General features: G+C 43.0%; 1 protein-coding gene across 9 annotated transcripts; it reads left to right on the plus strand.

Moving 5' to 3' along the window:
- Nucleotides 1–40,683: 40,683 nt before the first annotated feature.
- On the plus strand, nucleotides 40,684–118,427 carry Atosa (atos homolog A). 9 transcript variants are annotated; one of them, XM_039081143.2, is made up of 13 exons: nucleotides 40,684–41,097; nucleotides 41,514–41,630; nucleotides 94,784–94,968; nucleotides 95,666–95,868; nucleotides 96,133–96,258; nucleotides 97,828–99,640; nucleotides 101,848–101,976; nucleotides 104,285–104,364; nucleotides 105,452–105,560; nucleotides 106,607–106,765; nucleotides 111,051–111,119; nucleotides 113,114–113,310; nucleotides 117,472–118,427. In XM_039081143.2, exons 2-13 carry the CDS (start codon nucleotides 41,615–41,617, stop codon nucleotides 117,623–117,625), a joined length of 3,240 nt encoding a protein of 1,079 aa, XP_038937071.1. In that variant the 5' UTR covers nucleotides 40,684–41,097; nucleotides 41,514–41,614; the 3' UTR covers nucleotides 117,626–118,427. The 9 variants fall into 9 exon arrangements, 8 of the variants coding, with proteins under 8 accessions (XP_038937071.1, XP_038937073.1, XP_038937072.1 ...); XM_039081145.2 differs by having other exon boundaries at nucleotides 40,698–40,879; XM_039081144.2 differs by having other exon boundaries at nucleotides 40,713–41,073.
- Nucleotides 118,428–121,896: the final 3,469 nt, after the last annotated feature.

Genomic DNA, 121,896 nt, shown 5'->3' on the forward strand with positions numbered 1-121,896 from the left:
TGGGGCTTGTAGATCCAGGGACCTCACTTTCTTTCCAGCTCACAAGTAACTTGTTTTTTGAGGTACTGGGTTGTAATCTGGGATTCGCGTGATAAGTGAGCATTTTCCTGCCAGTCTACTAACTGGCCCTAAATAGTTTTCTAAAGTATTTCTTACTCCGGGAAACAATATTTTTTGTGTCATTTTTTTATCTTTATTAACTTGAGTATTTATTTACATTTCGATTGTTATTCCCCTTCCTGGTTGCCGGGCCAATATCCCCCTAATCCCTCCCCCTCCCCTTCCATTTGGCTTCCCCTCCCCATCCTCCCCCCATTATCACCCTCTCCCCAACAATCTCGTTCACTGGGGGTTCAGTCTTAGCAGGACCCAGGGCTTCCCCTTCCACTGGTGCTCTTACTAGGCTATTCATTGCTACCTATGAGGTCAGAGTCCAGGGTCAGTCCATGTATAGTCTTTGGGTAGTGGCTTAGTCCCTGGAAGCTCTGGTTGCTTGACATTGTTGTTCATATGGGGCCTCAAGCCCCTTCAGCTCTTTCAGTCCTTTCTCTGATTCCTTCAACGGGGGTCCCGTTCTCAGTTCAGTGGTTTGCTGCTGGCATTCGCCTCTGTATTTGCTGTATTCTGGCTGTGTCTCTCAGGAGCGATCTACATCTGGCTCCTGTCTACCTGCACTTCTTTGCTTCATCCATCTGGTCTAATTGGGTGGCTGTATATGTATGGGCCACATGTGGGGCAGGCTCTGAATGGGTGTTCCTTCTGCCTCTGTTCTAAACTCTGCCTCCCTATTCCCTGCCAAGGGTATTCTTGTTCCCCTTTTAAAGAAGGAGTGAAGCATTCGCATTTTGGTCATCCTTTCTTGAGTTTCATGTGTTCTGTACATCTAGGGTAATTCAAGCATTTGGGCTAATAGCCACTTATCAATGAGTGCATACCATGTATGTCTTTCTGTGATTGGGTTACCTCACTCAGGATGATATTTTCCAGTTCCATCCATTTGCCTATGAATTTCATAAAGTCATTGTTTTTGATAGCTGAGTAATATTCCATTGTGTAGATGTACCACATTTTCTGTATCCATTCCTCTGTTGAGGGGCATCTGGGTTCTTTCTAGCTTCTGGCTATTATAAATAAGGCTGCTATGAACATAGTAGAGCACATGTCTTTGTTATTTGTTGGGGCATCTTTTGGGTATATGCCCAAGAGAGGTATAGATGGGTCCTCAGGCAGTTCAATGTCCAATTTTCTGAGGAACCTCCAGACTGATTTCCAGAATGGTTGTACCAGTCTGCAATCCCACCAACAATGGAGGAGTGTTCCTCTTTCTCCACATCCTCTCCAGCATCGGCTGTCACCTGAGTTTTTGATCTTAGCCATTCTGACTGGTGTGAGGTGAAATCTCAGGGTTGTTTTGATTTGCATTTCCCTTATGACTAAAGATGTTGAACATTTCTTTAGGTGTTTCTCAGCCATTTGGCATTCCTCAGCTGTGAATTCTTTGTTTAGCTCTGAATCCCATTTTTTAATAGGGTTATTTGTCTCCCTGCGGTCTAACTTCTTGAGTTCTTTGTATATTTTGGATATAAGCCCTCTATCTGTTGTAGGATTGGTGAAGATCTTTTCCCAATCTGTTGGTTGCCGTTTTGTCCTAACCACAGTGTCCTTTGCCTTACAGAAGCTTTGCAGTTTTATGAGATCCCATTTGTCGATTCTTGATCTTAGAGCATAAGCCATTGGTGTTTTGTTCAGGAAATTTTCTCTAGTGCCCATGTGTTTGAGATGCTTCCCCACTTTTTCTTTTATTAGTTTGAGTGTATCTGGTTTGATGTGGAGGTCCTTGATCCACTTGGACTGAAGCTTTGTACAGGATGATAAGCATGGATCGATCTGCATTCTTCTACATGCTGACCTCCAGTTGAACCAGCACCATTTGCTGAAAATGCTATCTTTTTTCCATTGGATGGTTTTGGCTCCTTTGTCAAAAATCAAGTGCCCATAGGTGTGTGGGTTCATTTCTGGGTCTTCAATTCTATTCCGCTGGTCTATCTGTCTGTCTCTGTGCCAATACTATGCAGTTTTTATCACTATTGCTCTGCAATACTGCTTGAGTTCAGGGATAGTGATTCCCCCTGAAGTCCTTTTATTGTTGAGGATAGTTTTAGCTATCCTGGGTTTTTTGTTATTCCAGATGAATTTGCAAATTGTTCTGTCTAACTCTCTGAAGAATTAGATTGATATTTTGATGGGGATTGCATTGAATCTGTAGATCGCTTTTGGTAAAATGGCCATTTTTACTATGTTAATCCTGCCAATCCATGAGCATGGGAGATCTTTCCATCTTCTGAGATCTTCTTCAATTTCTTTCTTCAGAGGCTTGAAGTTCTTATCATACAGATCTTTTACTTGCTTAGTTAAAGTCACACTGAGGTATTTTATATTATTTGGGACTATTATGAAGGGTGTCATTTCCCTAATTTCTTTCTCGGCTTGAGGAAACAATATTTTTAAATTTAATTTTATTTTATGTACATTAGTGTGATGGTGTCAGATACCCTAGAACTGTCGTTACAGACAGTTGTGAGCTGCCATGTGGGTGCTGGGAATTCAACTCAGGACCTCTGGAAGAACAGTCAGTGCTCCTAACCACTGAGCCATCTCTCTAACCCCAGAAGTACATATCATTTTTTAAAAAAAGGTTTTGGGCTTTTGTTTAGTTTTGTTTTGTTTTTACTTATTCACTTTACATCCTGCTTACCGCTTCCTCCCACTCACACCCTCCTGCAATCCTTCCCCTATCCCATCCCTTCTCCTCTGAGCATGTGGGAGCCCCCTGGATGCCCCGGCCCCCAGCACATCACGTCTCTATGATGCTGGGCACATCCTCTCCCACTGAGGCCAGGCAAGATAGCCCAGGTAGAAGAACATATCCCACATATAGGTAACAGCTTTTGGGATAGCCTCTTCTCCAGTTGTTTGGAACCCACATGAAGACCAAGCTGCACATCTAATACATACGTGCAGGGAGGCCTAGGTCCAGCCTGTGTGTGTTCTTTGGTTGGTGGTTCAGACTCTGAGCGTACCAAGGATCCAGATTAATTGACACTTTTGGTCTTCCTGCGGGGTTCCTATCCCCTGCAATCCTTCCTCCAGTTCTTCCTTAAGAGTCCCCAAGCTCCATCCACTGTTTGGTTGTGGGTATCTGTATCTGTCTGAGTCAGCTGCTGGGTGGAGCCTCTCAAAGGACAGCCATGCTAGACTCCTGTCTGCAAATATAACAGCATCATTAATAGTTTCAGGGATTGGTACCTGCCCATGGGATGGGGCTCAAGTTGGGCTGGTTACTGGTTAGTTGTTCCCTCAGTCTCTGCTCCATCCTCTGTGCCTGCATTTCTTGTAGACAGGATACATTTTGGGTCCCAAGTTTTGTGGGTGGGTTGGTGTTCCTATCACTCCAGGGTTCCTGCCTGCCTACAGGAGGTGACCTCTTCAGGTATCCTCAATGCTATGAGTCACACTTAAGAACACCCCCATTGATTCTTGGGCACCTACCTCCCTTAGTCTAGGAAACAATATTAATAGTTCAAAGTGTGAGCAGTAAGGTGGGGAACAATGCACTTTTCTTAAAAAAAAAAAAAAAAAAAAAACTTGACCTGCAGAAGATTGATGTGGGTTCATGGAGTTTGAGGGGCTGTCAAGGTTGATGAATGATACCTTACCAAGGTAAAGCAGACCCAAAGGAATCCACATGCTAATAAATCACCACAGTTGTTTTTTTAGCCCCACATCCCCATTATGCAAGCACTTTTGCTGAAATTCAGCTTGGAAATTTTCATATGTTCTGATTCCAATCAGCAGTAATAGCATGCTAATCAAAAAGGACAAATTTAAAGGATCCTTGTTTTGTTTTTCTGGCAAATGAGCCTGAAACTCATTGAAAATTCCTTTTCAGAATGACTTTTAAGCAAATTCGTTCCTAAAGTGAATCCTATTGGGAGCTCCCTGTTGGCTTTTGTAGGAGGGGGTGAAGGACTCCTAGTGGAGGTGGGTTGGGAATGAACACTGGCAGAGAGTTGGTCCTGTTTGATAATGGGTGACCTTAGGGGGCGGGCGTAAATAAAGTGGGTCATAGTGCTTGAGTTGCTAGGTTCTGTTTAATTGTTAACTGCAAAAAGGCACACATGATGGCTGGCTTCAACTGTTAACTTGACACAGATAGAATTGCCTAGGAAGAGAGTCTCAGTGAGGGACTGTCTAGATGAGGGTGCCCTGTGTGTGTATCTATGACTGCCTTCACTGATATGGGAAAGAGATATCCTGAAAGTGTATGGTGTTACTTCCTGGTTTGTGGTCCAGGACTGTATAGGAGTGCGGGAAAGCCAGCCAAGCAATAAGCACCAGTGAACGTATTTCTTTCTGCTCTGCCTGTGGTTGTGACTACGTGTCTGACTCCATGACTTCACTCCTGGGCTATAACCTGGAATTATGAGCTAAAACACACCCTTTTCTCCCTAAGCTGCTTCTTGTCAGGATATTTTATCCCAGCAACAGGAGACTATGACAACACTCTGAGGATAGGAACTTCTTCTAAGGGTACATGGGCTCTTCAAGAACATTCACACTGCCAGCTTCACAATGTCACTTGTGAGGGTTCAAGATGCCTCACTGCCCTGTCACCACTTGTCACCCAGAGGCTCTGCAGCAATCAAGTCTGTAAACCTTATGACCCCTACCACCAGCCAGCAGATGCCCTGACTTTCCCAGTCAGCCCAGCCCCTCCTACCCCAGGGTCCCTTCTCCTCAAGGCTGCACAGCTTTCACAGGCTCTACTTCAGCACCTTCCCTCTGCAGGACATGAGGAGTCTCACAGAATGAGTCTGACTGGGCCAGCCACCGTATTGGTCAAGGGGGTCAGCAGAGTGGGTATTGGTACCCGGAGTGGTGGGGCATGTTTCCACAGCCCAATTAAATAACTTATACATAGAGAATTCCTCAGAGATGATCTGTGAGTTGGCGACAACTAGAGGCTTCCAGAACCTTCCAGAATCATCCCCTTGCTTGTCATTCACAATCCAGGATATAAGAAGATGGGAAGTGTGGATATGGCTTGCTATAGAACCACGATCAGGGAATCTCCATGCATGTATCTCATTAATATCCCAACTTTTACCTTGAGTTTTAGCATAAGAGAAAAAGCTGAAATAACAATAATAATAATAATAATAATAATAATAATAATATAAACAATTATCATCATTATTGTTATTGCCAGTAGTCATACCTGAGGCTTGAAATTCTATATGGTTAAGACTACAAACTTGCATTGTGATACTGCATACTTATAGTCCCAGGACATGTGAGGCTGATGCATGAGGATTGTTGAGTTGAAGGGCTATATAATGAGACCCTGCCTCTATATTATTTGGGATTGTATTTCTAGTGCTGTTATGTAAAGGTAACTTTTACTCACCTGATATAATTGTCATCTCAGAGGCTTGCTGCTGAATAAGCTCACCCTTTCTAGTTTTTTCTGAACTCTGGCTGGTTGGTTCAACTCAGCTGTTTTGACTCAAACTCCTCTCCAAGCTGACTGACTTCACTGCCTTCTCTTGGCTTCTCAAGGAATTGTTCTGCCTGGCTTCAAACTAACACTCACAACCTGTTCTAATCTTCTGGCAAATGAACTCAACTCTACTGAAATGCACTCACTCAATGAACTGCTTCAAACTGAACTGAATGAACTGAACGAACTCTCTCTCCCTGCACTGCTCCTTTTTTTTTTTCCTGGAGCTGAGGACCGAACCCAGGGCCTTGCGCTTGCTAGGCAGGTGCTCTACCACTGAGCTAAATCCTCAACCCCTGTGCACTGCTCTTAAATAGCTTCTCTTTCCCATCTACTGTATTATCCTATCTCTGACTCACCCTGTCAAATCTTTCTCTGATTTATCACTTTGTCTGCCCCTCAATTAGACATCACTTTCAAACACAGATGCTTCCTTCTACAAACTAAATTTACCTACATTGTTTGAGATTAAAGGTATGTGCTAAGGGTGTGTGTGTATGTCAGCCAGAGGGATTAAAGGTGTGTCTGTATTCCAGTCAGATCACAGAGACCTAGAAGGTCTTTGGATATGATATCTTCCCAGAGCAGCCATATTGCTGGATTAAAATTCCTCTACATTGTAATTTACTGGTTGTGTGATTTTGGAGAAATTGCTGAACTGAATCAGGACCATGATTTCTTCATCTAAGAAACCAGTAGACTAAAATCCAACTCATTGTGTTGTTAATTAAATTAAATATGTCAATATGTTTAAATTGCTTGATACTACACCACGCATATGACTGACACTACAGAATAGCTTGCTATCTTATCCCCAAAGACCAGCTGAATGAACTCAGACCATGTACCAGTCCCTATTCAGTACATCTGCCATTTTGGTCTCTCTAACTTAAGCTGCAGTTTCTGATTGCCTCCCCGAATATCTAATAAAATTTTATAATTTAATATATGGATACAAAAATATTTGCATACTTAGAATGTATTATTTTATTTGCGGTAGGGTCCCTAGTAACCCAGGCTGGCTTTGAACTCTCTATGTAGCCAAAAATGATTTTGATCCTTCTGCTTCTTCCTTGAGTGTTCAGATCACAAACCACCACACCCAGTTGTTCAGTGCTGAGATCTGATGCACAGCCTCATACACACAAGGCAAATACCTTATCAATTGAGCCAAACCCCCACCCCTCATACTTAGAATATTACACTGCTTCTTAAACTTTCTCAGCCAGTTCTGAGGTATATGTATGTGGGGTGAAATATGCAGGAAAAAGAAGCAAGTTTTATCAGCATAAATATATTTCATTTCCCCAGCTCTTATGTTTCTTCAAGTCATTCATTGCTGATCATAGTTTGATTGATTTCCCTCTTGAGAAGGTCAAGTTCTCAGGAATATTTGATGTCTTAGTTAGAAATGAAGTAGCTGTTACACATTTATTAAAAGTGATCCGGGGACTGGGAGGTGTACGTTGATATTTTTTCCTCAGAAATACTGCTGGCATGCTTACATACTCAACTTGGAATGTGGTTCAAATTAATCTTTTGTGCAGTGATCGATATTCAGTAGGATTTACTCCAAGTACTGAAACTTTAATGTTCCTTCCATTATGTTTACAAATGTAAATCTTAGCAAATCTTTCTGAGGCCATTATAAGATTGCATATCCTCATTGTGGGACACAAGCACACACGGCAACAAGCCAGTAAGCTATGTCAATCAGCTACAGCATTCCTAGGACACATGGGTCAGTCATTCCCAGTCTGGCCCAGCTCCATCACCCATCATAGTGACTTCAGTAGCTTTACCTTTAGGAATCAGGTTTGGAGCAAGTGCAGGGATCCCCTCTGTCCTCTTGTCTAGGGGTCAACAGCAGAGCCAGGCTGATGGCAATAGGTCATCTCTTCCAGCTAAGTCCCAGGAAAGGAAGGCTATCCTCTTCCTCCCTAGGTTCTCCCTCAGATGGATAAGTGAGCAGTTGCACAGCCATGTTCATCTGAGGAGACATTTTGTTTCTTCCTATCTGGACTCCAACACTGAAGAACTTTTCATGAGTAACTTTCTTCAAAGTCTTCATTCCCTCCAACACCCAAATGAGGTGAATGGACTCACCAAGAAAGCTCCAATATCCACACTGACACGTGCCCAGGAGAGTAAGCCCAGGGTGTTCCTCACCACAGCAGTTTTCTTTTGTCCTTCATGGCTGGTATGTAATGCCAGGCCTCCTTCATGCTGAAGGAGAGCTTTCCCACTGAACTTCATCCTCAGCTCAGTGCAGCATTTCCTCATTCATTCATTCATTCATTTTACATCCCTATCATTGCCCCGCCTCCTGGTCCTCCTGCCCACCCCCACAGAGTCCATTCCCTTCTCCTCTGAGAAGGTGGGGGCCGCTGCTAGGTGTCCCCCTCCCCTGGTGCATCACGTCTCTGCAGGGTTAGGCCCATCCTTTACCACTGAGGCCAGACACGGCAGCCCTGAAGAGGATAGGAACTCCACAGGAAGATCAACAGAGTCAAGTAACCTGGATCCTTGGGGGCTCCCGGAGGCTGAGACATATATGGGTTGTACTGAGGCCCTTGACACATATGTAGCAGATGTGCAGCTCTCCACGTCTCCACGTGGGTCTCCCAAGAGCAGGAGCAGGGGCTGTCCCTAAAGCTTCTGCCTGTTGAGGCAGCATTTTAAAACCCTAATTACACATTTGCTGCAATTCTGGAAGCCAAGAGAACACCATCAAAATAAAAACCCAAGCGGAGTTTTCCTGCCCGAGAAACCTATGATCTTACTAGAGAGCCAAATTAGCAATGGGGAAGAACTTGAAAACACTGTGGATGTGAGTGTGTGTGCGTGCTTGTATGTGCTTGAGAGCAGGTCTTGCTACTTGCCCAGGGTGTTCTCAGATTCACTGTGTGACAAAGTCTTGTCTAGAACTCCTGATCCTCCTGACCCACTCTCCTGAGAAGCCGGGATTGCAGGCAGGCACCACCACACCTGGCTTCTGCAAAACCACATTTAATCAGAAACTGCCAGGTGTGTCCAAACTTCTGGCATTGTGAAATGATGTTGTCATCTACCAAGAACTGCCTAGTTAAGTTGCGAAAACAAAACAGAACTCTCAGCGATTTTAGTAAGTTTGTGGTGTGTGAGTCCACACAAGTAGCCATGCACAAGCTAGAGACCCAAATGGAAAGGAGCTTGCCTGTCTTTTGAAACAGATTTAATCATTTTTGACCTCGGTTTCCATGCTGTATATATTTTTTTTTGGTTCTTTTTTTTCGGAGCTGGGGACCGAACCCAGGGCCTTGCGCTTCCTAGGTAAGCGCTCTACCACTGAGCTAAATCCCCAGCCCCCCATGCTGTATATTTTTATTGTTTTGTTCTTAGGCAGCAATCATATTAATCCCTTATCTTTTTAACAATCCTATAACATTCAAATGTAATAGCATGTTATTGCCATTCTTAGTAATATTTCAACATTAAGGCCTGATCATTACTTGGAGTGTTATTATAATATTGCAAGTTCAGGCGGGTCTAGGGGCACAGGGTGTAATCCCAGGTACTTGGGAGGATGAGGTAGGAGAATAACAGGTTCAAGGCCTGTCTGAGCTACAGAGTGGGTTCCAGATCAGCCTGAGCAATCAAGTGAAGCCCTGTCTCAAAGAGGAAAAAGAGGACTGCAAATGTAGCTCATTGAGAGAACCCTTGTCTCAAATGCTCCAGGGCCTAAGCTCAGTCCTTAGTATTACACAAATAAATCAATTATGCTGATAGATGATAAATAATAATAGAAAATAGATGATAGGTAGATAGATAGATAGATAGATAGATAGATAGATAGATAGATAGATAGATAGATAGATAACAATAGAATATTAGAGCTCAGAGATCAGGAAGTCTCTCCAGAGAGGAAAGTGCCGGAATCTTGAACTAGCTTTGAAGGATGTGTACTATTCTGAGGGGCAAAAGGAGCCTTGCTGGGGAGGTGGAAGAGAATGGGAAGAGCAGAGATGAGGAGAGAGGAATGAAGGCTCTGAGGCAAGAGTGGGAAGGCAGTCTAGCCAAGGGGAGGGACTGCCTGAGGGGGAGGGGGAGGGGGAGGGAACACGTGCTTTGATAGTCTGGCCAAGTGCTTTCCTCAGCAGAAAGGCCGTGTGCCCATGAGTTGACAGTAAGAGAGAGGAGAACTTTTCCTTTGTCAAAGACTAAAGGTTTGTTTAGAAAACAGAAATAACTGCAACAGTTAGACCTCCAGGGTGTAGCTGATCTTGGTGGCACATGCCTCTAATCCCAACAATCAAGAGGTGGAATCAAGAGGATCTAGGAGTTCAAGGTCAGCCTCAGCTACATAGCAGGTTCAAAGCTAGCCTAAAACATATATAAGAACTTGTCTTTTTTAAAAAGTCCCATGTTCTAAAAGGTTTTGTTGTCTGACCCTCCCAAGCAACATCTCATTATTCCAGCAAGTAGGGGTGGGGGGGGTCTTCTCTCTAGGTGGTTCTATCAGCCCAGGGCTTTGCAGCTAAACTGCACGAGATAATCCAAATCCACGTGGTACCATTCATCGCCGACACTTTCTCTTAGTTCCTTTAAGTTATCTGTGATCTCATTCCACACAATCAGTGGTCATCTCTATGTCTTCATGCCTGACCTCTGCTGGGTCTGTGACTGGCCCTTACTCATCACTGTTTCACAGAAGGCTGTATTGTCTGTGCAGGGCTGAGAACAGAACTATCTCCCATTCCCAGACAAACGGCTTCAGAACCCTCCCGTCACGTAAACCACTGAGATTGCTCCCATAAGCACCCTGTTCCTTTAAAAAACAAATGTGTCTTTGGTGGCATAAGAGACCTTGGAGTCACATGTCACTGTTCATTATTTTAATTAATTAATGTTTTAATTAATTAAATTTCCCCCTTCAGCTACCCGTGAGATACATGGGAAGGGACGAAGGGCTGCCTGAATCTCACTAGTTCAAAAGGAAGGAACCAGGAGGTGGGTGAGGCAGGAAGCTATAGCCAAGGGGAGACAGTAGAAATTAATCCGAATTCACACTCGTGACAAAACTCCAGCATAGTTAGGTACCCATCAACTCCAGGCTTTTCTCTCTGACTTACAGCCCCCAGGAAATATACATTTTCCTTTTCTTCAATTCACTTAAAAAGGGGTGATGGTGGAAAGATGGCTTGGCCATTAAACTGCTTGCTGCGTAAGTGTGAGGAGGACTTGAAGTTGATCCCTAGAGACCCTTTAAAAAAAAACAACAACAACAATGACGACGATGACAACAACAATGAACCAAAAAACCAAGCCAGTTGTGGGGTGCACACTTGTAATCCCACAGACAAGATGGGCCTATGGCTTGCTGGTTTGATTAGTGAGCTCTGGGTCCATGAGAGACTCTGTCTCAAAAAACCCGGGTGAACAGTTCCTCAAGAATGATACCCAAGGTTAACCTCAAACCCCCACACACACAATATACATCACTTTCTTCTCTTCAACCCAATGGGGCTTGGGGCTCCCAGTAGGAAGGAAGCTCTTGGCTGTTTTCCAGGACCGATATCAAGAGTTTCATGTTGCAAATTACATCTGTCCTCTCTGATGTGGTAGCCAGCCCCATCCTTATAAACAGTGGAGCTCACTTAGAAATCTAGCTTTGGGGCCCCACCTGTTCTGGAATGTTTCAAGAGGATAAAACTGAGCCAGGTATTAGCTGAGGTAATACATCTCTTCTCTTCTACCACCACTGGCCCCAAAGATAGTACCTTCTGCTCACACTTTCTCCTCCGGTAAAGTAGCAGAGTCACGCTGGACTCTTCCCCTTGGGGAGGAGTGACCCGCGTTGGGGACAGATGGGGTGAAGGTCCATTGTCTGTTCACTCTGTCTTGCCGAGAATGTCTGCACCTTGCTCTCTCTGGTTTTGTCCCCATGTACCAGGCAGTGATGACTGAGACCCATAGCCTCCTTCTGGAGTTCTCTGGGTCTCCCTCCCATAGGAAGAATGAACTGTTAGCATGCTGGCTGGTAGTGGCCGTGCCCTGGTCACCAAGGCAATGCTCTTGTTAGTAAAGCTAGGGCTTCTGTGAGGCTCTCCAGACTGTCCTTCAGCTGATTCGGAACCTAGAGTGAGGGTAGTGTGACTGGTGGACAGTCCTATTCGTTATCAGTGTCTGCAAGAGAATTGCTTAGGAAGGAATTCTACTTCTTTGCTTCTTAGCACCCTCTAAGAACAAGACTCAATTCTGTTCGTCAGACCTACTGCTACAGGTTTGTGGTCCCAGCACTTGGGAAGCTGGATTACAAATGCCCATTAGCCTTAGCATGGGTGCTGAAAATTGAACTCGGCCCCTCTAGAAAGACAGCAAGTGTTCTTACTTAACTCCCAAGCCATCTTCCCGGCCCTGTTGATTTTATACCCTGATCTCCCCTCCTCTGGCCTTGCCTCTCTTGGCAAAACCAAGTCACCAATGACAGCTGATAAAAGGCCTGGTTTCCAACACAAATCCCTGCTTCTAGATCACGATTGCAATACTATTTTTGTGTCCTGGAATTCCTCACTCAGGCACTCTCAAGCCTGTGGTAAGAGTCAGTTGGCCTTTCCCCCTGCGGTCCACCTCTGTAATGCATACCCCCTGGTCTGAAGGGCAGACTGATACGGGGTTTACGAAGGGAATGTAAAGATCCAGTTTGGTTACGGAAGCTGAGCTGACCAGACATATGCAGGAACTACCTTCCCAGTGCAGGCAGTGCCCACAGATGAGAAGCCTAGGGCTGTGAGCAAGGGCAGATTGGGGCCTGGGACCAGGTTTGATTCTTTTTGTGATGCCACAGTGTGTGTGTGTGTGTGTGTGTGTGTGTGTGTGTGTGTGTGTGTGTGTGTGTGTGTGTCTCTGTGCGTGCGCGCGCATGTGCGCACGCGCTTTCTGGCTTATTGTGAAGGTCTTCTTGTCACCATAGCACGATAGAGTGTGTTTGTTTAAAAAACCATAGCTTCACTTCCAGCTTCTCTGTAGTAGACACAAGGGTACACAAGCCCCTTGTTTGTAGTGTCCATGGCAGGGCTACCTAACCGGCCTCTTCACACCAGGTTATTCAAGGCAAACATCTGATCGTCCATCCAGCGAGCACAGTGGGAGAGAACTGTGGGTGCTGGCCTTTTTATCTCTAAGAATCCTTGAGCGTGTGCTTTGTGGACTTGCTCTCAATTATTCATTGTGTGTCCCTGACAAAGGGAGAAAAAAGAATGGCTACTTTGTGGGTGTGGGGATTTTTGTTGTTGCTGCTGCTGCTGTTTGTTTTGTTTTAGAGGAGCTCATGTAGTCCTTGCTGGCCTTGAACTCCTTGCGTTCAGGATCTTCTGCCTCTGCCTCAACAGAATGGTGGAATTACAGAAGGCATGCACCGAGCACCACACCCGCCTTTCAACCTAGGGTTTGTGCATGCCAGGCAAGCATTGTAGCTAACTGAGCTGCAACCCTAGAACCACGAAGTTTATTTACAATTTTTCCAAAGCGTTACCCCATCTGACCCTTAGGATTACTCCACAAGTCAGCCAGATACAAAAGTAACGCCGCATTATAGATGATGAGGCAGAGAGGCTCGGCGGGAAAAGAGTGAGTTTGTGCAGCATCTAAAAGATCTAGCCGTGAAGTGGAAAGACCTCTTCAGAGCTGATGCAATTTTGCTTCTGGTGCTGGAGAGATGATGGTTCAGTGGGTTAAGGGCAGATACCGTTCTTACAGAAGACCTAGGTTCAATTCCCAGCACCCACATCAGCTGGCTCACAACCTCCTGTAACCCCAGCTCCAGAGGGGATCCGACATCTCTGGCCTCTATGAGCACCTGGGCTCCCTTCCATGTACCTATCTCCTGTGTACACATTTCTTTAAAAAATAGTAAAAAAAAAAAAAAAAAAAAAAGTAAACCTAAAACCACAAAGCTTTGCTTTTGCTAGGTAAGGACTTCAGGCTACACGAGCATCCCACTTCGGTTTGGAAGAGCTGCATTAGGTAAAATACACTTGGCCCCCGGTCCTGGTTTGGCTGGCAACGCCAAATGTTTTCTTGGAGAAGTCGCCCAACAGAAGCTAAGCCTCAGTTTTCATCCTTACAATGAAGGAGCTGAAGGAGATAATCTCTCAGGTTTCTTCCAGCTCAACGGTTCTTTTTACCATTTATACCCCGGATTGCTTTTCATGGTTGTGAAAGCAGCCTGGAAACCCCGGGCAACACAGTTGTGTTATATTAATGAGCCTTTATCAAATGGCCCCAGGTGGCCTTCAAGTTCCCAAATGAATCAGATCAGCTGGCACCAGTTTAATCGGAAATTAAAAATGAACGCGGAACAAAGCAGCAAATCAGCTGCACGGCAGCTGCTGTCCTTAGCTCTAGATCTTTCTCTAAGGAGGAGGCTACTCAGCGGTGGTCTCCACCGTTCCAAGAGACGGCAGCAAGATCTCTTTGAAAGAGGCTCCTGGGTTCAAATGTCCAGCACCTTGGGTCCTAGCCGCACTTGGGAGGTTGTTGGAAGTTCCCTGCCGGACACCTTGCTGTACCTCGGAGCTACTGCAAGCCCAGCTCCACAGATGTGTTTCCTTTGTGGAGACGTTTTCACTCTCAAATGGATTTATAATTAAGTCTATCTGGGAGGAGAACGGCCCGTCTCCAGGACCTAGTGTTTTGCAGAACAGGGGTTTGGGAAACACCACTAGAAAGCATTTGGGGCAGCCATGGTGGTACATGCCTGCAATCCCAGCACTCAAAAGGCTGCAGCAGGACTCAGTAGAAGGTTCCAACATATAAAGTTCATGCCACACAAGCAGGAAGACCTGAGTTCGAATCTCCAGTGTACACGTAAAAGCTCGTGCCTTTAACCTTCATACTGGGCCAGCAGAGAACAGAGGGTTCCTAAAGATTTCTGGCCTGGCATCCTAGCCAGTCACTAAGCTCGAACTAAAGAGAGACTCTGTCTCAAGAATAAACTGGCAGGGCATAATGTGTGTGTGCACCCTTAATCCCAGACCTCTGGAAGTAGAACCAGGTTGATCTCTGTGTGCTCCAGACCAGCTAATGCTACGTAGCGAGACTCTGTCTCGAAATTTTAAAGAAAGGAAGGAAGGAAGGAAGGAAGGAAGGAAGGAAGGGAGGGAGGGAGGGAGGGAGGGAGGAAGGAAGGAAGGAAGGGAGAAGAGGAAAGAGAAGAAGACACACAATGGCTGACCTGTCAGGTTACACACACATGTTTTTTTTATATGTACACATGTACTCACAGTCACACAAATACAAGTAAAACCCTTACTGCTATAGTGGGAGAATTGCCAGAATTCCAAAGCTGTGTGTAGTGGCACCCAGGTATAACCTCAGCACTCAGCCAGAGGATCAAGGTTATCATTAGTACTATGTAGTGTCTTCAAGATCAGTCTGGGAACCCTGTCTCAAAGAGGGGTGGGGAGAGTACCAAAGCTAACCCAATCTAACCCTAGTTCATTGATCTAGAATATCTCATCTCTACAGAAATTCAAAATATTCCATCAACAAAATCATAACACTCTGGAGGCTCTTGATTACAAACATGGCTTCTTCCTACTGAATGAGTGTGCCAGTCCATCGGGCAGCTCTTCAAGTGCTTCTGAGAGGATCCTAGGTCTGGATGGAAGTGGCCATAGTCACCACTGGTGTATAAAAGTTTTGGTGGGTGTGTGGGTGTTTTGTCCAGTTTGTCTGTTTTGAGACAGAATCTCAGATTGGCCTTGAGCAAATCCCCACATCGCACTGGGTTTACGGGCATGTGCCAAAAGGCTTGGTTCCTGCTGTACCAAGGGTTCAACCCGGAGCCTTGTGCATACCAGCAAGCACTCTCAACTGAGCCCCATCCTCAGCCCATAATTCTTAGTTTATAATCCAAACAACTCCACTCCCTTCCAGTTCCCAAAGAATTTTAGCTGTTTCTGAAAGTCCAATCTACACTTGTTTACTATAATCTTCCAGAGTAGACTGCAATACGTCATCCCACCCCACATTCCGATTTTAGCCCGAGACCTTGAGCCTGCTCAGAAATCTCTCAGAAGCCTCTGGCCCTCATCTCTGGGGACGCCGGTTCTTGGAAGGCAGCTGCTATGTTCCGAAGGAGTCCAAATAGTTCTGAAGAGAGACTCCACCAAGAGACCCCGAGTAGGTGTGCCCAGCCATCAACTGCCAGATAGGACTGTGCAGATTTCGCCAGGAGACTCTGAGCCTCAGCCTTTGTGTCACACGCTTGCTGGCAAAGGGCCCGACCTCACAAATTAGAAAATTAGAGTTGAGCCATCCCCTTTCTTCCCTGTTAGGTTTCCTAACTCATAGAATCTGTGAGGACACTAAAATCAACCTTTTTTGCTGAGTATGGTGGCATATGTGTTAACCTCATAATCAAGAGGCAGGAGTAGGAGAATTCTTCACTGGAGACCAACCTGGACCATACAAGATTGTATTAAAAAAAAAAAACCAAACCAAAACAAAACAGGTCAACAGGAACAGGAAGAAGACCCCACCACTAGCTGGGTGGTTATTGACAGTTGGTGAGTATTGGGGAAGAGAGAGTCAGATTTCTTTAGAAATATGTCCAGTGGGAGGAGCACACACCCTTGCATACATGGGCAGCGCAAATTCAATTCTGTGGGGTAGAAAAAAGGGAGAGGCATGGATTTGGGAGGGGGTGGGCTGAGATGGTGAACCCATGAGGAGTTAGGGGGAGAAATGGGGAGCAAAGATAATCAAAATACATTGTAGGCATGTATAAAATTCTCAAAGAATTAATAAAATTATACCAAAGTAAACAACAACAACAACAACAACTAAACAACCCTTCTTTTATACACATAAGTCTTGGGATGGTTTGTTGAGCAACAATTATAATTAAACAAAGATGAAATTTTGTTTCTCCTGAGTAAATTCAGAAAGATGTGCCCAGAAGTTTTATCTTATGAATTTTTAAGTTGTCAGGTAGATAGTCCTAAAATCCTAGAGGTAAAATTTTTTCTTTCTTTACCTCCTCCTCCTCCTCTTCTCATTCCTCCTCCTCTTCCTCCTCTTCTTCCTTTTTCCTCCTTCCCATCTTCCTCACCTCCCCCACCCTCCTCTCTCCATCATCTTCATCATCATCATCATCATCATCATCATCATTTTGGTTTTTCTAGACAGGGTTTCTCTCTGTAGCCCTGGCTATCCTGGAACTTACTCTGTAGACCAGGCTGAACTTGAACTCATAGAGATCTGCCTGCTTCTGCCTCCCAAGTGCTCAGATTAAAGGCGTGCCCCAGCATTGCTTGCCCAGCCCTGATTATTATTATTAGTAGAAGTAGTATTGAGTTTTGAAACAGGGTCTCCCACTGTAACCCAAGTTTGCCTGGAACTTGCTATATAGACCAGGCTGGCCTTGATCTCAAGGCCGTCCTCTTGTCCCCACCTTCCAGATGACTGGATTACAGGTGTCATACCCGGTATAATGGAAGCCTTTAGATTGCTACCAAGTCTCCAGCATTTTAGAGTCTGAGTTTCCTCAGGAGACAGAGGACACAAATGATGGTTCATTTGCAACTCAATAGAAACTTCCCAGGGAATTCAAAGTCTTAAAACTTTCATGATGCTTAATCCAGTGTTCTAGAAGAATGGCTCACAAAGCTAACACGCTTGGGAGCCAAACTGGTACTGGCTCATGTAGAGACTCAGGAACCTGAAAAAGAAAGAGGTTACTGCTGTGCAGTGGTGGCGCACACCTTTAATCCCAGTGCTTGGGAGGCAGAGGCAGGAGGATCTCTGTGAGTTCAAGACTAGCCTGGTACACAGAGTGAGTTCCAGGACAGTCATGGGAAGCTACACAGAGAAACCCTATATTGAAAAAAAAGCAACAACCAAACAAACAAAAGAAAACAAAAGGCTCCATCAGAATGCTTGCTGATGGCTTTAACTGTAGTGAGGTGGCTCACCCAGTCCTCTCCTGGAGCTTTAAGGGCAGCATGTGGCCTCCTGCAATCCCTGCCTCCTGCCAGGTCTCCTTTACAAACAAACTCCAAAGGACACTCAGAGCCCTAGAACATTCTCGGTTTCTGTGTTCTCTGGATGTTGAAATATGGTTTCAAAGGTTATTCCCAAGTAAAATGATCTGCCTGACTAGCACAACGCATGACAGCACAAGCTGACCACGGGCTCCTGATCCTCCTGTGTTATTTTTTTCTCAGGGGGCTGGGGGATGGTGGAAATCAAATCTAGGGCACTGTGCACATTAGGCAAGCACTGTACTGATAAGCTATGTCCCCAGCCCTCACACACTCTTTTGTCTTTTTGGCTTTTTTAAAATTTTGAACTGCCGTCTAAACTGCCAAGGCTGGGCTTGAGTCATTCTGTGGACCATGTAAGCCTTGAACTTCTGATCACCCTGCCTCTGGCTCCAGAGTAGTTGGGATGTCAGGTCTGGGTCCATGGAAGTTTCAACTAGAGTCTGAAAATTGGATGGGAGTATTTGTTCCACTGGAGTCCCATTGAGTTTCTGAGAATAAAATGCTTTTATTTCATTCAGAAGCTTCACTGAGTTTAGGGGCTATGTCTTAGAATAGGCGCGGTCTTAGAATAGAAGGGAAGAAGGGAGGGAAAAGGAATGGATGGAAAAAGGAAAGGGGGAAAGAGAGGAGAGGAAAGGAAAAGAGAGAAAGGGAAGGAAAGAGGGAGGATTGGAAGGAGGGAGAGGAAAACTAGGAGAGAAAAAGGGAGAAGGGAAGAAGAGAGGGAGGGAAGAGGAAGGGAGGGAAAGGAAGGGGGGAGAGGAAGGAAGAAGAAAGGAGAAGTAGGACATGGTGACACATGCCTTTAACTCCAGCACTCAGGAGGAGGATGAGGTAGAGAGAGAGAGAGAGAGAGAGAGAGAGAGAGAGAGAGAGAGAGAAAGACTTGAGAGCTACAGTTTTCTCTCCACTCAGTCTTGGCACTTTGGGGTCAGTGACAGCCATACAGCACAGCATTCCCATGGGTAGCACCATATGATAGCATTTTTGTAGCTCTGGGGGTGTATGTAGTTCTGTGGGGCGACTCTCAACTCATCCACACAAGTATCAAGATATAAGATTTAACGCCAGTTGACTTGAAAACAACAACAATGATTTATTTTCCCAGGTTTTGGGACCCTTTTCCTCCTACTGGTTGGCCTCAGCCAGCCTTAACACAAGGGGAGGTGCCTAGTCTAACAGTAACTTGATATGCCATGTTTGGTTGATATTCATGGGAGAAGAGAAACAGAGGAAGGGAGTGGGGGGGTGTGGGAGGAGAGGAGGGAGGGAAACCTGTGGTTGGGAATAATAATAATAATAATAATAATAATAATAATAATATAATATCATTCAAGAAAAGGCTTTTTTAATTAAAAAAGTAAACAACGAAACATCTAGAGAGCCCTTAGTCCTTTGCCTGGGGAGCCAGGCCTGACAGCAGGACTATTTTGGGTGAGCCAGGCTAGGACAGTCAGGACCTTCTCTGCTATTGGCAGCCCAGGGTTCCCTGAGGAGCAGGTCTCTTTAATTAACCTCCCTCTGGGCTTCTCCCTGGAAGCCTCTACCCCTCCTTGCTCTATTTGCAGTCTAGGCTACTGATCTGCAGGCGGCTCAGCTCTCAGACACCCCCAAGTTCTCTTTCACAACACAGTCCCTGGCTGCTGGGGTGGACACCTGGTACGTAGGAGTCTAGAGAAAGCGAGATATGCAGCGGGGTGATGGTGGTAAGGACATGAAAGACAGGAATGGGGGTAAATGTGCTGAGCTGCAGCCATCAAGGGGTTAAAAAGCTTGAGCAAGATTAGGTCTCCAATGACCTTCATTCCAACACAGCTGAGGCAGGAGGATTTTAAGTTTGAAGGCCAATAGGGAGACTATGCCTCAGTGGCGAAAATATAAAAGGGAACAAAGCACACACCAAAAACCAAACAAAAGAAAACACTCATCCACATTTGTAGTGGGTATTTCCCCTCTGAGGGTTGAAGGTAACAGAAATTCTTCTTCTGCTCCTGCATCCCAGGAGCGTTTTGAAGTTTCACATTTGTCGTTGAAGATGGCCTGGAGTCTCTTCCAGCAAAAAGTCCTTGCTTTCCGGAAGTAGGATGCTGACCTCTGACCTCTGAGTCAAGCTGCTCACACTCTGAAAGGTGCTTTGGTTAACCTCTTTCTTACCTTTGTTTTGTTCATTTATTTTGTCCTATTTAGGACTGTCCTAAATTAATATGCACAGAAACTTTTTCCCAGGACAACTCCCTTATCCTCTCTTTTTTTCTTTACATTCTTTTTGTTTGTTCAGGTGTTGTTGTTGTTGTTTTTGAAACTGGGTTTGTCTATATAACCCTGGCTGTCCTAGGAGTCACTCTGTAGACAACACTGACCTTAAACTCATAGATCCACCTGCCTTTGCCTCCCAAGTACTGGGATTAAAGGCTTGTGCCACCATCCTCCAACTCCATTCTCCTTTCTTGAAGTCCCAGAAAAAAAAAAAATCCCCAACCCTCCCATGAACCAACCTCTGGTATCAGGGTTACTGTGACAAGGGAAGTGAGTAGGTTCAGGACAGGATTTTTCAAGTTGATCCAAAGCAAATCTGCATCCCGGGGCTCATCCATGAAAGGTAGATAGGGATAGGTGATGTGATTCAGTTGGTAGAAAGCCTTGGCTTTGATTCTCCTCTTCCTGCACTGCTCACCAACACCACAACTATTTTGTTTGTTTGCTTGCTTGCTTTTGATTAACTTGAAAGTATTACTCAAAAGTATTATTTCAAAAGTTATTGAAAGTAGATGGAAATTATATGGTTTGTCAGTCTACACAGGGAATCCCTCTGTGTGCATGTGTGTGCTGTGCTCACCCATGCAGGTGTTGTTGAGATGTCCTACTCCATCCCATCTCCGTGTTATGCTTTGAGACAAGGTCTCTCACTGAACCTGGAGCTCCGTGCTTCAGCTAGACTGGCTGGTTAACAAATCTGAGGACTCACCTCCATCCCCACCCTCTCTGTACCATCAGTGCATGGGGGTTGGGAGTAGGGGAAGTCCTGCTGTGCTCAGCTTTTTACAGGCTCCTAGGGACCTAAATTAATGCCCCCAACACTTGCACCTCACACTTGCATGGCAAGCATTTTAGCCACTGAGACATCTCCCCAAATATATTGTTTTGCATGCCGCATTAGCATTAAATTCTGACTTTATTTTAAAAAGATCAACTGATTGCTTTTATATAAATTACAGTCCATATTTCAACTTTGTCAGTTGCTCAAATGATAAGCTTTTTCCCCCCACTAATGAAGCTTTCAATGATGTCTCCTTTCCACCCTTAATTTGGAAGATTTTCCATCCCTTCTCACACACGACACTGATGGTTTTGAAGAATAGAGGCCAGTAATTTAACATGATCTTGAATTGGGTGGGTGGTTTTATGTCCTCAGAAGGTCCTGAGAAGACACAGGGCACCTGTCAGCCCCTATAGTAGGATGTCAGTTTTCTTCACCTGTCATCGTATCTGCTTCCTGTTCCCCTGAAGCCTTTAAGCAGTCTGTAGGGACAGATGTGCCATACAAACACCCTCTTCCTCACACGAGCTTCCCCTTTAGTTTAAAATCCACTGTCATTAAAACCGATCTTTTCCTGATGATTGTAAAGATAGTAAACTTCCAATGATGTGCTTAACATGAACACAGCCCTGGATTCAGGCCCCAGCACCTGATTACAGTGATCCAAATGAGTGCAAGAAACACTCTTTAATTACCTTTAGCTGCGTTTCTACTAATTACCTTTAGCTGTGTTTAGAAACTCAAAGCATTTGGGGCTAAAGCTTGCTAGATATCATTTCCTTGAGTGTGCTCTACGTAAATATGAACAATATTCATCTTGGGTATAATAATAGGGCCAGTCCCAAGACCTGTTTGTTTTTGAAGGAGCTGTGTATCCTGTTCAGCATCTGACTGAAAGCTACTGATATAGTTTGGATGTGAAGTATTCTACTAAAGGTTCATTGTCAGGGGCTGGGCATCCAAGTGATTGGTGCTATTTTGAAAGTTTCTGGAAACTTTAGGAAGTAGGAGATAACAAGGGAAATAGGTCACTTGGAAGAGGCCCTCCAGAGTGTTTTGTCCTTCTCTCCTCTTCCCCTCTCTCTCTCTCTCTCTTTCTCTCTCTCTCTCCTCTCTCTCTCTTGCCTGCCAGGTGCTCCTGCCTAGAGTGTGGGACCAAGCCACGAGACACTGAACCTTCTAAAACTGTGAGACAAAGCAGATGTCTTCTTCCTTAAGTTGTTCTCTCTCTCAGGTATTTTGGTCAGAGTTGTGGAAAAGCAACGAATACAGAAAATTGGTGTGGTTGTTGCAGTGGTGGATCTGGTTTGTGGGAGTATTTGGAGGAGTTTGGAAGTGAGGAATAAACACACCCTGGACTTCTGCAAGCTCAGGTGAACAGGTGATTCTGGTGGGAGCTCAGAAGACCAGAATGCCTATAAAAATATAACAAGTTGAAAACCAGTCTCTGGGGCCTTTAGATAAGAATATGAACTCTATAAGTAGTTAGACTGGCAAGAGTCACTAATTCTACAATGAGACAAAGAATTCGTTGACATCTTTTCCATGACTTTGTGGAGAGTTGAGCTTTAAAGTGGCAAACAGATTAATTTAGCAGAGGAAATTTCAAAATTGTCTAGTGTTCTGACTATGGCATGCCTAGATTAGCTACCTTTAGCCAGATTCAAAGTGAGATTGGTGGCAAAAGGCAGAGGAGAAAAGATTTGAAACACTTGTAGTCTGGTCAAAAGTACTCATATAAAGTAGGGGCTGAAAAGAGTGCGTTTTTCAAAGTAATGAGGAAGTCAACTAAGTTTCATCAGAACAACAGGAGAGATGCCTGGAGGAAACCTCAATGATTAGTCAGATCAGACCTATCCCAAGCTCAAGAATATTAAATTAATCTGAAAAAGTTTCACTTGAGAAAAGAGAATACTTCAAGGGTACCCATCTCACAATGGACTACCTACGAAGGTGTTCGCCTTCAACTGCTCAAGCACCCAGAAGTCACTAAAACCATCGTCCAAATGGACCTTCTACTATTCAAGTTAGCAACAGACATGGGCATGAGAAAGGAGAAATACCATCTGTGTTGGTCTTCTGCTGACAGCTAATTTGTGAATCTAAACTGTGGGGGCTAGAGTATAAGTCAACACTAGAATAATTCTCTAGCGTGCACAGAGCCATGGTTTGGTCTTCATTACCAGAGAAAGATAGAGGGTTGGTGGAGGAAGGAGGAAGAAGAAAAGAAGATGAAAGAAATTTAAGAGGTCACACAAGGAGAGAGCCCCTCATTTCTCATCACCTGGCTGACAGCAACAAGAATGTGGTTCCCTTCAGTCCTAAACACCAGCATGAGGGCAGGGACAAGAAGGAAATGGAAGGTAGATAGTTTAACAAAAGGGGTCCTGGTGGCTCACTTCCGGAGGCCACACCTCCGAGGGGCTTGTTGAATGAGCATTTGGGTCTAACCAGGCTCTTGATCGGCCAGGAAATGCTTCCACAGATGATCAACGTTCATATAGTACTTCTATTCTCAAAATACTTCTGTTTTCACTCCCCTGTTTTACCCATCCAAGAATAGCTCTCTTATTCTTTCCACTAGGTCAAATGGCAGTTTGTCTTGGACTATATCAAAACCATTCCCCCGAATTTTGCCACACACAAATCTCCAAAATCACAACCACTGCGGCTGCTCTGTTTATTTAGTCTGTTCCTGCATGAGTAACAACAGCTGAAGAGTGAAATGATTACATGTCCAGCCCTCAGCCTATATCTAGATAGCCACTATCTAGATAAAGGACTGGACATTTTCTGCATTCCTGAGAGCCCTCTTGTGTGCTTTTCTTTCTTGTTTATACCCTAGAACGGCTTCTATGAACATCTTTTAGACATGTTTTTGCTTAGCTTTTATAAAAGACTAGAACTCTATATAGACTAGAACTCTTTCATGTCTGACAGGTCTCATCATCGTCATCGTCGTCGTCATCGTAATCATCATCATTTCTAGTTGGCATACACAGTAGAAAATACACTCCACTAAAACTTTTATAGACATAAGCATCGTGCACTTCTGTTCATCACCATCACTCTCCTTTGTCCCCTTCCTCCCTCCAAATAGTCCCTCATCCTCTTTCTTATTATACGTATATACATACATGCATAGGCATATATATATATATATATGCTTTCATATACATATATATGTTACTAAATGTAGTAAATGTTTCATATATGGAAGGAAATATGATATTTGTCTTTTCCTGCCCTAACTTGCTCCCTTCTTTCATCATTCTTCCTTGTTTAACTTTCATTCACAGTCTTTGTAATATTTCCTCACCTTGCTGGGGCTGATTATTTCTTTCTGAGTTGTTCATTAGTTTGGGTCGTTAGGAAATTCCACCTAGTGTCCTGTGCATTCTGGGAAAGTACTCTAGGACTGAGCTGAGTCTTCAGCTCTTAGTGCATTGATACTGGTCTTACTACATTGCTCGGGCTGACCTTGAACCCTTGATTCTCCTGCCTCTGCCTCTGCCTCTGCCTCTGCCTCTGCCTCTGCCTCTGCCTCTGCCTCTGCCTCTGCCTCTGCCTCTGCCTCTGCCTCTGCCTCTGCCTCTGCCTCTGCCTCTGCCTCTGCCTCTGCCTCTGCCTCTGCCTCGTGATAGAATTACAGATTTACACCACTACTCTCATGCCTTTTATTTTTTTAAATTAAGGAGTAGTGTCCTGCTCTGTAAATGAACTATAGTTTATTTCTTTCCTGATGGAATTGATTACTTTATCTTTTGGATAAAGCTGTGGCTACAGTATTATACTAATGAGAGGACATGTGTATTCAGTTCTCTTGGGTACAAAGAATAGAATCGCTGATTCAGTTCCTGTGGTGCAGGTCTGTAATTCCAGCTATCAAGGAGACAAGTGCGGGAGGATCCCAAGCTCAAGGCTCGGCTGAGCTACAGAATTCAAGCCGGGGCTGAGCAACTTAGTGAAACTTTTGTCTCAAACAAAAGAAAAACAAGGGCTGGCTGTGTGCCTCAGTGGTATAGTGTTTATCCAGCAAGTCTGAGGCGCTGGGTTTGATTCTCAGCCTTGAATAGAACTGATGGGTGGTAAAAGAGAGGCAAATTTAACTATAGTTGAAACTAACAGATCATTTTCTAAAAATAGATCGTCCTTTTGTGCATTCCCACAGCAACAAATGCAAATTCTACATCCTTGAAAATATTTGATATTAGCAATATTCACAATTTTAGCCTTTTGGGTTTCTTCAAGCTTTATTTGTATTTTCTGAGTTATTTACAAAACTGGGTGCTTCTTCTCACTTATCTGTTTTCCTTATTCTTTTTCCTTCTTGTCTTTTCATTAACCATGTGAAAAATTTTGTTTCAAGTCTTTTGCCCAATTTTTTTAAAAGATTTATTTATTTTATTTATATGAGTGCACTGTAGCTGCCTTCAGACACACCAGAAGAGGGCATCAGATCTCATTACAGATGGTTGTGAGCCACCATGTGGTTGCTGGGATTTGAACTCAGGTCCTCCAGAAAAGCAGTCAGTGCTCTTAACCGCTGAGCCATCTCTCCAGCCCCCAATTTTTTAAGTACTAGAGATTGACTCGGGTCTACTCACAGTTGTAGAAGCCTTCCTTTAAAATTAGTGGCTCTGAGACTTGGGGTGTAGCTCAGTGGATGGAGTGTTTGTCTAGCATGTACAAAGCTCTGGGTTTGATCCTTAGCAATGTATAAACCAGGTATGGTGGTACATACCTGTGATCCTAGAAGTAAAGTTAAGAGAATTGGGAAACTCAAAATCATTACTATGTCGTTGGTGGAAGGCCATCCTGAGCTTTAAGGTTGTTAAGGCCCAAGTAAAATGTTAAGGCCTACGTAAGATATTAAGGCCTAAATGGAATGTTAAAGCCTACATAAAATGTAAGGCCTATCTAGGTAACAGTTACCTGGATAGCCTGCCATTATAAGGAAACTTTCTCACATGCTTCTGCTGTTTCTAGGAAATTTTCTAATGCCAAGATGGATTATATATTCCATTGCGTTCCGTGCCCTTGGAAACCAATCATGATAAAAGTCAATAGAATTGTTTTGTATAGTTACCCACAATGAGCTTGGACCCAAACCAACCACCCAATAGTTCTTCCTGCACCTGTATGTAAGCTTTTATGATATAAGCTGCCCCATGGATGGACCCCCAACATAAGAGAGGCACCCGTACCATTATAAGAAACTATTTGGAATAAGACTTCCATTTTGACTAGTGGCCCAGTAAAGTTTAAGTTCCCAAGACCTCCCTGGAAACTGACATCCTTACTTGGCAGAAAGAGACGTGTACATGAGTAACTGACATCCTGGTTGGCAAGTTAAGACACGTTCCTAATGAAATTCCCTATCCTTAAATCCTGATTGGTGACATAACTTGGCATAAATGTTTGTGGATTTTGGGCTTAAAAACCCTGTAGGATCTTAACTTGGGGTCATGGTTCAGTTCCTGATTCTGGAACACAGCCCTAATCGACCAGTCCTGAGGCATAAGCTCAATAAACTATCCCTGCCTGGCTGAGATCAGTGTTTGCACAGTTTGTGAGACAATCCCTAGACATAAACAGAGGTCTTGTCTCAAAATCAAACAGTGGGTGTCTGGCTCCTATGAACACCAACTTTCTTCTTGTTGTGTTTTGCAAATAAGAATTTGCTTGTAAGCAAATAGAATTGCATGCTAGAAGACAGGGGAACAATTCTGAGGTGTAGTTTATCATATCCTTATGAGCAAAAGAAGTGAGTCAAGGGAGGTGGAAAGATTGTTTGGTGGGTGGAGCACTTGCCACGCAAGGGTAGAGATCTGAGTTCAGACCCCCAGTACCCACGTAAAGTAAATGCTGCTCAAGCGTTTGTAGCTATAATCACAGTCCTCAAGGAATATAGACACGATCACTGCAGCAAGTGGGCTAGTTAGACAAGTTGTCTAGTTAGACTTGCTGAATTTTTGAGCTCTGGTTCAAGCAATAGCTACCACAGTGTATAAAGTGCTCGGCAAAGGGTGACAACCATCATCAACTTCCAGCCTCTGCATGCGTGTACACATATGTGCACATACATACCCCACTGCCACTAAACGTGATACATTCAAGCATGTCTATAAACATTCTTATACGTGAGCCCACGTGCTCCCACACACAAAAGGAACTGAATCATGTTCTCGGATCAATTATCTAAAAGGTCATAGTTTAATTCTGTTCCACTCATCCTTAAAGCATCTATCGACACCCTCTAGGGATTCCACGGCACGTAAGAGTGTCTCCTCCTGAGGCGATACTGTTGAGCAAACGAAGGCAAGTAGGTCAAACAGGACTCAGAAGAGGATGTTAAAGGGCATGTGAAATGCGCCACAGGAAGGAGGAAGATAGAGAAGGAAGAGAGGAGGAGAGACTAACTCATCCTACCTAAGTGGGTGGGAGAGAGGACACTCCTGAAATCGGAGAACACTGGAAGATAAAACAGGAGTCGTCCATGGTTGGACAGGCTTTGCTGGATCAGGAAACACGAGGAACACCCAGAGGAACCAAGTGGCCAAGGGCCAACAGGGATCTGAGGTGGCCAAAAGACTCTTCATTTATTTCTATTTTCCTGTAGCTACAAGAGCCAAGTACTGATCGAGGACTCACCAGAGTATTCCTGGTTCTTCAGAAACCAACTGACTTTCTGAACACTGAAGTAGTTTGTTCTCACGCTGGGCTTCTGGCAAGGGCATGCACATTGAGAACTGTGGGATTTAGCCATCTGATGCTGTGAGTTACAAACACCCACGGAGTCCAAAGGTCATTTAAAGAAGGAATGGCTTCTATCGAGTAGAAAAGGTAAACTAAGTACACATACCGAGATCCTAGACAGCACTGGAGAGCATGGGGCTTGCTAGCCATAGGAAATGGAGATGGGTGTACTTGAGTTGGCCCAGGCCACACGACAGGAACTTTTAATGTGGTCCAGGCCTAAAATGGAATCCTGTAGAAGAGCAGGGGTTATGGTACAAGACAACAAGAGAATCTGGGTCTGCATCCTGTCCACTGTCAAGCACTAAGGAGCTTGTGGGCACGGGACTGGCAAGATCAGGCCAACAGAGATTTGAAGTGACTGTCCAAAGCTTTAAAGTCCTTTCTAGCTTTGAGTGCCTTTGGCAACCTGGTAAAGCCCACAAATTTCAGGGAATATAACTTTATTTTTACTTCTTTTAATTTTTTTTTCTATCTGAAATAATATTTCACTCAGTAGTGCAAGTTGGCTTAGAGTTCATGATGTAGCCCAGGTTCAGGTTGGCCTTAAAGTCATGGCCATCTTCTTGTCTCCTCCCAGGTACTTAGATCACAGATGCCGGCCACTATGCTTGGCTAATGTTATTTTTAAATGTATAAATCAAAATACAAGATGGATGTGATGGAACAGGCTAATAATCCCAGAACTTGGGAGGGAGAAGTAGGAGGATTGGTAATTTAAGGACAGCTTTGACTTCATAGCAAGTTTAAGGCCAGCCTGAGGTACATAAAATACTCTGATAAATAAATAAACAAACAAACACATGCGTAAGGATTAAAAGAAACACAATCTCATTTGTAAATTATATATACAACTGGAATTTCAGCACTTGGGAGGCAGAGGCAGAAGCAGAGGTAGAGAGGCTGAAAGACCTCCATGAGTTTGAGTTCAGCCTTATCTACATAGCAAGTTCCAGGCCAACCAGGACTACACAATGAGACATAGTAAAAAAAGAAATACCAAGAGCCAATGAGATGGTTCAGCAGGTGTAATGGCTTGCATATGCTTAGCCCAGGGAGTGGCACTATTTGGAGGTGTGGCCTTGTTGGAGCAGGTGTGGCCCTGTTGGAGTAGGTGTGTCACTGTGGGCATGGGCTTTAAGACTCTCATCCTAGCTATTTGGAAGCCAGTATTTTCCTAGGAGACTCCAGATGAAGATGTAGAACTCTCAGTTCCTTCTGTACCATGCCTGCCTGGACGCTGCCATGTTCCTACCTTCGTAATAATGGACTGACCCTCTGAACCTGTAAGCCAGCTCCAATTAAATGCTGTCCTTATGAGAGTTGCCTTGGTCACGGTGTCTGTTCACAGCAGTAAAACCCTAACTAAGACAGCAGGTAAGGATGCTTGTTCCCAGGCCTACCTAATTCAATCCACATATGGAAGAACTAACCCGTAAATCGTCCTTTGATACCCACAAGCATAATACACACACACACACACACACACACACACATTCACACTTGAACACACACACGCCACACACGCACACAAATGAATGTAAAAGAATTTAAGGATATACAAAAATGTTGAAACACATACAACAAAATTTTTTTTGAGACAATCTCACTATGTAACCAATGCTGACCTCAAATTCCTTACGTTGGGCAGTCTGGCCTCTGGTTCTCCATGTTTCAGCCTCAAATTCCTGGGCTACAGGCACATGCCGCCATGCCAAACTCCAGAACATCTGCTGTGATAGATGCTCCATTATAAGCATATTAAAATCTAGCCATAGACCTAATATTATAACTTCAAAGGGATAGTAGGCAGTGTCTTGAGATGAAAGTAACTTCATTGTGATATGAGGATGTCTATCCTTCCTATAGGTGACAGGTACAGGAACTGCTGACAGGTGACAGGTGCAAGGACTGTTAATATGGTCTGCTACATCTACACATAATCAAGGGAAACGTCATTCTCATTTCTATGCTAACAAATGCAAAACTGAGCCTCTCTTACAGACCATGCGTATTCTATATACGTACACATTCCAGCCTCAAAGCCTATGGTTAGAACATCTTTGCCTGCCAGCAGTGGGGACAAGCTGGAAGCAGGATAGACTGTTAGAAGACCTCAGTGGTCCAAACAAGTCTGAGTAGATTTCAGTACTAGTGCTGAGGCAGTGGGTGGGATCAGGAGTTTGTGAGTTGGAAGAGAGTTGGTGTCATAGTTTGAGTATGAACTGTCCTCGATTTGCTCATGAGTTGAACACTCAGTGCCCAGATGATAGTAGTGTTCTGGGAGGTGACAGAGCCATCAGGAAGACTAGCTAAGAGGAGGTTACCAGAGGCACGTATCTAAAGGTCCTACCTGGTCCCCAAGCCCTTCCTCCTCGGCATCTTGTCTCTATACAGTGATCTGTTCTGCTCCATCACACCCTCCAGCCAGGTGGCCAGAAAGCCACAGAAGCATGAGCAAAATCAACGCCCCCTCCCACCCCCGAGCCTGGGATGCTGTCATGGGTATTTGGTCTCAGCAACAGGGTAGTGACTAACACAGAAAGATGGGAGGTGGCAAGATAGAGGGCAGGGGATGACTGGAATTGCTCACTGAGGTTTCTAGCTTGGGTAAGAGGGAGGATGGCAGACCAAGCCATAACAGGTCATTCAGAGACTGTAGTCAGAGGCCTACTGACCTGCTCTTTGAGTCTGCCCTTGCCCTGCTGGAGTCTAATATCAGCATAGCAACGAGAATGACTTCTTCAAAATGAGTAGCTTATATAATGTCAAAGTCCTCTTAGTTGACTCCAAGTTCCCATGTGATCTAGACCCCCATAGCCTTTAGACTTCATTTCCAAGTCTCTCCTTCACAACCCTTCACTAAGTGTTGTCCACCATTGCTCTTCTTAAACATATAAGGGAACACCCAGGCCTTGAACCTTTGCAGGGAGTATTCCAGGCCTCAACCACTTCTTGCAGAGAACCCTCAAACAAACTTACTAACAAGCAAGGTACATGTACCCTTGATGCACTTCAACTCACCCCAGCGAGGCATAGTCTGACAACACTATCTGAAAAGGCCTTTTTAGACTAAGGGAGAAACACTATGATAGAGCACATGCACAGTATGCCTATAGTCCTTAACAAAGTTAGGTGGGAGGAAGAAGAGGAAGAATTGGAAGAGTTAGAGGAGGAGGAAGAGGAAGAGGAGTTGGAGGAGGAGGAAGAGTTGGAGGAAGAGATCTTGCTTGAGATGGCTACATGGTCTAGAGATGAAAAGATGCTCAGGGGCTAGCAGCTGATCATCATGGGGGAGCTAATTAGCTGGTCTTGAACTCACTGTACAACGTAGCAGAGGCTGGTCCTGAACTCTTTGTTTCTCCTGTCTCTACCTTCCACATGCTGGGATTATAGGTGTACAGCACCATGACTGGCAACAAAAAATGTTTTTCTTTAGGTTTTCAAGCATGTGGTAGGGCTTTTATCTAATGTTTTTGGCATTAGTACTGTTATAAATCAGTGACTTTTTTGTGTGTCATTGATAGTTTATCTTGGCCCTTTTCATGTTTTACATTATCTAAGTCATTAATACAAAGATGCAGGCCAAATTTTCATGAACTATTTTATCTCAATGGTGAAATGCCAAAACAAAACCTACTTTAAATCTAAACAATCACATATCAGAGACTACTGAGGTAGGGCCTTAAGAAGGCCATGCAGCGGCTGAGGTTGTGGGCTTAGCTAGCAGAGTCTTTGCTTAGCATGGACAAACCCTAGGCTCTGTACTAGCATCGCATGAGCTAAACATGGTGGTAGTGCACATTCTAACACTTGGGAGGTAGAGACAGGAGGATCAGAAGTCCAGTCTCATCTTTGCTTACACAGGAAGTTTGAGGATAGCATAGGATATGTGAAACTATGTTTCAAGAAGAAAAACAAGGAAAGGGAGAAGGGGGATAAGAAAAAGGGTGAGCAGCAGCAGCAGCTGCCACCACTGCCGTCATGCAGAGATTGATATCAAAGTTATTAATTCTATCTTGTATATTTGGGCTGTGTGCTGGGGGAAGGGTGTTATTTTCGTTGATATTGTTTTATTCTGGACACTCTGAAGCTCAGGCTGGCCTGAAATGCACTGTAATAGCCCAGGTTGGCTTGAAATAGACAGCAACCTGCTCTGATCTCTGGAGTTTAGGGATTTCAGGCATGAGCTGCCATGTTGTATATTTGAAGGGACTGCATTGAAACAAAACAGTCATTGTAGTTGGACTTTTGGCTACTTTGTGTGTCCTTTTGTCTTCCACCCTTCTTCCCCACCACCCAACTCTTTCAACACCCTAACACTAGATAGAGAAAAAAAGGATCCAGGGGAAAGGGAAGTGGTGTCATCCTTAGATTAGGGGTGTCAGTTCCTTGGAGCGAATTTGATCTTTGAAGTCAGGATATCTAATTTATTCTTGTCGTTTATTCTTTGACCACAACTACTTAACACACCACAACCAACGGCAACCAAGCACCCCCAACCCTGCCTCTCAGGCCCCTAGCATGTATATGCCCTCTGAAGAGTCCCCAGAATCCCAGATATCACACGCATGCAGAAACTATCTTCAGCCAGCTACTCCCCCACCCTCCCAGTGTGAGGCAAATCACAGTCAGCTTCTATGGACAATCTGAAGCCATTCCACAGCCCACACCTGGAATTAAAACCAAAACACATTCTTACAGTATCTCTGTGTTTTTAAAGAATCCAAAATTCTCACTATGAGTCAGGTTGTGTAGTACTCTTAATTTAGAAGGGTTGGCTAATTTATTGAACAAAAGAACAATGTTAATGGTTCAGGCACACCCATAATGCAGGCACACGTAACTAGTATTCTTTCATAAACCTGATTGTTTGTTTTTCTTTTTCTTTTTTCAATATATAACTATATAAGTATATAGCCCAAGCTAGTCTCAAACTCATGGTCCTCTTGAATTTGCCTCCTCAGTGCTGGGACGGCAGGTATGCTCCACCGTGGAGCTCTCAGAGATCTTCCACAGAAATGGGTATTAAATTTTATCAACTGTACTTTTAGCCCATGATGGACATTTGGTTTCTGTTTCCTTTGATCAGACATATCAATTCTATATATGAATTTATGTAAATAGATTCTACACCATTAAGCAGTTCTGAACTCTTGTAATGCTTCTCGTAATGCAGTACTACTGGATTTTTTTTTTTTTTTTTTGAGAATCCCTATGTGTTACATAGGCTAACCTTGAACAAAGTCCTGCTTCAGGGGGACTTATGAAATTACAAATAAGAATTTTATAATTAAAGTGGGAAGTCCTCATCTCTCTCTCATCTCTAATGTTTGTGTTCTCTTTGTAAAGTAATACAGACATTTCGATTGCAGCCAGTTTAGTGAAAAGCGATAAGAGAATTCCCACAGTGCTACTACAGCAGCCAGATTAGGCCTTGTGCAGCGATTAGGAATTTGATTTAGGGATTTTGGTGTTTTAAAGAGTTTGTACCAATTTGAATGGTAGGATATAACTAACAGCATTTATAGTCCTTCGAAGCTCGAGTAGGTTAATACCTCGTAAGTCTGAGCAATTATGAATCACTTAACAGGTTTACTGTAGTGCGACACCCCAAACATCCAATGCTGCACCCCAACTCCTCAACACTGTATCCCAACCCTCTGAGTACTGGTACCCAACCCTCCTGGAGCCACTTTATCTCCTCTTAGAAAAACACTCTTAACGACGTTGGTCTAAGAAACATAGCATTTAGATTTTTGGCTTGGCCACTTCATCACGGCAGGGTCATCTTGGAATGCATCAATGTCAGATCCTGGACATTTCAATTTCACCAAGCATCAGCCCCATCTCCTCCATCTTCCTTAGTCTAGTTTAATTAATTACCCATCTCTTTATTTTTCAGCCTGTTATCTTGGGCAATCCATGCCATTAATTTTCGGTTTATCTCATTCATAGGATGAGGAAGGGTGACTTATTACTCTCTGGATTCCCATTCGTTTATCAGCGTCACATTCCCATCGACACACAATGCTAGCCTAGGAAGGGTTATGAGCTAACTCATCCTTTTGACTTCTGTGAATTTCATCAGACTTTATATTTCTAGTCCTACTGAGGGACCGTGGCCTAGCTAGGGGTTGCAGATTTACTGAGGCTGCTTTCTGTTCCTTGGGTTTGTTTCGGTCATGCGAAGTTTTAGAAAGCTTGGCTATATTTTATAGTGATTGTGGAAGTATTTCTAACACATGAGTCTTGATTATACGTTGTCGAGGTAATTAATACATCTAGAAAACCATGTACAATTAACAAGAGCAAATGAGTACAGACCCCAATCATCTGAGCTCTGCAGAGTTGAGGCTTGTCCACAGGATACACGGGTATGTGTTTCTAAAGAGTAGCACAGTGAGGCAGGGATCACATCAATCTTGTTCACTGCTAAATTTCTAACTAAATTCCAGGTGTCCAACACTGCAGGCAACCAGACATATTGCTGATTGAATAACAGATGTATGCAGAGATCTAATTTAGGAACATATTTTAACTTTTTCACTCACGACTTGAAATTGTGTAAAGTTGTTTTACTTATATCTGTTTACTTAGACATGGTCACATTATATAGCACAGCTCGTCTCTAACTCATGATCCTCCTGCCTCAGACTCCTTAGTTCTGGAATACAAATGCGCACCACCATACCTGGTTCAGATGCTCTCAGGCTTTAGGTATCCAGTGTCCAGATTCCAGGCTGCCCTTTTCCTGGGGGTTTGGTGGAAAGGTGTATAGGGTCTTAAAAGAAAGACTCAAGATGCCTAGGAGGTGCAGCGTACAAGCCACAGAACTACAGACCATGCCTCATTCTCACCATCTGTAAATGGCAGTCTATAATGGGAAACTCCTGGCTTAGGAGTTTTGGGTAGCAAGGCTGGAGAGATGGGTCAAGATTAAAAGCACTGGCTGCTCACAACCATCTGTAGCTCTAGTTCTAGAGGATCAGATGCCCTCTTCTGGCCTTCATGAGCACTGCATGCACATGGTGCACATAAACACGTGAAGGCACACACTCATACACATAAAATAAAAAAAGTGAATAGCAAATAACTTTTTCTTTTAAAGATCACCTGGGGGCTGGGGATTTAGCTCAGTGGTAGAGCGCTTACCTAGGAAGCGCAAGGCCCTGGGTTCGATCCCCAGCTCCGAAAAAAAAAAAAAAAAAGAACCAAAAAGATCACCTGGTATTCTTTGAGAAGTAAGTGCTGTTGCCCCCTTCCCTGTTGCTTACTGTCATGGAGAGCTCTATGTTAAAGAATGAGCTGGTACTAGCTATGCACATCTGGAGCATGTCCCAGCCCTCCCATCACCACCATGAGGAAGAATGTGTGCACCTAGTAATTCATTAGAGTAATGCACTGCTATCTATCTACCTTATCCATTCAAAAGCAGTGTAGCACATGCCTCTGTGTCTTAGCTGGATACTAACCAGTGTAACATATCCCTATCTGGTTTATCAAGTCACTAACCAGTCTAATCCATAGCTCTTTGGTTTAGCCTGTTATACTAACTAGTATAGCACATTCCTATGTAGATTAGTCAGTCATTAACCAGCATGATACACTTCTATTTGGTTCAATTCTCTAGCAACAGTCCACTCTGCAGGCCACTGATATTGTAGAAGGTTGCTTCGGGTCAGATATTGATCCCTGGATCAATCCCAGGGTCCAGGGGCATCAGAGTTCTGGCACAAAGGGAGCCGCAAGCAAGGCAGTATACTGAGGCATCTTGCATGGATGAGTGCTACATACTATTAAAGGCCATAACCAGGGGCCGCCTTGTGCTCACGTCAATAACCCAAACAGCCAAGCCAACTTCATTACACACCCACATCTTCACAAAATGTCTCCAGTCTGAGGCGTTCACTTGATGAATAGTACCCGGATGCCCAGCCATGTTTCCTGGAATCATCCTGATGCAGTCTGACAAAAAGCTAGACATGAGTCAGAATTTACTGGGAGGAAAACACATATGGCACAATGCAGAAAGAATTCATCCACAGATATTTCTGAGTGGGATCAGCAGGAATCCTGTAGTTTTCAATACGTGGCATTCCAATACACCAGAAACCATCTCTGAAGCACATCACTCTTAGAAAAATATTTCCTGCAAAATTTCCAAACGTTAGATTTCTCCAAAGATTTGTTTTATTTTTGTTTGTGTGTGTGCATCTGTGTATGAGTGTGTGTGCATGTGTGTGTGTTTGAGTGTTTGTTAGAGCAAGTATACATGCATGTGTGCACGTGTGTGAGTGCCTGTGTGAGTGCATGTGTGTGTGTGTGTGTGTGTGTGTGTGTGTGTGTGTGTGTGTACGCAGGCCAGAAGAGGGCATCTGATCTCCTGGAGCTGGAATAACAGATTGCTCTGAGGTGCTTGATGTGAGGGCTGGGAACCAAACTCCAGTCCTCTCCAACAGTGGGCAGCAAGCTTGCCTTTCTGCTGCACCAGCTCTCCAGCCCTAGCACATTAGACTATTACTGGAACATTTTACCACATAACAGGATTTAGTACAAATGATGGCAAGTTCCTAAAATAATGCTTGGGAAAAACTTGTCAGCTCTTTGCAGACTTGTGTCACACAGACCTGATGTGAAGAAACTGTCAATTCCACAGCAATAAAGTAAATTTTCCAAGCATGGATCGTTCGCCAACTGCTTCCCGTCTCTGCCTTTGTAAAAGCAATGACAAAATGGTTTCTTCCTTTACTCGTGCTGTGACAGCCTTGTGATGTTTCTCAATCTGTACCTTGAAGTCTCTGCAGCTGCTGAGGTCACTGGGCCCCCTCTTTTCTAGATCCCCACAGGCCTGGCCATCTCTTCTTCTACTGTGGCGTTGCCACCATGCGCTTACAGTGAGACCCTGTCCACAGGTCCCAGGGCAGAATGTTTTTCTGTTTCTGAATATCTGTTTAGATGCTTACGGTTGTCAAACACAGTGTGTCTAAAGCAAAAATTCCCCTACTCTCGCTTTTCCTTCTACCCATCCCTCACCAGCCAACTTGACACATCTCTTCTCTTTCACTCATTTTTTATTCATTATATTTTATAAAGTGCATAAGTGACATAATCATATCTACCCCTTTCCCCTCCAACTCTCCCCATGCCCCCTTCACAACTTCATATATATATATGTATATATGTATATATATGTATATATGTATATATGTATATAATTCCTATTTTACTTATTAAAAGTAGGTAGTAGTAGGGGGCTTAGTGGTTGAGTTGGTTGAGTACCTGTACTACTCTTGGCACAAGCCCCAAGTTAAGTTCTTAGCACCCACATCAGGCAGGTCACTACTGCCTAACTCAAGCTCAAGGGGATCTGAAACCCTCTTCTGGCCTCTTGGGCACCTGCACTCACATGGGCCCCAGAGAGACACATAATTAAAAATAAAACAAGCCTTTAAAAGAATATGGTCGGCACACCAAAGGAGTCTGCTCTGCCACAGAATCTCTTTACACCCGAGGTTAGTGCTGCTCTTTTCAGAACGGCAAGACACCAGCTCTGCCTAGATAAACCGATGCATCGGTGAGGAATCCCATACACCTTGCTGGGACTTCATTCGGCCATGAAAGAAAAATGAAATTTGCAGGAAAATGGAAGAAACTAAAAAGCAAATTAAATTATGTAATCCAGGGGCAAGACAACAAATGCAACATAAACTTGTGGGTGGCGACCATGGAATGACAGCCTCGCTTGACCTCTAACCTCACAGACATGCTCATACACGCCACGGCAGAGGCCTCCCATGGTTCAGCAAACCTGTGGAATCGTTAAAAGTTGCCATGGTGTTAAATTTAGAAGCTTTCGTGTGTCCAGGTACTACATTCACTTCTGCAGGCAGGAACTAGAACCATTTCTTACTTCCTTATACCTGTGGTCACAGAGAGTGGACAGTGTCACTAAAGGACAGAGCAGCCAACCAGTGGAAGGGAGGTGTAGCATTGTTTATAGAAGCTGGTATCTTAGCTGTGACTCTGTAATTCTTTACTTCTAGGAGGAAATAGACTTGGTGAATTTAATGAATGGCCAGAAACCATTCAGAAAAAAACAGCTTACATTTTAGAGAAGAACCCACAGAGTTTGGTCTGTCTGCTGTTAGTTACTCTGGAAGACTAGATTTAGCCACACATTCTAATTAACATTTCACATTATTTCCATATAGTTTATGATGGAAATGTTACCAAGCGTCCTATTTAAGAGAGTATATATCTGGTACAGTGGCACACAACTTGTAATAAGAGGACGGAGACTTTGAGAAAAGGAATCTTGGGCTCTACATCAGCCTGGGTTACATAGCCAGACTCAGCCTCTAAGCAAACAAACAAGATAATGTATTTGCATTTGACAGTTTTAAATATTCTTTCATGGCTGTCCTTTAGCTATAAATAGAATTACTTTTCAAAAATTATTTTTATTTAATGCATATATATATCACATGTGTGCCTGGTGCCTGAGAAGGCCCTGGAACTAGAATCACAGATAGCTTCCATGTGGTTGCTGAGAATTGAACCTGCACAGTGCTCTTAACCATGCCTACAGTCCATAGACTGACTTAGAAAATACACACACACACACACACACACACACACACACACACACGAGTGTTCTGCTGCATGAACACCTGCATGCCAGAAGAAAGTATCAGATCCCTTTATAGATGGTCATAAGCTACCATCTAATTGCTGGGAATTAACTCCTGTCCTCTAGAAGACCAGCCAGTGCTCTTAACCACTGAGCTATCTCTCCAGCCCCAGAATTACTTTTGTTATCTGAAGAGTTTCTTAACACATTCAACTTTACAATACAAGAGCTTTTGCAGAATTAAAGACATCCCTGCTTTAGTGACCAATCTCTTTGTCACTAAAGAAGACATTTAGTGACCAATGTCTTCTTTGTCTTCAGATCTCTTTCTTGCAGTGATGGGATTCTACCACAGAGCTCGTTCGTCTACAGCCCTTTCAAAAAAATGTTTTGGCTTGGTTTTTAAGACAGAATCTGAGCTGGGCGTGGTGGCACACACACCTGTAATCCCAGCCCTCTGGAGGCAGAAGCAGGCAGATCCCTGTGAGTCAGAGGTCAGCCTGGCCTGATCTACAGAGGAGGTTCCTGGACAGCCAGAGCTACACAGTGCGATTCTCTCTTGAAAAACAAAGCACAAAGCCAAACCAAAACAAAAACTAGAATTTCACTCTGTGGCCTTGATTGACCTGGAATTCATTGTGTAGTTCAGGCAAGTTAAGGCAAGTAACAAATTTACAGCAATCCTCCTGTCTTAACCCCTGAACGCTAGGATTACATGTGTTCTCTGAATATTTTTCTATTATTTCTGCGTATAATTATATTGTGAAGGGTGTGTGTGTGTGTGTGTGTGTGTGTGTGTGTGTGTGTGTGTGTGTAAGCCAGAGAACAACTTGTGGGAGTCAGTCTTTTCTTCCACCATCGAGGTCCTAGAGCTGGGGTGATTGAACTCAGATCACCAGGCTTGGTGGCAAGCGCCTTTTACCACCTAAGTCATTTTGTCAGCCCATTTTTCTGTTCTTTATACTACTTACAAACTAAGCTGGGGAGAGGGGTGCTGAACCACACCTCTTGCTGTCTCTTCACCTATATTCTACATCATCCTACATATTCTATAATAGCTGTTATCTGACTTAAGCCAGCTGTTGTGCTAACTTAAGTATCTCGGGTTATCTATGACTGTTCTGTATGTCTCCCATTGCCAAGGTTAACCAAGAAGTGATCTCCAAACAAATCAAAGTTTTGCCTCCTTCTTTAACCACACAAGACATTATTAAACAGTACCCACGGGAAGTCTACCAGGAGTTAACGTTTGTAGCCATCACTATATCAACAAACTCTTTCCATTGTCCAAAGGCCCACTTCCCACTGCCAGCATAACCAGTGACTATAGTATTTGTCTGCTCAAACCAGCTTTGGAGCTGAAGTTAATAACTTGGTTGTACACTTTATTCTATTGTACAGTCTAGTCATCTAGAAAGTGTCACCTTTTCACAACAGAGCTGCAGAGATGGCCCAGCAGGTAAAGGCACTTGTAGAGGACCTGTAATCAGTTCCCAGCTTACAAACATCTGTAACTCTAGATCCGACGCCCACTTCTGGCCTTTAGATGTACTGCACCCATGTAGCGCATAGACAAACACACAAAAAAATACCCATACACAGAAGTTATTTTATTCTTAGGGTTTTTGCGCATGCTAGGCAAGCACCCTATCACTGAGTAGCATCCCAAGCCCTCTCTCCTACACGAAAAAATAAGAATTTTACATCATCATCAACAACAATAATAAATAAAATCGCCAGTCTTGTGTTTTACAAAAGTGGTGGGTAAAAAAAAAATCATACCTCTAAAAATTTAGGAAGGGAAAACTATAAAGAGAGAGGAGTCGACCACAGACCTTCTTAGTTCTTCCTGTTGTGATTCTCATATGCAGGGGGGAAAAAAAGCTTTTTTAAAAAAGTGTGTTTTTTCCCCCCAGCGAAACTAGAGCCTTGCAATTTTGTACTTTTTCATTTGGGTTTGCCTATAAACTGAGTGGCTAATAGCTTCAGCCCTTGTTGCTTTTTTTAGCTACAGCAACTCTTGACATCTGTTTGTGTTTAAGTGATGACACAACATCAGAACACGCCGTGTCATCGTGTCACATTGTTATAGCACAACAAGAAAATTACAGCTCCCCAACAATAACATGGTGTCAGAAGTGTCCGCTTGGCGGTGAGTCAGTGCTCTAGAAGTTACGAGCTATTTTTAGCTCATCCAGTGCTTCTGAAGCTTGGGTTCTTAAGTCCTACAGATGCGGAAAAAATCTAGGGTGCAGTGGGAAGGGGCCTTCCTTGGTCCTCAAGTACCCTTCCCTGGTAGGTTTGACTCCCCCCACCTTCCTGTCCAGGCCACATCAAACAGGATCCCATTGGGAAAATGCATGCATTTAGGGCTGCTGGATTTCCAGCTCTTTTGCGCCAGGCCAGCATCCCTGTGGAGGAGTAGAAACTATAATTATCTTCCCGTCTGGGGTAAGCCCTGGGGTGACATCTCCCAGGTGACCCCAGTGCACTTGGAGCGCAGTTCCACGGCTGCTTAGGCGCGCGGTGCCTGCGGGTCCCCGGGTCCTCTGAGACCCTTGTCCCGCAAGACGGGTCCCCAAACTCCAACTCCAGGGCGCGCGGCGGCGTTGCCATAACAACCGGCGCGCGCAGCCTCGGCGGAGGAAGTGACGAGAGTGGGTTGGCTGTTGTTGAGACACGTGACCAGAGTAGTGTTTTGACAGGGCAAACAGTGAGAGAAAGAGTAGAGAGCAAGCGAGCGAGCCTGGCAGGCAGCGGGGCCGGTGGATGCGCGGGGCGCGGCGTCTCGGCGTCTCGGCAGCCGCGGGGTCGCTGTGCGCTGCGCTCGGGGAGGCGTGGCCCGGAGCACAGAGTGTGATGTGAGCGGCCCGGCGGCCGCAGAGAGCAGTGCCGGGAGGAGGAGCGAGGGGTCCCGGAGGGCGGCGAGCGGGCGGGCTATGGGAGCCGTTCCCGGGTGGGCAGAGACACGCGTGGGTCGGCGCGGCTGAGGACATGCCCAGACTCTGCTGCTGACCGGCTCCGGCTGGAACCCGGCTACTGAAGCCTCGGCGAGGTTAGCCAGAGGGGATCCTCGCAGGTGAGGCCCGGGGGGCTGAGGGGGCTGCTGCGCCCGAGCCCCTGCGGAGGTGCCTCAGTGCCCGGAGGCTACAGGACCGAGGGCTGCCTTAGCTCCTGTGGCCCGACTCTTCCTCCTCCGTGCCTGTACCTCCAGGGCATAAATAGATCCTGCTGGTGCTTCCGAGACGCTGTGTCAGAGGAGGACACCTTGGCCTGGAGAGCGCAGGGGCGGGGAACAGGGGTGCTAGGCCCGAGGACGCCTGGGGAGGCGGTGCACAGACTTTTTTCCCCTTTCCTTCAGACCTGCCCAGGGTTCTGTCACCGCAGTCTGCACCAGGAAGAGGCCTAACTTAGTCGTTTTCTTGCAAGATCCGGGGGATTAAGACCCGATTATTTCTTTTTCTTCATATTTTTCTGTTTATTTTGATCTCTTAGCGTTTGGAAAACGAAGCAGAAGCCATTGAGTCAGCCGTGTGCCGGTTGGAAGAACCCACACCTGTGTTTTACAGCACTTTGGGTGGAAATTGGATGCCAAAATGAAGCCAGACCGAGGTAAATGATTTATTTAAGTAGGGCTTGAGTTGTGTTTTGTTTCTCTGTCTCCATTTAGAGGCGTTAACCTAATTTTCGGCAGGATCTACCATTCCTGTTTCAGACGTGACGAACCGTCTCTGGGAAGACACCAGACTCTGAGGAAAAGATGGACTTATGGAGTAGGTGGTTAAGTCCGGTGGAAGGACCTGTTCTTAGAGAGTGTCTGGCAGAATGAAGGTGTCAAGGGTAGTATTTACTAGTGGTTGCTGGCTTAGCATCCTTTTTAGTTGCAGTAATTCATATTTTAGGTAAAGTCAATCCAACTTCAGAAAAGTTTGTCAACTTTTGAAACTTGAGTTTGAACTTCATAAAGAGTATTATTTGTAGCCATTAGCTGTTTTTTGTGGGTTTTTTTGTTTTTTTTTTTGTTTTTTTTGTTTGTTTGTTTTTGGTGTGTTTTGTTGCTGTTTGTTTTATAGACAGGGTTTTGTCAAGTTGTCTAGGCTGGCACAGGTCTCTTACCATGTAACCCAGGTTGGCCCAGAATCCCTAAGGATCCTTTTACCCTTACCTGCAAATGTTGGCTTTACAGGCATGTACCACTGTGACTCCTCCCTAGTTTTTCACTCTTAAGTGAATTCCAATTCCAACTGTTTTCAGAGTTCCCAGCTTCAGTCTCCTATGGACAATTAGGGCCCAATTGTCCATTCTAAATCTGTATTTTGTACAGCTTTCTTTTCTAAACCTGTGTTCCAGACAGGGTTTCTCTTTGTAGCCTTGGCTGTCCTGAAATCCAATCTGTAGACAAGGCTGACCTTGAACACAGAGATCTGCCTGCCTCTGTAGAGACAATCCCAAGTGCAGTGATTAAAGGCATGGGCTATCAAGCCCAGTTCTAAACCTATATTTTCAAGATTTAGAGAAAAATGTATATATATATATATATATATATATATATACACACACACACACACACACACACACACACACACACACACACATACATACACACACATCTGTCTTACTCCTCTCCCAACCCTGGCATATAATTTGAATGAAAAATGAACAAAGGTTGTCACAAGCCCAGGAGATGGCTCAGTGGGTAAAGGTGCCACCAAGCCTGATGATCTGAGTTCAAACTCTAGAGCCTACAAGGTAAGGAGGCTGCTGAAAGTTGACCTCTGACCTCCGACCTCAACCCGATCACATTTACACACAATGTACACATAGACCCAATAAGGGAATCTTTTTAAAATAATAAGAAATATCTTGAAAAGGGGTATCACTACTACCGGAGGCTAGCCTACAGCTAGGATCCCTCCCTGCCTTAATCTCTTGGATGCCGAGATTACGGGGATACAGCACCACACCGGCCTCATTTTGCTTTTCAAAGACTTGAAAAGAAGGTGCTCATCAGCCGTCATATAAGGACAGAGAGGTCTTTGTTATGGTAGCGGTTAGGAGTGAGGACTTCTTTGATAGGAGTTTGAGTCCAGGGGATTATACAGTAGGTATCGTGTTTGAAGTAAGGACTAGACTACAGCATTCATCCAAATCTAAGGTTTCAGGATAGGAAATAGTGATTTATCTGCTGAGGTGGATTAACAAGAACCGATGCAAAAGAAAATCATATATACATATGCATATATATATTTCAAAGTGATTAGAAATATTGTCTAGATAAGATATATCATTTGGTCGTAATGACTATTAAAATATCCTAGGAAGGAGTGGGAGACAGCTATATTTAACTTCATGCTTTAAATTAGTTTCGAATGCTTTACCGTTAAGTAAAATAGGTTTGCGGCTAAAGCCTGTAGGAGTGTCATCGAATGCATCGCTACTGAGGGCTGACTGCCTGTGGACCATGCTAAGTTTAGATTTTTAGATTACATCAGTGACTGGAAAAACTCGCTCTGAGGTCAGAAGCTACATCTCAGAATAAACAAGCAAATGAATCAAAGTCACTGTTTGCCTTGGATTGTTGTTAAAAAGTTGTTTTAAAGCCACAACAGTTGAAAAGCTAGCATTCGCAGCAGAAAGTTGAGGAAAGTTGTTTTACCTCAGGTAGAGTTGTAACTAAGCAATAAAAGGTTCAGTAATATACTGATACTAAGTTAATAAGGAAAACAAACCCACTTCAAGATTCCTGGGGAGTGCAAGTGAGTTTCTTTCTCCTGGAAGACAAGGCCTCCTTTATCACTCTTAGATAAAAATGAAGCAATCCCAAGTCCAGTGTTGAGCTCTTATTTTATAAAGCCATGGACTGTTGTCCATCCGGCTCATGGATACTTTTTGTTTTGGAACAAGATTCAGAGTTATTACAAATTCTTACTTAATAAACTACTACAGAGACACTAAAGTAAGTTTTTCAGATTTTTTTCATCACTCTGTGCAACATGCTCTTGTATGGTCTTATTTAGCCCAGGCTAGTCTTCAGCTTACTTTGTAGCTGAGACTGGCATTGAACTTCTGATTCTCTTGCCTCCATTGACCAAGTGCTGCCTTTTATTCCAGTTAGAGAGAGAGAGAGAGAGAGAGAGAGAGAGAGAGAGAGAGAGAGAGAGAGAGAGACTGGAGAGATGACTCCATAGTCCAGAAGTCCAGACCACTTACCGGCTGCTCTTCCAAAGGAACTGAGGTCAGGTTCCAGCATCACACAGGATGGCTCACAACCACCTGTCATGCCACCTCCAGGGGATCTGAGGCCCCCTTCTGGCCATCATACGCACAAGCACATGTACACACACAGACACACATGCGCTCACACAGGCGCACACGAGCACACATGCTTTTTCAGGGAAAAAGAGTGTGTACCATCCATATAGTCAAACCTCAGTTGATGACAAAGGGGGGCTTCTGAAGATTGCATCTCTGTACCATGTCAGGATCTAGAGAAGCTAGGTAAGTTCATGAAATTTTCTTGTTGTCTCTAACTTTAACTACTCTACTCTTTCTTCTCTGTTTATATCTGCTGTTATGGCTCCCTGTAATTGCTGTATTCGTCAATGATGTACTTATCCTTGCTCCTTTAGTTTTTCTGCTTTTAGTCTGTGCCCTGGAGAACTAGATGATCTTACCCGATACCGGGTTCTCTGTAAAATGAGAGTGAATGGAAGACTCTCAGATGCTCATCCAAGAACTAGTAAAGTGTGTGTTTTAATGTAGAAACTTGAAACTGTTTGCTTAATAAGGTACAGCCGTGTCTACCCTTGTCTTTTGATACAAGGTCACACTGTGTATATAGCCCACACTGCCCTGGAACTTGCTATAATGTTTGTAAGTAAGTGCACTTGGAGCCTGTTAATCTATGTGATTGGGTATGATAATTGGTTGGCTAATAAAAACTGTTAAGTGGGAATCACACAAAAATTACGATGCTTTTCATTTACCCTTTCGTTTCATATCCTCTGGTTTTTTTCTTCTTCATTTCCTGCTTTGTTTTTATCTTTTTAAAAACATTTATGTGTATGGGTGTTTTGCTCACCTGTATGTCTGTGCATCATATGCGTGCCTGGTATCTACAGAGACCAGAAGAAGACACTAGAACTGGAGTTAATCACAGTTGAGAGCCACCATGTGAGCGCTGAGAACTGAGCCTGGTCCTCTGCAAGAGTAGCCACTCAGCCACGCCCTCAGCCCTTCAGGTTTTCTTTTTGGTGCTAGGGAGTAAATCCAGGGCCTGTACACTCAGTGTCCTTGAGCTATATACCCTATCACTGTGAGCCTCTTGGAGGGTGAAGCAGGTCTGATTTCAGAGTTGGGTATCTATTTATATATATAATCTTCAAAGTAGTCAATTTGCTTTTCACAGTAATGATATTTTGAATTCATGGTTTCTTGGTTTATTATAATGATCAGAGTGGCATAAGTGGATTTGGGAGCAAGAGACAAGATTCCTCTAGAAATATGTCAACTCCGTATCTCAAGGTGTGCTAAAGACCTTCCTTCTATCAGCAGCTCATAACCTGTGGGCTGTGGGAAGTAGCAATGAAGTAATTTTCTGCTTAAAGGGTTGCAGCATTAGGAAGGTGGAGATCCACTGCTTTATGTGCTGGGTATGCATAGTAACTCTTGCCTGTTAATTAAGTGAAAGTTGTAGATTTTGTTTATACTCAATTAACATGTTACTGTGTAGCAAATGGGTACATTCCACAGAGTCAATAGTATTTTACCTTTTAAGTTTTCGGACATAGCTTGGGTAATGGTGGCAACATGAGTCCTTGATGTTAGTTGCTAGTGTGCACTCGAGTCGGGACTGTGTCTTTTCTAGCTCACTGTATGATCTTCATCACAGCACTTCTGCAATCTCCCACCTCAACTACGTAGTGGTTGGCACACGGTAGGACTAGGACTAAGTACCTGACTTTATCATTGTGCGCACATGGCTGCCGAAATGTTGGTCAGTTGCAAACTCTACCACAGAGGGAAGGAGTAAGTGTGCAGTGGCCTAGTACTGGTCTTTCTTTTCCATTCATAACACCCGACCTGGGAAAGTTCGGGAACATTCAGTAACCTCTTAATATATAGCTATCCGGGGGAAACATGCATCCTAAGAAGGAGTGCAGGACATTAGTGTGTAGTTTATTTCTTTATGCCATCTCCTGCTCTTAGAACTATCTTAATGTTTGTCTGAGGAGTGGTGTGGCTAGAATAAGTTTTCCCGGATTATAGTTTTTTAAATGGCATACCTGCTGAGGCCAGCCAGGTGGCTGCAGAGGGTGAGCTCTTCTGCCTTAGACTCAAGGATGTGCAACTTGGGACTGACCCAAGTTATACAAATTTGGGATGTCTGGTGTCTCTTGGGAAGTCTTTCAGATGTGACATTTGTATAGAAGTAATTAAGTCATATTCTCACATGCTACAAACATAAAGTATCTTAATTTTGCCTATTTTAAGTACTGTTTTGGGTTACAGAAACTTGTTAAAACAAACCTCAGTTATCAATAAATCAATTATTTAAATATACTGCGTTTCAATTCATACTTAGATATTTTTTTAGATCATGTCTGATCCTCAAGTGAGAACTATTAGTGTAAAACTTGGTCTATAAAACAATTTGTTATTTTTTTAAGTCAAAATGTGCTGGCTCTCCCTTTTATCATCTTAGAAATTTTGTCATTAACCTCTGGATTGCCGTGACTTTGGACCTTCTTATATACACATAAACAACCCCTTTTTCTTCAAATGATGGTCTACAGGTACCTGAGATAGAAGGAAGCTGTGATTAGGACAGGAGAGTGTGTGTGGGGGTGGGGGTGGATCAGGGTGCGTTCCTTTTGTGGTGCGAATGGTTGACTGCCAGCCTGTGTAAATCAAACAACAGAAATGACAGCTGCTGGAAGAAAAGAGATGTTGGCTATGTTAACCACAGCAGTCTTTGGCTTCCCCCCAGCGGAAGGTAATAGAGGTATTAATGACAGCTGATACTCGGCCGTGCAGAGATCCTGTTCTGTGTCCTTTCCAGACATCACTTGGTCTGCACAGATACTCAGGCACATAGCTATTGTAGCACCTTTGTTGTATAGATGAGTGAAAGTGAGTCACAGAGGGTTTTAGTTTCTTACACAGGGTATCTTAGATAGTTAAAAAGGTGAACCCTACTTTCAAATGTGGCATTCTAGTATGTGCTCCCAGCCTTGCTGGTAACTAATTTACATGGCAGTATTATAAGGTATTATAATTTAATTATTGGGAAAAATAGGATTGAAGGAGTCTGGCTGTCATGGCTGACAACCTGAATTTCATCCCTAAAACCCAGAGGGAACAACAAACAAACAAACAAACAAACAAACAAACAAACAAGTGTAAAAGCCGCTGGGGAAACGAGCGTTTCCATTTGTTATTCCTGAGCTTTGTGGCTCTGGATGCTGTGTCCTGCCTCCAGGGTCTTCACAATGGGCTTTTTAATAAATAGTACCTTGGCTTAGAGTTACCCAGAAAATGAAATAAGTTAACATACATAATGTGCTCAGAACAGCAGCTGCCGCTTACTAAGCATGCAAATGTGAGCTGCTGCTGGTGTTGCTTTTGGACATTTTCAAAGGAAGAAGCCAATCATTTAGAGAAAGCCTGGAGGGCGAAACAAAGGCGCTGATTCAGCTCCTGCGTCTGTCTCAGTCGAGGTGATCCGAGTTAAGAGCCGGCCACCCTGTCAGGCTGTCACACACTTATGCTGATGAGCCTCGACACATCAGGCACTGTCAAATAATTGCTAGCTTGATGTGACTTCTGAGGCCAGGGTAGTAAAGGGGTGGACCGAGCGGTACCCTATGATTCTGCTTGTCATCCAGTGAAAAGGAAGTGATTTAGTGGACTGAACACTGTCATTTCTCTGTCCAATGAGGGGGAAAAAATCTGCAGGTAGACGTAAGAAACTATATATGCAACAAATGATTTGAAATTTGTCACTTAAAACACTGATATCCCCGTGGTTTGAGCATATTATGTAAACAAGTACAGAAGAAATTTAGTTGCTTAAGCAAATAACATTTATATTTATTCATTTCCTTGTTTTTTGGTGTGTGTGTTTGCATGTTTGTTTGTTTCTTTTTTTTTAAACATTTATTTATTTATCATGTATACATCATACAGCTTTCTGCCTGCATTTATGCACCTGCAGGCCAGAAGAGGGCACCAGACCTGATTGCAGATGGTTGTGAGCCACCATGTGGCTGCTGGGGATTGAACTCAGGACCTCTGGAAGAACAGTCAGTGCTCTTAACCACTGAGCCATCTCTCCAGCCCTGCTTGTTTGTTTCTTGTGACAAAGTCTTAACTTTGTATTCCAGGCTGGCCTTTGGAGCAATTCTCCTGCCTCAGCTTCTAGAGTGCCAGCTGCACAGGTTCACACCATATCTGACTTTGTTTACTCTTTGGTCCCTCATCTTTGGATCTGATTATGACAATGTCTTCCTTCCTCCCTTTTGAAATGAGAACCTAAACTAAGCTTACTTACTCCTGTGTTATGTGCATGTGTGAACTAAGCTTACTTACTCCTGTGTTACGTGCATGTGTGAACTAAGCTTACTTACTCCTGTGTTACGTGCATGTGTGAACTAAGCTTACTTACTCCTGTGTTACGTGCATGTGTGAACTAAGCTTACTTACTCCTGTGTTACATGCATGTGTGAACTAAGCTTACTTACTCCTGTGTTACATGCATGTGTGAACTAAGCTTACTTACTCCTGTGTTACGTGCATGTGTGCTGAAAGGGAAGTCACTGGACCTGGAAAGGCACTGCCTTCCTCTGCAGGTAATTCTGTCCTCTCTGATGGGCTAGGGGGACATGTCAGAATTGAGCCTAGAATGCAAATTCACACATCTCTTTGTACTCAGGAAGCTGAAGCAAGGCTAGCCTAAGCTACAGAATTAGTTCCAAGCCAGTCTGGACTTCAGAATAAGACATTATTATATCCAAAGGAACAAAAGGAAATGACAAAGTCAGGGTAGTTGGGTGATTATATCTGAGGCTCCTGTTGGGCTGTCTAGGTAAAGACTCCAGTTTTTTTTTTTTTTTTTTTCCCGGTTCTTTTTTTCGGAGTTGGGGATCGAACCCAGGGCCTTGCGCTTCCTAGGCAAGCGCTCTACCACTGAGCTAAATCCCCAACCCCAAGACTCCAGTTCTTAACCCAAACTGTAGGCCCACAGCTGCATAAGATGCCTAAACTCCAGGGGGAACTTCCTTGTGTTTCCCTTCCTGTAGAAGGTACTCCTCAGGTACAGCGCAACAAGCCTAGACCTGTCTTCCTGTTCTTTTTTTTTTTTTTTTTTTTTTGGTTCTTTTTTTCCGGAGCTGGGGATTGAACCCAGGGCCTTGCGCTTCCTAGGCAAGCGCTCTACCACTGAGCTAAATCCCCAACCCCTGTCTTCCTGTTCTTTACACCCAGTGCCAGTGGCCATCTTGTTGGATTTCCATTATCACCCAGGGTCTTAGATACAACTCTTCCTTTTATCCAAAAAGCCCATCTCTCCAGAACCCTGTGATGCTCCTTGTTTTTCTCTTTCTAGACTGGGATCTTTTTTTTTCCTTTCAGAGAAGTTTCTTCCCTGACTACCCTAATGTTCTCAACTCACATTAGCTGTTACTGTTGATATATCTGTTAACCTAGCTGTCTCTTGCTCTTCTGGGCCAGCACTCTGTGCTCCTTTGATAGCGTTTACTAAACTTTGTCATTATCTTTTTTTCTTTGTTTGCTGTGTGTTGCTACACGAGACCTCAGCTGTGTCCCTTGGTTGATCAGTTTTGTAAATGGCAGGTGTGTTGTAGGTGCATATCCTGTACTTAATAGACATCTGTTGAATGAATAAATGGCCAGTACACATCAATGTGAAAGAAATGGGAGCAAGAAAAGGTAGTTGTCATTAGCATTAAGTAAAATCCTTACTTCTAGGCTATTCTCACAACTTTGTACCTGATTTTTTTCAAATCCATTTAAAAAATGTGCACATTCAAAGATTGGGGGGCAGTGTCTTACGTTCCTCCCAAGGACTGGGAATACAGGATGTGCTATTGTGCACAGTTTTATGCAGTGCTAGAGATCAGACAGAGGCTTCTTGCATGTGAGTTAGAGGCAAGCAATCTGCCCATTGGACTGTATCCCCAGCCTAGCATTTTCCTATTGAAGAAAATGTGTGCCTGTGAGTGTGCATGTGCATATGTGTCTTCTGTGCATACGTATGTGTGTGTGTTGTAAAGTCCAGTTGGACTGAAATAAAACACCATACAATAGGACAAAGGCAAAAGCTGCTTGGTGTCAGCGATCTCCAGGTTATAGAATTAACAAGTCACCCACAGATAGATATTCGGAGGAACCTCTGATCACCAACCCCACGCTCAGTTTGTTTCTGTTGCTGTTTGAGAAGGGAGGGCCTAAACTGGTGAACTTTCCATTTGTAAGCACAAGAAGACAGGAGCAGGATAGAAGAGTAAGAAAAAGACTTAGAGGATTTAGAGTTGAGATTTGGGGGTGGCCTGTCACTTACTGGCTTTTGTGACTTGGGTCAAGTCCCAAACCTGTTTTCTCAACAAGAAAATGTGCTTGGCTCAGTCCTGGTTCTGAACTCAGGTGAAAGGGTGTGACAAAGGGCTCTGTAACACCGTGGAATGCTATAAACACTCCTGGTTTACCCTGAGGGTAGGATTGTTCCAAAGCAGAAGCTGACAGGCCAGTGTTCCCCAGCAGTCAGGTGCTTCACAGTTGGGGTCACTCTCCTAAGAGCAATTCACACATTTTAGAAAATGAATTACTCCCCATTCCCTGACTCAAGTTTTACCAAGTATAGAGTCATTTGGGTTGATAAATGCATATTTAGTTAAATTTTTTCTTTATTTTTAAAGTTTGAGACAGTGTCTTATTTAGCCCCCACCCTACCTTCCCACCCCCAGGCTGGCCTTGAGTTATCTTCACAGCCTTTACAGAGAGGCCTTGACCTTTGCTTCAGCCTCTGAAGTAGCTAGGGGTAATGGGCCTGCACTACAGGCTCAGCTTGGTTAGATGGTTCTCCAGGAGTATTAAACTGTGGCCCCATTTAGTCAGGTCAGTTGGATCCCCTCTTAGCTGTGTAATATGATATAACAGGAGTTAAGGACCTGAAATTTTTATGATCAAACCTGGATTGAAATTCTAGTGTCAAGGGATGGAGAGATGACTCAGTGGTCAAGAGCAGTTGCTACTCTTGCAGATGACCTGGGTTCAATTCTCAGCACCCACATGGTGGTGACTCAACTGTCTGTAACTCCCAGGCACTCACATGGGGTGTGTGTGTGTGTGTGTGTGTGTGTGTGTGTGTGTGTGTGTGTATACACACACATACATATATACATATATATGTACATACGTATGTATATTATATATGTATGTATATATATGTAATATATACATCGTATACACACACACACACACACACACACACATATATGTGTATTCACATATTCTAAAGTCAGTATTTGCCAGAACAAAATGACCTTATCTGAGTAATGGTTCTTGCTCTAACACTGTCAACCTGAAGACTTTTGGAAAGTGAGCTGAGAATGTGGCAATGGCAGGAACTGTATGCCTTACACAGGCAGGGGTGTGGGTTAGCCCACTTGGCTCGTGAGTTTCAAGACCCAGCTCATGTATGGTACAGGAAAGGATTTAAGGTTAGCTCTTGGTTTTTTTCCTTTTCCTCAGCTGATCTAACGAATTGAGTATATCAGGACTCTATTATAAAAACGACTTTTAACAGGAACAAGAGGCCAACAGACCTGGTGTCACATTGGTGTTAAGTGCACCATGCAAACTAGAAGTCGAAACCAGCATGAACTGGGGCAGACACCACAGGAAAGAGGAAGTAGTTAACTTGGGCTCATCCAGCTGTTTCTGGGTGGTGACGATCAGTTCAGAGTAACACTAGTTTAGAGAGAATGCAGAGAGATTGGCAGAGTGGAGGGCACTAGGAACTTGATAGAAAATACAGAATGATGAGTTATTGCCAGAACTGTGTTTTAATAATTGACAGCCTTACCTAGAATTCCACAGGACGTGGACCAGGCTCCTCTTATTCTCCAAGTCCAGAATTCAGACTTGTTTCATGGTGTTTTTGAATAATAGACAATGTCATTTAAATACTCTGTTGGGAGAGAAAGGCACAGAACGTTAATGGGAATTTCTATGTATCATTTTGTAATTTGTTAAGCTTTGTAATGTAAAATAAGATTCTCTGGTTCAGTTTTTTGGGTTTTTGTTGCTGTTGTTTTGTTTTTGTTTTGTCTTCTAAATGGGGATATTTATTCCTATAAGGTTATTTGTAGAATGAATGAAATTATATGATAAAAAAACTATATATGCATCAAAATCTAAGTGCTGTTTATTCTTTTTGTTTGCTTATTTTTCTAAAGCAAGGTCTTAGCAAGTATCCCAGTTGCCTTGAACTTTGAACCCAAAGCTATCATACTGCTTTTGTCTCCAGAGTGTTGGCATTACAGGTTTCACCACCACAGCTGGCACAAGCTATCAGTGGCTAAGCATTTATGCTTCTGTGTCACCCGTGCTTTTCCCAAACATACAAACAATGAAGTCAAGGCAGTGGTTATCTAGTGAGGAAAAGGCCAGAAGCATGGGTGCCAGCTCAGCAAGCCGTCTGATCCAGCTGTCACCTGAGAAGGGCGCCCACTTGCTGGAGTATAACTATGGAATGAATTTAGATTTTTGTGGTATTGGTTTAATGTTAACATACATATCTATTTCATCTGAAAATCCCAAATGAGTAGGAATCCCTTCAGTGTTTTGAGGTCTGCTAAGAAAGTTGTGGTTACACAGATAACGTGTGTGTGTTTAAGCATATCTACAACTCTGTCTTGTAGTTGTTTATCTTGTAGCAGCTTGCAGTCATCTGTATAGAGCTGATAGCTGGGTGAGGGTCTGAGCTGTGTCTCTGTCAAAGTGCGTTGACATGATTGATTGCAGCAGGGGAAATGGATTTAAAGGCACGGATGATCTTTAAGAAGCCACAGCAGCTATGTTGAGCTTTGAAAGACATGGATGGTGTGTATAGATGGACTTTTAAAATAACAGTTATGGGCTGAGATAACTCAAAGACCATTGTGAGCAGAGAGTCACGGTGGAGAGGTGCTTGTGGTTTGAATGAAAATGGTACCCTCAGGGAGTGACAGTATTTGAAAGGATTAAGAGGTGTGGCCTCGGAGGTAGTGTGTCACTGGGGTTATGCTTTGAGGTTTCTACCTCTCAGGCCAGGCCTAGTGACTCTTCTTGCCACCTATGGACTCTAATATGGAGCTCTCAGCTACTGCTCCAGCACCACATCTCCTGAGCGCTGCCATGCTTCCTGCTGACAATAATGTCCTAAACACTCTGAACTGTAAGCCAGCCCCAATTTTAATAGTTGCTATGCTCATAGTGTTTCTTCACAGCAACAGAGCACTGATTAAAACAAGGTAGAAGGCACATTCTTGGACTCAGGGTTAATTTAGGAATGGAAGAGATTTTTCAATATCAAACTAAGGACTTTGGACTTAATCTGTTTGACAGTGGGCAAGAGTAAGTACATAGTAAGTACTATGACTACAGAGAACTTTTTAGAAGAATAGTTGGATTTTCTTTCTTTAGGTGTAAACAAGCCAAGAGGTATTACCATCTGATGGCCTTGAAATCATGTTTAGATCTCGGGATTACATCCTGACCTGTGCTTATGAAAATTACTCAGCACTACCCTTTGCTCTTGGCTAAATTCTTTCTTTTCTCCTTTTTTCTACCCTTTGCCTTCGTTCTTTGTTTATTAACAGGAAGGGTTAGTATTCTCTATTCTGAAGGTTCTTGAAACTGCTTGTGTGGTGCCAGTACTAATAACCCTGTTGTCTGCTATTTTATGCTTCTCTTGTCAGAGCAGTGAGCTGCACTATTATTTTGAAGTAGCTACAGGTTCTGACATACGAGGGAGAAATATATCTGGAAAGGTGGGAAGGTTAGTGGTTCATTTTCCTGTTCTAGACAGTTGCTTGAAGAAGCTTAATAAATGCTGTGGAATTAGGTGCCTTATCCTGAAGCTTCCAATGAGCCCTGTGCGTGGGGGTCCCTGCAACACAGATAAGCTGCCCTGGCTGTGTGGAGGAGAGGACAGACATGCATCTCTTTCCTTCCCCCACCACAGAAATGATCTCACAACCTAGTGAGAGGAAGAAAAGCTGGTGGACAACAGGCAAGTCTTGTTTAGGGAAAAGCATGAAGGAGGAACTCTGAGGTTTGGGAACTCTGACTAGGCTGTGTGAATAGTCACCACCTTCTTCAGCCATAATCCTCCTTGTCAGATGTTTAGGTGAGATGACCTCAGGGAGTTTGTCTAGGTTTAATATAATGTCCCTCTATTAATAACTCCTTTCTCAGATGTTTCCCTGGACATATCTACTGAGAAGTTGGGAAGGATCTAGCCAGACTTTAGAGAAAGTGTGTTCTCATCTTAGTAATGGCTAATGGCTATGCAGAGTGAGTGGTGGTCCTGGAGGTACGCTATGCTTGCCAGCTAACCTGGAAAGGTATATAATGTCTTTCTGCTAACTCAGGTTGTGGAGTTCAGGTGTCTACCAGGTATTCTGAATGGCTCAGGTCAGAGGAAAAGCCTCAGGTTACATACATAATGCATGGCACAGTAAATTCTGTTAGCCTCTCAGGCTTTGACAGTGCTTTCGTTACTCTTAAATTACTTTCAGAGCCATTTAGTTGCTAAAAGGCAGTGGGAAAGGCTTGTTGAAAATGTGAGGCTCTTTAACTTCTGCAGTTAAGAAAACTAGGCTTGGGTCAGCAGTGGTAATGCCCACCTTTAATCCCAGCACACAGGAGGCAGAAGCCAGCAGATCTCTGTAGTTTAGCCAGCCTGGTCTACACAAACAGGCATGAAGGCAAGCAAGCAGACAGGAAGGCAAGTGACTGACAGTAAGGTATGGAGAACAGATGTAACCTGTCCACCGGTAAAAGACAGCCTCAGATTTCCTACCTGCAGCACTTGCATTTGTGTAGGATCTGTGCACAGGGCTGTTGTAGCCTTCAGTTGAAGTGAGGTGTGGGACGAGTTCCATCTACAGCCTGATTCTAAATCAGTTGCAGTGCGGTTGTCCATCACTGTCGACTCTAGCATGTCTTTAATACACAGGTGGAACACAAAGGCCGAGGGAGAGGCTGAGAGCAAGTGGTTAGACCTCTAAGAAAGAGCAAAGGACAAGAGGGAATGAGCTGTGAAGGAAGGGGACGGAGTGTCCAGTGTAAAGGCCCTGAATTTAGAAAGAGCCTGGAGTCTTAGTACTGAAGGAAGACCAGGTACTGTCTCCTCGCTTGAGCTTTTATTCCAAGGGAAGCGGGTGCATCAAACCTCTGGCTGTCTTCCTGCCTCCTGCCACAGAGTTGGCTTTATATAATGTTTACAAACAACACTCACATGCCTATTGCTTACGTAAGCAACAGCAGCACCTCAAGATGAGTACTTTGCTTCCTTTAGACATGGTAGGCAAGATGCAGGAGGGTCATTGGCTTGGTTTGGTTTGGTTTGGTTTGGTTTGGTTTGGTTTGGTTTGGTTTGGTTTGAGTATATTTTGAAAGGAATATAGCCCAGCTTGGCCTTGAACTCCCTACATAGCTAAGAATAACCTTGAATTCCGGATCTTCCTAAATCCTAGGATTACAGGCGTGGCTTGCTATCCTTGGATGTTTATATGGTACTTTTTTTCTTTTCTTTATTTCGGAGCTGGGGACCGAACCCAGGGCCTTGCACTTGCTAGGCAAGTGCTCTACCGCTGAGCCAAATCCCCATCCCCTTTGAGCCAAATCCCCAACCCCAAGCAGTCAGTATTCTTAATTGCTGAGTCATCTCTCCAGTACTTTAAAAAGTAAAACTTGAAAATATTAGGACACGTTTATAAAATGTATTCAAGGTTCAGAGCTGGATAGTTGACATTGCTGCCTGAGACAACACTCCTGCTGCCAGAGTCACTTGTCGGTCTTCCTACATGCAGTGGTGACTAGTGTTTTCTTCTTCCTTATTTATTAAAAAAAATGGAGCTGGATGTCATAGTGGCTAATAATAGCAATTGCTATTCTTGCAGAGGGGCTTTGATTTTGGTTCCCAGCACCTATTTGAGGAGGCTCATAGCCACCTATAATTTCAATTCCTGGGGATCTGGTACCTTCATGTGGCCTCTGAGGGCAGCCATACTACACACACATAAATAAAAGAAAAATAAATATTTTTTTAAAATGACAGTTTTGATTTCTTTGTTGCTTTTTAGAACATTAATTCCAGTCCCTGCTCTGTGTGTACGTTTTAGTTAAGTAAATAGTTTGTGCAGCACAGGCCAGTGCTGGGGATGGAGCCCAGGGCCTTGTTTATACTTTAATAGTCCTCTACTGTTACACCATGTCCCCCTCCCTTTGTGTAACCCAGGCTGACCTTAGACTGCTTGCCCAGTCTTCCTAGATCACAGTTTCTAGTGCTGGGATTACAAGCGTGTGCCACCTCACTGGGTTGACGAGCTCTGTGGAGCTGCTTTCCTTTTTTTTTTTTTTTTTTTTTTTTTTTGGTTCTTTTTTTTTTTCTCCGGAGCTGGGGACCGAACCCAGGGCCTTGCGCTTCCTAGGCAAGCGCTCTACCACTGAGCTAAATGCCCAACCCCTGGAGCTGCTTTCCTTAGTAGACATCTGCTAACATTCTCCAGAACCTAATGTATACAATCTGTCACTGATGCCAGTCCTGTTAATAGAAAGGGCAGGATACATGACGGCGACAGCCATAGGGCTTAGAGTTGTCCCTTACCAACTCCTTTAGTTTCTTTACTGAGCTTCTTAATCTCCAAAATCCTGTCTCACAACATTGCAAAATTGCAGTTGTTTAAAAAACATGTGGGCTGGAGAAATGGCTCGGAGATTGGTAATACTGGCTATTCCTCCAGAGGGCCCTCGTTCAATTCCTGACAACCATGGTTGCTCACAACCATCTGTAATGGGATCGGAGCCCTCTTCTGGTGTGTATGAAGCCAGTGACAGTGTACTCACATATATAACATAAATAAATCTTAAAAAAGAACAGGTAATTATGGACTCTTTTATCTCCTCGGAAAACATTGGTTTATCAGAATAAAAAGGCTTTATTGGTTCTAGATTTTTACAGTTGACCTAAAAGTAGCATGCTTTGAAATAACAGGGCATTAGCAAATCCCAGAACACAACTTTTTTTTTTTTATTAACTTGAGTATTTCTTATATACATTTCGAGTGTTATTCCCTTTCCCGGTTTCTGGGCAAACATCCCCCTCCCCCCTCCCTTTCTTTATGGGTGTTCCCCTCCCCATCCTCCCCCCATTGCCGCCCTCCCCCCAACAATCTAGTTCACTGGGGGTTCAGTCTTAGCAGGACCCAGGGCTTCCCCTTCCACTGGTGCTCTTACTAGGCTATTCATTGCTACCTATGAGGTCAGAGTCCAGGGTCAGTCCATGTATAGTCTTTAGGTAGTGGCTTAGTCCCTGGAAGCTCTGGTTGCTTGGCATTGTTGTACTTTTGGGGTCTCGAGCCCCTTCAAGCTCTTCCAGTTCTTTCCCCAGAACACAACTTTGATGAACACATTTTATGTAATAATGCTGAGAATAACCACACGTAGGGTATTAAAATGAATTCTTATGCCTGGTCCTAATGCTTATTAATATGTGACTGATGTATGTACAGATGTTATTAGACAAAGTGTTTGTCCAGAAGTTTAGATTAAAACAACCCCTGTTCTAGCTCATTTGAAACAATGTAGTGTGAATGGTGCCAAAAGAACCAACTAGAACATTTTCTTCTCTCTGAGATCTTCGGTTTTGTAAACAAGCTCTGGAAATACTCTGCAAGGCCCTGCTACTGCAGCCCATCTAGGTCACTGTAACCCAGACCTCAGCACAGATGCGGATGCCAATTAGGTCTCTCTGGGTCTTATTATGATTTATATAAAAGTGTGTTTGGCTCCTAATAACAAAGTACTTTTGGGGCTCTTTGGCCACCCAAACCATCTCAACAAACACAGACATTTTGCTCAGCATCTACATGGGAAAGGACCGAATGTGACTGACACCTTGATTTATCTCTAGGCTGTCTCAACAGAATACTAGTTCTCTTTTTAATTTACAAAGAGGCTTAGCTATTTCTATAACTGCTAGCTGTTAAATTTTAACTGTCTCATCTCTCTTGCAACTTAATTATTAAGATGTTCAATGTGACACTGTTTAAGAGACATAAAGTAAGAATAGAAACCACTGATAGTCAGGATCAGCTCCAAGATAAATTTGTTATTTATCTGTGTTATTTGCTGTGCGCACACGCGTGTGTGTGTGTGTGTGTGTGTGTGTGTGTGTATGTGTGTGTGTGTGTGTGTGTGTGTGTGTGTGTGTGAGAGAGAGAGAGAGAGAGAGAGAGAGAGAGAGAGAGAGAGAGAGAGAGAGAGAAACATTGAGCCTGGTGGTACAGGCCTGTAATCCTAGCTGTTCATGGCTGTTCACCATGCTGTGGCAGGAGGAGCCAAGTTCAAGGTCTACCTATGTGCCACAGGTTTACAGAATTCAGGGTCAGGGTAGGCAACATTTTGAGACCCTGTCTAAAAATAAACAAGTAAAGGAGGAATAAACAGGTGTGGTGCTGAGTACCTGTAATCCCAGCAGGTGTGAGACCAAGACCAGAGGGTCACTGAGAACTCAGGGCACCACCTTGGCTACAAGTGAGTTTGAGGCCAGCCAGTGTTATATAGTAAAATTCTGTCTCTCTCCCTCACACACACACACACACAGAGAACCCACACACACATACACACACACACACACACACACACACAGAGAGAGAGAGAGAGAGAGAGAGAGAGAACAGAGAGAGAGAGAGAACACAGAGAGAACAGAGAGAGAGAGAGAGAGAGAGAGAGAGAGAGAGAGAGAGAGAGAGAACACAGAGACAGAGACAGACATGGAAAGACATAGAAACATGGGGAGAGAGAGACAGAGCGCAAACTGTAGATTCAGTTCAGTCTCCTCTGTCTGTCTGTCTTATCTGACTGTCTGACTTTCTCCCCCTTTACACACAGCTTCTGGTCAGGACAGCTATGTTTAAGCTCCTACATTAGACACAGGAAGAGCTACATTTGGACCCTAGCTCTGTCCACTTGTCTCTGGTTACTTAGGCAGGTAACAAGTCAGTTTTCTCAGGTGTTGGGTAACAACTGTCTTGGGTAAGAGGAGATGGGTATGTAACCAATTGGGTGGTAGCCCCTATGTCTGGGTTCTCTAATATGTATGTATGCCTCCATTGGTTAACATGTACCTTTGAAAGGCCCTTTTTGTTCAGAAAGTATCAATCTTGCAGTTAAAGTATCTTAGGAGTTATTTCTGCTAGCAGGAAGCATAGATAAAGCTTTTTGAAGTTTTTGCATTTGCTTTTGAAGTTCTTGCATTTTTTTATTTGGAACAAATATATTGTTTTTAAAACCATTATAAAAGATGTGCTTTCCTGTCAGTCTCCTTGCACTGGGATAACAGAAGTAACCTCCTGGACTGGACCATGTATGGTGCATACTAATGGGGGCAGGCAGAGACCTAAGGACAGCAGCCAGCCCTTGTGTGTGTCTAGACTCTTGGCTTATGGTTTATGCTGTGTCATTGTCTCATACCCATCACAGCTTTGTTTACTAAGATTAGCACCCAAGGAAAAGCAAGACTCTTTCAGAAAAAGGTAAGGTCCTGTTCAAAGTGTCCTGAAACTGGTGGCAGCACAGGGGAAGAATTTTGCTAAATAAACTTTTTTGGTTGTTTTCATTTTTCAAGGTGGTACACTTCTTGGAAACAGTTATTTATACAATTATACTGACTAAATAAATGTAATATATTCTCTATGAGTTCTCCCATTTTCTTGTTTAGGATGTATGTGTATATTTTTGTGGGGTTTTTGAGACAGGGTTTTTGGGGTTTTTTTGTTGGTTTTTTTTTTTTTAATGTGGTTCTGTCATAGAACTTGCTCTGTAGACCAGGCTGGCCTCAAACTCAGAGATCCTTCCTCCTCTGCCTCCCAAGGGCTCTACTGGCTAGTTTTTGTTTGTTTTGGTTTTGGTTTTTGGTTTGGTGATTTTTGTTGGTTAGTTTGTTTTGTTGCTGTTTTGTTTTGAACAGAATATCATAACTTGGCCTAGGCTGGCCTCAAAATCTGATTCCGTTCCTCCTCCTCTGCCTGTTAGGTGTCCACCACACCTGGCTAAGGAATCTTTCTTTATGTGTTGATCCATACTGTATTATCAGTAAGCACCCAGGAGTACTAACCGTTAGTCTCATTGCTCGGCAGCTGTAAGTGAAGGGAACGGTTCCCAGTCCACCTAGGAATTATTAGTATTGTTTTTATTTCCAAGGCACAGTCTCACTCCATAACTCAAGATGACCTGGGTATTGTAATCCTACTGCCTCAGCCTCTGGAACGCTAACATTACATTTGTGTTCTACCATGCTCAGCTGGGTTTTACATGGTTCTTTTATTTTTTGAAAGATAGGAAAGAGTTAATTTTGAAATTAAAATTTATTAATCCAGATTTTTAATGCCTTTCCCTTAGATGAGCCAGTTTTCTTATTTGCGCAGTGAAAATAATACTTCTATTCATTTGTGTTCTATTCATCTCTAGTAGTTTTGGAATAAAATTAAATTACGTGGGATTTAATTCGGCATGTTGCTGGGTGAGCAGTTGTAGTACAGATGTGATACTGCCAGTGGAAGGTCATGGTGTGGTGGAGGAGACCCCTTAAAGCAGTTATTTATCAGCAGCTGTTTACAGTCTAGCTCCAGTACTCAGAGGGTCCTGAGACTAGTCTTGTATCAGGAGTGGTTTAAAGATAAGGAAGCTTTAGTGGCTTAGTAACTTTCTATCTCTTAGGTGTTAGTAAATAGAAGATTCATGTTTGGTCTAACTTTAAAGCCTTCTCTTCAGGAGCTCTCCCACTGCCTAATAGAGGAGCCAGTAATAGGGTCACATTTAACTCTTTGGTCGTGTTTACTTATATGTTATAAACCCCTGGGATCTGGATGCCTCCTTGGGGTAGTAATCTTGTGGATTCTGGGACTGTTATGAAACTGCTGGGCTGTTTGTAGCTAGCCTCTCATGTAAGACTAGCCTTGTGGTGCTCCTGTGGCGGTGCTCCTTTGGAGCTCAGTAGCCAGTGTCCCATCATGCTGCACTCACCCACCCAGGACACTCGATAAACAGAGCTCTGAGTAACCAGCAGACTGCAGTGGCTGCTGTGCAGACCTCTCAGCTGCCGCCAAGAGCTCACATGAAAAGGTTCCCTTGCTTTAACATGCAGAGCCCCATGTCCTGGTTGGTGAGATGTTTAGAAAAGCATTTCTGAAGTCAGAAACATTTGTGATCCTTCCCGGTTGTCCCTTAATACCTGAATTGAGTCTCCCAGGCAGCTTCTAGGGACTTGAGGTATAGCTTAGTGACAGAGTGAGTGCTTGGCAAACATAAGGCCCTAGGTTCACTTACCAATACCAGTAATTTAAAAACAAAACAAACAAACAAAAAAAGAGCTGAACAGCTTTACAAGCTGAAGAGGTGTGTTTTCTGTTGATGTTCTCGGAAATGATGTGGACTAGCAAGCATGGAACCTCGTGATTTCAGTACCTTCACTATCCAGGTAATTTTAAGATAGAAGTAAATGAATTTCGGTTGTGTGTCTTGTTCCCTGTAACAAGAGACCTTCTGGTGGAAATTCGTACCCTTACCCCACACTGTCAGGGCTCACTGGGCAGCTTGGGACTTTTCCCTTTTGAATCTTACTTTGACCGCTTACCCTGTTCTTACCTCTAAAGGCACTGGGACTTAAGGGGTCAGCAAGACAGGCCCTGCCTGCCGGTCAGTGCCTTTCTAGAGGAGACTTCCTAGGGTGTGCTGCTGGAGTTCATAGTACCTAAGTCCATGCTGTGTTCACATGGTTACATATTACTATATTTGTACGTTGTTTGTGGGTTTCACTTAAGTGAGAACCTGATTTACTCGAAATAGGAGGTAATGAATGTTTCCCTTTACTTCCCTGCTTTGTCCCGGGTTTTATGTGCAACACTAACAGAGATCAATTTTATCTTACACACTTCTGGTCTTTTAAGAGCGATTAGAGGTACACGTGTTGGGGCCCCGTGTTAGACGTCTTGGTCATTGTCAGTTCACTGTTCTTTCCTTTCAAGTTGCCTAAACACAGCTGAGTTCTTAAGAGGAGCAAAGAAAACATGACAGTGCTGCCAAGTAGACAGGAAGCCGAGCGAGCTAGCCGACCCAGGAGTGAGGCTGAGCACAGCCCCGCGTCCAATCAGCTGAGTGCACTGTTGCTATGTGCGCCCTACTCTCTGCCTTTGTGAGAAGCCTGCACGGGAAGCGGAGCACCCAGCGCTTGCTCCGCGCTCGCTCACTCTGCTCCCGTGCTTTCCCTCTGCGGCTGACAGTGTAGCAGCTGACAGCCAGAGGCTTCCAGTATGGTTTTCAGTGGGAACAAAGGGCTCCGCAGACAAGGTGTGTAACGAGGTGTTTCCAGTGGCTGTGTTGTTGTCCCGTCTGGGGTGGTTGTTGATTGTACTGCTAACCGGTTTACATGGATTTGTAATAAACAGGTCGAGGGATATGATTGGACTTTGAGAGTCATGGGACATAGGGAATCGTCCTTTGCTTCAGATAGCCTGTTTTCTTTGACCAGCATTGCCTGAAGGATTATTAAAATGCTAATCTGAACAATGAGTGGGAAGAAAAGAAACCAGATACAGTGTTCTCACTTTAACGAGGAAAAATGGGATAGAAATGAGAGCACTGAGGAGGGAGTGTGGTTAGCCAGAAGTGTTGCTGTGTGCACAGAAGAGATTTTAAAACAAAGGCTGCCAGGAAATGTTTTGAAAATCTGTAATATATGTTTAGTTGAATTAATGATTTCTGAGTGAGACCAAAACTGTCAGGGATTAGCTTTAATGGATTTGACAGGAAGGTATGCATGCTGCCCAGCCATAATGCACTTATGAAGATGCGCCCCAAAATTATGCTGTCTCTTAATTATTGGGTCTCTTGACTACTTTTGTGCAGTTCAGAGAAAAGACAGTGATGTAATTCCCCAGTAAACCTGTTAAATGGCTATAGAAAAGAAAGCAAAAGATTTTGAAGCCAACCCACAAATGTTTACAATAGTATTCTAAGACTAAAGTTGGGCTCCAAAGTATAGTAATTCACACTTGATGAGCTAGTTGCAAATATTAAAAAATATTAATTAAACCACACTGATTTAGTAATTGAACCAGGTAGAAGGTACAGTTTGAGATCTGAAAATTCTGGCCTAATAACAAGGGTTTTCTTGTTGTTGTAGCTGTTGTTGTTGTTGTTGGTGGTGGTGGTGGTGGTGATGATGATGGTGGTAGTGGCAGTGGTGATGGTGGTGGTTTTTCTGTAGCCTCTCTGGGCTTGTACTTGCTCTATAGACCAGACCGGCCTTGAACACACAGAGGTCCATCTTCCTCTGCCTCCCAAGTGCTGGGATTTAAGGTGTGCACCACCACTATTTTCTTTAATACTATGAAATTAGAATTTATATAATTGGCATAGATGATGATTCTTTTAAGCTAATTAAAGCAGGGGACTTAAATTAGCATGTTTGCCATTTCATGAGCAGTCAGTGCTGAGCCGTAACGAGTACAGGGTCAGTTGTGGTTTGGCTCGTTTGTGGTACCAGGGATCAGACCCAGGCCTTGTGCATACTACAGAGGCACCCTGCCTCTGAGCTACCTTGTGAACCACCACATTTTCTTTTATATAGCTGTGTAAGTCTGAACTTCCTAATGTTTACAAACATTATTCTCTGGAATTGTATTTTTTTTATTCTTTTCCAAAAAGTCCTTATAATTAGAAAGTCAAACCAACCAGTGTCAGGCATTTTTGATAAGTGAGGAAAAGATATTTCTTTCCTTTGTATGTAACTCAAAATATGTCCCTGCTTTTGTGCCTTTTGTTGCTTACTTTTAACAATACAGATAGATAGTATTTGTGTCAGGGTAAGAACTCGCTCAGTATGGTGGCACACTCCTGTAATCCCAGCACTTGAGACACTTTGACAAGAGGATCACAAATCAGAGGCTAGCTTGGGCTACAAAGCCAGACCCTGTGTTTAAAAAAAGAAGACAGTGACCACACAGAGACAGTCTGGTGGTTTTTTTTCTTTTCTGAGCTCTTCTTATCCACTGCTAACTTCATTTTCTCAATTATACAATCACAAACCCCAAAGCTTTACTTAAAATGTCTTGCTATCCGGTTCTCTTTGGTTTATCCATAATAATTCATTGAACTGAGCGCAGGCTGTTTTTCTAGGCTGTAAAAGATGGGGGAACACAGAGCTGCAGACAGAGAGCTGAACACCCTCATTGGTCACACAGGCTTGCTGTGTTAAACAGGGATATTCTTGGCAGAACCTTCCACTGAGTCCTTGTTGGCATCTGACGATTCCTTTCGTAGCCGAGAAAGAACTCCTGTTGGCTGTCAGAATCTCAGGGCAATGGATGTTACAGTAGCCTTCTAGCTGGTTCCACTCTGAGTTTATTACTTGATGGTAGGCATCCCCCTGTCTTCTGTGTCAGATCTGTAAATCCTCTATCTGCCTTTGTACTTTGCTTTATTGAGGCAAACAGTTCTACTTATCAAGTAAAGTGACATAGAAATTTGCCTGTATGCTTTGAAATCTGTACTCTGTGACATGTTAATACACCTTACTTACCATCTCTAAATTCTGTTCTCTGTTGTTGGAAGAGGAGCATATGATGGTAGCTCTGGGGCTTATACCCAGGGCTGTGGACAAGCTAGGTAAGTCCACTGCCACCAAGCCGCTTCTCCAGCCTGGCTCCTCAGGACCAGGTGGGCACCAATCTGGTGGACTTTTTTAGTCTCTGTGAGATCATTTATACTTAGGTGTCACCATAGATGTTTGCTTCTTCATCCTGTAAATGTCCACTTAAAAGCTGCACGATAAACTCAACTCTTAACCTGCAGAAATCTTTGCTTATCTGTAGCCTAAATCTAAGAAAAGATTGCTTTCCATAGTCAGCTAGGGTAGGGCAGGTGGAGTTTACTCTTTTATTTTTTTATTTTGATCAGCTATTTTCTTCTCCCAATCTCTCCTCTCCTCTCCTTTTCTCTCCTCTCCTCTCCCCCTACTCTTTCTCTGAATATATATATGAATATATATATATTATATATATATATATTCTGCTTCTTATTTTTCTCCTTTGAGACAGTGTTTTTCTGGATGAACTCTGAGCTCATATGACCATCCTATCTCAGCCTCCCATAATGGAGACCAGCCTCCAGCCTGGCAGCTCCCAGTCTGTTGCTGGGCACTTTCCCACATGAATTGTGCTACATAGACTTGACACTTAGTAAGAACATAGTACATCTTATTTTAGCCTTCAGACGTCACTGTGGAAAGTCAAAGACTGGAGAGGGGAAAATATACCTGCTAGTGATATTAATTGGGTCTGGTTATATAATCCTCTATGCCAAGACTGTTATGAAAGTGGCAGGAGAGGACTATTCATAGGGAGCTGGAATTATTACCTTCTTGTTCTCATTCGGAGATTCTGAACATCAAAGGAAATAATGGTGCATACTGGAACAATAAAATTACAAATTATAAGAAGAAGTCAAGATAGCACATAAAAAAAAGAACCAGTTAAGCCTCAGATTTTGCTAGGAGTTTCCTGTGTGGCATAAGAGGGAGGGAACTGCAGCAACTGGAGATGTGTGTGTGTGTGTGTGTGTGTGTGTGTGTGTGTGTGTGTGTGTGTGTGTGTGTATTCTTCCATTCTCTAAGTTGTATCACTAAATGCATGGCATTAAGATTAGAATTTGAAGTTTGGCATGGTGGTACAGGCCTGGAACCTCTGGGGGCTGAAGCAGGAGGATTCAACACCAGCCTGGACCACATATAGTGATACAGTAGTGGTAATGATTTGGCCTGTCTTCCTGTGGTACTTGGGATCTCAGGAGTGCCAGGGCAGGCTGTGGGCAGCAGCCCTCTTCTTCAGTAAAGTGATTCCAGGCTGTGCTGGGGTCTCAATGAAAAACTGCAGAAGTGCCCAGATTACTCAGTGATGTACCACAGAAATGCCCAAATGTGAACATGTTAAGTTTTTTCAGAATTAGGGAGATTTCAAGTTTATTTTATGACCTTGCCCCAAGCTCTACATTTATAGATATAATACATTTCTCCATTTCTGAGTTGTGTCATGCTTTGGAAAGAAATGTGAGGATTGGATCAGGAATAAGAGACAGAGATGAGGACTGTCAGGTGGCAAACGGTGTGCTAGAGAGTGAGGGAAGTCAGGAAAGGGAAAGGAAGGCCATGTTGAGAGCAGCCTCCTGCCATGTGGACACCCTGCTCATGCTGAACTGCTTTGGCCTCCCTGCTAGTCTCTGGGTAGTAACTTGTTTCTGGCTCCTCTTGGGGTTCCTCAGCAGGAAGTTAGCAGGGGCAACCTTGTCACTGCTCCCCATGTTAACAAGCAGGGACAGCCAGCTGTCTGGGATCCAGACAATGAATATCACAAATAAGATGATTAAGACTGTCTCAGAGTGCAGAAATTTGCAGAACAGAAATTGGGTGGTACTATGAGGCTAAATTTTGAAAATTCAAACTTCCAAGTGAAAATGGTCAGAAATGCTTGGAAATGATCTTTCAAAATATCACTTTAATTCATACACAAAATTTTTAATGACTACAGTATTTTCATTGTATTGAGCTATGATAATTTTTATGGGCACGATTTAGTCTGGGTCCCAACCTATATTTTAATATTAATATTTCTCTCTCTCTCTCTCTCTCTCTCTCTCTCTCTCTCTCTCTGGGGGGGGTGTCAAACCCAGGGCCCTGTGTGTACAAAGCAAACACTCCACTACTGAGCTAACCCCGCCTTAGTGCTCAGACAAAGGAAGCTGATGCTTCTCCTCAGACCCCCTCCTTACTTCTGTCTGTAAGCCCTGTTAGATGTGTCTGAACCACCCAGGGATCACTTTACACCCAGTGAGAAAGAGCACAGGAGCCTTTCAGAAGCTGTGATCCCAGAATTTGGGAGTCTGGAGCAGGAGGATTGCCACAAGTTCAAAGTAAGCCTGAGTTTTGTAGCTAGTACTAGGTCCTCTTAGGCTACTTAGCAAGATCCTGTGACAAAGAACAAACTGAAACTACAAAATCAGGCATTAGGGGTACACACTTGTTATCTTAGCACTTGGGGTAGTGGCAGGAGTAGAAGGTCATCACTGGCTGCATGGTGAATTCAGAAGCAGCCTGAACTGGATGAGATGTCTTAACAACCAAAACCGTGCTGAGGAACAGAGAGTAAAGTCAATTGCCACTCAAATAGTAATCTCTGAGTCTGGAGTTCCCAGAAGCTGGAAAGCTGGGCACTGTAATGCATGTCTGCCGCTCTTGGGACATGAGGTAGATGCGTGGACTAGCTGGTGTATGCAGCAGAAAACAGCAAAAGGGAAGCCGAAGCTGAGAACCGGCATCTAAAGTTGACCTCTGACCTCCACATGCACGCTGTGAAATGGTTCTTCCATACTCACACTAATGTACACACATATGCAAATGCACACACACCCATATATATTGTATAAACCATGCACACAGATGCACACAGATATAAAATTTAGGCTTAAGACAAATTGAATAAAGCTTTCAGAGCGTGCACATGAGCAAAATATTGAAATCTGAGCTTCCGTGTGGTTTTTGGAGCTTCAGAGGAGATAGTGGCATGCACCAGAGAGTCCTTATAATGACGGCCTTTGCAGGCCGTTCTGGTGAAACTGTCCTGAACTGACTCATGCATTCTGGATTGGCTACGGCAAAGAAACAAGCACAGGAAAATCAGCTTGGAACAGCTCTGAGCTGAAGGCTGGGACTTCTGGACACCTGGAGGATACTTCCTTTGGCCTTAGGCTGCCATTTGGACTTGGTAGAAATGGTCCTGTTATAGAAATGGGGACCTACTGTCTGAATGTCACCTCCCTCCATCTTTGTTAAGGACAGCCCAGCTGAGCTGCAGTCGCTCTGTGGTAATTAGGAGCATGTCTGTATCCCATCATCTTTTGCCTTTGGCCAGGCGGTTTAGGTTTCCCGCATATAAACACACTCAGTGGAAACTGGGAAGGCTGAGAGTGCTGAGGAGTGAAGGGTCACACACATGGCAGAGGCATGAATGTTGAAAGGACAGGGTGTGTTTTCAAGACCAGCCTGTGTTGTAACCGTATTCCCACGAGGTAAAAATGCAAGACTAAATTAGGTTAGGCTTAAGGTTAATTTTGGAAAGTTATATGCCAGTTATCAGGGATTAGTAAGGCTGGAACAAAACTAAACAGAACTAGAACAGTAGACAGTCGCCTTTTTAGCACACACTATTCCTCTGAGTTAAACCTGGAGCTTCTGAAAGGGGGTGGGGGGCTCTTGCTTTCTTCTGTGACAGTGTTCTCTCAACAACTGCCTCCAATGTCTTTCTATGTGGGCTGTGGAATGAGAAGACCCGGGCATCATGAATGTTTCCACAAAGGGCAGTGAAAAGAATAATACCTTCTGTGTGAGGCATTTCTGTCTGAAAGTGTGCTATCTGAAGGCTGATGCTTTCTGTGGAACACAGAGAAGTGTTTTGAAGTGGGCTTAGTGCAGAGAAGAAGGCAGTGAATAAGAACTGGTAGCCCCAGGACAAGCCCAGGCTTTTACAACATATGGATGAAAGCATAATTCTGTAGCCCAAATTTTAAGGAGGAAAACTGTATCCTTTAGGATACCAGTGGATTTCCTGAGTGACATCAACTAGCTGTAACTCTTATGGGAGCTTCCCTGATGCCCTTCTGTTTCTTCATGCTTTGATGTGTCCCTGTTAACTCTCATCACAAATGAAACCAATCCTTGCTATCCTTACAAGGTGGCCTCTGTTGGCAGTGGTGATAGTGGCTTGGTCCTCCCCCTAAGAGGTGGTGATGGTGGCTTGCTCCTTCCCCTAGGAGGCAGTGATGGTGACTTGCTCTGTCTTTGCTTTCTTTAAGAAGAGCTGAATTTTACTGGTTGTTTTTGACACCTAAACATTAAGTTCCTCATTTACACTCCAGTCTTCCAGCTAGTTTTTCAGATTGAGTTCAGAGGGTTTTGAGCCTTGCTCACCACCAACTCCTTATGTAAACATGCAGTAGACTGTAAAAGCTTGCCCAGGCTTATGAACTTCTAGGAACTAGGAAGAGCTCTCTGCCTTTCACTCTTGTGTTAGAGACTTCAGGAGTGATTGCCTAAAACAGTTTGCTTATTTTAAAATGAATGTTTCTTTTTCCCATTAAAGGGGACTATATTGATAGAATAGAAAATAGATGGCTATTAAAATATGAAGAAAGTGAGAATAATAAGAATTATTATTTGGAAAGGCAAATGGGAAACATTTTATCACTTAAATCAAAACTAAGCTAAAAGTAAGAAGAAAACAAAGCAGGAATTAACACTGACCAATCAAGAACCCGTTCCTGCCAGACACTGTACCCAGATAGCTGGACTACTTAGTGATGATCCCAGCCAGCAAGAGGGCCCAGCAGATAAAGGGCTTCTGTCCATTCCTGAAAGCCTGACATCCAGAAGTCATGTAAAGATGGAAGGAGAAAATTAACTCCATAAGGTAATCATCTGACCTTCATGTATATAACATACAGTGTGCACAAATATACATACACGTTCACACACATGCATACACACATACACTCAGGCACATTCATACACACATTGCATTGACATGCTTAGACATATACACACATGTGCACAGAGGTGTGCACACTACACACAAGCACACATACAAACATGCACACTAAAGGTGTGTTTTATTCATGTTGAGTTTATGAAGAAGTACACAGTGCAGTGAGGTCTTCCGAAGCCAGTCCAAGCTGCAGAAGAGGACACAGGCTTCAGATGAGATAGGGAGACATATAGAAGAACTGTGTGTATGAGCTGAAGTGGAGACCACCTTCAGGCAGGTCTCATTATGTAGCCCGAACTAGCCTTGAGCTACTCATCCTCTTGCCTCAACTTCCCAATTGCTGGGATTACAGGTGACCTTGACAGCACCCAGCCTATAGCATATTTTTTGATATTCATAGTGTGATGAGTTTTTTCCCTTCCAAAGAGAAATTGTGTTAGGAAATAAAAAGGGAATGTCTTCTTGCAAGAGCAGCTTTTAAGCACAGCTTGATCCCCGTATGTGCTGTGAGGAGTTTAACCTTAGGACTCCCCAGCAGGTGTCTTAAGAGGCACTCATAAATGGTGAGATCGAAGCCTCTGTGGTTTCTAGATGTCAATTGAAGTGGTTTTGATCACTAGCTATAGTTACAGGGAACCACCAGTAAGTTCATGAAGCATCACAAAAGCAGGATTGGGGTGCTAAAGGATGGGGTGCTGTTCTGATGCACAGGAGGATGAATCAGCTCCTACTACCCAGGCCGCCATGGTGCAGCTCATGAGCCCTGTGCAAGGGAGCGCTGGAAACAAGAGCACCTCAGCAGCTGAAGTGACCTAGACAGATGCAGTGAGAGAAGATGGGGTCCGTGTGTGGTGGTACACGCCTTTGATCCCAGCACTCCAGAGGCAGAAGCAGGTGTATTTCAGTCATCGAAGCCAACCTGGTCTACATAGAAAGTTCCAGAACAGCCAGGGATACACAGATCCTGTCTCAAAACAAAGCACTGAATAAAGAGAAGAACAGGCTGGGGTTTAGGTTTTTCACCCCATGTCTCATTGCTGCACTTCAGGCATCCAGTGCTCCAACTCTCCTATAAATGGTCGTAGGGAAGATATAAGAAATTACTGGAAATAGAGCAATCAGTTTACCACATAGTTGGCAAACTGGGGACAAAGATGGAAATGAAGTGCAGCTCAGTCTTAAGTTTCAAGTCACAAAGTGCAAACAGGCAGCTGCGGTTGGGCCCAGACCTCCACTCCAGCTAGCACCCTGTGATTATTTTTAGTTTGTTGTGGTAGATGTAGGGTCAGCCTGTGCCTGTGGCCAAAATGGTATTAAAAACAACAGATGGAATGGTGGTGTCTATGATTGCAAAGGACTGGAGCTGGAAGAAAGAAACCTGTCCAGTTTCACACACCTTTGTTGTCAAAGGAGTAGGCTGAGCGTCAGAGGGTTTGACCTTCCCTGAGGACCCCGGGCTTCATGATGGTGGAGCCTGGCAGGTGTCTCTGGAGCAGCATTTCCCATGGTGCCTTCAAGCTTCTGAGCATTTTCACTGGGATTCTGGTTTTCGGTTGTTTTGTATTTTTTGAGAGGTCTGTGAATTTCATGATATGATACAACTACAAATACTGATCTAAAGATGTGTCATTTAGGGAGAAGGCCTGGTGAGGCATCACAACCCAGGAATCCCCAGCACTCCGTAGATGGAGGCAGAAGGATCAGGGGTACAGGTCAGCCTGGGTGGCATGAGACCCCGTATCATAAATGTTAATTTAAGGGGAAAGAGCTGAGTGTGAAAGTAGAATGTGGACATTAAGCAGACTGGCACACTTCAAGATATATTTTGAACTAATGAACAGGAAATAATAACTGTTTAATCATAATAGCTGTGGATATTTGATTATAATTCCATTTATATGTGATTTGGCTAGTCTCAAGCCAGTCTAATCTGGTTCTAGGAAATAGTTTATGCGTGACTGCCAGAGGTTGATTATAACAGTGATAGTTATCTACTAAACCTTAATTAAGAGTGCTGCTTTGGTCTTTAATCCTGGAGCTCAATTGATGTATTTAGCTGAGGACCCCACTTCCGGCCTTCACCACTCTAAAGGGCTGATAGGGCAGCTGGGATGGTGTTTGAAGAGAAAAACTGGAGAAAGTGTGGCTTCTGTTCCTACCAACCTGAATACAAAGTGATGCCTTAGAAGAGAAACTGACAATTAAGCTAAAATGTTCCATTGTAAACGATTGCTCTATGGAACAGTGTGTAAACAGGAATGAATGAACCCCTTGAGTAAGTGGATGGTTAGTAGATGCATGTGGCCTGCCTCAAGTCATTGCATTGCTTGAGGAAGGCTGTGCTGCCTCTTGGCAAATGTTGCTGGATTGTCTCATTTTCTTTTAGAAAACTTGTTCGTTTTTTATTTTATGTTATGCATAGGAATGATTGCCCACATGCATATCTGTGCACCACACATGTGCCTGGGGCCTACATAAGCCAGAGGAGGACCTTGTGTCCCAGAAACTTGAAATAGTTGTAAGTCACCACGTAGGTACTGTGGCTGAACCTGGGTCCTCTGAAAGAGCAGCCAGTGCTTTTAACCACAGAGCCATCTCTCTAGCCCCAGAAAACCCATCCGTTCACACTTCTGACCCAGGGCACCATTGTTTTAGAATTGGTAATTCTCTATCTTGTGGAATACAGGTATTTTGATTTTATGATGGAGACCCTGCAGTAGCGTTGCGCTGAGGTTCCTGGTTACTTTCAGCCTTAAGCCTTTCTGTGTTTTTACTGAGGGCTGGCCTAAGGTCCACAGCATAGACAGACCCTCTCAGCATCTGTTCTAAAATGCCTTCTCATTTATAATTATGATGAAAGTGAAAGTTAAAACACTTAACTTTTAACCCTCTTTTTGTAAACCTGTGCTTTTGCTTAGGAAGAGAAATAACAGCATCTTTACAGTAGTTTCTCAATCTAGAAACTTTGCATGCTTATTTAACTTTTTACTCCACCCTTTTTTTTAATTTATTTTTTAAGATTTTATTTTATTGTATAAGTACACTGTAGCTGCCTTCAGACACACCAGAATAAGGCATCAGATCTCATTACAGATGGTTGTGAGCCATCATGTGGTTGCTGGGATTTGAACTCAGGACCTCAGGAAGAGCAGTCGGTGCTCTTAACCACTGAGCCATCTCTCCAGCCCCCTTTACTCCACCCTTAATGCTACTTTCCCCCTTCATTTTGATGACACTCTAGCTTAGCCTCGGCTTGCGCAAACTCACTATAAAGCTGAGGGTAGCCTTGAATTCTTGGTCTTTCTGTCTGTATCCTAAGTGCAAGGATTGCAGATATGAGCTGCCATGCTTAACATACCTTTACACATTATTTTAAAAGCATAAGAAATATAAAATTATATTTCTTTTTAACTGGGTAAACATCATGTGTTTTGCTAAATAAGATTCTTTTTAAAAATCTCTTTAGCAAAAATTAACATCTATATTGTTGTTGATTTTGTCGTTACTTTGGTAAATATTATTTGTCTGTGACTTTAGAAGCCTTAGAGCCAGATAGGTCTGAACATGTGTTTGTTTGATTTCAACCACGTCCCAGCTTGTTAAGCTTTGGTTTCAGACATTACAAAAATGCTACATAATGTTTGAAACAAAATTAAAACAAGACAGCATGTCATCAGATAGAAACTGATTTCTTCTCACTTCCCTTTTCTGTTTCTCGGACTAAATAGCATCAACAGGCTGAATGGCATCAACAGTTTGACATGTGTACCACCAGTCTTTCTAGCCACGTAAACTCATGTTAATTTGTATGCCTTAGGACTCCAAAAATAGGGCCATACTGAATATACGCCACCAGCCTTGCCTTTCTGCGCAGAGCAGCGACTGCGTCCGTGGAGACCACCTCTAACTGTAGCATGGTTTTCTGATGTAGGAATACACTAGTACTGACTTGTTTTTGAAGCAGATTTGCATAGGTGTTAGCAAAAGGACCAGGGCCCTGTGCTTGCTGGGCACATGCTGTATGGCTGGGCCACACTGCCAGCCTTGCTCATTTGGCTGCATATTGTAGGAAATAAACGCGTCATCACCCAGGTTCTTGGGTTACAGTTGGAGCACTATGTCAATATATATGGCACAGCAGCCCTAGATGTAAAATGTAAATGTCTAAGTTCAAATATTAGAAATAGGTGATGTAGGCTTGACCAGAAGTGGGTTTTTATGGTTTCTTTGTAAGTTTCACATCATCACCTCAACCCCACACACCACCCTATCCCTTCGGATGGCCCTATGCCCTGGCAACTACCCCCAAAAGAAAATAAACAACAAAAGATTAACAAAACAAAGCACAGGAAGCATCTCACTGTGGAAGCCGTGGTGTGTCACAGTGTGTCCCACAGTATACCCTTTTGACCACATATCTTTTCTTGCGAATGTTCCTTGCAATGAGTCATTGGTCTGGTTCAAGGCCTCTGGCTTCTGCTACTCTGTCAATGCTGAATCCTTACCAGGATTCCTTTCAGTTATCCTTTTGTTGCCCTGTGTCATGGAGATCTTGAAAGTTTGGATCAGACCCACCTTTTTACACACTTCAGCAATTCATAAATGAGGTAGATTTTTGGGGTGGGCCAACTCAAAGTCCTAGATCTAGGCCTGGGTTGGTCAAATCTGCCACCTCTCCCACACCTGTACCACTAGGGGAGCTCTCCTAAATTGCCCCAGCCAGCTCACGCAGTGCTACAGCTGGCTTGAGGCAGAGGCAACTCACTTGTCCCTGTGCCTCCAGAGCCAGCTCTATTACGCTGCTGCTCAGTGAAGTGCAGGGCCTGCTGTCCTGAGTGCTGTAGCCTAAGAGGGGCTGGGACGCTCTCCATCTACCTCTCACACCCTGCCTTCACCATCAGGGCCAGCTCCGCCCTGTTTCCCAGGTGAGGTGTAGGGCCTGCAGTGCAGTGGTGGGGTTTTTTGTTTTGGTTCATTGTTGTTGTTTTGGTTTGGTTTTTGTTCTTGTTATTTTAATATGGTGCCTCATTTAAATCTACATGAATAACTTTCTAGTACAGTTGATCTTGTATTGAAGTTTAAATGTAATTGGGAAACTTTTATTTTTATTTGCCAAATTAAGCAATCATAATTAGAATTTTATATGAAGTAAATGGCCTCTCCATTACCTGTCTCATTGCCCCCAAGTTTAGGATGTTATTTTGTTTTTGTAAAGAGTGAAGTAAAGTAACTGTAAACATGTTGCAGTTTGTTGCAGTTTCCTCTCCAACCCGAATCAGCCAGTACAAAGAAACGCAACTCAATTAATATGAAAACAATCTAGCGTCTAGATTGGGCAGATCAACCCTACACTGTCCTATTCCTAGCTCCCAAATCCCTCATCCCTTGCACATTTTATTTGCCAGGTCTCCAGCTTCTTCTCCCACAACAACTCTCCCCTCGCTTCTTTCCTTTTTTCTCCCCTGACTCCTCCCCCTCCTGAGTCCTCCCCCTCCTAACTCCTCCCCTCTCCTGACTCCTCCCTCTGCCCAAATCTCGAGCTCTTGCCTTTATTTTACAAATTCAGAGAGAACTCCAAGGCAAACCACAACATTTCCCCCTTTTTGTCCAGTTAAAAAAACCTTTTCCCTATACATATGTGAACTAAGTATTATTACCATTCTGCAATTTATAAAACCAACAATACACTCATCACCCAGTCCATCAATTTTGTTCATTAACCATGTCATCTATACTAAAAACTATACCTGACTATATCCTGGTTCTAGATCCTATGCCACCTGAAAACCACCCTAACAGATTTATCATCTTTCTCAATACTAAACCGCTTGGGTTGTCTATGAGACTACCAGTCTCCAACCACATCAGAAATCCAAGAATGATTAATATTACCTGAAAATATGGGAAGCACAAAACATGGCTTCCAAGCTTAGCCAATTTATAGAGACTGCTGATCACCTGGACAGTCCCCCTATTCCTTAATATGTCGGAGCATCAGTCTTCAGCCTTCTGGCCCAGGATCATCTGACAGACCTTTGTAATGCAGATTTTGAAGGGCTGATCACCCTGCCTTGGCAGAGATTATCAGTCGACTATTCTGCATAATTTGTCCTTTTCTGGACAGTGTTTTGTCTGTAGATGAATTGAAGCAATTTGCTCAGTGGCTTTGTCACCACGATTTGAGCAACTCCATTGATGCTCAATTTCTTCTTCGAGTCTAAGGGGTCCTATCAGGGGCAGACAGGTCTCTAGTCAAATGATCTAGATGAAGAAATGTCCATAAACGGGTTATTCTGTGGACTTCTGACGCCCTTGAAGATTTCCTATCTACATAGGCATTTCTGAACTGTTAAGCATAGACTACTGTTGGCCCTCTCTAATCGAAGTATTTCCAAAACCCATCTAAACTGACTCAGAATCATGACTTTGCTATCTGGTCTTTAACTGGTACTGGTTAATCAACTAAAAATAATGTATAATAGCAGTTATAGGACTGGGTCTAAGACTTGTATTCTTAGATGCATAGTGGAGGCACAATGCTTATGTTAAAGTAGCAATATTAATCTCAATTATAAATCAATAAGAAAGTATACCAATGAAAACCTCGCATTTGTGTAAAATGCATTCTATACCAATGAAAAGATTGCAGCTTCAACTTTGTATCAATTACAAACATTTCTATCAATGTAAGATATAGCTGTAAAATTTTGTTTAAGAGTAAGCTAATCTATCCTTGTTTGTCTATTTCCCTAACTTCTATGTATTACTATATCACACCCCCCCTTTTTTTTAAACTAAGAAGGATAGAAAAGAGGAAAGGAAAGGTAGCAATCCCTGAGTTTACATTCTCTAGTTCCCCCTGCCCAAAGCTACATTTGTATAGTATTCCTTAAAAGAAAACATATCCACAGTTCTTAGAATAACCAGAACCATCCACCCAACATAAGGAACTGGGACGGTGATCTTCCTCGTCTGCTTCCAGCTGAATTGGGGCGAAGAATTCCCTTCTGGGGCCCAAGGGGAATTAGGAAGAGTTGGCTTTGTCGAAGTAGAGCTAGCCGGGATTTGCCTGCCAGTCACTCTGTGCTGAGAAAGTTCATCGCTTAGCTGACCTCTTGACTAAGACAGTCTGAAGGGCTGGATAAGTAAGCTGGCCATTCTGGAAAGGTCTGAAAGCAGGCCTTTAAATGAAGCAGCTTCAGTGTCATTGAGGGAGAATCAAACACGAAGTTGGACTGGAAGGTCCCGGAATCTCAGCATCCCAGAGTGTGGATCATTTCAGGGCTGTCTTTCTCTTCTTTCATCCTGCAGCACACAAAACTTTACAAGCATCATATAGTTCTGTAAGCGCATCCACATGGAGTAAGCAGGGTGCACAGCTTAGTTAATAAAGATCAACAAAGAAAGGTGACTGCCTTTCTTCAGGTTAGTTTGATCATATAATCAAACTGTAACATAATTTTGTAATAATTGCAATTTTACAGGATGCATGTAATAACAAGTTATGAGAAATTCGTACTCAAAATGTTACTGGCTGTTTATAGACATTTTAGTCTCAGCCAGTTCATACACGGAGACCTAAACATCCTCATATATACATCACCTCTTTGTTGATTGTCTTAGTCTCCCTTTTCTTCTGTGTTGCCAAGGACTTCAGGAGGTCTCCCCTTGTCATGTCTGATCTTTATCAGCTTGGAAGGAACCCACAGCTTTTCTTCTCCTGTAGAAACATAGGCATAACCCCTTCCCCAGCGTAACACATTTCCCATTTTCCATTCTGACGTCAGAATATCCTTAATATAAGCAGGCTGGTTTAGCTCAGTAGTCTTTTCCACAATCCAATGTCTTTCAGCAGCTGTGCTGTTTTGTTCATCAGCATTTAAAAAATTTAAGGTTAATAAAGCACTATGTAGCCTATCTCTGGGAGTTTTTGTTGCCCCTTTTTGCCTGTTAAGCATCTCCTTTAGACTTCGATTAGATCTCTCCACAATCGCTTGTCCTGTAGGATTGTGTGGTATACCTGTAACATGTTTTATATTATAATATTCAAAGAAGCGCTTAATCTTGCTAGAGATATATGCTGGACCATTGTCCGTTTTAATTTGTATGGGTATTCCCATTATAGCCATAACTTCTAACAAATGTGTAATTACAGAATCGGCCTTTTCTGACACTAAGGCAGTTGCCCATTGAAATCCTGAATATGTATCTATAGTATGGTGTATGTATTTCAGCTTACCAAACTCTGTAAAGTGGAGAACATCCATTTGCCAAATTTCATTTCTTTGGGTGCCCTTAGGGTTAGTTCCTGTAGGCAATGGAGTTTGATTATATAATGAGCAAGTAGGACATTGCCTCACAATCTCCTTGGCTTGTTGCCAAGTGATAGAGAATTCTTTCTTTAAGCCTTTGCTCTTAACATGGTGTTTTTTATGGAATTCTGAAGCCTCTAGTACACTTCCTATCAGTAGCTGGTCAATTTCATTATTACCTTGCGCCAGAGGGCCTGGCAGACCTGTATGGGATCTTATGTGTGTTATATATAGTGGGTAACTCCTATTTCTGATCTTTTGTTGTAGCTGAATAAATAGTGATGTCAATTCAGAATAATCCTGAATAAGTACAGCAGTCTCTATGTGTAAAACAACCCTTTCTGCATATTGAGAGTCAGTTATTATATTAAGAGGCTCTTGAAAATCTGACAACACCATGAGTATTGCATACAAGTCTGCCAGCTGGAGAAGCTGGAGACCTGGCAAATAAAAGGTGCAAGGGATGAGGGATTTGGGAGCTAGGAATAGGACAGTGTAGGGTGGATCTGCCCAATCTAGACGCTAGATTGTTTTCATATTAATTGAGTTGTGTTTTCTTTGTACTGGCTGATTCGGGTTGGAGAGGAAACTGCAACAAACTGCAACATACACATATTGCATGCATTTTAAAAATGAAGGATGATGGTTTATACTTTGCTTTTCAATTTCCTCCACTGGATCTGTCTCAGCAGCTTCCTCATGTTCATGTGTGAACCACATTTAGCAGTGTAAATGGTTAATATTTTGATTTTTTTAAGTGACGTTGTAAGACAGTACGTTTCCTTGTTTCTAAATGCTAGTGAAATATTTTCAGTTGTGTAAAATTACTGTCATTTGTAACAAATATATTTAATATCAACTCAATACAAAACCCTTAAGATTTGCAGACTATAGTTGGAGCAACTCTGGTTCAGTTGTGAGACAGGAGATTGGTAGTGAGGTCCGCAGGCACATCTGTAGGGGTGATGTTGACGGGAGAGCCAAGTACTAAAATGGGACAAGATGTGCTGACTGGACACATTTTCTGTGTATTTTTGGGAAGATTACATAACCTGTCTAGACTTCATCTTATACTTCTTTAATGTTATACCAGGGAGAATTAATAAATAAGAGGAGTTTGGCTTGGTTTTAGAAACTGTATTGTTTTATTTCTGCTACTATAATAAAATGCACTAAACTAAGTAATGTATAATCAAGAGAAAATTATTGCTTACAGTTCTGGAGACTGGAAAGTCCAAAGATCTAGGCACCAGAAGATGTATTGTCTGTAAAGGGCTCACCTTCGCATCAGACATGCCTTCCTTTACATCTTCAAGGAAAGGGACAAACAACCTCCCTTGGATACCCAGCGCTGACTACCAGCACATTGGGAACTACATGTCAATAAAGGATTTCAGAGGGATACAAGCATTCTGACCATATATTTAGGAAATCTCTTATATTTAGGAAAGCCCCACAGAACTTTGACTGACCTGAAGGTGACATCAGAGGAAGGATGGAAGGTCTTAAATGTTTTGTAAGAAGTTGCGTTCTCATCCCTTGAAAACGCTGAGATTTGAGGCTATTCAGGGTGTGTTTCAGGCTCTCACAACTGCCTAAGGATGAAAATCGATATGGCTAGCATACATTGTTTTTAATTACAATGTAGAAAAAAGACCTAGTAAAACATTTTTATTCAGGTAGCCCTTATACAGTTATAAAGCCCAAGATTTTTTTTTTTTTTATTAACTTGAGTATTTCTTATATACATTTCGAGTGTTATTCCCTTTCCCGGTTTCCGGGCAAACATCCCCCTCCCCCCTCCCCTTCCTTATGAAAGCCCAAGATTTTTAACATTTTAATATGTTTTAATTGAAATAGAATTATATTATGCTCCCCATTTCTCCTGCTCTTCCCAGACATTCCCCTGGAATCCCTCTTATGTCCTCCCTTCTTAATTTGATAGTCTGTTCATCTTTGATTATTATTTTGGAGTATGTGTGCACAAGTATATAGAAATACAGCCTGCTGAGTCCATTTTGGGGTTTTGTGTGTATATGGTTTCAAGGCTGATTATTTTGCATTGTACAACCAATTTAGGGGCTCATCCTTAGAAGCAAATTCTTCCTTTTCCAGCCATTCTTACTTCCCTAAAGCTTTTAAATGTCTAAGGGTAGAACCCCATAAAATCCCCCTCCACATTAAAATGTCTACTGATACTGGCATTGGCTGTTTGTAGGAGAGACTGCTTCACAGAAGACCTCTTGGTACGCTGGCTCTTGATGTTCTGTGAGCCATAGCCACAGAAGCTGGGATGGGGTTGTATCTGTTGGGGTTGGGCTTCTCACAATCTGTTGATTTCTGCATTGCATCCAGTTTTAGTTTTCTGTAATGGTGTCCACTTGGTCTAAAGAGAGGCTTCTTTGATGAGGGGTGGTGGTAGTGACGCTTACCCATGAAAGGTGGCTCACACACAAAGAGGGTTCATGGGCCTGGACCTAGGCTTGTAGATTTGTAGGTGGTGAAGGGCCAGAGAAGGTGGCCATTTAGCAGTTTTAGTGCAAGTAAAGTTACAGAACCAGTACACTCTAAGTCACTGTGACGTGTCACAGTTATAAAGTTACTGTTCAAATTGTGAACACAGAGGTTGGTCTAGTTTCAGGGAGAAGTCTTTGGGTGTTGAAAGTGTTTGTGATGCTGTAAGTTTTAATATTTGCTTAGGCCAATGCCAACTGTTAGTCTTCCAGGCCACCATGACATTTTGCACATGACACACATGTAGAAGCTGTGTTTTAAGTTTCCCTGTGCACCAGGCTTTGGAAGTCACACGGTTTGAGCAGTCCATCTGTCGTTGTCAATCACAGTGAGTGTGACCGGCATTGACGTGTGAAGCAGTGGTTGTTTATGACATGTGAGGACCCGGGATAGCTTTGTGCTAGGTTTTCATTTTTCTTTGAAAGATAAATTCTATTAATTCAAGAGAAAGGCCCTGTCAGCTCTCCAGGATGTCAAGCACTGCAGTTTGAGCAGTTCTCATCCCTCACCTGTGTGTTATTAATGAATCTATGCAGGTTTGTGACGACAGCTGAAACACCGTTGTATCCAACAGAGATGGGGCTTTCATTGGTACAAAACTCTCTGCTTAATTGTCCCTTTCTTCTCATTTTCTGGGTTTAAGGTTCCATTAAGAGCAGGGATTCTGACAGAGGCAGGCAGATCTCTGAGTTTGAGGCCAGCCTGGTCTACAGAGTGAGTTCCAGGACAACCAGGGCCACACAAACTCTGTCTTGAAGCAAACAAACAAAAACAGGGGAGCTTGGGGGCTGGGGAGAGAGCCCAGTGGTTAAGAGCACTTGCTACTTTTTCAGAGAACCCAAGTCTGGCTTCCAGCAGCCATGTCGGGTAGTTCAGAATGATCTATGACTTCAGTTCCTGGAGGTACGATGCCCTCTTGTGGCCTCCATGGGGTGTTCACTCACATGGCATACACACAGACATATACATAAAGTTTTGAAAGAAAAATTAAGGAATTCTGAATCTTTAAATATTATTCTACAGTGGCTGCCCTTTGAAATTCCTTAGGAATCTGTTTTTAAAGATGAGTGCTTAGTTCTTAAATGGAACCCTGGTTCTATTGTGTCATTGTGTTTTGTTTGGGTTCTCAGGACTGGATTCAGGGCCTTGCTCTGAATCACAATCTGCCACTGAGCTACATGCCCAAACCCTGTTTGTATTTTTTAGAGATTTCCAGTTTGTTCCATGTATAGCTAAAACTCAAAACATGAGATTTAAAACTTTTAAAAGTTTCTTCTGAAATTAGGTCTCAGCAGAATCAAGCATGTTCACCATGAGCGTGTTCAGACAACGTGCTTTACGTTCCTTTGAAGTGAACAAGACTATAAGCTGTACATTGTCTCCATCCTTCTCAGGAAGACAAACTGTAAACAGACACAACCTATTTCTTTAACCTCTGTGGCTCAAAGCACAGTCAAGACCCAGACTCTTTGCTAACATGATCCTAACTGCCAGACCATCATTTGCCATTATTCTTGGTGGATCCCTATATGGAACCTTGGTCCTCATCCATACTGGGCGGCCACTGTACCAATGCTATATGCACCTGACTCTGAGATGTAGATTGATTTTAACCTGTTCTTAGTAAATGTACTTTCTGATGACTGCATTTTTTTAAAAATTTTGGTTCATATACACAGTTTCCTTACAAATATGTAAATCTAAGACTTGAGTGAGGTGGTGCCCACCTGTAATCCTAGCAGACAAGAGGCTGAGGTATAAGGATTGGGAGCCCAGGTCCACCCTGGGTTAGATAGTGTGTTTAAGGCAAGCCTGGGCTATATATTGAGTTCTGCCTATTTCTCAGTCTGTCTGTCTGTACATTTGTCTATGAATATGTCCACCCATCTACACAAACATTCGCTCATAATGAATTCCGTTCTTATGAGCATCTCTATCTACAGCTATTGCTTTTTTTCTTCAGATAAAAGGCTTGTTGGCTCAATGGTTTCTCTAAAAATTTGGGTATATCTTCAAAGGGAGCTGAAAAACATTCAGCTAGTAGAATTTGCTTACTTTGGTTTTGGTCAATTATACCAATTATATTGCATGTAAATCAGAATCAGATAGGAATCCATCACTTCCCTCTCTACACTTGGTTGGTTTTGACAGGTACAGGTCTTCCCCTTCCTAAATGAGTCTTAATGGAATGCAGTAGTTTAATTGGCAGGATTTTTTTTCTTAACTGGTGAAACATAAAGTAGTTGTATGTCTTAATAATGACATTATAGATTTGATGGAATAATGACAGTAATTATACATTAATGACATTTATAATGGCCTCTTCTTGGAGGTGGATAATGTAACTATGCTGTGGACTTGGTATGTTTGTTTTAGGTTAATCGTATCTTTATGTGTTCATGTGTGGGTTTGCATGTGTGAGCATAGGTGTCTGTGGAGGCTTCCTTTGACAGAGGGATGCTGGTAGTGTTTCTTAGACCACTGCATTGCAGAATGCCGAATGGTCATGAAGCAGCATGGAGTGCTGCTCAGTAAAGACTCCCTCAGATATTCCCCAAGTACAGAGATTTAGTATCCACTCTTCTAATCCATGGAATTTTGTCCAAGAAATTTGGCATTGGAGGTTATATACAAGAAAGGTTATTCACGTAGTCTTGGAGAATGTTACTTGTTTTAGGAAGGCCCTTCCCTAGTTGCTTAATAGCTCTTTGCTTGCAATATAAGTCTAGTAGCAAGTATTAAGGTGCAACCTTTCCTCCTCTCACACGAGCAAACTTGTGTTTCTAGACACTTGTAAGTACTGTGTGTTCATATTTACCAGCACTGGATATCTAGCTCTGGGGTGTAGAGCACTTGCCAAGCACATGCAAAGCCCTGAGCTTAGTCCACAGCCCTGCAAAACTGAAAATATCAAGAGCTGGTCATAGCACACATCTGTAATCCTGGCCCTCAGGATGCTGAGGCAGAGGAATTCAAGGCCACACCAGCCTGGGCTGCATGAGGCCCTGTCTTAAGCAAGACAGAAGATATAAACTTAGCTGAGTCATATGAGGCAATGGATGCCATTTCCTTGAGGATCCTGTTTTACACAGCATTCATGAAATTGAGATAACTTGATAAGCAGACCTTCTCAACCCAACAGATACTATGAAAACTATTCACCTAGTTATCACATTTAGTTGTGAAATATTAGCACTGTTGCCAAGGTCATAAATAAGATGTTCCTATCACTCCTGCTACTTCTGTACTGCCGTTGTGTAACTAGCTATCACAATACAGCAAGAAAAACAAAGCATAAAGACTGGAAATAGAGAAGCAAAACTCCTCTGCAGTATTTATGGTTGATCAGTTAGAACGTCCTGTGTGCAGGATACAGAAACGCTTCGGTGATCGGCCTTAGTAGCAGTGATGTATACTTGCAGTTAGTGGTTTTAGAGTATTTTTTAAAGAACAGAAATCTGGCCATTAAAAAGTAAGTAGTAAGAAACATTGTGGAGGTTTGATCCAACAATCACATTTATACTGTATAGAGAATTTTGGGGTGGACAGGAGTGGAAGGAGACCACCAGATGCAGAGAGCCTAGCCATGGAACTATTGCAGTTACTCTGGAAGAGATTATAGCTACGGAAGAAGACATAGGAGGAAGAAACAGCTAGAAAGAAAAAGAGTCTTGTCTCCTTGACATGTGCAGGGTTAGAGTAGAGGGGATGGAGAATGAAGAGCTGGTCTGGGACTGGGAGAATAGGAGCAAGAGAAAGGGGCAGATGACACGGACCTAGTGAGTCCATTGAGGTTTTCATTTTCCCTCTGTCCCTTAGTCTTTATGATTTATTTGCTCACCTTTTCTTTATCCTAATTTTGTTATGTAACCTGCCACAGAACAGATTCTTTTTCATTTGCTGCTTGACATACCAAATTTCTAATCATTATAACAGCTATAACTAGTTGGCTGGTTAACCATTAAAATTACCAGTAAGTCAAGATAACCATCTTAGTTGGTTTTGTACTATTATGACAAGATCCCAGACTTCATAATTAAAAAATATTTATTCCATTTTTGTGTGTGACTTCATGTGAATGTGTATGTAGATGCATGGGTATCCATGCCACAGAACATATATGGAAGTCGCAGGACAACTGTGTGAATCGATTCTTTGCCCACCGTGTATATGATTTGTTTTGCTTTATTTTTGAGACAAACCCTGACCTCCCTTCTCATGACTTTTCCCTCATTCGTGGGCCGCTGAACTCTGCTTCTTCCTGCTTCAACATGGGAATCTGTTCTTGTCTATTTCCCTGTCAGACACCCAACCCCCAGTCCACATCCCTCTTCCGCTGCCTTGGATGGAAACTGCCCAGTGGCTACAGATAGAGTTCCCTGAAGGGGAAGGTTACCCTTCAACATGTCCCCTGAAGAGAAAGCAAGGCCTGTGGGAAAGTCCTACTTTCCCCCAAGGACAGGCAGGGTCTTTCATAACATTTATCATTCCTCCATTAGAAACAAAGAAATTAAGTAACATGTCTAAACTTGCCTAAAACTGAACTCTCTGGGTCTTACTGCCCTTTTGTGTGAAACTGCATTCTCCAGTGAATCTTTTAACTACAATTACAAATTAATTAAAGGACAATTTTGTGACTGAGACAGGAGGATTTCTTGGAGTTGGATGACAAAGTGGCTTATATAGCAAGTTCAAACCAGCCTAGAGTACAGAGTAAGACCTTGTCCACCCACCCAGCCCCCAGCAAAAAGGGAAGAAACATAGTTTACAAAGTTCTTTCATGAATTTTACTTCTCTTTGGCTTTCAGTTTTGTTGAGTATATACTCTAGCTTCATTGCTATTTTTATTTTATGTGTGGGTGTTTTGTCTGCATGCCTGTCTATGTGCAGCCCACATTCTGTGTCCTCAGAGTCCATCAGATTCCTGTAATTAGACAGTTGTGAGTCACTATGTCAGTGCTGGGACTTGAACTTGGGTCCTCTGAAAGATCAGCCATTGCTCTTAAGTCCCGAGCCTGCTCCACAACCTCCCTACCTCATTTCTTTCTTTTTTTTTTTTTTTTTTTATTAACTTGAGTATTTCTTATATACATTTCAAGTGTTATTCCCTTTCCCGGTTTCCGGGCAAACATCCCCCTCCCCCCTCCCTTTCCTTATGGGTGTTCCCCTCCCAACCCTCCCCCCATTGCCGCCCTCCCCCCATAGTCTAGTTCACTGGGGGTTCAGTCTTAGCAGGACCCAGGGCTTCCCCTTCCACTGGTGCTCTTACTAGGATATTCATTGCTACCTATGAGGTCAGAGTCCAGGGTCAGTCCATGTATAGTCTTTAGGTAGTGGCTTAGTCCCTGGAAGCTCTGGTTGCTTGACATTGTTGTACTTTTGGGGTCTCGAGCCCCTTCAAGCTCTTCCAGTTCTTTCTCTGATTCCTTCAACGGGGGCCTATTCTCAGTTCAGTGGTTTGCTGCTGGCATTCGCCTCTGTATTTGCTGTATTCTGGCTGTGTCTCTCAGGAGCGATCTACATCCGGTTCCTGTAGGCCTGCACTTCTTTGCTTCGTCCATCTTCTCTAATTGGGTGGCTGTATATGTATGGGTCATATGTGGGGCAGGCTCTGAATGGGTGTTCCTTCAGTCTCTGTTTTGATCTTTGCCTCTACCTTCCCTGCCAAGGGTATTCTTTTTCCTCATTTAAAGAAGGAGTGAAGCATTCACATTTTGATCATCCGTCTTGAGTTTCGTTTGTTCTAGGGATCTAGGGTAATTCAAGCATTTGGGCTAATAGCCACTTATCAATGAGTGCATACCATGTATGTCTTTCTGTGAATGGGTTAGCTCACTCAGGATGATATTTTCCAGTTCCAACCATTTGCCTACGAATTTCATAAACTCGTTGTTTTTGATAGCTGAGTAATATTCCATTGTGTAGATGTACCACATTTTCTGAATCCATTCCTCTGTTGAAGGGCATCTGGGTTCTTTCCAGTTTCTGGCTATTATAAATAAGGCTGCGATGAACATAGTGGAGCACGTGTCTCTTTTGTATGTTGAGGAATCTTTTGGGTATATGCCCAAGAGAGGTATAGCTGGATCCTCAGGCAGTTCAATGTCCAATTTTCTGAGGAACCTCCAGACTGATTTCCAGAATGGTTGTACCAGTCTGCAATCCCACCAACAATGGAGGAGTGTTCCTCTTTCTCCACATCCTCCCCAGCATCTGCTGTCACCTGAGTTTTTGATCTTAGCCATTCTCACTGGTGTGAGGTGAAATCTCAGGGTTGTTTTGATTTGCATTTCCCTTATGACTAAAGATGTTGAACATTTCTTTAGGTGTTTCTCAGCCATTCGGCATTCCTCAGCTGTGAATTCTTTGTTTAGCTCTGAACCCCATTTTTTAATAGGGTTATTTGTTTCCCTGCGGTCTAACTTCTTGAGTTCTTTGTATATTTTGGATATAAGGCCTCTATCTGTTGTAGGATTGGTAAAGATCTTTTCCCAATCTGTTGGTTGCCGTTTTGTCCTAACCACAGTGTCCTTTGCCTTACAGAAGCTTTGCAGTTTTATGAGATCCCATTTGTCGATTCTTGATCTTAGAGCGTAAGCCATTGGTGTTTTGTTCAGGAAATTTTTTCCAGTGCCCATGTGTTCCAGATGCTTCCCTAGTTTTTCTTCTATTAGTTTGAGTGTGTCTGGTTTGATGTGGAGGTCCTTGATCCACTTGGACTTAAGCTTTGTACAGGGTGATAAGGATGGATCATTCTTCTACATGTTGCCCTCCAGTTGAACCAGCACCATTTGCTGAAAATGCTATCTTTTTTCCATTGGATGGTTTTGGCTCCTTTGTCAAAAATCAAGTGACCATAGGTGTGTGCGTTCATTTCTGGGTCTTCAATTCTATTCCATTGGTCTATCTGTCTGTCTCTGTACCAATACCATGCAGTTTTTATCACTATTGCTCTGTAATACTGCTTGAGTTCAGGGATAGTGATTCCCCCTGACGTCCTTTTATTGTTGAGGATAGCTTTAGCTATCCTGGGTTTTTTGTTATTCCAGATGAATTTGCAAATTGTTCTGTCTAACTCTTTGAAGAATTGGATTGGTATTTTGATGGGGATTGCATTGAATCTGTAGATTGCTTTTGGTAAAATGGCCATTTTTACTATGTTAATCCTGCCAATCCATGAGCATGGGAGATCTTTCCATCTTCTGAGGTCTTCTTCAATTTCTTTCCTCAGTGTCTTGAAGTTCTTATTGTACAGATCTTTTACTTGCTTGGTTAAAGTCACACCGAGGTACTTTATATTATTTGGGTCTATTATGAAGGGTGTCGTTTCCCTAATTTCTTTCTCGGCTTGTTTCTCTTTTGTATAGAGGAAGGCAACTGATTTATTTGAGTTAATTTTATACCCAGCCACTTTGCTGAAGTTGTTTATCAGCTTTAGTAGTTCTCTGGTGGAACTTTTGGGATCACTTAAATATACTATCATGTCATCTGCAAATAGTGATATTTTGACCTCTTCTTTTCCGATCTGTATCCCCTTGATCTCCTTTTGTTGTCTGATTGCTCTGGCTAGAACTTCAAGAACTATATTGAATAAGTAGGGAGAGAGTGGGCAGCCTTGTCTAGTCCCGGATTTTAGTGGGATTGCTTCAAGTTTCTCTCCATTTAGTTTAATGTTAGCAACTGGTTTGCTGTATATGGCTTTTACTATGTTTAGGTATGGGCCTTGAATTCCTATTCTTTCCAGGACTTTTATCATGAAGGGGTGTTGAATTTTGTCAAATGCTTTCTCAGCATCTAATGAAATGATCATGTGGTTCTGTTCGTTCAGTTTGTTTATATAATGGATCACGTTGATGGTTTTCCATATATTAAACCATCCCTGCATGCCTGGGATGAAGCCTACTTGATCATGGTGGATGATTGTTTTGATGTGCTCTTGAATTCGGTTTGCCAGAATTTTATTGAGTATTTTTGCGTCGATATTCATAAGGGAAATTGGTCTGAAGTTCTCTTTCTTTGTTGTGTCTTTGTGTGGTTTAGGTATAAGAGTAATTGTGGCTTCGTAGAAGGAATTCGGTAGTGCTCCATCTGTTTCAATTTTGTGGAATAGTTTGGATAATATTGGTATGAGGTCTTCTATGAAGGTTTGATAGAATTCTGCACTAAACCCGTCTGGACCTGGGCTCTTTTTGGTTGGGAGACCTTTAATGACTGCTTCTATTTCCTTAGGAGTTATGGGGTTGTTTAACTGGTTTATCTGTTCCTGATTTAACTTCGGTACCTGGTATCTGTCTAGGAAATTGTCCATTTCCTGAAGATTTTCAAGTTTTGTTGAATATAGGTTTTTATAGTAAGATCTGATGATTTTTTGAATTTCCTCTGAATCTGTAGTTATGTCTCCCTTTTCCTACCTCATTTCTTAAGGAAGATGCCACATGACATTTCTTTAGCCAGACAAATACATCAGAAAGCAAATACTCATGAAAACAATAGTTTAATTCATCTTTTAGTTCTTTGTGCAGAAAGGCCACTAAGAAAATCATTCTGACTATCTGAACTAGTAAAGTTATAAGTGTGTTTTAAAGTAAGTGGCCATTGACTATACTGGTTTTGTTGTTTAATATTTGACTGTTAACTAAAAACAAACCTAAGTTTCTACCATAGCAAGGTATGCCAAAAATCAAAGGACAAAGTCTTTTTCTTACTCAGAAGTTTCTGAGGTAAGAATTTTTATTACATTTTGGGGGGGGGTGTTGTTTTGATTACACCGGCTGGGGTTGAGACTCCGTATTTGAACATCTCAGTCGCCTGATTAGGACCCTGGATCTGACCCACAGCACTAGGGAAAGTTCATCTCAGCTTGACCAGTAGTGGAGCTAACATTTTTCTGTGCCTTGGGGTTCTACCAACTATCACACTGTAACAATCCAGGTTCAACATTAATTATAATTTAGGCATCTTATTTAACCCTTTATGCATACAATTAGTCTTTTTTTTTTTTTTTTTTTTTTTTTTGGAGCTGGGGACCGAACCCAGGGCCTTGCGCTTCCTAGGCAAGCGCTCTACCACTGAGCCAAATCCCCAACCCAACACAATTAGTCTTTAAAGTATCATTTATCTGAAGCCAACAGAAGAGAACCAGTGAGATGTCTCAGCATGTAAAGGCACTTACCAGAGAAAAGCCTGAGTTTGATCCCCAGAACCCACAAAAGCACAGTAGGAGGGGAGACTTGACTCCAGAAAATGCCCTCAGATCTTTACATATGTGGTGTGGCACACACAGCGTGCACTCAGGCACACACCCCCCACACACACACACACAGCAAAACCAAATGAAATTGAATAAAAACAATGCAGCCAGCAGAACTCATGACAAGCTGCAGGTTTCTTAAACAATACCTTATTTCTTACACACACACACACACACACACACACACACACACACACACAAAACCCTTCAAAAAACAAACAAACAAACAAAAAAGGAACAAGAGAACATCTAAATTCTTTAAGACTAGGTCTTGTTGATAGTTGTTCCAGAGAACTTTCTAGAACTCACACCATAAAAAATAAGTCAGAGTTGATAATTATAATAAATGTAAGCTTGGACAAATGACTTTAAAATTTCTTCTTCTCACCCACAAAGGAGAGAAGTAGTTTCCAGTGGTATTTATTTTAAATTTAATTGTTATGCTGTGCCACTTATGTGTATGGCAATATTCTAAAAAAATATTTTTACAAATAACCCTTGCAACTTCAGTCTGCAAGATGTTACAATCTTAGCTTAATTAAGTGGGAAGGTGGTTAGGAAGCTGACTCTGAAGGTTAAATACTTGGTCACAAATGTGTGGACCAGAGTTCAGAGCACCAACACCCTGGCAGGAAAGCTGGTGACCTGCCGGATGCTGGGTACTGACAGCCACCTGCAGAGCCAGTTCAAGAGGTGGAGACAGCAGATCCCTCGGGCGAGTTACATCCCCTCAATGGCAGAGCCTACTCAGAAAAAGTAGAGAGAAGCTGAGGAAGAAACCCAGCTCCACCTCCGTCCCCACACGCACCTTCACACACGTGAGCACTCATACACATGCAAAGATATAGAGATTAATGAGGGGAAAGCCAGAATAGAGGAGTTATGTATGGGGCTAGGGAGGTGACTCTGTAGTTTAGAGAGGACCAGAGTTTAGTTCCCAGAACCCGTGCTGGGTCAGTCACAACTGCTTGTAACCTCAGCTCCGGTGGAGCCAGCCTCCATTTCTGGCTTCTGCAGGCACCCGCACTTACCCTCACATGCCCACACAGATGTAACTTTAAAAATTAAATCTCTACGCTGTCCAGTGGTCCACGTGTCTTTAATTCCAGCACTTAGGGGCAGAGGTAGGTGGACCTCTATGAATTGAGGACAGCGTGGTTTACAGCGTGAATTCCAGGACAGCCTAGACTGCACAGAGAAACTGTGACTCAAACCAAAAGCAAAACAAATCCTAAAAGAAAAATAAAGCAAGAGTAAATCAATCCATGATGTTTATTATGGCTGTTTCTCATAATCATGTCTTGATAAAATTTTTAAGGTTTATATAATTTTTTTTCAAAAATACTAGTATTATGTGTGTACGTGCAGTGTGCATGAGAGAGAGGTTGTGTGTGTTTATGTGTGTGTGTGTGGGTGTGTGTGTGTGTGTGTGTGTGTGTGTACATGGTATATAGACAGAGGCTAGAGAACAAGTGTGGGTGGTTGTTTCTCTTTGTTCACATTTTGGTGGGCTCCAAGGATGCGGGATTAAGACGCTCACTGTGAGGAAGCAGAGGGTTCTGCATGCTACCGAGCTGTCAAGACAGTACTGGGTCAGTCCACCTGCAGTGTTGATTGGTTTCTTCAGCCTTTCTTTTTGCCTGGTCAGTGCTCCAAATTTTGGAGAGGGTTGTCTGTCCATGGAAAATGGTGTCATGGACCCATGTGGATGTGGAAGGCATGACTCTGGGTTGCATGCCAGTGTCTGGCAACAGCCATCACTGCGTCAGTGACTTATGCAAGCTCTGGGAAGAGAAGGAAGCCAGTAAAAGGGCAATGTGGAGAGCAGGTCGGAAAGAGGCCTTTTACAGATGAGACAGGGTGTCTTCACAAACCTGTGGGTAGATGAAAAGGAGAGGGGAAAGCACACCTGACGCATCAGAGAGAGAATGGAAGGACACGAGCTCTCTAGATAGGACTTTGTCTGGGATGGAGAGATCATGAGGGGAGCTGCGAATGCTGAGTTGACCTGGCACTCAGGCAGCATCCATATCAGAGCCCATGCCATCATCCAGCTAGAGCAGCTGGCTCTGTGACAGCTCTGGCCAAGTGTCAGGCTTGAGGGTCTATAAGTGGATCATCAGGAAGCCGACAGCTGAAGAAAAGAGATAACCAAACCTTTGTACCTGAGGATTCAGTCGAGCGGGTCTTCAGTAAAACAGATCTCCACTAAGGTGGGAGATGAACAGGGTCCCTCAGCCTCTACCACTGTGCTTGTAGTCTGACCACGAGCTAGGGCTGGTCTGCTGCTCTGGAGAGCCATGCTCTTGAGGTTCTGGACTGGAGCCCACTCCAACTAGAAAAGTAAGCAGCTTAGGCATAGCAAAAGCTCTAGACACTTGGGGAGATCCAGGGATGAAGCAGGCCACCTCAGCACTAGATATGCAAGGACTGGCTGCTGACAGTTCAGGGACAGTGTCTGAGGGCTTATTTGGAGGTTGAATTAGACTTTTTCAGGATTCTTTCAGCTCCAAGAGTCTGTGCATCTCTGCTCTTCAGAAGCAGCGGAGCTGGCTCATGGCCAGCAGACCCAGCATTTGGGAGGTAGAAGAGGGAAGACCAGAAAGTTAAGTATAGCCTTGACTATATACAATGAGTTTGAGGCCAGCCCAGACTAAATGAGGACTTGTCTTTTAAAAAAAAATAATTCTTGGGGCTGGGGATTTAGCTCAGTGGTAGAGCGCTTACCTAGGAAGCGCAAGGCCCTGGGTTCGGTCCCCAGCTCCGAAAAAAAAGAACCAAAAAAAAAAAATAATTCTTAAATCAACAGCAAAAACCTAACAAACAAACAAACAAACAAACAAAAGAAAGGAGAGGTAGAAGAGCTCAGGGGAAATCTTAGGGGAGATCACAAAGTGAGCAGTCTCTCTGACTGCACCAGAACCTGCCGTGCACACACATTGCTGCCTTTGCACCCTGAAAAAACCCCACACAGTTGGGCAGCACACAGCTCTGTGTCGACAAACGGAGGAGGAGTGTCCTTCCCAAGGCTGGCTGGACTTCTACACATGCTGTTTGACTTATTTCTATAGCCTGCCAAGATAGTAGAAAGATTCCAGGCCACTCAAACCACAGAGTAAAGTGGAAAAGAGGCCAGGGAAAAACCTGGGAGATTGCTAAAAAGATCATTTATTTAAGATAACACTGTTTTATCTTCAGAGGGGGCAGGCTGTTAATATGAATCAAAATTGTTCATTTGTGAGTTTATCCCAGCCTTAGCGAGTTCATTAAGCTGGATGTTCAAGCATATTAGTTTTCAAGCATATTTATAAAGATTGTTCTATTTAGAAAACAGCTGGATCATCCTAAACATCCAACAGTATGGTACCGATTAAATAGTTTATGCTATAGGTCTATCTAAATAAAAATAGAGGCCTACATTTGAGAAGGAAAATTGTCTACTAGATAATTAAAACACATTTTTTAAAAAAGATAGAAAGTAAGGGGTCGACAAAATGGCTCTGCAAATAAAGGTACTTGCCAGCAAGCCTGATGGCCTGAGTTCAATCCTGGGACCTCACATAGTGAAAAGAACAAATTTGTCCTCTGACCTTCTGTTTGCACGCTGGCATACACCCCTGCTCCATGGGTACCTACACACATGCACATGCACAAATAAAGTCATAGGATGTAACAGAAAACGTAAAGGTAGGAGTGATGACCGATGATCATATGTCTCCAGGTTTATCTGTAAATACTCCTTGATTTATGATCTAATTCCATCCCCAAAGGAGATTTGAGACCCTCTCTTTTCCAGTCAGCTCATTATTATAATTTATAGTCCCATTTCCAGGAATAATTCTGTATCACAAAAATACCAAATGAATAAAAGCATGTGTCAGATATATATTATTTTCATTTTTAAGAAACAAAAGTATGTAATAGGAAATTTTATGGCCATTGTGAACAACCACATTATTATGGTAGTTAGGGCCTGGTTTCTAGGGTCAAATCGTGTATCCAAGTTGCAGATTGACTGGGGTGAGCATGTGTCAGCTCCCTGCCCTAGCTCCTTGCCCTTGCTTTGACTGCCTGTAAGATGCAGGTAGGCGTCCTCATCCTACAGTGCCATGAGGACTGAGCTTATCTAGACCAAGGACTTAGAAGTAAAGATGCTTGCTGCCAGTAAAAACCACCGTCCTAAGTGTTAGCTGTCATCTTCCTGCCTCAGCCTCTTCAGTGCTGGGAACTTTAGGCCTCAGCTACACCTTCAGTCAGGAAAAGGTTTGTTACTTATTAGTTTTTGCATTTTGAGACAGGGTCTTCTATAACCAAAAGTAGCCTGGAACTCACTGTATAGCCTAGGCTGGCCCTAAACTCACAACAGTCCTTGTCTTAGCCTTCCGAGTGCTGTGAATATTGCCCCCAGCTGTCATGAGTTCCTATTGAGTACTTTAGAGGTTTATCTCAGTGACGGAGTGGATAGGAATGGTGCTGCACAACTGCAGTCTCGGAACCTAAGAGCCAGAGAGGATAGAAGTTCAAGACCAACTTACACCACTTGGTGAACTTGACGCCAGGCTGGGCTGTATGAAACCTTATCTCCAAACAATTAATTCATTAAAAATTAATGAGCTACGGATATAGCTCAGTTGTAGAGCACTTGTTGACATCACTTGTTGATGAGGATGAAACGCTGACCTAGTAGTATGTAGCCCTGGGTTCAGGCCTATAATGATAGATAGATAAACAGCAACACTGTAAAAATGTGAATAACTCAAGTGATGAATTCTTAATACAATGAAGAATTTTCCTTTTTTTTAATGCCAGATGCCTTGGATGAGTATTTTGAATATGATGCAGAGGAGTTCTTGGTCTCTTTGGCCTTGCTGATAACTGAAGGCCGAACCCCTGAGTGTTCCGTGAAAGGCCGTGCAGAGAGTTTCCACTGCCCTCCAGCGCAGTCTCGTTTCCCAGGCGCAGCCAGACATGAGTGCAGCGACAAGCTGGCCCAGGTGAGGACTGGGCTCCGTTGCTGCTGGGTTTGTCTTTTGTGTAAACTAGCTCAGATGTTCTCATCCCTGCTGTTCTGCCACAGTGATTTCTGTATTTGAGCAATGGCTTGGAAATGCTCTGGGTACCTTCCCTAAGATGAAGAGAGGTTGGAAGCCCCTCCCACTTCACAGGAGACTTCACTGCTGCCATCTGCTTTCCTTTAGCTGTGGAGTCTTCCCTTGGCCCTCCATTGTATGTTCTTATTCATTAGATAAATAACCTACATTAACTTTTTCCCCTATATTTTTTCAGTGGGAAAAATTTATATTAATATTTTAAAAGAAAATCATCAAAACATTTTAATAAGTAGCACATGATATAATTTCTAAAAATTATATATTTTCTCTAATATATATTTTTTCTTCCAGTTATTAATTTCTTTTGTTGTTGGTGGTGTTTTAAGATTTATTCATTTTATGTATGTGAGTACACTGTAGCTGTCTTCAGACACAGCAGAAGGGGGCATCGGATCCCGTTACAGATGGTTGTGAGCCACAATAGGGGTGCTGGGAACAGAAGAGACAGCCGAGCCTGAGCAAGTGCTACCACATATGCGCTTTCCTTATGCAGATATCTACAATTATGGTTTTGAAATTTAAATACAAAATTAAGGCAGTTATTGAGAATATTCATTTGTTTATCTTCCTTTTCTCCTAGTGTCGCCAAGCCAGACGAACCAGATCTGAGGTCACGCTGTTGTGGAAAAATAATCTTCCAATCATGGTAGAAGTGATGCTTCTGCCAGATTGCTGCTACAGTGACGAGGGCCCTAGCACAGAGGGGACAGATCTGAATGACCCTGCCATTAAACAAGATGCACTGTTACTGGAGAGGTGGATCTTGGAGCCAGTTCCCCGACAGTGAGTCATTCAGTTTGGTCTCCAGTTTTCCTCGATCCCCTACACCTGACCCTGCCATTGCTTCATGTCTCTGAATCCCCCTTTTTTATGTGGTAAGGTTGAGACACTTAACACATTGGTTCGCTACGTAATTATGACACCAAGTGACATTAGAGTGCGTGTAGGTGCTCTTAGCTATAGCGTACACATCCCAAGAGGTGACTGTTCCCACTTTCCTCTTCCAAAAGGAGTCTCTCAGTCTCTCAGTCATGTTCCCTCCCTTAGGAATGGCGATCGCTTCATCGAAGAGAAGGCACTTCTGCTGGCTGTCAGATCATTCGTGTTTTTTTCTCAGTTAAGTGCTTGGCTGAGTGTTTCTCATGGTGCTATTCCACGAAACATTCTTTACAGGTATGTATGTCCAGCGGGGAAAAGGATCAGTATATAGCCACAGTTTACTAAGTGTTGTTTAGCTTGTCAAGAGTATATTTCCTTCATTTATAAATGAAAATCAGTATATATTGATGAGGTTTTCCTCAAAACAAGAAAGTATATATTACATGGGTAATATATTATAAATAATCTTGTTGAACTAGATCTTGTTAAGATGGCTTGGTGGGTTAAATTTGGTGGGCAAAAATGTTTAAAGACCATTCAAGTTTACCACCTTAGGAAGCTGAGCTGGACTTAATGCCACAGTAAAGTAGAAACTGAGGTCACCTGAATTTGTGACTTCCTTTGATCTGGAGTTTTCTATCTCAAACATATAAACATTGCTGGACATAATGCCGTGTGCTCACAGCACCAGCTACTCCAGATGGTGAAGCAGGAAGACTGTTGGAATAGTGAGTTTGAACCTAAGCAAGATAGCAAAAGCCTGTCTTATACAGAGAGGAAGGGAGGAAAGAAGGAAGGAAGGAAGGAAGGAAGGAAGGAAGGAAGGAAGGAAGGAAGGAAGGAGAAGCACATGCATATTTGTGTATATGACTTCTTGTATGCATGTGTATGTGTGTATGTATGCATAAATTAACATGCAGGCTGCCAAGCAACAAATCTTTTCTTTATGCAGGTGAAATAGTGTCTCTAGACTGTCTTGCTCAATGAGCAGAACCCACTTATTAAATACTAAACATATAGCCCTGGTTTTTCTTTGGTTTTTGTTTGGTTGGTTGGTTAGGTTTGTTGCTTTTGAGGGGAGTTCTTTTTTTGTTTTTTGCTTTTTGCTTTTGTGTGTGTGTGTGTGTGTGTGTGTGTGTGTGTGTGTGTGTGTGTGTGTGGTGTTTTGGTTTGGTTTTGGTTATTTGAAATAGGGTTTCTCTATGTATCCCTGGAACTAACTCTATAAACAAGGATGGCCTCAAACAAAGATCTGCCTGCCTCTGCCTCCTAAGTTCTGGGATTAAAGGCCTGCACCACTACTACTTGGTGCTTTTGTTTTTCTATTTTGGCAAATATGATTAAATCATAATATCCTTGAGCTTTTGGTAGTTCCTTCCTGTAATCTTACAGAAGACTAAAAGTAGGAGGATCATTGCAAGTTTGAAACCAACCTGTGCTACATAGTAAATTTGAGGACATCCAGGGCTACAGAAAGAAACTCGATCTCTTTTGTTTGTTTTTGTTTTGGGGGCAGAGTTTCTATGTATAGCCCTGGCTGTCCTGGAACTTGCTCTGTAGACCAGGCTGGCTTCAAACTCAGGGATCTGCCCGTCTCTGCCTCCCAAGGGCTAGGATCAAAGGTGTGCTCTACCACCACCTGGCTATAAAATTTGGTCTGAAAGACTAAAATAACAGAAAACAGTCCCTTCATCCGAGTACAGTCAGCTGTGCCATGTATGTTGCTTTTAGCAGTGACAAGGTAGCATGGCTGAAAGTAGACCTTGGTGGGAGTTAACCATAGATGAAACTATTTTGTATCCTTAAAGTCATTCAGAGCAATGGAGGGGCAGTTTGTGACTGATCTGTGTTGTTTGGCTCTAGAATCAGTGCTGCTGATGTCGACCTGCAGTGGAGTTTTTCACAGACTCCAACTGAGCATGTGTTTCCCGTTCCCAATGTCTCTCACAACGTGGCCTTGAAAGTCAGCGTTCAGTCCTTACCCAGACAAGCTCATTATCCAGTTTTGACCTGTAGTATCCATACTAATATTGGTCTGTATGAGAAGAGAATTCAGGAACAGGAGCTTCGAGCCTGTCAGCACCGTGGCCCTGGTGAAGTGGAGTACCGTTGTCCCAGCAGCTCTCAGAGTCTGTGCAGCAAGCACACATGGACCATGGCACCTGTGAGTGCCCTGCATGTCAGAAGTGGCATGCCTCCTGAGTACACTGCAGCCATTAGAAATGTCAGGCTCTGCCCAGGCACAGGTAGCAAGTCTGACAATGGAACACCTCAAGCCAGCGTCCTGGGCTTCAGTGGCACTGGAGAAGTGAGGTCCCAGGAGGCATCAGTGAGAACTTTCAAATCACTCTCTGTGATCGATTCCAGTGTCTCCAGCTGTCAGAGCTCCCGGCAGCCAGTAGGGGAGCCTAACCCTTTAATCGACTCCCTGATTCAGGATCGACAAGAAGTCATTGCCAGGATTGCTCAGCACTTGATTCACTGTGACCCCAGCTCCTCTCGCATGTCTGAACTCCCCTTTAACACCCCAGAGTCCACTTCACTTAGCCCAAAGCTTCACCCAGTTTCACAGGAGAGTGGGTATTCGAGAAGATGCAAAGAAGCATTCTCTGTCTCTTTTGGGAGTCCAGAGTTTGGCTCCCCAGGAGACAGCAAGGAGGGGAAAGTGAAAGAGAAGCTGGAAACCAGGCAAGGAGAAACCTGTGCCTCTCACAGTCCCTACCCTCGGCAGCCTGCTGGGGAGGCAAACCCACTGATTGGCTCTTTGCTTCTGGAGCGGCAGGATGTCATAGCCAGGATCGCACAGCACTTGGAGCACATCGACCCCACAGCTCACATTCCCCGGCCTGCGTTCAGCAAGCACGACTCCAATTCCATTCCTTCTAAAGTGTTCAGGAGTTCATTTCATGACAAAACCATGTTGAAGAAGGACAGAGAGAATGTCTCTGTTTCTGCTACTCATACAGAAGTGTCCTTATTGGGAGACAGAGGTGATGGGAAAAGCCCCAAACCTAGTAAATGTTTCCGATCTTTCAAAAACAGTCCTCAAGAAAAGTCTCTGAAACCTGAAGAAAGCGCTCAGCATCAGAACCATCCTGATGACATCACCCACACAGCCAGGCAGGAGTTGCTGAACAAGGCTGCTGGCTTACTCACTTCCTCTAACTCGTCCCTCTGCAATGAAAGCAGCTTGGCTTTGATTGGCAGATTGGAAAGTACATCTTGTAAATTACAACTTAGGAAGCAAGAAATGAGCCATGAAACTGAGAAACAGTGTTTGCATTGCAACAGTATTGACAAACAGATTTGCACAAATAAATGCACAGAGAAAATAAAAGATGAGAATAGCCCGGGCTCTCTCAGTCATCTCCAGTGTGATGAGTCAAGAGGTATTGACCCAAAAATAAAAGTGACTATGTTGGAAATGCCTGACTATTTGAACAAGTACAAAACTAATTGTTCAAATAAAGACTCCAAAAGATCAAAGACATGTGAGCAAAACATTCAGCTTGGCACAGAAAATTATCTCAGTGAAGATACTGAGGGTTCCAAAAGCACAATATCAGACCAACTAAAAACTGAGCAGGAGGAAAACAAAGATTCAGTTGCCGGAAAACCTCCAAGTGTAAAGCACTGTCTGTCTACAAGCGAAAGACTGAAAAATGCAGACATGTTGGTAGGTAACATGTAATATTTAAAATGTAATTCTTGGCTATTAGTTGTGGTTTGAATCTGATTCACCGGAGATGTGGTTATGAATGCTCAGGGGTGCCTATTATCTGTAGAGTACCCAGTGTGGTGTGATAAGACTTCTACAGAACTATTAATATTCTTGCCAATAACCCACCCTCTTGAAAGTCAACACAACACAAGGTAAGAGAAGAAGTGGATCATGGGTCACATGGTTTAAAATTCAGAGTATGGTTCCTTCTTTAAAAGTTATAATTACAGCAGCAAAAATTTCAAGGTTTTGTGAGGTCTGTCATTTCAAACTTTCAGCAACCATCTAAAAGCTATTTTCTCCCATTCAGAAGCACCTGGCCTTTATATTTGACCTGGGGAATGAATGTGTGTGTGTGTGTGTGTGTGTGTGTGTGTGTGTGTGTGTGTGTGTGTGTGTGTGTGTGTGTGTGTGTTGATTTCTGTATTCTTTACTGGCTCCTCTCAGTTATGTCAAATGATTATAGAACTTGGTACTGTACCAAGGGACAGGTCTGACACATGGGGGTAATAGAGGCCCAGAAGGTTGGACATGCTAGGAACTCTGTCAACATCAGTGGCTGATCTGGTGATCTGAACCCCTTCTCAGGTCTCTTGTAGTCCAGGGTTCTGCTAGTCACGTCCTCCGTCCACTTGGATTCTTCCTGTTGCCTTTGTTTCGGTATTGCATACAGTCAGTGGGGAGGAAGAAGGGATCAAGTGGACATTCCTGTCAGCTTGGTGTGTTTTGCAAGCAGCGCTGGCCTGGTACAGACGCCGCATGGTAACAGTGTAGACTGTCAGGAGGAGCTGCCCGAAGTGGGTACTAAGGATCTTTAGTTCCTGGATCTTTCCTCATGGTGTAGACCTTGAGCCATACCAAATAAACCGTATAATTCGGAAACTGATAATCGATCTGTATAGTTCATAGACCTTTAACATGCAGCTTAAATAAAAAGGTATACCCTAAAAGTGTACAAAGGCTTATCATGATCTTAAAAACACTCTGTGTTTTAGAGAGACCCAGCTGGCCCATGTCTGCAGTTCCAGGCTTTTAGAAGCAATAGGGAGGAGAGTTTAAGGCCACCAGGATAAGAAAGCAGGCCTGTGAACTTAATTTGGACATGGTGTTTTGGTTTGTCTTCTAGCACTGACTTGTTCATGTGCTGATTTTACGTGAAATCATACATGTGCTCCAGCGCCCTCCTATACAACCTGTGAACATTTGTCTGCCTGACCCCCTCTTTCCCCAGGGCCAGGTGTTTTTTGTTTTGGTTTTTTTGCCCAGTAGGCAGAAGGACAAGGACTGGGTCACAAAGCTGATAAATGTGAAGTGTGACCAACTTAGTCAATTTTTTAACTTTTCATACTTTTTGTAAATTTCTGAATTTTAGATATAAATTTGTCCAATTTGTAAGTATTTCCCCTGCTTCTTGAGAGAGGGTCTCAGTGGTTGCCCAGACTGACCTTGAGCCCTGGGCTCAGCTGTCTTCTTGGTCTTAGCCTTGAATGCCACTGGGATTACAAGCGCACGTGCACACACACACACGCACACATGTGCCACTTCTCCTGTTTCTTGGTTCACAGTAAAAACATAGTGCTGTAACCATGTTTCTTGTTTTAGAAGAGTTCTTTTTATTATATTTATAAAAAGAACATCACATGTGTATCTGGTGTCCACAGAAGCCAGAAGAGGGCATTGGGTCCATCTGGAACTGAAGTTACAGAGGTTGCAAGTCACCATGTAGGTGCTAGGAGCCAAACTTGAGTCCTCTGCAAGAGCAGTAAGGCTCTTAACTGCTAAGCCCTCTCCCCAGTCCCCTGTTTTATATTCTGAATTTGTCATACTAAACTAAATCCTCTAAAAATGGCTCTTAGCAAAGTTATATACTTTACAGTCTTAACTCTGTTCTAGCTGGGTTTTTTTCTACAAGTTAAAATATTAGATGCTAGATTGTGAGTGAACATATTGATAAAACAGTTGTATTGGGCACACTTCAAAATTTTTGAGACATTATACCAAAAACAAGCGCCATGTAGGTCTGTATTGATGTCTGCATGTGTGTAGTGTATGCTTATGCATGTCAGGGCTCTTTAGCTTCACCACCAATGCTGCATACCTGAGTGTATTAGCAGTGTATCTACAAACTTAACCATTATTTAAATGTTCCCACTAAAATCTAGGACTTTTCCTCACAGAGGACTACACTGAAGCATTCAAGTGTCTGGAGGAAACACGATTTTCATTCCCTGGATGGGACATCAACCAGAGCCTTTCATCCTCAGACAGGGCTGCCTCTCCTCTCAAGCCCAGTAAGTTCCCTCCGTCCCTCACGCCCAGCAGCTGCAGGCAGGCAGCCGCCATGCTCTCAAGCACTTCAGCTAACATTAACTGAAACATTTCAACCGGGAAGTACACTTTCAGTTAGAAAACTTCATGGGGTTTGATGGTACATTTAAGAGCTATATAATAATATGGGGAAAGAATATACATTGAGCAAAAATGAAGTGTATTTTACTGGTATTGAAATTCTTCCTGGAGTTCTTTTGCTGAATATTTTGTTACTAAGTGTAAAAGGAAAAAAACAATTTTTAAAAATACCTTGATGTTTTCATACAAATAGATTTTTTCCTCATCTCAATAAATATTGGCACCAGCAACAATCTTGTTTAAAAACTAGTATAAATAAGTCCATAGTTTTGAGTGTAGTGGTTAAATCTCCTATTGGAGGGCTTGGGATGTTGCTCAGAGACAGAATGATCCATGTAGGAGGCCCTGGGCTCCATCCCAGCACCACGTGGGAGGGCTGGGTGACTGCAACCAGTGGCTATTTGGCTATAAAGTGAGGCCCTGTCTTCAAAAAGTTTGAAAGAAAACATCTGAATATGGAATTACTCTCCTTGAAGTGTGTGCGCATACACAGTTGCGTGTACACACATGCATGCACATACATGGACACACAAAGGTGCATGTACACACATGCATACCTTATGGAAAAATAGTGGAATGGACTCAGTTGAGTGGAAGTTTCATAGGTGCACAGGCAGATACTTAGAAAGCACTTAGTGTGACAGACAGAAAGGAGAGGGAACAGTAACCCTGAAAGGTCCATAAGAGACAGGTGTCATGCTCATCATATGCAGAAGAAGCTCCAAGCACTGACCAGGCAGAGTGAAGGGAAGGAAGACAGAGAGCTTTTCTGAAATGCGAGCTCTGCTGGATTGTACACACATGAGCTCATGATTGTTTCGGCTGATTTATTTGATATGGTCTGGTTCTGGAACAGTTTTCTTGCCAGTGACATTTTCTTTGGTATTAAAGGTTGAACCCATTTAAATGAGCACATGCTAGGAAAGTGCCCTACCACTTAAACATACCTTTTCCCCGTTTTGGGGCATGGGGAGTAGACTTTACTTTGAGGCAGGGTCTCCCAGAAATACTCATTCTGGTCCTGAACTCCCTGCTCTCTTGTCTCATGACCTCTGCAGCTTCCAAGGTTGCTGTCACTCCTAGCCATGATGATCTCAGCCCTTTCTTCTCAAACCAGTGCCTCAGTTGTATTTTACATTTATTAATTATTCATGCTTTACATAGATTCCCAAAACAGGTCTAACTCTCATGTTGTATCTGACTCCACTTTTAATTTGCACTTAGAGCTTTCATTTTTAGTATATTTTGAGATAAATGGTTTGTGAGAAATACAATCTAGTATATGCTGGTTGTTGAAAATTCAGAGTACTATTTTTCAAACCCATTTTCTGTGAAGAATACATTTCTTGGGAATGTTACAGTGGATAGGATGCCAACATTCTTATTTTTGCCCCTTTAGTCTAAACTCTAAACGTTACAGGTACACATACCCCAAAGGTGCACAGAGATATACAACTTACAAATAACAGTCCTAGCAGAGATGGTTCTGTAGGGAAAGTTCTGAGTTCAGACCTCAATGCTCCCACAAAGCTGAGCACTGTAGCAATTGTCCATAGCCAGTGATGAGGAGGCAGAGGCAGGAGGATCTCTGGCACTTTCTGCTTCTAGAGCCCTGGGTTCAATGAAAGACCCTTACTCAAAAAGTAGGATAAAGAGTGACTGAAGAAGATACCTCTGACCTCCACACACATGAGCACACATGTGTAAACACATACACTTTTGCATACACAATGCATATACTATCCATGCACACACACACAAACACAAAGTAAGAGTCCTTGTACAGAAAAACCTAGTTTTATTTAGAACCTAGTCAGAGTACTTTTAGGAATCATCTGGGTTCTTTTTCTACATTAATAAAATGAAAATGAAAGAAAATATGTGATAAGCGTCATTGTTTTGAGTAAGCTGTGAGGGAGATCTTACTACTTTGGATCCCTAGGGTGCCACAGCAGGTGAAGGTGCCAAGCCAAGTGACTTACATTCTTGGGCCCACATGAGAGAGAGAGAGAGAACTGACTCCTTAACTGTCCTCTGTCCCCTACATGTGTGCTGTGGCATGCATGCACCTACACACATAAAAACAAAGAAATAAATTCCATTTAAATCAACATACCTAGCTTGGATTTTCTAAGTGTTTTATTAATTTTAAAAGTAACCTTAAAAACTAAGTAATTATTTTGCCTTTAGGTTCCTCAAAGAAAAACACAGTCAGGTTGCTTTGATCTAGACACGTCACTACTGCATCTGAGAAGTCTATCCTCCAAAAGGTAATCACCTCAAGTGCATGGGTGTGAAGTAGAACTGTGCTGCAGATGTGCTGACTCTAAGTCAAAGTGTAATAAAAAATATTATCTTGATGTGGATGCCCTTGTAGAGACACATGGTGACACAAAACCATCTAACTCCAGGTCCAGGGACTCTGACACCTGGCCTCCATAGACACTAGGCGTACAGACATACATGCAGACAAAACACCCCTGCATATAACTTTTATAAAAATTAAAGATTTTGGCTAAAGAAAAAGATGAAGTCCCATTTCCATGCTGCTGCACATACACGTAGAGAGACACAGCGAGCTTAGCTGTGCTCATCTCCATAGTCAGAAACACAGCGGTTTCTGCGGATCCTTCACCTTCATCTTCTAGCCCACATTGCCTCTCTCCCTCCTTTCCTCTCCACATCCCTCTTACTCCTCCTTTTTAAAAAAATATTTATTGTATACAAGTACATTATAATATATTTATTAATATAATTATTATTATATTATTATTATATCAGACACGCCAGAACAGGACATGAGATCTCACTACAGATGGTTGTGAGCCACCATGTGGTTGCTGGGAATTGAACTCAGGACCTCTGGAGGAACAGTCAGTGCTCTTAACCGCTGAGCCATCTCTCCAGCCTCCTTCCCTCCTCCTCACAATCTCTGTTTTCCTTGTCAATGACCCAGCCTAGGGTTTCACATGTAGTAGGCAAGGTTTCTTCCACTGGGCTCCATCCATGGCCAGCCTGTAATTACAGTCGCATAATTTTGCCCTTGAGTTCTTGTTCTCAGCTGAAAGTGATGTAGAATTCTGAGTGTTAGCATTTCCAGTAGATCCCACCATGTGATGTGTTATAAATTATACCTTGACAGAGATCTGTCTGCCTCTGCCTCCCAAGTCCTGGAATTAAAGGCATGTGCCATCACCACTCAGCTAAAACTTTTGTATTTTAAAGTTTGATAGCATTAATTTTATTTTAGTAGTTTGAATGAAGTTGTTCAGCTTCTTCTAACTCATTTTATAGATGTAAACAAGGAAATATTGCAGTTACCGTGTACTACTTTTCTTTGCTTTTACTTTCCAATAGCTCTCGACCGTGTCTGAACATTGAAGCGGACCCAGGTGTTCATGAAAAGCCTTTTTTGAGTTCAAGTGCTCCACCAATCACAAGTCTTAGTCTCCTAGGGAATTTTGAGGTAATGCAGCTTTGAAACTATTTTAGAAGTCAAAGTGCCTTAAACTAGGGCACTAGGGCTACGGTATCATTATATCTTTAACATTCTCTGTGAGAAGGAAATAAATGAATCGACTGTCTTTTCTCAAAGCCTTGAAATTGCCTATGTGCTCCTTCTCAAATGATCTCTTAACTGAGGGCTGCTCCTCACATCCATGATAGCCCCTTAGGTAACTTCACATAAGCTTGTGAGGGTCTTGAAAACACCTGAAGAGCCACCACTTAGAGGTGGATCTCAGGAGCGAGTGCCATGTGGGTAGACAGAGCTTCTTCACATAGTTGCTTAAACTTTTTCAGCTAAACTAAACAAAACTCCATATATCACACAGCAGCATCTTTTACAAACAGAAGTAGTCCTTTTTCAAGATGACAAATGTTTGGCTTAACTTTCTAACAGGACTTCTATATGTGGCCTGCTGTCAAGACCTTCTAGCACCTTCTAGTGGGCTCTCTCTGGGCAGATACCTTCTCTGGTAGAGCTTTTCTTTTCAAATATGGCCTATTATATAACCTAGGGCAGCTTGGAACCTACTGCATAGTCCAAGCCAGCCTTGAACTCACAGCAGTCCTCTCGTCCCAGATACCAAGTACTGGTGAGATTGCAGGTGCGAGTCCTGTTCCCAGCAGAGAGCATATTTTCCACGCGCAAAGATAGCACATCAAATGATTATATCTAACAAACGGCGAGGTTCCAAGAGCATCCGGTGGTGGCTGAATGGGTGAGAAGAGAATTGGGTTGGATCTAGTAGAAAGTGGTTGGAGGTAGAGGTGATTTAGGGTCAGGTAAGAAACACGTCTCTTATAATAACCATCATTTCTCAATTTGAGCCACGGTTTCTGTGTCACGCAGACTTCCAAGTGGCCACTCACTACACTCTTGCCTGAGCCTTGTTGTGTAATGGGTCATAGACACATGCTACCACAGGACTTAGAAAACATAGTCAGATATTTCCCTAAGTGAAATTAATGTGCTAAATTTTCAAAAACACATGTTGTCTTGCCTTCCAGGAATCGGTTCTGAATTACCGTTTAGACCCCCTCGGCATAGTTGATGGCTTCACTGCTGAGGTGGGAGCCAGTGGGACTTTCTGCCCTACGCACTTGACTCTGCCGGTGGAAGTGTCGTTCTACAGTGTTTCGGATGATAACGCTCCCTCGCCTTATATGGCAAGTACTTTGTCTTTTCTGCAATTCTGTAATTCATTTCTCTGCTGCAGTCCTGTCCTTGAAAGCGTGAAGCAGTTCCTAAGAGAAAGTAAAAACCTGAACGCAGACCAATAGGCCAAAATACTGCTCCATGACCTTTTTCTCAGCTGGCTCAAACTGTATCGACCTGCTTTGTGTTTTAAAATGGTGCTGTAATGTTACCCATTTCTAGGTAACTTGCTAGTGCCTGACATAGTCCACACAAATTCCCTAGTGCTTACTGTGTACTCTAATGCCAAGTGGCTGCCTCTTCACACTGTCCTTATGTCATTCAGATTTAGTAAGATCTGGGGACTTGGGGTGATCTGAGGCCTCTCCACCCCATCTCCCACCCCTAACCCCCTTTTATCCTGGGGTTCTAGAGAGTGTGAGCTATTTCTGATGGCACCAGTTTCTAAGCGGAAGGTAGGAGAGCTTCTGGGAGTTAGAACAGTCTTGAGCCTGAGGTCTTGTAAGTTTACCTTCCCATTTTCTACTTCAGCGGAGTAAAAACAAGCCTTAACCTGCAGAAGTGCATCTGAACACTGGAGTGTGTACAAACACTCCTTCAGAATACAAGGAGAGGTTTGTGGTCATGGTGTAAGTGCAGAGTCACATAAGTCTCACTGTGAGAAGCAGAAATTCATACAGGTCTAGACCTGCATCTCTAACCTAGCACTTGCCCGATATCCTCCTCTCTCCTGCCTTCGGGGGTTTTAAGAACATTAGTGACAATGTCTTTTGTTAAGAGTAAAAGCTATGAAAAGGGATCTCTCCATACCTGACAGGAGAAGAAGCTGTACTTTTTAAAGAGCTAACTATGGCCACCTCGGTGCTGTCCAGTTTTTCAAGGGAGCTAATTTAGGTTTACTCCAGTATTAAAGTGACACTTTTGGCCCAGGGCCTGGTTAGTGTTTCATACTTTGATAGAAAACAGTAGTCTGGTGGGAACGTTGAATGGACACTGGAAAGTGGATAACTCAACCTACTGAATTGTTAGGGTATGCTCCTAAGGAGGCCTACCTTCTATCACAGTGGGGTTGAGGCTAGCCTGGGCTATGTAGTAAGTTCCAGAAGAGCCTTGGCTACAGAGGATAATGTTATCTCAAAAACCTAAACTAACTGAAACTCAGTGCCTGCCTGCCTTTTGGTGATGATGATCTTCTCTGTCGTCACATTTTCCCCTACATGTTTATTTAGTAGGAATGGGCTCCCTTTGCTAGTGGCTCACTCCAAGCCTCACACCACAAATCTTTCCTAAAATTTGTTCTATTTTGATAGTTTAGTCTGCTTCAAAGGACTGGTTCTTTTGTTAGACCATCAGAAGTAATGCATGTTTGTGGTACTCTAATAACTGTGAGACCTGTCCCCACAGACTGAATGGCCCCAGAGGTAAAATGTTAGGACAGAAAATTCTTTGTGGTGGGATTTTGCATCAATCAATTCTTGAAAAATTAATTCTTCATTTTGGAGTCAGCGGTAAGAATGTTCTCCAAGAACTACACCACTGCACTCAGCTACCCAGGAACTGTGTCTCCGAGAAACCAGCTGTCGTGTTGGTGAGGTCAGACTAGGCCTGTGTTATGTATGGGCTCATGATTGACTGGAAACGGTTTCCTTCTGTTCATAATTAGTCAAATTGATGGCTGTTGGTTTTAGTTTTCCATCTACTGTTTCATACTCGTATTTGTTGTTAGTTTTTTTTTTTTTTTTTTTTTTTTTGGTTCTTTTTTTCGGAGCTGGGGACCGAACCCAGAGCCTTGCGCTTCCTAGGCAAGCACTCTACCACTGAGCTAAATCCCCAACCCCTGTTGTTAGTTTTATTTTTTGACATGGGTCAGTCTGACCTCAAAGTTTATGTAGCTAAGGCTGGCCTTGAACTCGTGGTCTTTCTGCCTCCACATCCCAAGTGCTGGAATTACTGATATGTCACTGCACCTAGAAATTCATATTCTTTGTAATTAATTAAGTCCCAGCTTTCTAGTGCTACTACTTGTCTTAAATTATTTAGAAATTGTTCTTTGGAGGCTGAAGAGAAGGCTCAAAGAACGTTTGCTATTCTTCCAGAATAGCACCCACCCTGGGCAGCTCACAACACTCTGATTCCAGTTCCAGGAGATCCAGTTCCCTCTCTTGGCCTCCAAGGGCTCTATATTCATTCAAATACCCACACAAACACACACATAATTAAAAAGAAGAAGAAAGTAGTTATATTGGAGTGCTGCCCTAAACTTAAAAGACCTTTCAAAAATCTTCAGTGTCTGTGAGCCATTATGATCAAAAAAATATCAGAATTGTACATTAGAGAAAGAAACACAATCACAGTCATAGTTGCCATTGTCCTGGCTCTCTCTTTGTGTGGGAAGGAGGTTGGGAGGATGGGCAAGCACTCCTGGCCCTTCCTACCAATGTGATTATAAAGGTAGCTGTCCTTTCGATATGCCTTACTTACTCCTTCTAGAGCTAGAAGGGAGTAGTTTCTCGTGTAACTATCCACACTGCTTGTACTTGGGAAGTGCTGTGTGTACACCGCAGTATTCACTGAGCACACTGTGAAGAACTACTGCTGCGCTGCCAAGGTGTGTGGCTAACATTCATGTCCTGCGTGTGAAGGTAGGATCATGTATCAGAGCAGGGCTCTCTCTCCTCTCCGTCCATTGCTTTTTACTTCCTAACCCAGGTCTCATGTCACCTAGTGCAACAGTTCTCTGTTACACTACCTTGAGATTCCTGCTTAGGATATGTAGTGATGATTCATTACCATATAGAGCGCATACTCACTCTGCTTACCTCCATAACTACTGGGAGGGCAGCATCACTCAGGAAAGTAGACAGGGACAGGGTTCACAAGCACCACCTGTGGCCATGCCTGTACCCTGGTGATTGGGAAACCTTTTGCACATTCAATCTGACCTTTGAACTTACTTTTACACTTTTTCCCCATTGTTTGAACTTTGCAGAAAAACTGCTGTCTGTACTTAAGGTTTTCTTTAACTTTGCTATGCAAATTATATCATCAGGGGAGTGCTGTCATTCATTGAAAGGCAGATTCGATTTGGTAGATCTGGAAAGTGGCCAGGCAGATTACTTTCCTAACAAAATCAGTGCTGTTGCTGCTATCAATTTGAGTACTAAGTGGAGGACCTCCAGGGTCCCTTTTAGGTTTACCTAGTGAGATGACTGTGATTCACTTTTGACTTCTCCCCAGAGCTCAGCAATTAGACCTTCAAGCCAGTGTGCTCTGGTTTAGAGCCAAATCAAAGTCTAAGATTCCTTACTAAGGAAACAGCTAAAAGACAATACCCCTGGGTGTGATTTATCACAGCTGTGATCCCAGCATTTGAGAGGCTAAGGCAGGGGGATTTTCATGAGTTCCAGCCCGGTCTTGGCTACATAGTGAGACTTTGTGTAAACAAAGAACCAGAAGAAATAGAAATAATTTGGGTATGGTAATACACACCACTTTCCAGCACTTGGAAAACAGAAACAGAAGTTCAAGGCTACTGTTGTCAACATAGTCAGTTTGAATCCAGCCTGGAGTACATGAAACTCTGTATTAAAAAAATGGAAAAAATATAAAATAAATCTTCACAATAGCACCTTAAAAGATCCAGATTAAGACCCAGCATGGCACCGCTGCTTCTGAAGCAGCATTTCCTCTTGGAAAACAGAGTGTCTTGCTTTTTGCAGAGCATGCAGCTTGGTGGTAAACCTTCATACTTGCTTTGAACATCTCATCTGCTAGAAATTCATCAGGCTGGAACCCAGATTTCCAACCCCATTTAGCTGTCTTAATTCTTTTCTCCTGTCTTTCATCAGAAATTCAGATGTGTAAGTTGACTCACTGAAGAATTCCTTCGTTTGCAGCCCCAAACTAGATGTCGTATATTCGTTACTTTTCCATACTCCGTGATCGATCATTTATTTCATTACTTTTTCATCCCCCTTCACCTCTCACAGAATGGGACTAATCCTATAGCTTTGTTTTATTTCCTTATGGCTAGGAAACATGACTCTTGGTCTGGGCCTCAGTGGACAACTCCAAGCAGTGTGGCCTTAATGCTGTGTGCTGCTTGTTGTAAGGTGTCTAGGAAGAGCATCAGTGAATGGTTTCTATAGAAGGGGGAGGGAGTCTCACTGTTTCATACTCTTAATGCAATTTGAATGTTTTCCCTTAGAAATAAGTTACTGAAGTTTGTACAAAAACATGTTCTTTCTTTTGTTTGTTATATATGTATGCACTCAATTTGTCTTCTTTTGTTTCAAGGGTGTGATTACTTTAGAGTCCCTTGGTAAAAGGGGTTATCGAGTACCTCCTTCAGGAACGATACAAGTGGTATGTGTTTTATAGCCTACAATTGCAATAATCATTCTCTCACACATATAGAGCTTAGCCCTTTCTCCTGCTACTGCTGCTGCAACAAACTTGGTAAGTAACAGTGGGCTGCAGCTTTGTTTGCAGTTGCCATGGAATTGGAGTTGCCCCAGGAATGAGCATTTTGGGGGCCTCCATTAAAGGAAAAGATTAATAAGCTAATCGAGGTGAATGCTTTAGACAAATAATATGAACCATTTACATGGCTTAAACTGAACTATTTTCAATATATTTAGATCCTGACCAGTGCCTTCTATTAAATATTAAGTGATATTGAGATTGATCTGTGTCAAAGGTGACCCTAAAAATACTGCATTGCTTTGGTGGGAAAGCCTGGAAAACAAGATGTTAATAGTAGTGGAATGATTTCTAAAACTGACTTAGTGCAGTCTGATAGGTGCAGGGCAGAGAAGGTGGTGTGCCTTCAACTGTATTCGTCTAACTTGGCCTAAGGAAACCCCTTCTTACCAGGGCAGAGCTGTCTGACCCAGGATAACACCGCAGGTCCTCAGTCTGCTTCAGATTTTGCAGCCTGGAAAAATCTAGCTGGTGCTGGCTGTTCGCACTCAGCCTCTGGTCCAGCCCAGCAGGCGTTCCGAGCCCTGTGACCTCAAGGGGTCAGCACTTCTGTCAGCCTGGTCACACCTTACCAGGTCTGACTCAGAGCTGTACTACAGCTGTGTATTTATCTGGCATCTCACAAGGGTGAGACAGTAGTGAGCAGTGTGTGTGTCACAGAAGAACGGCTGCTTATTTAAATGCGATTTCCCTATCTAGACATTTTTTTAAAGCTAAGGAGTGATCCTTGTCCATTCTTTATCACAAGGCTGTGGAACTCATGAGGGCTTATGAACCACTGCAGCACTAGCTACGAGCTGCCCTAGTGATAAGCCATTAACCCAGAAAGAGAAGTTCACCTCTAAGTGGTCTGTTTTAAGCACGCGTTTTTTTCTTCACATGGTCTGAAGACCTGGGTCTGTTTGTACTTATTGTCTGTATCAGCCTTGATCTTAGCACATGCTAGGTTATAAACTTGGATCATAATGCTGATGTATTTCTCATTTTGATTCAGTGAGTGATGTCCAGTCCCTGGGACGAGCTTCTGAAAGCCTGGCACCAAGTTACCGATTGATGTGTTGGTAATTTGGTTAAAGTCAGTTCAGCAGCTTGGGTTTTTACTTTAAAAATGTGTATTTTAAAAAATTACATTTTTCAGTCAGTCATAGCCAAGTAACAATCGCATTACCCCAGTCTTCTCTGAGGCTACAGATCTCGGTCTGTAATGTAATGGCAGTGACGATTTGTGACGCCTGATGTTTGCCAATGATTCCGAGTGTGAAAGCACAATGCTGTCACAGACTGGGGGTCTAGTGAGAATGAGCTTGTTTATCTACTTCCTGACTTTGAAACATTTTCAGTAAAAATGCCCCCCCTTGAACAGTTATAACTAACTTACAGTAAGTAGTTTAAAGCAGTTACTCTCAAATTCTGGTTTTACTGAGCTTATATTTTTTATTTAAAAAATTACAATCCATTAAAATATAAGAAAAATTAAGATTCTACCTTGAGAATTTGCAGTTGTTATCACCAGGGAAGCTAATGTTTGAAATGAAAGAATTAGAATATGCTAATGCAAAAGATACCTTGAAGAGTGTGTTATGCCCAAACTGGCAGAACAATTTCTGAAAATCTGAACAATGAGAAAGTATATGTTATTTGCTATTAATCTGAAATCGTGGCTAAAGATCTTGATTTGTTACAAGATTTTTTCTTATTGTCATATAAGAAATGAGGTTGAATCTCTACAAGAATATTCTGAGTATTGCTTTCAGCTGTTAATGTCAGCTCTCTAGTGGAAGTAAATTACTAAAGAGCCTATTGAATTACTGGAAGGTCTTCTGCATCACATTTACAAATCACTCTTTTGAAGAAAGACCCTTCTGTTGTGTCTTCAGACCTTATTCAATCCCAATAAGACTGTGGTGAAGATGTTTGTTGTCGTGTATGACCTACGAAGTATGCCAGCCAATCACCAGACATTCCTGCGGCAGAGGACGTTTTCTGTTCCTGTTAAACAAGAAATGAAGAGAAGTATTAACAAAGAGAATGTCCAGCACACGGCACAGTTACTACGCTACCTCATACACCTGAGGTAATGTTTCACATGAATGGGAAAGTACCTTATTCAGGACCATTTAACATTGTTAGACTTTTTTAAGATTTATTTATTTATGTATTTTATCAAGATGGGTGCTCTGTCGGCATGCACACTGCACACCACAAGAGGGCGTCAGATCCCATTATAGACAGTTATGAGCTTCCTTGTGGGTTCTGGGAATTGAACCCAGGACCTCTGAAAGAGCAGCCAGTACTCTAATCCTCTCCAGCCCACTAGACTTTTTTTTTTTTAAGGGAACTTTTTTTTTTTTGAGCTGGGGACCGAACCCAGGGCCTTGTGCTTGCTAGGCAAGCGCTCTACCACTGAGCTAAATCCCCAACCCCTAAAGGGAACTTTTAACTGACTATATTATATTAATACCATACACTCTGCTTAGCATGGGGTCTCTTGACAACATGCTAACATGGAAAATGTGTGGCATTCATTCTTACCATCCTTGCTACTTATTAGAATCAGGGGCTTGCACTTGTAACTGTTAAATACAAAAAGTCAGGATGAAGCCTGATATTTGAGGCAGTAACTTTTAAAACCAGTGTTGCTGATAGAAACTTAGTCTGAGTCATCAGCTTGGTTTGCCGTTACCAGCAGCCGTTTAGTAAAGTGACAAAGCTGGCTCTGTAGCCTCTTGTCTGCCATCCCAGAACCTGGGTGGTGGAGACAGGAAGCTCAGAAGTTCAAGGCCAGCCTCTGCTACCTGTCAGGTTTGAGGCCACCCTGGGTTACATAGACCCTGTCTACAAAAAATCACTGGAAAGTAAAAAGAAACAGGTAAAATTAATACATTTTACTTAACCTAGAAAATCTAAATGTCATAATTTGAATGTATAATCATTATAAAATCAGGATAACTTTACATTCTTTTTGTTTTAACATATCTTCTAAATCAACAATATATTTTACCGTTGGGACAATCAATTTGAAGTAGTCCCATTTAAGGTGACTGTTAGCCACATGTAGCTGGGTAGCCATATTGGATAGAGGAGTTCTTAAACTTGACTCACCACTCCTTGATTGTTCCCACATGCTTCTAGACATCTGGGAGGTGACAGTGCTGATGTGGAGGCTACATTTCAGAGATGCTGTATCCTCCAACTTAATGTTTAACCTGGAGCTCTAGCTCTGTAAAGGCTTTTGTTGTTGTTTGCTTGTTGTCCTTCTGGTCCATGTTGCCAACATCCTCATTTCCAGTTTAAGGCCTCTGTCCCTGTGTAACTCTCTGGAACACTGAGCAAATAAAAGACAGACGTCAATAGCTTTTCCTACAACTCTACGGAATGTTCTCAGCTTCATCAGTGGCTGGTTCTTTATTGTAAGGAATCCTGTGATTCTCAGCCATCCTTCAGTATGTAACTGCAGGTTAGGTAGGGAGTGAGTTAGCCACGCAAGTCCCACACCTGAAAAGGACTGCTTCTCTCAGAACACTGCATGATGGGCCTCTCTACCTGTTGTTCTGCATCCAAAAGGCAATGTTCTACTCACCATGGCACTACCTGACAAAAGAAGCTATGAGAATGAGAAAGTGTCCACCAAACACACACTTGGAAAACTTTCAAAATGAGAAATGTGGGCCAGCGAGATGGGTCCCTCATGATATAAGGAAAGAACTAATTCCCACAAGTTGTCCTCTGAACTCTATTTGTGTGTGGCATGTACCCATCCCCTCACACAGATGGTTTTTTAAGTGTTACAATCTTTAAATATATATAAATGTTCCCAGATATGGTTAAACCAGTTCTTGGAAAAGATGAGGCAGGAGGGCTGACTGCTATGAGTTCAAGGTCATCCTGGCTATAAAATGAGTTCCGTGGGCCTGAATTGCAGAGTGATACCTGGACATGAGAAACATGCATGCATGCATGCATGCATGCATACATACATACATACATACATACATACACACACACACATACATACACGCATGTGTAATCAAATAGCACACTCTAGGAATACTTCCCAATGATGGGCTGTGTTGCTCAGTGATAGTGATATTTCCTTAGTATGAGGAAGGTCCTGGGTTTGATTCTCAGTGCTATAAAATGAGAGAGGGAGAGGGAGAGGGAGAAAGAGAAGGACAGATAGAAGGAAGGAAAGATATAGTTTATTGGTAGAATTCTTTCCTACTATATATGAGGCTCTGTGTTCAGTCCCAAGTACTGTTAAATCAGTCAAACAACCAGTCACCATCCCGGCTCAGTAGGAAAAGACTCAGGTCTCTGATTCAGCTTCTGTTTCACACCATTCTCTTGATGGTCGATTGGTTGGTGTTATCTGTGTTGTGGTGTCCAGGATCAAACCTACAGCCTTGTGTATGCCACTGAGTTGCATTGTCAGCCTCTCAAAGCTTCAGAGCCTTAGCCTGTGTAACCATCATTCACCCAAAGTCAGCAAACTCTGTAGTTTTCATATAATGACTAAATGTGTAGAAGCCTATTTGGAAAAATGACATCGTCCCCAAAGCTTCCCAAGGTGAAAACCTCAGGGAGGAGGAGTGAGCCAGTCAGTGTCACACCAGGACTTCCCATTAGCTTTAGAGTAAAATTCATAAACAGATCGGCATTTCTGCTGTTCCAAGGAAACAGAGAAATTAGTACTTCATGGTGTCTGCTGCAGGAGGTTAGTGGAAGATAGAAACGATTCCGTGACTACTTTTATAGCCCCTTTTCATTTCACCAATAACTTTTGTCTTCTGGTAGTGTTTAGGTTTGATGGTTTTATTTAACCAACTGCTAACAATAGCAATGATTGGTCCAGAAGTTGAACCTTGCCAGGCATGGTGTACACATCTGTAATACTAACAGCACTAAAGAGGCTAAGGCAGGAGGATTACTAAAAGTTCAAGGTCAGCCTTCATTACATGGTGAGTTCCAGGGCCGCCTGAGTACAGTAGGAGTCCAGTCTCAAAACAAAAACTATGCACTGGTGTAAAGCACCCTCTGCCCAGATCTGAGGTCCAGAGTTCTCATTTCCAGAACACACGTAGAAGCTGAGCAGATGTGGCAGCTATCTAGAATCCTTGGAGCAAGCTGGATGGCTAGATATGCTGGCTAGTATTTATGTTGACTTGACATAGTTAGAGTCATTTGGGAAGAGGGAATTGAGAAAATGTTCCCACCAGATTGGCCTGTGGGCAAGCCTATGATCTATTTCCTGACAGATAATGGGTGTGGGAGGGCCTAGCTCACTGTAGGAGACGACACCCTTGAGTTGATGGTCCCAAGTACAATAAGTAAACAGGAGCAAGACAGGAAGTAGAATTCTGCCATGGCCTCTGCTTCAATTTCTGCCACTAGATTCTGGTCTTGAGTCCCCTACCCTGACTTCCTGGATGACAGACTACAAGTTGTAAGATAAAATAAATCCTTCTTCTCCCCAAGTCATTTGTGGTCATGGTGTTTAGTCACAACAGTAGAAACGCTAACTAAGACACTAGACTAGCCAAGACAGTGAGCTCTGGGTTCAGTGACAGACCCTGCCTTAATATGAACGCCTCAGATGGAGAAGAAACCAAATGTCACCTCTGACCTTCACATGCGTGCACACACACAAATACACGTTAGGAGAAACTGGTATCTTTTCTTGTCTGTTTGTTTTATTTCAAGACAGTTTTATATTATAGTCCAGGCTGGCTTGTCATTGAATAAATCATTCATGATGGCCTCAAATGTGATAGTCTCTTTGTCGTGACCTATTGAGTGATGGGATTACATGAAGAGACAGTCCATCCAGAAAAACTTTTAATATTCTACGGTGACTCTTTTGAGTATGTGATTCATTTTAATTTACCCTATGTCATAGACAGCTAATTTGTATGAATTATGTCTTATCTGTGTGTCTAGAATATGCCTGACCTGCAAAGCCAAAGGCATAATTACATAATTAACTAGTGTCAGTGGAAATTTGATACTTAGCTAAGGAGAGTGCACGTACAGCAGGGCCAGAGAGGAAGAGTGATGTTACAGAGCAGGAGGGTGAGGGAGCGATGGATCAGTTTTCGACAGTTCAGACCCAGATACTGGGGGAAAGAGAGTTAGTCTAGTGGCAGAGCAAGAATGATTCTTCCTCTTTCATGAGTAGCTTTACTTGTTTTAAAGACTCATCCCCTATCATCACTAATCTTTCTGTGTGTTTACTTAGGTTCCAGAGCTCTAAATCTGGGAAGATCTACCTCCATAGAGATGTCCGGCTCCTGTTCTCTAGAAAGTCCATGGAGGTTGATAGCGGTGCTGCTTATGAACTCAAGTCTTACACCGAATCGCCAACAAACCCACAGTTTTCACCAAGATGCTGATAAGGGAGACGGATTAAAAGTATTTGCTCAGTACCCAAGCTTGAACGTGAGCATTCACCGAGTGGAATACATCCAATGAGAGCCAGTGGAGTGGAGTGGCCCTCCTCTTGTCCTGGACCAGATTTTATTAAAGGACCCCTGAACTGAGACCCATGACTCCTAAGTGGACTGGAAGCACCCCTGTCTTCACCCTTTTCGTACTGTTGAAACCACTTCATTGGACAGTTGCAATAGCAAAATCCCCAGTTAGATTAGTGTTTACACATTTTATTTCTGTTATTTAATATTTAATGTTTTCCTTAATAGTCAAGTGATGTTTGTCTCTAGTGTTCTAATGTAGCACAATCTATGTAAAATCATACTATGTATTTTTGACATTAATGTTGAAATTGAAATATATGCATAAGTCTTTAATTTTGTGTGGTGTGTTTTAAGTGCTATTCATTTAAGCTACTGAAAATGAGAATGAAATGTTGGGCTTCTTTAAGATTAATGCACTATGCAAGCATGTATGCTTTTGATATCTCTCCAGGTTAGGTTTTAAAGAACTCACCAGGGCTGTTCCCAGGGGTCCGACAAAGCTGCTCCCATCCTCCTGGCAAACACTCAGCCTCCTGCCCATTCTCATCCTTCTAAGATCCCCCCCACCCCAAAAACATTCTATTTTCCCTGAATCACTACTGTAGAGGTTTTACTTTAAATTGCTATCCCATGCTACATAATTTTCTCACACTGTTAAAAAGAATATGTACTTTGAAAAGAATTTAATATTTATATTGTAAATATATGCAAAAAACTAAAACGTGTATTTGGCTTTTATTCTTAAATGAGACATTTGTGTGACTGTTGGATTAACCACCAGACAGTTTCCATTCTACCTCTATAGCTGCCAAGGACAGAAGCACTTGGCAATTGGAAAGGCCACCAAGAAAGGGAGCTTGGCTGGATATAACAGAAGCCTCCTCCTGAAATGCTCAGTAGAACACAACAGTCTTGGTATTTGTGCTGGGGCAATGGGTAGCACAACAGACAACAAGATATGAATATTTAGAATGCAGACCAGGAGTAGGGCATATTCTTTTAATCCCAACACTTGAGGTGCAGAGGTTGGAGGATTGCTACAAGTGTGAGGCCAGCCTAGTCTACATAGTGAGCTCCAGGACAGCTAGAACTACATAGACTGCCTCAAAAAAATTTTTTTTTCACATTCTTAACTATTCAGCACCGAGTTTCAAATAATTCTCAAGTCTCCTACTATATATCCCTTTAATTTAAAAAAATGCATTCTTTCTGTGATGAACTGTAGATTAGTCTTAGAATGCTTGCCTAATATGTGCAAAGTCCTGGGTTCAACCCACAGTACAACATAAGCCAGGCATGGTGGTACATTGTCATCCCAACATATAGGAGGCAGAGGCAGGAGGATCAGAAGTTCAAGGTTATTCCTGATTCTAGTGAGCTGTAAATGTACCTCTCAAAACCAGGAGGGGTGGGCTGGAGAGATGGCTTAGTGGTTAAGAGCACTGACTGCTCTTCCAGAGGTCCTGAGTTCAATTCCCAGCAACCACATGGTGGCTCACAACCATCTGTAAAGAGATCTGATGCCCTCTTCTGGTGTGTCTGAAGACAGCTACAGTGTACTTATATATAATAAATGAATAAATCTTTAAAAAAAAAAAACAGGAGGGGTGGGGTAGAGGGAAAAAGAAATGTTCTGATCTTCTGATCTTTTAAAAGTTTGCATATGGGGGTTGGGGATTTAGCTCAGTGGTAGAGCGCTTGCCTAGCAAGCGCAAGGCCCTGGGTTCGGTCCCCAGCTCCGAAAAAAAGAAAAGAAAAAAAAAGTTTGCATATGATTATAAAACTTAAAAATTTTTTGTGCACATTAGCACCAGAGCCACCAGAGGGAGCTTTGTAAGAATCTCTGTCAAGAGTGTTTTTCATGGTTTCTAGTCTTAATTCTTTAAGCATTCAGTTCTTGTACTAGCTATATTAAATGCCCAGTGGCATTAAGCACTATACAATTAGTAGCTCGTGTGTTGGGGAGCATGGACGTAGAACACCCACATTATCACAGAAAGTGCTGGGGAACAGCCCCATTCTGGACTAATGGCGGCTCAGGGTACACAGATGGAAGTGATCTCTGAGAGAGTATAAGATGAAAGGAAAGACGGGGACTCAAGGGAAGACATAATCAAGTCGTCAGGCTTGGGGCAAGGCGCTTTACCTATGAAGCCATCCCCTTAACCCCACACTCCTCTCGTTACGCAGTGGGTAAAGCCAGGTGCAGTTGTATAGGTCTGTAATCCCAACATCTGGGACACTGAGGCAGGTGAATTATAAAAGGCCAAAATAGAGTATTCAATGACTGTGTCTCAAGACAAAATACAGGGACAGGTAAAAATCCAGGCATAGTGCTCATGTCATCCAGCAGTTCAAAGCCTGAAACAGGAGGACCATGAGAGTTCAAATCCAGCTAGAGTTCTATGGCAAGTTAGAGGCCAGCCTGGTTTACACCGACCCTTGTCAAAAATCGAGTAAGACAATGTAAGAGGCAGATAGATACATCCTAAGGGTGGAGCTCAGGAATTTCACGAGTTCAAGAGCAACCTAAGCCACGGAGTGAAACCACTCATCTCAAAAATTAAACTTGTAAAAAGAGGCAAATAGAGACTCAACAACATAGGAGATTAAGAAGGGACAGGGCAGAACCGGGTGGTTCATACCTGTGATGGGGCAATGGCGTGTACACGGACCAGAAAGAATGGAAATGTAGAGAAAATCCAATGCTGGGGACCAGAATGGCCCAAATTCCTCAACACCGGAGGAGGAGCGGTCTCTCAAAATTTTAATAATGTTTAGCTGTGTCGACACATGCAAATTCCTTACGTTGTATTTCATGTTTTCTATAGCTTGTAGGTAGCTGCAGTCCAGATGGAGAGAAACCCCAGCAGCAAAATCAGAACCACATTTCCTTTAACTAATTGCCATTTCTCGGTTTTCTCTTTGTTTCTTTGTAAAGGGGCAAACGGCTGACTTGAGATTTTGGTTACACCAGGAGTCAGCCATAGAAGGGAGGGTCATTTAACTTGAGGCCAGACTTGAGCTTTACACCAGCTGTGAGGCCAGCTTATGGAGCTGCATGGTTAAGTCCCTCCCTGGCTTTAAACAGTAAAGGGAGGAGGAGGAATGACCAATAACTATCTAGAGATCAGAGGAAGGCATTTTGAGGGATGGAATACTGCAGCTCAGTGTGCAGTTTTAAAGATTAAAGTACATGGGGAATGGTGGTGTGAAGTACTGTTCTAACAGACCCTGGGAACTGACGTTTGTCTAAAGTTGCTTTGTTCAATTCCAGCTTCCTACAGAATGTAACACCCAGGGAATGAAAATGGCCTGCCTCCAAACCCTGGCCCTTCTAGCTCCCAGTTCTGGGATCTTGGGCACAGGGTGAAATCTACATGTCCATATTTCCTGGCTTCTGTTTCATCTTATGTTGGAACACTGCTATGGGCAACACAAAGACAGAGAATTTTTCTTTGTTTAGAGGTGGGACTCGTGTAACCCTAGCTAGCTCAAACTTGCTGTGTGGCTCAGGATGGCCTTGAATTCTCGATCCTCCTGTTCTGCTTCCTACGTGTTGAGATTACAGATGTGTACCACCACACCTAACACTTTCTTTTCTTCTAATGTGGGTGAGAGTTGCACTGGGACCAGAGCCAGGCTTTATGGCTCCTGATGACAGTGTTACTTGGGGAAGGATGGCTTATTAGATAGTTCCACAAAACAGGACATTGCCCCTAAGGAATTTTCCATTTGGTTAGCCTGTCTCCCAAAAATTCAGATTTGCCCTGACATGAATATCTATCTTAGGAGTAGATATACATTTATTTTCTGTCTTTGTCTCCCTTTCTCTGTCTGCCTGTTTCTCTCTCTCTCTCTCTCTCTCTCTCTCTCTCTCTCTCTCTCTCTCTCTCTCTGTGTGTGTGTGTGTGTGCACTAAAACTTACAGAGAATTTTTATTCTTTTTTTTAAAGATTTATTCATTTATTATATGTAAGTACACTGTAGCTGTCTTCAGATACACCAGAAGAGGGAATCGGATCTCTTTACAGATGGTTGTGAGCCACCATGTGGTTGCTGGGAATTGAACTCATGACCTCTGGAAGAGCAGTCGGGTGCTCTTAACCACTGAGCCATCTCTCCAGCCCCGAGAATTTTTATTCTTAATACATTTATTTGTACAGCAGACAATAGAATTACAAAAAGAT

Source organism: Rattus norvegicus, chromosome 8 (genome assembly GCF_036323735.1).
Source record: "Rattus norvegicus strain BN/NHsdMcwi chromosome 8, GRCr8, whole genome shotgun sequence".
NCBI classification, from domain to species: Eukaryota; Metazoa; Chordata; class Mammalia; order Rodentia; family Muridae; genus Rattus; species Rattus norvegicus.

What these genes read in the sequence shown, in the direction of transcription:
- Atosa (XM_039081141.2), top strand. Translation starts at nt 62,618, where the DNA reads ATGGTTTTCAGTGGGAACAAAGGGCTCCGCAGACAAG. An exon ending in CCACGAAACATTCTTTACAG is followed by an intron (nt 96,259 to 97,827) that starts GTATGTATGTCC and finishes GTTTGGCTCTAG; the next exon opens with AATCAGTGCTGCTGATGTCG. An exon ending in CTTCAGGAACGATACAAGTG is followed by an intron (nt 111,120 to 113,113) that starts GTATGTGTTTTA and finishes TTGTGTCTTCAG; the next exon opens with ACCTTATTCAATCCCAATAA.